This window comes from Thalassophryne amazonica, chromosome 4 (assembly GCF_902500255.1).
Source record: "Thalassophryne amazonica chromosome 4, fThaAma1.1, whole genome shotgun sequence".
Classification (NCBI taxonomy): domain Eukaryota; kingdom Metazoa; phylum Chordata; class Actinopteri; order Batrachoidiformes; family Batrachoididae; genus Thalassophryne; species Thalassophryne amazonica.
In genome coordinates, this window is record NC_047106.1 from 87,612,321 (window position 1) to 87,756,499 (window position 144,179).

The 144,179-nt window shown below is 41.3% G+C and overlaps 1 protein-coding gene across 2 annotated transcripts; it reads left to right on the forward strand.

Annotated features, from left to right (window-relative positions):
- The first annotated feature begins 3,877 nt into the window (after positions 1-3,877).
- Positions 3,878-112,893, forward strand: timm50 (translocase of inner mitochondrial membrane 50 homolog (S. cerevisiae)). 2 transcript variants are annotated; one of them, XM_034168219.1, is made up of 11 exons: positions 3,878-4,159; positions 16,989-17,145; positions 17,756-17,787; positions 48,025-48,046; positions 81,760-81,818; positions 82,309-82,428; positions 96,413-96,517; positions 96,998-97,096; positions 111,479-111,635; positions 111,756-111,862; positions 112,134-112,893. In XM_034168219.1, the coding sequence occupies exons 1-11, from the start codon at positions 3,956-3,958 to the stop codon at positions 112,230-112,232; spliced, it is 1,161 nt and encodes a 386-aa protein (XP_034024110.1). In that variant the 5' UTR covers positions 3,878-3,955; the 3' UTR covers positions 112,233-112,893. The 2 variants fall into 2 exon arrangements, with proteins under 2 accessions (XP_034024110.1, XP_034024111.1); XM_034168220.1 differs by lacking the exons at positions 3,878-4,159; positions 16,989-17,145; positions 17,756-17,787; positions 48,025-48,046 and adding an exon at positions 75,175-75,291.
- The last annotated feature ends 31,286 nt before the right edge of the window (positions 112,894-144,179 follow it).

The window sequence follows — 144,179 nt, forward strand, 5'->3', positions numbered from 1 at the left end:
CATGAATCATGGCTCCAACCACGAGAGATGTCAGTTGAAACAAAGGAGAGGATTATCAAACTCTTAAAAGAGGGTAAATCATCACGCAATGTTGCAAAGATGTTGGTTGTTCAATCAGCTGTGTCTAAACTCTGGACCAAATACAAACATGGGAAAGTTGTTAAAGGCAAACATACTGGTAGACCAAGGAAGACATCAAAGTGTCAAGACAGAAAACTTAAAGCAATATGTCTCAAAAATCGAAAATGCACAACAAAACAAATGAACGAATGGGAGGAAACTGGAGTCAACGTCTGTGACCGAACTGTAAGAAACCGCCTAAAGGAAATGGGATTTACATACAGAAAAGCTAAACAAAAGCCATCATTAACACCAAGGTTACAATGGGCTAAGGAAAAGCAATCGTGGACTGTGGATGACTGGATGAAAGTCATATTCAGTGATGAATCTCAAATCTGCATTGGGCAAGGTGATGATGCAGGAACTTTTGTTTGGTGCCTTTCCAATGAGATTTATAAAGATGACTGCCTGAAGACAACATGTAAATTTCTACAGTCATTGATGATATGGGGCTGCATGTCATGTAAAGGCACTGGGGAGATGGCTGTCATTACATCATCAATAAATGCACAAGTTTACGTTGATATTTTGGACAATTGAAAGGATGTTTAAGGATGATGAAATCATTTTTCAAGAAGATAAGCATCTTGCCATAGAGCAAAAACTGAAAACATTCCTTGCAAAAAGACACATAGGGTCAATTTCATGACATAGGGTTAATGTCAACGAGCAGATGTGATTTGATGCAGGTGTTAGTTTTGGGGATGGAAATTTACAGGGTGATTCCAATTACTTATCCTCAGAATTGAGTGAGTCCATATTTTTTCCCTCTGCTTGGTCTATAAAGTAACCGTTACTGACTGCCACAATCTTTTTTCTTGATTTCTTATAGTGTTTCTTAAAGCCAGAAAGTTGCCATTGAAATGACTTTAGTTTGTGTCATGTCTGTGATCTGCTTTTTTTCTACAAAATAAAACAACAGAATGAACATCCTCCGAGGCCGGTGATTCCATAATTTTTGCCAGGGGTTGTATAGACAGGTTGGGGTCAAAGAAGAATTACAAGAGGTCAAAATTTTAAAATGCTCCAATCATGTTGAAAACTATATCATATTATTTGTCTGATCATAACAATTCCAAAAAAGTATAGTTTGTACTATATGATGGAATGTTCTGGGGAAAAACAGCAAAAATGGTGACAGTTCAATTTCAGTTTGTACAGGGGATAAAAGTTAAAGTTGCTAAAAATTCAGTAAAAAAAAAAATGCAAATTATTGTTTGGGTTAATAGGGTACTAATAAGAAAGTTTGCACCATCTGTCATGCTTAGTTAATCATGTTACAGGGTAATATATGTTATGTCATAGAATCCAATGCACATTGACCTTGTTTGACCTTTACCTTGGAGACCAAACATTCAACACAGTCAAAACTATTCCATTTATTAATCCTTTTTATTTATTTCAACCAATAATTTGCATCATTCTGTACTGAAATTGGAGCAACTTAACTTTTGACCCCTGTACAAACTGGAACTGACCTTCACAATTTTTGGTGTTTACCCCATAACTCCAAAACATTCCATCACAGATAGTCCAAACTATACCTTTTTGGAATTGTTATGGCCAGACAAGTAATGTGATATAGTTTTCAACATGATTGGAGCATTTTTCAAATTTGACCTCTGTGTAATTCTTCACTGATCCCTACCTGGCTACAGCTACCACCCTGAGATTGCTATCATACATTTTTGTGTAGGCCTTGATACACTGATGCTGGATTCTGTGTTGTTTGGTTTAGTCACCTTAAGTGGTACCGAAAACCTGCTTGGCCCATGGACTATGAAGGACTCAGCCCATAAGACACAACATTCTCTGGTCTGATGAGACAAAGACAACTCTGCTTTGTCCTCTACACTGTTAATTAATTTTAACCAATTTCCTTTAAAGATTTTGGTGTTTAGTTATCTGAGTTCTTTGTTATTCTGGCTTCTTTATTTTGCCTCCATTCCACTCGGTAATGTTCATGCAAAATATTAGCTTAATTTTCTCTCTCATCCCCCACCCCCCCGCTCTCCTTTTCGGAAGGTTGTGTGAACATTGTAGTATGTACATAATCTTATTTTGTCAATTGGGGATTTTTTTTCCGTATTTTGAAAGAGTAAATTTGGTGATATTTTCTATTCTGTTAAAGGGGTGTCATTGTGAAACCCAGAATCTGTTTGGCTGAAGATAATGGCAGTGCAGTACAGTTTAGTGTACTGTGTGTGTAATTGGTGTCAAATGTTCCTTGCTGAAGAACTTGAGCGTTGTATTTGATACTGTTCCTTTCCGAAGTATAAATGAGGCCTAATATAGCTGTAAATGGTTAACTTTTATCTGTGAAACTGCTGATTTTGAGAAGGACATGAAATATTGTATAAAATATTGTGGAACTAGTAATTTTCTGACTTCATTTGAATGCCTGTACTGGACAAGGCAAGGAAATCTATTGGCACAGCAACCCCACTATCTGCCACTGCAAGGCACATACTCTGGGGAAGCTTGAGCATAGTAATGAGACTGTTTTAACTTTCCATTACGTAACTTAACAGGTAATTTCCAACTTTTAACAATTTTGCAAGATTTCAGCATCACTGTAGCTGAGCTTTGAAGGGTACATAAGTTATACATCATCAAATTACATATTTCTTATTTAGACTGTCATGCACATTGGAGGTCCCTGTCTGATGAAGCCAACAAAATCACATCATCTGTAAGAAGTAGTTTGCAGTCAGTTGTAAGATGATGCTAGTACAAATAGTTATCTTTTTAGCCACTGCTTTTTTTTTCTTCATTAAAAGTTGTGGTTGGAATGGATTCAGTGCATAAGAAGATATTGCAAACAACACATCACATGTCATACAGACACAAATGTAGTTTTCCAGAAAACAGAAAATTAAACATCATACTGTATGCCATATGCTCATGATGCAGCTGTTTGTTTGAACTCATGGTAAAAGCAGGTACATTTCTGTTCTAATAATCAGGAAAAAGTTGCCACAGGCAGGGCAATTTGCTGGTAAAATTTGTCAAACATGGCATTATGATGCAATGGCATTGCGTGATGACCTCATCAGGTGGACATATTACAGTGTCAGCAAAAAATAAATCAGTGAAAAATACGAGAAATGTATTACTTTGGTTGGTTTATTTATGTACACTTTTTTTTGCAAAGGTAATGAAAACACATTTGTTATGCTCTTTTTATATTTGTACTTTTTAAACTATGACTTTTTGTTCCATTACTGAACAATTATATATTTTCATCTTCCCAGTTCACTAAATTTTAATATATATATATATATATATATATATATATATATATATATATATATATATATATATATAATATATATATATACCACACGCCCTTCTGCTTGTGATATTAAGAATAAATGATTACTTGATTTGTTTTTATTAGAAATTCAACATGTACATAAAATGTAAAAACACATCACACTTAACCGGTACATGTCAAATTTTGAGGATAACAAAGTACAAGATTTAATATAAAAAGAAAAACAAAACATTTTGGCATTTCAGGCAAGAGTCACAAGTTGCTAAACGTTGCAGAGAAAAAAAAATACAAAAGGAGCTAAATGTGTTTTTCGTTACATTTTTGAAAACCGGAAGTAGCTCTGGGTCATACGGTCATACAAACTACAGTTCAGTGGTCATACATGATACGCAACAGTCTTTGTTCCGCTTTGAACTCACCGCCCATCCGCTTTCCACGTGATCTCTTCACAGCCTGACGGCGCATTTGCAGCTTGCCACTCAAACGGACGGCAGCAAATCAGCTTTCACGTCCTTCTAGCCCTCATTGGTCGGTAACTCTCACGTTGTAGTTTCCAACATGTCGGCTATGTCTGTGCTGCCCATGTGTGCGCGGTACGTTCGGGGTCTCTTGAGGCCCAGGAGCGGGACGATGGCAGCTTTCTCTCCGACTGTGTTGGACACCGACCGGACGCTGTGTACGGATAAAGCTCCTGGCGCGCCTGGAGAAAACACCGGCGGACTGGCTCAGGCTGTCCTCCAGGAGAGACTCCAGCAGCTGCAGGTGAGACAGCTAGCAAAGAAGGGTGCGCTCGATTATTAGCAGCAGTCCTTGAAGTTAGCAGAGAGGCACTTTGTAGAAGCAGCTCGTGAGGTTTAAACCGCAAACCCCGCTCACGCGGGCTGTTGATGTAATGTAATCGAAGCCACACTGACAGACGTTTTCCAGTTCAGGTGCCAGAACGTTTAAATGTCAAGTGGTGTGAATTGTGTGAATGGTTACTGATGTTGACAGGTTGTGTGAGCCTAAAGTTTTTGTTCCGCGGTCCATGAAATGAATGAACCAGATTGACTGTGGTAGCTAGCAGGCTAACGTTAGTAAGTACACACTCATTCTGCTCAAAAGTGGTGTTGAGTGATGACGTCTGCTGTCGTAACCCTAGGTCAGAGTTCTTCTCCTCATGCAGATCTGTGCCCAGATTTGTTCGATTTGAAGGGTCAGCATGCTGACTTATCTCTGTGCGTTGTTGGGTCTAGTCACTCACACACACTCACTGCATCTTATCTCAGTGTGTGGAGGACTGAATGGGATTGCAAAATAAAGTGACACTGCAGCAGTGTCCCAGTGTGATAACCAAAAGTAACATAATTTCAAATCAACAGTTTCACTTCCATAATGAAAGGCATTAAAAGGCTTGATGTATAACCTGCTAGCTGTACATGCCACACTACAAATGTACAAGAAGCAAGTATACACATGAATGTGATGGTCTAGTGGTTAAGCGTTGGGCTTGAGACCAGAGGATCCTCTGTTCAAATCCCAGCCTGACTGGAAAATCACTAAGGGCCCTTGGGCAAGGTCATTAATCCCCTAGTTGCTCCCGGTGTGTAGTGGGCATCTTGTATGGCAGCAGCCTTGCATCAGGGTGAATGTGAGGCATTGATGTCTTTGAACATCTGATGCAGATGGAAAAGCGCTATATAAATGCAGTCCATTTATGTTAATGAACACTTGACGAAGAAAAATGCTGATATAGCAAGAGAAGCTAGAATCCTCCAGAAGCAAACAAAAATAGTTGGGACAGTTGTGAGGAAAAAGCGCTGGAAAGGATAAAAGACGAAGATGGCAAGTACGAGGTCTGTTAGAAAAGTATCCAACCTTTGGTCGGGGAAAAAAAAAACTGGCATACCTGGAGCGTTGGAAACCTAATCACCCTCAAAGTAGTCTCCTTGGGACTCCACACACTTCTCCCAGCGGTGCCGCCATTGTTGGAAGCATTCTGAGAAAGCCTCTCGAAATGGAGTTTAGCTCGGCTGTCGTTGCAGCCATAATGTCCTCTCTTGTCTGAAATTGCATTCCTTTCAATGGCCTCTTGAGTTTGGGGAACAGCCAGAAGTTGCAAGGGGCCATATCACGAGAGTAAGGAGCCTGTTGAACCACAGGAGTCTAGTTTTTCATAAAAAAAAAAGTCTGAATCAAGTGCGAGAAATGTGCTGGAGCATTGTTGTGATGGAGGCGCCAATTTCCTGTGGCCCACAACTCCAGTCTCTTGCGCCGCACAGCATCACATAGGCAACGGAGGACATCCCTGTAGTACTCTTTGGTGATTGTAGATAATTGGCTTCATAGATAATTGGCAAAGCTTCTGGGGAAAACCTGGTCTTGTTAGGAGAGACGACATCCATCCCACTTTGGATGGAGCAGCTCTCATTTCTAGAAATCTGGCCAATTTTCTTAAATCCTCCAAACCGTGACTATACAGAAACCTGGTTACAGCAGGATGAATATGTTAGTTTAAATGAGTCAACTCCCCCGAGTCACACTGACTGCCAGAATGCTCGTAGCACGGGCCGAGGCGGAGGATTAGCAGCAGTCTGCCATTCCAGCTTATTAATTAATCAAAAACCCAGACAGAGCTTTAATTCATTTGAAAGCTTGACTCTTAGTCTTGTCCATCCAAATTGGAAGTCCAAAAAACCAGTTTTATTTATTATCTATCGTCCACCTGGTCGTTACTGTGAGTTTCTCTGTGAATTTTCAGACCTTTTGTCTGACTTAGTGCTTAGCTTAGATAATATATTATAGTGGGGCGATTTAACATCCACACAGATGCGAGAATGACAGCCCCAACACTGCATTTAATCTATTATTAGACTCAATTGCTTTGCTCAAAATGTAAATGAGTCCACCCACCCTTTAATCATATCTTAGATCTTGTTCTGACTTATGGTATGGAATTGAAGACTTAACATTATTCCCTGAAAAACTCCCTTCTGTCTGAATCATTTCTTAATAACATTTACATTTACTCTGATGGACTACCCAGCAGTGGGGAATAAGTTTTCATTACACTAGAAGTCTTTCAGAAAGCGCTGTAACTAGGTTTAAGGATATGATTCTTCGTTATGTTTCTCTAATGCCATATACCAACACAGTGCAGAGTAGCTACCTAAACTCTGTAAGTGAGATAGCGTATCTCGTCAATAGATTTACATCCTCATTGAAGACAACTTTGGATGCTGTAGCTCCTCTGAAAAAGAGAGCTTTAAATCAGAAGTGCCTGACTCCGTGGTATAACTCACAAACTCGCAGCTTAAAGCAGATAACCCGTAAGTTGGAGAGGAAATGGCGTCTCACTAATTTAGAAGATCTTCATTTAGCCTGGAAAAAGAGTCTGTTGCTCTATAAAAAAGCCCTCCGTAAAGCTAGGACATCTTACTACGCATCACTAATTGAAGAAAATAAGAACAACCCGAGGTTTCTTTCAGCACTGTAGCCAGGCTGACAAAGAGTCAGAGCTCTATTGAGCCGAGTATTCCTTTAACTTTAACTAGTAATGACTTCATGACTTTCTTTACTAATAAAATTTTAACTATTAGAGAAAAAATTACTCATAACCATCCCAAAGACCGTATCGTTATCTTTGGCTGCTTTCAGTGATGCCGGTATTTGGTTAGACTCTTTCTCTCCGATTGTTCTGTCTGAGTTATTTTCATTAGTTTACTTCATCCAAACCATCAACATGTCTATTAGAACCCCATTCCTACCAGGCTGCTCAAGGAAGCCCTACCATTATTTAATGCTTCGATCTTAAATATGATCAATCTATCTTTATTAGTTGGCTGTGTACCACAGGCTTTTAAGGTGGCAGTAATTAAACCATTACTTAAAAAGCCATCACTTGACCCAGCTATCTTAGCTAATTATAGGCCAATCTCCAACCTTCCTTTCTCTCAAAAATTCTTGAAAGGGTAGTTGTAAAACAGCTAACTGATCATCTGCAGAGGAATGGTCTATTTGAAGAGTTTCAGTCAGGGTTTAGAATCATCATACTACAGAAACAGCATTAGTGAAGGTTGCAAATGATCTTCTTATGGCCTCAGACAGTGGACTCATCTCTGTGCTTGTTCTGTTGGACCTCAGTGCTGCTTTTGATACTGTTGACCATAAAATTTTATTACAGAGATTAGAGCATGCCATAGGTATTAAAGGCACTGCGCTGCGGTGGTTTGAATCATATTTATCTAATAGATTACAATTTGTTCATGTAAATGGGGAATCTTCTTCACAGACTAAGGTTAATTATGGAGTTCCACAAGGTTCTGTGCTAGGACCAATTTTATTCACTTTATACATGCTTCCCTTAGGCAGTATTATTAGATGGCATTGCTTAAATTTTCATTGTTACGCAGATGATACCCAGCTTTGTCTATCCATGAAGCCAGAGGACACACACCAATTAGCTAAACTGCAGGATTGTCTTACCGACATAAAAACATGGATGACCTCTAATTTCCTGCTTTTAAACTCAGATAAAACTGAAGTTATTGTACTTGGCCCCACAAATCTTAGAAACATGGTGTCTAACCAGATCCTTACTCTGGATGGCATTACCCTGACCTCTAGTAATACTGTGAGAAATCTTGGAGTCATTTTTGATCAGGATATGTCATTCAAAGCGCATATTAAACAAATATGTAGGACTGCTTTTTTGCATTTACGCAATATCTCTAAAATTAGAAAGGTCTTGTCTCAGAGTGATGCTGAAAAACTAATTCATGCATTTATTTCCTCTAGGCTGGACTATTTTAATTCATTATTATCAGGTTGTCCTAAAAGTTCCCTGAAAAGCCTTCAGTTAATTCAAAATGCTGCAGCTAGAGTACTAACGGGGACTAGAAGGAGAGAGCATATCTCACCCATATTGGCCTCTCTTCATTGGCTTCCTGTTAATTCTAGAATAGAATTTAAAATTCTTCTTCTTACTTATAAGGTTTTGAATAATCAGGTCCCATCTTATCTTAGGGACCTCATAGTACCATATCACCCCAATAGAGCGCTTTGCTGTCAGACTGCAGGCTTACTTGTAGTTCCTAGGGTTTGTAAGAGTAGAATTGGAGGCAGAGCCTTCAGCTTTCAGGCTCCTCTCCTGTGGAACCAGCTCCCAATTCAGATCAGGGAGACAGACACCCTCTCTACTTTTAAGATTAGGCTTAAAACTTTCCTTTTTGCTAAAGCTTATAGTTAGGGCTGGATCAGGTGACCCTGAACCATCCCTTAGTTATGCTGCTATAGACTTAGACTGCTGGGGGGTTCCCATGATGCACTGTTTCTTTCTCTTTTTGCTCTGTATGGACCACTCTGCATTTAATCATTAGTGATTGATCTCTGCTCCCTTCCACAGCATGTCTTTTTCCTGGTTCTCTCCCTCAGCCCCAACCAGTCCCAGCAGAATCAATCAATCAATCAATCAATCAATTTTTTTTCTATAGCGCCAAATCACAACAAACAGTTGCCCCAAGGCGCTTTATATTGTAAGGCAAGGCCATACAATAATTATGTAAAACCCCAACGGTCAAAACGACCCCCTGTGAGCAAGCACTTGGCTACAGTGGGAAGGAAAAACTCCCTTTTAACAGGAAGAAACCTCCAGCAGAACCAGGCTCAGGGAGGGGCAGTCTTCTGCTGGGACTGGTTGGGGCTGAGGGAGAGAACCAGGAAAAAGACATGCTGTGGAGGGGAGCAGAGATCGATCACTAATGATTAAATGCAGAGTGGTGCATACAGAGCAAAAAGAGAAAGAAACAGTGCATCATGGGAACCCCCCAGCAGTCTACGTCTATAGCAGCATAAGTAAGGGATGGTTCAGGGTCACCTGATCCAGCCCTAACTATAAGCTTTAGCAAAAAGGAAAGTTTTAAGCCTAATCTTAAAAGTAGAGAGGGTGTCTGTCTCCCTGATCTGAATTGGGAGCTGGTTCCACAGGAGAGGAGCCTGAAAGCTGAAGGCTCTGCCTCCCATTCTACTCTTACAAACCCTAGGAACTACAAGTAAGCCTGCAGTCTGAGAGCGAAGCTCTCTATTGGGGTGATATGGTACTACGAGGTCCCTAAGATAAGATGGGACCTGATTATTCAAAACCTTATAAGTAAGAAGAAGAATTTTAAATTCTATTCTACAATTAACAGGAAGCCAATGAAGAGAGGCCAATATGGGTGAGATATGCTCTCTCCTTCCAGTCCCTGTCAGTACTCTAGCTGCAGCATTTTGAATTAACTGAAGGCTTTTTAGGGAACTTTTAGGACAACCTGATAATAATGAATTACAATAGTCCAGCCTAGAGGAAATAAATGCATGAATTAGTTTTTCAGCATCACTCTGAGACAAGACCTTTCTAATTTTAGAGATATTGCGTAAATGCAAAAAAGCAGTCCTACATATTTGTTTAATATGCGCTTTGAATGACATATCCTGATCAAAAATGACTCCAAGATTTCTCACAGTATTACTAGAGGTCAGGGTAATGCCATCCAGAGTAAGGATCTGGTTAGACACCATGTTTCTAAGATTTGTGGGGCCAAGTACAATAACTTCAGTTTTATCTGAGTTTAAAAGCAGGAAATTAGAGGTCATCCATGTCTTTATGTCTGTAAGACAATCCTGCAGTTTAGCTAATTGGTGTGTGTCCTCTGGCTTCATGGATAGATAAAGCTGGGTATCATCTGCGTAACAATGAAAATTTAAGCAATACCGTCTAATAATACTGCCTAAGGGAAGCATATATAAAGTGAATAAAATTGGTCCTAGCACAGAACCTTGTGGAACTCCATAATTAACTTTAGTCTGTGAAGAAGATCCCCATTTACATGAACAAATTGTAATCTATTAGACAAATATGATTCAAACCACCGCAGCGCAGTGCCTTTAATACCTATGGCATGCTCTAATCTCTGTAATAAAATTTTATGGTCAACAGTATCAAAAGCAGCACTGAGGTCTAACAGAACAAGCACAGAGATGAGTCCACTGTCCGAGGCCATAAGAAGATCATTTGTAACCTTCACTAATGCTGTTTCTGTACTATGATGAACTCTAAAACCTGACTGAAACTCTTCAAATAGACCATTCCTCTGCAGATGATCAGTTAGCTGTTTTACAACTACCCTTTCAAGAATTTTTGAGAGAAAAGGAAGGTTGGAGATTGGCCTATAATTAGCTAAGATAGCTGGGTCAAGTGATGGCTTTTTAAGTAATGGTTTAATTACTGCCACCTTAAAAGCCTGTGGTACATAGCCAACTAACAAAGATAGATTGATCATATTTAAGATCGAAGCATTAAATAATGGTAGGGCTTCCTTGAGCAGCCTGGTAGGAATGGGGTCTAATAAACATGTTGATGGTTTGGATGAAGTAACTAATGAGTAATTTTTTCTCTAATAGTTAAAATTTTGTTAGCAAAGAAAGTCATGAAGTCATTACTAGTTAAAGTTAATGGAATACTCAGCTCAATAGAGCTCTGACTCTTTGTCAGCCTGGCTACAGTGCTGAAAAGAAACCTGGGGTTGTTCTTATTTTCTTCAATTAGTGATGAGCAGAAAGATGTCCTAGCTTTACGGAGGGCTTTTTTTTATAGAGCAACAGACTCTTTTTCCAGGCTAAGTGAAGATCTTCTAAATTAGTGAGACGCCATTTCCTCTCCAACTTACGGGTTATCTGCTTTAAGCTACGAGTTTGTGAGTTATACCACGGAGTCAGACACTTCTGATTTAAAGCTCTCTTTTTCAGAGGAGCTACAGCATCCAAAGTTGTCTTCAATGAGGATGTAAAACTATTGACGAGATACTCTATCTCCCTTACAGAGTTTAGGTAGCTACTCTGCACTGTGTTGTTATATGGCATTAGAGAACATAAAGAAGGAATCATATCCTTAAACCTAGTTACAGCGCTTTCTGAAAGACTTCTAGTGTAATGAAACTTATTCCCTACTGCTGGGTAGTCCATCAGAGTAAATGTAAATGTTATTAAGAAATGATCAGACAGAAGGGAGTTTTCAGGGAATACTGTTAAGTCTTCTATTTCCATACCATAAGTCAGAACAAGATCTAAGATATGATTAAAGTGGTGGGTGGATTCATTTACTTTTTGAGCAAAGCCAATAGAGTCTAATAATAGATTAAATGCAGTGTTGAGGCTGTCATTCTCAGCATCTGTGTGGATGTTAAAATCGCCCACTATAATTATCTTATCTGAGCTAAGCACTAAGTCAGACAAAAGGTCTGAAAATTCACAGAGAAACTCACAGTAACGACCAGGTGGACGATAGATAATAACAAATAAAACTGTTTTTTGGGACTTCCGATTTGGATGGACAAGACTAAGAGACAAGCTTTCAAATGAATTAAAGCTCTGTCTGGGTTTTTGATTAATTAATAAGCTGGAATGGAAGATTGCTGCTAATCCTCCGCCCCGGCCCGTGCTACGAGCATTCTGACAGTTAGTGTGACTCGGGGGTGTTGACTCATTTAAACTAACAAATTCATCCTGCTGTAACCAGGTTTCTGTTAGGCAGAATAAATCAATATGTTGATCAATTATTATATCATTTACCAACAGGGACTTAGAAGAGAGAGACCTAATGTTTAATAGACCACATTTAACTGTTTTAGTCTGTGGTGCAGTTGAAGGTGCTATATTATTTTTTCTTTTTGAATTTTTATGCTTAAATAGATTTTTGCTGGTTATTGGTAGTCTGGGAGCAGGCACCGTCTCTACGGGGATGGGGTAATGAGGGGATGGCAGGGGGAGAGAAGCTGCAGAGAGGTGTGTAAGACTACAACTCTGCTTCCTGGTCCCAACCCTGGATAGTCACGGTTTGGAGGATTTAAGAAAATTGGCCAGATTTCTAGAAATGAGAGCTGCTCCATCCAAAGTGGGATGGATACCGTCTCTCCTAACAAGACCAGGTTTTCCCCAGAAGCTTTGCCAATTATCTATGAAGCCCACCTCATTTTTTGGACACCACTCAGACAGCCAGCAATTCAAGGAGAACATGCGGCTAAACATGTCACTCCCGGTCCGATTGGGGAGGGGCCCAGAGAAAACTACAGAGTCCGACATTGTTTTTTGCAAAGTTACACACCGATTTAATGTTAATTTTAGTGACCTCCGATTGGCGTAACCGGGTGTCATTACTGCCGACGTGAATTACAATCTTACCAAATTTACGCTTAGCCTTAGCCAGCAGTTTCAAATTTCCTTCAATGTCGCCTGCTCTGGCCCCCGGAAGACAATTGACTATGGTTGCTGGTGTCGCTAACTTCACATTTCTCAAACAGAGTCGCCAGTAACCAGAGTTTGATCCTCGGCGGGTGTGTCGTCGAGTGGGGAAAAACGGTTAGAGATGTGAACGGGTTGGCGGTGTACACGGGGCTTCTGTTTAGGGCTACGCTTCCTCCTCACAGTCACCCAGTCAGCCTGCTTTCCCGGCTGCTCGGGATCTGCCAGGGGGGAACTAACGGCGGCTAAGCTACCTTGGTCCGCACCAACTACAGGGGCCTGGCTAACTGTAGAATTTTCCACGGTGCGGAGCCGAGTCTCCAATTCGCCCAGCCTGGCCTCCAAAGCTACGAATAAGCTACACTTATTACAAGTACCGTTACTGCTAAAGGAGGCCGAGGAATAACTAAACATTTCACACCCAGAGCAGAAAAGTGCGGGAGAGACGGGAGAAGCCGCCATGCTAAATCGGCTAAGAGCTAGTAGCTACGCTAAGCTAGCGGATTCCTAAAAACACGCAAAGTGAATAATGTGTAAATAATTTAGAGGTGATTCAGCAGAAGGAGTGCTTTAGTTAAGGCACGTAAAGATTACAGGAGAGCATGAAATGCCTATAACTTGGCAGCACGGGAATGCCTGGTGGTGACATCCAGCAACTTGATGGTGCTACAGTTACTGTAGTTCAAAAATATGAGGATACAGACTGGGGTGGTGCTAAATGTTTAAGGTACAGTAGTGTTCAGAATAATAGTACTGCTATGTGACTAAAAAGATTAATCCAGGTTTTGAGTATATTTCTTATTGTTACATGGGAAACAAGGTACCAGTAGATTCAGTAGATTCTCACAAATCCAACAAGACCAAGCATTCATGATATGCACACTCTTAAGGCTATGAAATTGGGCTATTAGTAAAAAAAAAAAAAAAAATAGAAAAGGGGGTGTTCACAGTAATAGTAGTGTGACATTCAGTCAGTGAGTTCGTCAGTTTTGTGGAACAAACAGATGTGAATCAGGTGTCCCCTATTTAAGGATGAAGCCAGTACCTGTTGAACATGCTTTTCTCTCTGAAAGCTTGAGGAAAATGGAACATTCAAGAACAGCGTAGTTTGATTAAAAAGTTGATTGGAGGGGGGAAAATGTAAGAGACAGGAGAAGCCGCCATGCTAAATCGGCTAAGAGCTAGTAGCTACGCTAAGCTAGCGGATTCCTAAAAACACGCAAAGTGAATAATGTGTAAATAATTTAGAGGTGATTCAGCAGAAGGAGTGCTTTAGTTAAGGCACGTAAAGATTACACTGGGAAACAAATCGTAATCTAGATAACTAGATCAATCTAACTGCGCAGATTAAACAGCTAACAGATACAGAAAAACACCGCTGTGCTCCGGAACAGGAAGTGATACAATACCGCAGTGAGAGCCAACCACCAGTAGAGGCAAGCAAGAGCAAGGGAGTGAATGAGAAGACTGCCCCTCTCTGAGCCTGGTTCTGCTGGAGGTTTCTTCCTGTTAAAAGGGAGTTTTTCCTTCCCATTGTCGCCAAGTGCTTGCTCACAGGGGGTCGTTTTGACCGTTGGTGTTTTTACGTAATTATTGTATGGCCTTGCCTTACAATATAAAGCGCCTTGGGGCAACTGTTTGTTGTGATTTGGTGCTATATAAATAAAATTGATTGATTGATTGATTGATTGTTTGACCCTGTGGTGCATACTCATGGTGTACCACACCGCGGGAGTCAAAGAAAACAGTGAGCATCACTTTGATGTTGCTGCGCACTTGGCGGTCATTCTTTGGTCTTGGTGACGTGGAATGCTTTCACTGTGATGACTGGGATTTGGTTTCCGGGTTGTACCCATACAGCCAGGACTTGTCACCAGTGATTATGGTGTTCATGAAGTCGGGGTCACTGTTTGTGGAGTCCAGCATGTCCTGTGAAATTTCAACATGAAGTTGCTTTTGCTCCACCGTCAGCAGCTTCGGCACGAATTTCGCCGCCACTCTCCTCATGGCCAAATCTTCTGTCACAATGAAATGTGCCGAAAAAGTGCTGATGCTTACCTCTTCCGCAATTTCCTGGATAGTCACACGACAGTTCCGCATCACCGCAGCATTCACTTTGGCAATGAGCTGGTCATTTCGGCATGTTGATGGCCGACTAGAGAGTGGCTCGCTCTCCACCATTGTGCGGCCATCTTTAAACCGGTTGTACCACTCCTTAATTTGTGTGATGCCCATAGCATCGTCACTGAAAGCCGTCTGAATCTGAAGAGCACAACACACTACCTCACACAAATGCTGCTTGCCAGCAACTGACGCTATCGACAGGCGGGAAAAAATTCATGCATGCGCACAAAGGGTCAAGGTTGGCTCATGCAAGTGCGCTTGATTCAAATCCATTAGATTTTCACAAAAAAATGAGGTCGAATACTTTTCTAACAGACCTCATGTCAGAAATCAATAAAGATTACAAAGAAAAGTTTGTATGGACGTGACTGGACTAAGTAATGGGTTACCGTGGAGCCATGTCACTTCGAAGTGGCCAATCCGAAGGTCAGAAATTCGTGCCTCTGTGACTGGCCACCCAATGAAAACAAGCTTGGGCTGCATTGATTGTCTATTGAAATCAGCTGATTTTGTTTTGTCTCTAACTTGCTTCTATCAGCCAGCTGATGGCTCCCATTGGCTGAAATGATGAGATTTATAAACCAAGCTGACCTGAAATGAACCATTGTACATTAAATTGATTTTATTGATGAGTATGACCCCTTTGAAAAGTGACAAAATTACATGTAGTTGTATTGAGATTGGTGATGTTTTCATCAGCCAAAAATGGCCACCAGATGGCGCTCGGTGTGAAGTCCGCATGGCAACCCATACTGCTGACAACCTGCAGCTCTGATGTTGGATGAATATCTACTCCTGAAGTAAGTTAGTACTTATTTAAAAAAATGAACTAAGAGGGTAAAATAAATACAAATGATCTAAGAAGATAGAAGGAAAAAAAAGGGTTTAACACATCAACAGGGGACATGGGTAGGGCCCATGTTTCACCAGGATTTATCAGAAGCATCATCAATATGGAAATTAAAATCTCCAACAATCAGAAGTCTCAACAGTTTCAGAGTGCAGGTGTCGAAATACATTTTTTAACCTACTTGCACTGGTGCTAGTAACAAAAAAATTACTTGCACCAAAAAAAGTTACTTGCACAACCAAAAGTCAGTCTTATATCAACCTTAAAACTCCTCCTCTGATGTGTCAGACTCTTCCTCTCTGGAGAGAGTTTGAGGGGAGAGCAGCAGCAGACAGTTGTGTTTTTTTGTTTTGTTTTTTTCACGTGCATGCGAACTATGGTTTATAACACAATGCAGCCAGTTTTTTTTTTTCCTTTGTTTACATGTGCGCACGCAAACACAACAAATAGAGCACAGCAACTCGCTCCATGTGTGAGAGTCATAAAATGCAGGGAAGACGAAGACAACACACTGGAAATAGTTATTTTCCTTATTTATTCCTTTATTGGTTCATTCTACTGGTGCTTATAGTTGATAAAACTTGGATAAAGTTACTTGCACCAGTGCAAGTGCAGTATAAAATTATGTGCACCGCTCGAATAATACGTGCACAAACTAGCACATGCACGTACTATTTCGAGCCCTGGAGTGGCAGATAAAAACTCACTAAATGTGAATTACTAAAGTGCATCATGTCAGATCAAATACATTTGACTGCAAGACCCTGTTAGTCCTCCAATAAATCCACGTACAAATGAGGTTTATTTGTAGAACCATGTAAAGGCCATCAGAGCTTGTGTGCAAAGCCATGTAGTCTGCAGAGTGTCAGTCATCGGCATGCATCAGGTCACATGATGCACAGGATGATGGCACCCGACATCACTGTATTTGCACTCTGAATGGAGTGAATAGAGTGGAAGCTGGTACGAGTTCAGAGTTTGTGATTTAGTCAAACTGTGGTATGCCAGGAGAAATGGAAGAACCAGAAGCTGTGTTGGTTCAGTGTTTATTCATTTATCACATCATATCGTCATGGCATAATTCAGAGATGGCTTTTTGAATTTAAAAACGTTGGACAGCAATAGAATGCAGATGCATTCATCCCCCATTATTACAAATGAACAGTACATTTCACAATTGAACATTGACAAAACTGCACGTAACGTGTGCTTCAAACGTCTATTGTATAGGGTCCAGATCGGTGATGGATTCAACCTATTGACACACATCAATTCCTGACAGTCTGCCATTGCTGTGGTGACATATTCAGTTTGCTCTTTCACAAGTGCTTGACAGTCAAATCAATTTTTGTCTTCATCCAGGCCCAGCCTCCTCGTGAGGAAGGTCAGAGTGAGAGGGATGGTGAGCATGCAGAAGATAAAAAGGAGAAGGAGAACACTGCCTACGCAAAGAAGGTTCTGCTAAGGCTAGCGGGATTTATGGGAGTCAGCGGAGCAGTCGGCATTGTCTACATATTTGGTGAGTGTGTTGCATTTAAAATCTGTCTTTAGCTACCTTTTACATTTTCATGTATTTGCATTTTCATGTTGAACATTCAGAAGTGCTTAAGTTGTATGTCTGTAAAATTCTCACTCACTCATCTTCAACCGCTTATAGCGTATACCAGCAGTCACAGGGTGTGAGGCAGCATACACCCTGGACAGGGCACCAGTCTGTCACAGGGCCACATATAGACAGACAAACGCATTCACACCCACATGCACACCTACGGACAATTTAAAGTTTCCAATCCACCTAACCTGCATGTCTTTGGATGAGGGAGGAAGCCGGAGCACCCAGAGGGAACCCACGCAGACACGGGGAGAACATGCAAACTCCACACAGGGAGACCCCTGGTGGGAATCGATCCCATGACCTTCTTGCTGTGAGGCAACAGTGCTAACCACGATGCCACTGTGTTGCCACTGTAAAATTATCCTGCTGTAAAAAAAAATTTTTAGGTCTCATTTTCAGCTCTTGGTTGTTATATCATGTTTGTTTCCTTTTACTACATTTTGTTGTAGTTCCTGTTACTGTGTTTTGATGACACCCTGACCACACATATGTAATAAAGTGTTGTCTTTTATAGGTACTAATTCAGTCGATGAAGATGGAAATAAGGTAAGTTTTATTATAAACCTTTTTGGATGGGATTTATTACGTCCACCAAGGACATAATAAAATCACTGGTCTTTATTTATTTGTCTGTCTGTTAGCAGGATTATGTCAAAACTACTGCACGCATTTTGATGAAATTTTAACCACAGATAGATATTAGGCCACGGAAGACTCCATTAAATTTTGGAGGTGATCTGGATCCAGATTGGTGGACAAATCAAGAGAAATCTCGGATTGCTATTGTTTTATATGGAGTGGTGGAGTAATGTAGATTTACAACAGGATGTCTATTATTTATGGACAGTTTATACGGGATAAGAATGCTCTGTATAAATGACAGATGGAAGAGGCTACACACATGGCCTGACACACGGCCACCACTCCCCCACCCACCCACCAAAAAAGGGAAGGAATTGGGCAGAATAGACCGGAGTTATCTCTGAGGTCTGTTTTGTATTGACTAACCTTTGTCTAGTTACTTCCCTGCCAGCCCACTCCACCCACCCATCCACAAAGTTTGTGCTGTGCACACTTTGTGCAGCAATGGGCATTCTGTATACCAAAGTAGTTCATTTACACACAAGCATTAAACACCTGTATCCCATTCCACAAACTTTGTGATGTTTTTGATCTACACACAGAAGTCTGCAGCGTGCTCTGTATGTGTGCCAAAAGCAAAGCAGGTCTTCCAACGATGTACAATTGTGTGAGGTGCTTAAATGAACATGACTGCATGATTTTCTAGCTGTGAATGCAGAAATTATTGTAAAAAAGTAAACACACTAAAAAATAACAACAAAAAAAAAAACAAACAAAAACAATTTCAAGCACAAAAGGAGTTCTGAAGTGGTGACTTCATAGTCCCTATGGATGTTTTGGGTAAGAGTTATAGTATAGCCTGTGGTCTTTTGATGTCAATTGCAAATTCAGGGGCACTTCTAAAATACAACCCATTGTGTAAAATGTAAATAAAAACAGAATACAATGATTTGCAAATCTTCTTCAACCTATATTCAATTGAATACACCACAAAGACAAGCTATTTAAGGTTCATACTGATAAACTTGATTGTTTTTGTGCAAATATTTGCTCATTTTGAAATGGATGCCTGCAACACATTTCAAAAAAGTTGGTGACGGGGCAACAAAAGACTGGGAAAGTTGATGAATGTTAAAAGCACACCTAATTGGAAACAGGTGAGTGTCATGATTAGGTATAAAAGGAGCATCCCCAAAAGGCTCAGCCGTTCACAAGCAAAGATGGGGTGAGGATCACCACTTTGTGAACAACTGCATGAAAAAATGGTCCAACAGTTTAAGAACAATATTTCTCAACGTTCAATTGCAAGGAATTTAGGGATTCCATCATCTACAGTCCATAATAGAAGATTCAGAGAATCTGGAGAACTTCCAAGATCATTGTTTAAAGGATCTTACATTTGGACTCAGGAACACTTTAGAAAACCATTGTCAGTTAACACAGTTTGCCGCTACATCTACAAGTGCAAGTTAAAACTCTACCATGTGAAGCAAAAGCCATACATCAACAACATCCAGAAATGCCACCACCTTCTCTGGGCCTGAGCACATTTGAAATGGACAGATGCAAAGTGGAAAAGTGTGCTGTGGTCTGATGAGTCCACATTTCAAATTGTTTTTGGAAATCATGGACGTTATGTCCTTTGGACAAAAGAGACCATCCAGATTGTTGCCAGCTCAAACTTCAAAAGCCAGCATCTGTGATGGTATGGGGGTGTGTTAGTGCCCATGGCATGGGCAACTTACACATCTGTGATGGCACCATCAGTGCTGAAAGGTACATCCAGGTTTTAGAGTAGCACATGCTGCCATCCAAGCAACATCTTTTTCAGGGACGTCCCTGCTTATTTCAGCAAGACAATGCCAAGCCACATTCTGCACGTGTTACAACAGCGTTGCTTTGTAGTAAGAGTGCGGGTACTAGACTGGCCTGCCTGCAGTCCAGACCTGTCGCCCATTGAAAATGTGTGGCGCATTATGAAGTGCAAAATATGACAATGGAGACCCCGGACTGTTGAACAACTGAAGTCGTACATCATACAAGAATGGGAAAGAATTCCACCTACAAAGCTTCAACAATTAGTGTCCTCAGTTCCCAAACGCTTATTGAGTGTTGTTAGAAGGAAAGGTTATGTAACACAGTGGTAAACGTACCACTATTCCAGCTTTTTTGAAACGTGTTGCAGGCATCCATTTCAAAATGAGCAAATATTTGCACAAAATCAACAAAGTTTATCAGTTTGAACATTAAATATCTTGTCTTTGTGGTGTATTCAATTAAATATAGGTTGAAGAGGATTTGCGAATCATTGTATTCTGTTTTTATTTACATTTTACACAACGTCCCAACTTCATTGGAATTGGGGTTGTATTAAAAATAATAATAAAAATGGCTGCTTGTGCAAATTTGTTTTTTGGAGGGGGCGGCACTTGGAGGGGGTTTCGCCCAAGGAGTAATTCAGTGTCGAACCGCCACTGCCTACCTACCCATATAAAATTAATAATTTCAAAATAGGGCTTTGCACAAACTAAATAACCCCAACTTTGATCCTGAGTATTTCCCCTGAGCAGTATATTTGAAATTGTTATCTTCATATTAATAACTATGGTTTCTGATAATTATTATTTAATAAAATTACCATACCATTCATAAATGCGTCATTTCTCTGAAATTTTAATAATTGACTGAGCTGAGTTTAGATTTCAGATTTCTCTTGTTTATTTATTATCATGGAGCTGTATATGAGAACTAGAGAGTGCACTCTCAATGCTGCACACTAAACGAAAACGTCCCTTCATGGACAGCCACATCAAAGTATTGATGAAGTACCCGGATGTTAATGCATTTTCAATGGAGATTCGCAACTGAACACACTCAGAAAAATGCTCGCAAAATACGTGTTAAAATGCCATTTTGACCTGGATATCGAGCCAGTAAAATTAAATTACATTAAATTATGTCAGGAAAGTATTAAATGTACTCTGACACACACACATTCACAAATATTAGTGTTGAAAGTTACACGGATCCACGCTGTTAAAGCTTCTGAGCTGAGGCGTCCTGCTGCAGCTGCTGCTCTTCAACGCAGCGCGGCTCCTAAAACCATTACTATATATATATATATATATATATATATATATATATATATATATATATATATATTTTTTTTTTACACAATTATCCTTTATTGACTGAGTTTCATTCATGAAGTCAGTGGTGTGGGTACACATCACTGTGGATGTGACTGTGAGCGGCACAGCACGGGTCATTATAATCTCATTTTAAGGTGCAAATAAATAAAAAAAATGACCCGTCTTTTCGAACAATTTTAATCACTAACGACAAGTATTTTAACTAGACATTGGTGTAGCAGTGGAAAATATCAAGACATAAGTGAAGAGTTAATGGTCCGTGTCATCGGACGACACAGGTACGGCAGGAAACATACAGCTGTTTATCATCCAAATATCACGGACAAAGTGACAAGAATAACCAAAACCACTTACTTATGGAAGGAAATATCGTCTCCCTTGTTCCTCCGTTTGTGGCTTTGCCAACATGCGCAGCTTTCTGGTATATTCCACCTGTTTCTTGAACTTCTATGCACGCAAATCACTAACTTGCCCGGAATTAAAACGGCGATCACGCCTCCTTGTCGGCACACGACTCAGCGCTACTGCGCTCTCTAGTTCTTATATACAGCTCCATGTTTATTATTGCTATAATCATTTTGACATGAATCCGCTGAAGGTAAACAAATAATAGTCATGAGTTACAAGCCAGGAGAGCATGAAATGCCTATAACTGGGCAGCACGGGAATGCCTGGTGGTGACATCCAGCAACTTGATGGTGCTACAGTTACTGTAGTTCAAAAATATGAGGATACAGACTGGGGTGGTGCTAAATGTTTAAGGTACAGTAGTGTTCAGAATAATAGTACTGCTATGTGACTAAAAAGATTAATCCAGGTTTTGAGTATATTTCTTATTGTTACATGGGAAACAAGGTACCAGTAGATTCAGTAGATTCTCACAAATCCAACAAGACCAAGCATTCATGATATGCACACTCTTAAGGCTATGAAATTGGGCTATTAGTAAAACAAAAGTAGAAAAGGGGGTGTTCACAGTAATAGTAGTGTGACATTCAGTCAGTGAGTTCATCAGTTTTGTGGAACAAACAGATGTGAATCAGGTGTCCCCTATTTAAGGATGAAGCCAGTACCTGTTGAACATGCTTTTCTCTCTGAAAGCTTGAGGAAAATGGAACATTCAAGAACAGCGTAGTTTGATTAAAAAGTTGATTGGAGGGGGGAAAATGTATACGCAGGTGCAAAAAATTATAGGCTGTTCATCTACAATGATCTCCAATGCTTTAAAATGGACAAAAAAACAAAACAAAACAGAGACACGTGGAAGAAAATGGAAAACAACCATCAAAATGGATAGAATAACCAGAATGGCAAAGGCTCACCCATTGATCAGCTCCAGGATGATCAAAGACAGTCTGGAGTTACCTGTAAGTGCTGTGACAGTTAGAAGACGCCTGTGTGAAGCTAATTTATTTGTAAGAATCCCCTGCAAAGTCCCTCTGTTAAATAAAAGACGTGCAGAAGAGGTTACAATTTGCCAACGAACACATCAACTGGCCTAAAGAGAAATGGAGGAATATTTTGTGGACTGATGAGAGTAAAATTGTTCTCTTTGGGTCTAAGGGCCGCAGACAGTTTGTGAGACGACCCCCAAACTCTGAATTCAAGCCACAGTTCACAGTGAAGACAGTGAAGCATGGTGTTGCAAGCATCATGATATGGGCATGTTTCTCCTACTATGGTGTTGGGCCTATATATCGCATACCAGGTATCATGGATCAGTTTGGATATGTCAAAATACTTGAAGAGGTCATGTTGCCTTATGCTGAAGAGTACATGCCCTTGAAATGGGTGTTTCAACAAGACAGTGACCCCAAGCACACTAGTAAACGAACAAAATCTTGGTTCCAAACCAACAAAATTAATGCCTCGCAGATGTGAAGAAATCCTGAAAAACTGTGGTTATACAACTAAATACTAGTTTAGTGATTCACAGGATTGCTGAAAAAGCAGTTTGAACATAATAGTTTTGAGTTTGTAGCATCAACAGCAGATGCTACTATTATTGTGAACACCCCCTTTTCTACTTTTTTTTTACTAATAGCCCAATTTCATAGCCTTAAGAGTGTGCATATCATGAATGCTTGCTCTTGTTGGATTTGTGAGAATCTACTGGTACCTTGTTTCCCATGTAACAATAAGAAATATACTCAAAACCTGGATTAATCTTTTTAGTCACATAGCACTACTATTATTCTGAACACTACTGTATCTTCCCCATGATGCACAACTGATCTGAAGGGAAGTTCACACAAGAGAAGGTCCTTAAATCACCTTTCACACCGTGACTGATCAAGGAAATGTGTGAGAAACTGAAATTAATTTTGAATTTCCATTTGTGTTCATTATTCTCCTGCAAAAGTCCTTTTCCCATTCGCCAATTGCGTTCCTTGTCAGCTGATGTCTCCTGAGTCCATTGGGCTCATTGCTGCAGAAATGTGTGCTTTCACCTAATTTCAACAATCATAACTGATTTGTCACATGTACGTCTCGTAGTATTCTGCTACTGTTGTTGTTGTAATGTAGTACATGCTACTGTTGAATGTCAGCTCTTACTTGCTGGAGAGTGCTTTTGGACTGTTTTCTTGTTAGCAGGTTGGAGATAATTTATTCATTGTAGTCGTATAGGGTTGTTTAAAGGCCACACTTCACATGTGGGTGTGACCTGTGTCTGTCTGACAGACGTGTGAAGACACTTCAAAGTGCAGACTTCTGTTATTTTACATGACTGCCATGCAGATTTTTGAAGTAGTATGGGAAAGTAAAGGTGCCCTGACACACGACTTTGATCCGCGCACTTACACGCACTCTGCCATGCACAAGATTAAACTCGTCTCAAACTCGTAAACTGTGCAGCTTCATGCACGTGCGCCAAGAAAATTTTGAAATGTTAAAAATTTCCATCATGCATTAATGATGTGAACATTACGCAAATAAGACAAAAACACAGCATGAGTGCGAGTGATTGCATCTGTGCGCAGCTCGTCTGATTGATTATAACGAGATGTTAAATCTATCATAAACATACTTTGACAGCTACACACAATAAGGAATGAACATGCAACTGTTCTATCAAGCCATTACAATATAAACATGACTGTTCAAAATGCGTTCTTCACCGCATTAAGCGCACGTGCAAGAGATACAGAAAAGCTGCAGCTGGAGCAGTCCGCTGTGATTCCAGAAGCAAGTAGAGCCATTTTCAACACCCAACTCTGACAGAAAATGATTAATCAGCTGTGAAATAATTATTTTATATACGCAGCGTCCAGCGCACAATGCGTGGCATGCAGTGGAAAAAAGCACGGCGTCCAGCTGGGAACACAGCAGGTGAGATCGTTGCGACCATGTGTGTGCAAGTGCGTGGATCAAAGTCGTGCAAGTGTCAGGCACCTTAAGTGAGCCCACTTCAGTGTCCCTTGTTCATGTTCATGTGCTCATGTAAATGGTATTGTAATTGGCGGCACACTCGTCGGGTAGGTGAGAAGTCTTGTTTCGCGCATGTGTTTGAGCTGTGAGTTTGGGGTTGTCATGAACTTCAAAGAGCCCAGTTGTTCCACAGCAATAACAAGCAACCCTTAATCCCCCTTTTTAAAGGGGGACATCTGTCCAAAATATAAAGTTCTTTTAATCTACTGCTTTTGGGATTGAGCCCTATTGATTATATTCCCATGTATTTTATCGGGTTCTACAGTGACCCATTACTTTTGTCTTATTTTTTTAATGAATTATTAGGACGTATTATAGTTTTTGAAGTCTACCACTAACCCTGTTTTTATAAAATGATTTCTAAAAGCTATGAAGACAATCCTAGAGATGGGTATCAATGCCAATATTGATATTTATCGATGTGCTTATTGAAAATACTCTCCATAGTGTCATTGCAAATTTTTTTTTATAATATTTCTAGTGACACATTAAGTGGTTTTCATTCAAAGTTAAGTAGTTTGATCTTTACCCTTGGACCCCCTTACAATGGCACAGTCATCTCGTCATTGGGATTGTGGGGTTGGCCTCCTGTCTTTTTTTTTTATGTTGAAATAAACTGTCTCAAATATTCGTGTTATACTAGGAAAAGCTCACACAGTGGACATGCTGAAAGTTACTTCTTAAAGCAAGTTAGAACCTACGTAATTAAAATCACAACTAGCGTGTTGTGTGTGGGTATCCACGGGCTCTAGATTGAGTAGTGTTTATAAAATAGGTAGCTGACATTTTTCAAGGGTGTCAATAAATTGTGCAAAGTTTCCATAATTAGTTGGAATGGGGTGTGAATCCAGAATGTCTTTAGAACTTTAGATGTTGGACCAACAGTTTTTAGAAGAACTCAACCCTTTTATTTCCTGTTAATTATGTAGTTTTTTTTTAAATGTTAATTTACTGTCTTAATATATATATACATTGTTTAGGTTCTTGTTATCATATAGACATTATTATTATTGTTATTATTGCAGGGGTTGTGGCCAAGTGGTTAGTGTGCTTGGGTTCAGTGCAGAAGGTGCCCGGATCAAACCCCACCTCTGCCACATTTCTCCATGTATTCTGGAGGAGCTTCAGGAAGGCATCTTGTGTAAAACTTGAGCCAGTTCAACATGCAGATCCACCTTTTTGCAGCACCTCTCAGGCTTTATCAGTTTGAATGGGGCGCGTCTGTGCACAGCCATTTTCAGATCTCACCAGAGACGTTCAATCCGTTTGAAGTCTGGGCTCTGGCTGGACCACTCAAGGACATTTACAGAGTTATCCTGAAGCCACTCCTCATATCTTGGCTGTGTGCTTAGGGTCATTGTCCTGTTGAAAGATGAACCATCACCCCAGTCTGAAGTCAAGCGCACTCTGGAGCAGGTTTTTATCCAGGATGTCTCTGTACATTGTTACATTCATCTTTCCCTCAATCCTGACTAGTCTCCCAGTTCCTTTTGCTGAAAAACATCCCCACAGCATGATGCTGCCACCACCATGCTTCACTGTAGGGATGGTGCCTGGTTTCCTCCAAACATGACACCTGGCATTCACGCCACAGTTCAGGCTTTGTCTCATCAGACCAGAGAATTTTTTTTCTCATGGTCTGAGAGTCCTTCAGGTGCTTTTTTTTGTCAAACTCCAGACAGGCTACCATGTGCCTTTTATTAAGGAGTGCCTTCTGTCTGGTCACTACCATACAGGCCTCATTGGTGGATTGCTGCAGAGATGGTTGTCCTTCTGGAAGGTTCTCCTTTCTCCACAGAGGAATGCTAATGGTGCTCTCACAGAGTGAACATTGGGTTCTTGGTCACCTCCCTGACTAAGGCCCTTCTTCCCCGATCGCTTGGTTTAGACAGGCGACCAGTTCTGGAAAGAGTTCTTGTGGATCCCATCTTCTTCCATTTACTAGATACTGAAAAACGACAATTTGCCAAGTGGAGAACCCCTGTTGTCAGAACAGCTTTTCTACTAGTTCCAGACAATTGGACAACAGTTTATATCGAACCATCTTAAACGTTTACTTTTGCTTTAATGTTGTGAGCATTTTACTCTTTTTTTTTTTTTTCCAGTTAAAATAAGCTTTTCAGTTTAGGATTTGTTTGCTCTGTGTAGTCTTTTTTTATCATAAATTTTTTGGTGGATTTTTGTTTTCCTGGGTCTGTTTGTTGCCTGCCATTTTATAACTTGTAAACAAAATGATTAATCTGTTAATTAGTTCGGTGAGGGGATACATTAGTTTGTGTTACTGCTTTGAAGTCATTAGTCTTTGGTCTTTATGGACGTGCTTTAAAATGAAGTCTGGAGGTGAGGATGTGGGAAACGGCACTTGTCTTTTGCTCCGTGCTGTATTATAAAGAAACGTCTCTCTTCCCATTCTCACACATTATAAACCCTGTGGGCAGTATCCTCTGTGGCACTTCAAAGGGAAGACACACTTTTCACACCTTCATCATTGCCGTTTCAGGCAGCTGTCACAAGTCAGACTCAGACACTCGGCAAGTTGAATAACATTTCAATCAACTCAGTGCAACCTTTTTGTTACAATTTCCAATGAAATTACTAACATTTGACAAATATGAAAACATTGTTTTTGAGACTGTGGAGCATAGCCATTTTTGTCTTTGAATGAGAGTTTGAAGAAAAAAAAAAACCCAAATAAAAAAAAAAGCTAATTTAATGAGCACTCTTCAAAACCTATGCAGGTGGTGGAGATTCTAACCCCAGATGGTCCCTAATTAATTTTTTTGTTGTTCGATCAAAATCAATTTTAAATAACATTTTCCCATGGCCTCCAGAGGGCGCCAGTTCTTTTCAGATTCTTTTCTTTCTTGCATTTGAGAGTGGCCCTTTTTCCTGTTGGAATGCAGATGCAAGTTCAGTCATTTATAATGATTAACAACATATATCAGAAAAACAGACCTACACAGAAATGTGCTGTAAATTCTACACCGTTTGCCGATTTCAGATCTCGTTAAACATGTTGGTCTGCATTACAGTCTCATTATTTGCTTTCAACTTTATTATATAGCTAAAGTAAATCTTTATCATTGTTTAGTTCTGCATTGTAGGGCTGCAACAACGAATCGATAAAATTGATAAAATTCGATGACAACAGGCGTTGGCAACGCATTGCATCATCGATGCGTTGTGTCGAGCGATTATGACATCAGAAGCTGCTGGCCGCTTCTGACGCCAGTAGCGACCAGTGCACCGAGGAGATCAGACGCTGTTTCGTACAACTACACAGTTAGAATATAGCAGATGCAAGCAGACAAAAGAAAGTTAAGACTTCAAAAATGTGGGAGCACTTTACGTTAAACAACGCAAAGACACTTGTTAACTGCAACATTTGCAAGTCGGACGTCGCATGGCATGGGAGTACGACGGTAATGATGCAGGATCTCAAACAAAAGCATGTCGGAGTCATCAAAGAGGAAGGGAGAGCTCAGTGTCTGGGTAAGTTAACAAATGTTTGTTTATTTTTTTGTGTAAGCAGTCGTAACTAGGGATGGGTATCGAGAACCGGTTCCTTTCGAGTATCGTTAAGAAATGATTTGATCCACCGACATCAATAAGCTTTTTGCTTAACGATTCCCTTATTGGTCATTCAGAGTGGCCGTTGTTTTTCGGGGTGTTTTTCAGGAAAATGATCATTTCTATACATTGATTACAGACCTTGCAGCGGGTCTGTAATCAACTTTTCTGCAGCGCGGCTTTGCTTTGAACCTTGAACCAATCGAAGCAGTGATTCGCAGATTGAAGCAGTGAGTCGATCTATTGCTTTGTTGGTTCATTTTTGTTCTTTCTTATTTTAATTTCCCCTCGATAAAACCCTAAAGAGCATATGTCTGTGAGTATTATTCACCTTTTTATGTTAAACCGACCTATTATGGTCTTCTGAAACAGTTGATAGATGTATTTTATAACTTAAAAACGGGACCGATGCTTACGTGTTAGCATGTCTATGGCATTTTCAATGGTACAGTTAGCATTATGCAGTTGCAGCTGTCAGCATGTTTGAGTGCATTTGTTTTCTGTATAATAAGCGTTTGTTGTCGTAAATGAGTCAAATGTACTACAAATTGTAATATTTTTTTTAAATTTAATATTTAATAATCTAGTCAGGCGCAGGCTGTCTGCGCGTCTCCCAGAGCAATGAGGCGAAGGGCAGAGAGTGAGAGAAAAAGAAAAAGAACAGTAACAGCACCGACAGTTTTTTTTATTAATGTTGTCAAAGTCTCTCAAATGCTGTCTCTGTACGTTCAGGGCAACCGCATGGGAGAAGCAGAGAGAAAGAAACCGTAAACAAGTCCACGCGCTTCTTCGCAGCGCATTGCGCATGCGCACCTCTGCCTTAACCACCTCAACCCTGAAGGAGCCCCGTTGGGTTATAATGTGATTTTTTTCTAATGTGTGCAGTTTAGCTACAATATACTGACACCCACTTGTTTTGTATTCATATAATCATGGAAAAAATGTTGCTGTCAAAAATGTACAAGATATTTTTTATATAATATTTGAAAAAAAGCCACTAAAAATCCTTAGGGCTTACAATGTTCCCCAAAGTATTCAGTACAGTATGTAAGCTCAAGGTTGTTTTTAAAGACATTTAAGAGTCAACACCCCAATGTATGTGAGAGAGTAATAAAAGATGTGAATAAAAGCAGCTCTGTCACACAACTGTTTTAGTAAACATGTTCCTCCTGTAATTTATGGTGTTTAGATTCTTAGCCTGTATTTTTCTAATGAAGAAAAGTTGATAATGTGTACTTTGTAGTATTATGCTAACTGTTTCATTCTTTATCTTCTCCAGGCCTAAACAACAAACAATGGGCAGCCTCTGGTTAGCAAACGAATCCTGCACACCTCAACAAGCAGCTGTCATCACAGATAGCATCTTGAATATGCTGGTGATGGACATGAGGCCTATATCCATGGTGGAGGATGATGGCTTCATTGCCATGGCCCATGCCCTGCATCCTGGTTATACCCTCCCGTCAAGGACCCATTTCATCAAACATATGGAGGCAAAATATGCAGAGACATTTCAGAAGGTAAAGACTGCATCTGCAATACAAACAAAACACAGCAAGCTTGCCCTCACAGCTGACATTTGGACCAGTGTAGCCACTGAAGCGTACCTTGGCATCATATGCCACTGGATCTCAGAAGACTGGGAGATGCAGTCGATCTGCCTCACCACCAAACCACTGCAGGACAGACACACTGCAGCCAACATTGCAGAGTGGTTAGAGGAAGCAGTAACCAGATTTGAGATCCCTCCCAGCAAAATCATTGCTCTAGTCCATGATAACGGTGCAATGTTGTGGCTGCAGCAAACACTGGAGGAAAAACATGGGTGGTCTTCGGTCCATTGTACTGGCCATACCCTACAGCTTGTGATCAGTTCTGCTTTGAAGCATCCAGCCATTGATAAAACTGTTAGGGCTGCAAGATGTCTGGTTGAACATTTTAAGAGAAGTGAACTAGCCACCAGTAAGCTTAAGGAGAAACAGAAACAAATGGCCACACCTGAGCACAGCCTCATTCAGGACATAAGTACACGATGGAATAGTACCTTCTATATGATTGTTAGACTGCTCGAACAAAGGTGGCCCGTGACAGCAACACTCTCTGACAGCTCTGTTACACACAAAGACAAAAAGTATCTGGATTTGAAACCAGAACAATGGAATTTGCTGGGTGAGCTTTCAGAGGCTCTAAAGCAGGGGTAGGCAACCTGTTCCAGAAAGAGCCATGAGGGTGCAGGTTTTCTTTGCAGCCACTGACTCCACCAGGTGATTTTACTGATTAATATCACTTTGAGCAGATGGAATCAGTTAATCAGTGAAATCACCTGGTGGAGTCAGTGGCTGCAAAGAAAACCTGCACCCTCATGGCTCTTTCTGGAACAGGTTGCCTATCCCTGCTCTAAAGCCATTTGAAGTTGCCACTGTTTTTATGAGTGGGCAGACAATACACTACAATATCCGCTGTACCTCCACTGGTAAATGGGCTGTTAAAGTCCACTGAGCATGCATCTTTTGAATTGGCTGCACTTCAGGCATTCAAAGTTACTGCTGTGGAGCAGCTGCAAGAAAGGTGGAAGAAGGAAACATCTTTTTCAGACACTGCACCAAACACAGTGATTCTTACAGCAGCCCTCGACCCAAGGTTTAAGAAACTCAAGTTTCTGTCACCAAAGGAAATCTTGGATGTCAAAACTGAACTGCAAGCAATGGCACTGGGAGAGAAAGAGGTGGATAATATGCAGCAGCAAACCAGGAGCACAGTTCCTGAATCAGCATCTCAAGGAACTCTTCTTGATTTGCTCCTTGACTCTGGAGGTGATGAAGACAGTGCAGGGGAAGGTAATGAAGAGGATGTCCAAGTGAGGAATGAGGTCTTCAGTTACTTTGGAGAAAAGAACATTTCAAAGGAAGAAAATCCATTGACGTGGTGGAGGAAAAACAAGGGCAAATATCCCATGTTGGCCAGGCTAGCAAGATCTTACTTGTCCATCCCTGCCACCTTAACTCCATCTGAGCGGCTATTCTCTGCTGCTGGCAACATAGCCTCGAAGAGAAGAGCCAGTCTGAGCCAGGAGCATGTTGACATGCTAACATTTTTGCATTGCAATGCAACCTTTCTGAAGTGTGCGAGTGAAAGAGAGTAAAAAATATGTGGGATGAGTCACATGTGTCATTGTGAAATGACCACATAGATTACAAGTTATACAGAGAATGTTGCACATATGAGTCAGGCTGCAGTTTTGAGTTAGGTTTTATGTTTAATTGGTTATGCTAATTGCTCATTTGCAGCAACAAAAATACCTCTTTTTTTCACCATATATTTTATAACATATGTTTCAATGTTGTTTTATGGCAACTCAGCACTTTGATAAAGCAGTGTCATTTGAAATAATTATTTTTGTTCTTTATTATAAACTGTTTTATTCGTTATTATTTTATATTTCATCACCCAAGGGACAAGTTTTCAAATATTCTTTTGTTAAATAAAGTGATGGAAGTAGAGAAAAATTGTTTCCCTGGCACATTTTTAAAAAATTCCCCGCTAATCCGATTAATCGATTAATCGTGTCGAAACCCTATCAGATTCATTGATGATCCAAATAATCATTTGTTGCAGCCCTACTACATTGACCTGTGTTTGGTTGATGTATTTATGTGGTGGGTATTTCCCGCACAGGTGACTGAGTGTTGAGGACACCAGTAGCTGGAGAAGGCCAATGGGACACACATTTCACGTGGCTGTGGCAGATAGATGGTTATTTCAGAGATGTGGGAAAAGAATCCTTGTCTGCCTGAGTTGTTGCTATCTGAGATGCACCTTTAATATAGACTGTAGTTATCAATATGGGGGATGCTATTTGGTACATGGTGACCACATGATATTTATGTCTTTGTCGAGTTTTTTTTTTCTGCTGTTGTTGAGACGTGCTCTCAAAATTTGGCGAGTATGAAAATTTATTTTGCAAAAATCTCAAGAATCTGTTTTGTTCATGTGGACTGCAGATAGGACAGTGTTTTTAAACAAAATGTGAGTCATTGTGAGAGGCGGCGTTGTGGGTAAAGTACAATACTGGAGATGACACACTTATCTCACCTTCCTGTCCAAAACCTTGTGCTTTTTGCTTTTTTGTGTGTGTGTCTGTAAGTAGATGTGTGTCAGGAACTGAACATTTGCTTGATCACGTCTCTGTCTGACTAACTTCAAAGTGCACACTTTTGACAGCAAGGTGTGACTGAAGTGTGCCAGACGTACACATCCGCTGCACCTCCTGTGCCTTTTGTATGGCTTGATATCTGAGCCATACAAAAGGGATTGTCATTAAAATCCAAGAGCAGACAGGCCAGGCTTCCCCATCCTACTGGAGACATGTGATTAACGCTTGTCTGCTGCTACTCATGTGGGTTGCCCCAATTCAGATGCTTCACCATTAATGTAGCATTATGGTCTGTTCCTGGTCTTCAAAGTCACTCCTATGTTCAGAGTTTGTGCATTTGTCCTAAAAAGAATTATATAAATTAGGCATGTAGAGATTAATCGATATGAATCGGTGCCTAGATACAAACGTGCGTGATCCGAGTGCATCAATTCATTCAGTGTGCATCGATTCATTTGATGGGTTGGATCATGTTGCATCACTCGCTCGATATTCTTTTTGTTTTTTTTTGTTTTTTTGGTACTCATTGTATGCACCACGGACGGAAGCCTGGAAGCTTAACAATTTCCTTATCAGTCCTTCAGTTCACGACACCGGATTGGCTGTTGTTTGGGAGGGTGTTTATCTGGAAATAATCATTTCTCTATGTTCATTGCAGACTGCGGCAGGTCTGTTTGAAGCTTGAAGCAGCGCTTCGACCCACTGTTCGCTGGTTCTCTCTCTGCTTCGCTGGTTTTCAGAAGTGGCAGGTCTGCAATGTCTTCATTAACCCTTCTCAAAGCCATTTAAAGACATCAGTCGGGAGTCAGCTTTGTGTGGATTAAACTCACTAACTAGGACTATTGTCCTGTGCGAGCAAGAAACATCCAACGAGTTTTATGCAATTGGTCTCTGGTGTGAGCACCAGCCATGCGTAAACTGAAGTTGTCCATCAGGTAAAGGAAATATTAATAATAATGATATCCTCTGTTTTGTGGGACTAAGTGCACAGCTCCCAAGAGCTGCGCAGATTTTGTTCTGAATTAATAACTTCAGAGCGAATTACCATTTTAAATCAAATGACACCTCTTTCCAAACATTATAATACAAAGTAACTACAGTTAACTGACCAAACCCGTTCCCCCCCCAACAATGGGACATCCTCTGTTTTTTATGTAACATTGATCTTGACATGCAGCAGCTCTCTGAAGAGCTCAGCTCAGAACCTATGGCGTTATATTTGTGTCATTAATATCTGAAAGGAAAAGCTTTTGACAAAAACTGCAGATTTTATTTCTATTTATGTCCAGAGATCAAGGATCCGTCATGTACATCAAGGATCCAGTGACCATATACAGATTTTATTGATTTTTATTTATGTCCAGAAATCAAGGATCCAGTGACCAATTTCATATTTATTTACTTTAAGACTCATTGAAATGTTGTTGATGTAGAAAACCTGTAAATCCTACTTTTAGTACACAGAAAATTCACAAGAGGTAAGGGAATCGATAAAGAATTGTATCAATAAGCAAAATCGATAATGGCAGCTATCGATTAAAATCTTATCAACACCCATCATTAATCATATCGCATTGTGGGGAATTGAATCGCCATCAATTACATATCAAATCATACCGAATTGGGAACAGGGGTGAATCGCATCTTATCGTCACTATTAGGGTTGGGTATCGTTAAGAAATTATTCGATCCATCGATATCAATAGCCTTTTTGCTTAACGATTCCCTTATCGGTCCTTCAGAGCAGCCGTTGCTTTTGAGGGCGTTTGTCGGGAAAATTATCATAACTCTGTGTTGATTACAGACCCTGCAGCGGCTCTGTAATAAACTGTTTCTGCAGCGCGACTCCACTTTGATGCATGAACCACTGAAGCAATGCTTTGATCCACTAGGTCGTTGGTTCTTTGATTCACTGCTCTTCAGAAACGGCAAGTCCGCTTCTTAACCCCTCTCAAAGCCATTAAAATATAGTGTGTCACTTTTATGTGGATTAAAGTCACTAACTGGGATTCTTGTCTTGTTGCAGTCAAGAAACGAGAATCGTCCTCCATTCCGTTGGCACAGCTCCAAACGGTGCGCGGCTCTCTGCTGAGACAGAGTCCGGTCGGTATAACTGCAAAACGTCTTGCCGCTTTAAATAAAATGACACCTCTTACAAACGTAATATAGACAATAAACTACAATCGACTAAGATCAAGGATCCACGATGTAGAGTTTATTATGTCCAAAGTTTAAGGATCCAGTGACCAATTTCATATTTATTTACTTTAAGACTCAATAAAATGTCCAATTTAAGTTCAGTTTCAATTTAATCGGCTTATAAAGGGCCAAATCACAACAAAAGCAGTCTTGAGGCACCTCACATAGAACAGTTAACATAAAAAATTAAATAAAAATAAAAAAATTCAAATACATAATTAAAAACAGAAGTAAAATAATAAAACAGATAAAAAAATAAAAACTATTTATAAGAAAGAGAATAAAAATAGGCTTTAAGTCTTGACTTAAAAATGTCCACGGACTCCAACTGCCTCACAGTTGCAAGGAAGACCGTTCCACAGAACGGGTGCACGATAAGAAAAAGCTCTTTGACCCGCTAACATAGAAAATCTGTAAAGCCTACTTTTAGTACACAGAAAATCCACAAGAGGTATCGATAAGGAATTGGATCAATAAGCAGAATTGATAATGGTATCTATCGATAAAATCTTATCGATACACATCCCTAATCACTATATGTATTGTATCACTGGTAGTGTATCGAGATGTGTATCAAATCATTATATAGTGTGTATTATGGCATTCAAAGAATTCAGTTTTGGTCTCATCTGACCAGACTACATTCTCCCAGTATTTCACAGGCTTCAGCATGAGCTTCAACATGCTTTTTTTTTTTTTTTTTTTTTTTCTCCAACAATGGAGTCCTGTATCGTGAACATGCATACAGGTCATTGTGGTTGAGTGCATTACTTATTGTTTTCTTTAAAACAATTGTACCTGCTAGTTCCAGGTCTTTCTGAAGCTCTCCATAAGTGGTCCTTGGCTCTTGAACAACTCTTCTCATAATCCTGTTCACTCTTCTGTCAGAAATGTTGTGATGAGCACCTGTTCATGGCTGGTTTATGGTGAAATGTTCTTTCAGATTATGGCCCAAACAATGCTCACTGGAACATTCAGAAGTTTAGAAATCCTTCTGTTACCAATAGCATCTGTATGTTTTTCAACAATAAGGTTGCAAAGATCTTGAGAGAGCTCTTTGCTTTTACCCATCATGAGGTGTTTCTCGTGTGACACCTTGGTAATGAGACACCCTTTTATAGGCCATTGGTTGGGATTGAACCAGCTGATATTTGCACTGACAAGGGGCAGGACTGCTTTCTAATTCCTGATTGATTTCAGCTGGTGTCTTTGCTTTCTGTCTTTTTTGCCCCTCCCTTTCTTCAGGTGTTTTTTGTTCCTATCTCATTTCACATTATTACACATAATTTCATTTATTGATGTCTATGGTTTGACTTCTTTGCATGTATGGATTATTTGGGTTGTTACTGATATCTGGTGAAAATTCCATGTCAGTAGCACCTTTAGAAATATATTAACTGAAACAAATGGTGACGTGTTCAGTGCTTATTTTACCTGCTGAATGTTGTCAGTCCTGATGCCAGTGCTCAGTAGCTGTTCAGTGTGATCTGAAATCATCTTTTCATTAAAACTGCTGGAATTTTGAGTTACAGTTTGGACAATTCTTGCACTCATCTGATTCATGAGATGAGCTGGAATTAAATTTGCTCTACATTCAGGCTGCTTTAGTTTTTCAGCATTGGTGCAATCATTAAATTATGTTAGACTCATACTCATGTACTTTATCTATGAGCGATAAAGTACAAGTTGCACAGTATGCTTGTGTAACCAGTACTATGAGATTAAAGTAATTAACAGGCCAGATTCAAACGTTCTGATTCGTCTCTAGGAGCCGAGTGACAGACCGACATAAGAATTTTTTTTTTTTAATGCTGGTACCATATATTTTTCAAGGGAAAGGACAAACAAACATAAAAGACAATCGACAATATCAAACCTGAATGGCCATTCAAAAAAACTAAATGTGAACCATAAAAACTAGTGTTCCACAATTCAGATCTTGGTTTAACCCTCAATTCATGCCCTTTTGAACAATATTGTCCGTAGGGGGTCTTGCAACAGCAGTCCACTGTATGCAACATTTCCAGTTCAACGGCTTCAAAAAATGAGCAAAGTCCAGAGAGTCCACAAGTGCAAAAAAAGTGATTTGAGTTTATATGTGAGCCGCGAGCAGTGAGTTGCAGGGGGACAATGGAAAGGAAAGGGCGGCTGCAAAGCCTCCTACCGGCCTGACCAGAGCAGGGAAGGGTCAGTGGCTGAGTTCTGGTTGAACTGGACTTGAAACTTCAAGCACCCTTTTTACTTGAGAGCAGTGGGCCATTTCCTTAGCTCGCCATCCATACCTGGCCTATACATAAAACAGGACCAGTATAAATCCATGTGCACAAATCTACAAAATTCCAATACAAGTCACATAACAAACAACATTGCATTCAAAAGTGGCAAATATTGTACAATATATTATTCAAAGAAAAGTGAATCTTTTTATAAATATTTATGTCACAATATTCATCAACAGTATCAGAAAGAGTCTCAATGTATCAAAGATAGTCTTCTCAATATATCAAAAAATATTCTCATAAATAACAGTGTAGGATATTTCAATAAAAAACATCAAAGTGCATCGTGCTTCTCGCAGTGTATTAAATAGGCAACCCATATTAAAAATTGGGCTTTAAAATGCCTTCAGATACATATAAAAGTAAACAACACAACCAAAGAATGACTAATTAAATATATAATATGAATACAATCACATTTCATGGTGTATATTTGAGAAACAGGCACCAACACACAATGCTAAGTGCTACTCCATAAGAAATGAATGGGCCACGAAGCTAAGTACGCATGCATAGTAAATACATGCACCGCTAAGCTAACATTAGCGCACTTACCAATTCCGCGGTTTAACAAACTTTGCCTGCTCCTTTTGATGTGGTACCGCCCCGGTGGACAGCTCCTATTTCCCAACAATAGATACGTTTAGTACAAAGACTTAATTCAACTGAGCAAATTATTAACGTTAACATACCTGCAGCGACCTTCCCTCCGGCTCGTCCCTCGCATCTACCGGTAGCAAATCACTTCCGGGTAATATGCCATACCGATTAGCCGCCTTACGTCACGTGACCGTAAGATGTGGAAATGTGACATCACATCAACGCAAGGGAAATTATTAAATAAATATTTTAAGTAAATAAATTATTTATCTTTTTGTTTCCAGCCGGGTTACACCCTCCGCCCTTTAAATCATGCAACCCCTGATGCATGCTAAATATTATAGACACAAGCTTGAGAGGCGGGTTTTGCCGCTGAGGTAGTAAACGTGTCGCTATAGGTGTCAACCAACCCATGAAAAAGAGTCTGTACAACCGAAATGAGTGGGTTACCCAGCGGAGCATATTGAAGGCGATTAGGAGGTCGACGCTCTCGACTTGAACATTCAACAACAGGTGTAGTCTACAAAGCATTTGATAAATTTTGAGTTTATGTAGCTCCTTCAGCAGAGCTGGGCAAAAGGTCATCCCGAATGGAGGATGCCTCCGCTTGGCCAGAAAGCTCAGACTCTTCCGCAGGTACCTCTTGAGGAACACAAGCAAGTAATAATCCTTCAGACTCAGGTAAGTGTTCTACAAGATCAGGTTGTCCTTCCACAGGTGCAGAAGCATTGGATACAGCAGAGGCTTCCCCATCAGCAGGTAAGTGGTCAAAACCAGGTTCAGAGTCAGAATTTACAGGATCAACTGAAATCACAGGTGAGTTATCAACAGTACTGAGTAAGGGCTGAGCACTGGCTTCGGTAGAGGGCTCAACAGTGCTTGAACTCTCAAACTAGAACATAGTTGGCTGGATCTGGATTTGTGGTGTACTCCACTCATCTTCCTCCTCCTCAAATTCTCTACGATGATCGGCCCTGGCAAACGTCCAAGTACGAGGGCGGCGAGGTGGCGTTACAGGCAAAGCCTGGAGATCACCACTGGCTGGAATGAAAGGACACGGAAGAAGCAAATCTCTGTGTAGCGTACGATTTGGTCCGTCTGTCCCATTCTCAGTCCGCACTGTGTATACTGGCGAATCTCCAGCACGCTTCACTACAACATAGACATCTTGCTCCCATTTGTCTTCAAGCTTATGTTTACCACGAAGCCTGACGTTTCATACCAAAACCCTGGCTCCTTCTCCCAGACTTGAGGGGATAACTCATTGATCATATCGAGTTTTGTTTCGCTCACCAGATTTTGCTGCGTTCTTCATAGCAAGTTGGAAACTTTCTTTAAGTCTCAACCGCAGATCATCAACATACTGGGAATGCAAGACAAACTGATTTTCCCGCACAGGCAATCCAAAGGCAATATCAACCGGTAACCGAGGGGAACGACCAAACATAAGTTCATACGGCGTAAACCCGGTTACATCATTCCTCATACAGTTATAAGCATGCACTAATGGTTTTACATACTCTTTCCACCTGGATTTCTGCTTGTGCACTAATGTCCCAAGCATGCTAAGTAGCGTCCGGTTGAACCTCTCAAATGGGTTTTCCCTTGGATGAGGTTCGAGTCTTCACAATTACAGCAAACTGGCAAAGCTCTAATTAACCTTGATTCAAAGTCAGGTCCCTGATCGGTGTGAAGGTGTTCAGGTATTCCATAGCACACAATAAAGTTTTCCCGTAGGCACTTTGCCACAGTCTTTGCTTTTTGGTTTGCCGTGGGTATGGCTACTGCAAACTTTGTAAAATGGTCAGTGAAAACAAGAATATCTTTTACAATGCTTTGATCTGGTTCTAATGATAAATAATCCATACAAAGCAACTCCAATGGACGTGTGGTCTCGATGTTGACAAGGGGTGCTGATCTTTCTGGAAGTGCCTTCCGTCTTACACACCGATGACAGGTTTTGATCTTAGTCTCTACATCAGCCGCCATATGAGGCCAAAAAAAAAAAAAAGGGAATGTACCAGATCTAAAGTCCGCTCAATGCCGAGGTGACCCATATCATCATGTAAACTGGTAAAAACCACTGACCTGAGCTCCTCCGGTAACACCAGCTGATATGAGACTCCTTCTCCATCGTGCCTTCGTCGGTACAAAACACCTTCATGTAATTCAAGGCGACGCAACTCTCGCAGCAGCAGGACAAGATCTGGGAGTCCGTGCCTCACCATGGAGGGAATTCTCTCCCCAGTCTCCAGTTGATGGATGACACCCCCAATAACGGGATCAGCACGCTGCTTGTCCTTGAGATCTGAGCATGACAAAGGTGGAACCACTGGCAGGCCTTGATCGTCGCTGGCATAACAGCTTGGAATAGCTGTGGCTGACAGGCTCAGAGACTCAACAAGAGTAATGGAACCTTCCCCCAGACTGCCCAGTTGATTGGTGACAAGACCTCGATGGCAGATACGACTTCAGGGTCAAGTTCTTCCACTTCACCGGGTACCATGACATGTTCAGTCATGAATTTATCGATTAGATCCCAGTCTTTCTGAACTGGAATGTCAGCAGGGCAGCTATGAGGGTGGGAGATAGAGCGTGCCGGCTTTGCTTGCCGGCTCGATACTGAAGTTTAAAGGTGTAAGTGGACAGGGCAGCCAACCACCTGTGACTAGTGGCATCCAACTTTGCAGATGTTAGCAGGTAGGTGAGTGGATTATTGTCAGTCACCACCACGAAGTTGGACCCATACAGGTAGTCATGAAATTTCTCACATACGCTCCACTTCAATGCGAGGAATTCCAGCTTATTATGCCGGATATCTTGATTCACTCGCAGATAGCCCGTGGCTGGCATAAGCGATTACTCTCAATTGGCCTGCTTGCTCTTGACATAAAACCACTCCCAGACCTGTGGTGCTGGCATCTGTATGCAAGATGTATGGTAATTTTGGGTCAGCAAAACCAAGTACTGGAAAACTCGTCAGTTTATCAATGAAAGTCACAAACGCAGACTGGCATTCAGATGACCATCGCTCGCCAAAGGGTTGTCTCGGATTCGAAACCTTGACCATGCTGGGCCGGTTCTTGGACTTGGAGGTAAGCCCATAGCCCCTTGTTAAATCGTTGAGGGGCTCAGCAATGGTGGAATACCCTTTTATGAACCTCCTGTAATAACCAGCAAAGCCAAGGAACGACTTAAGCTCCTTTAAAGTTTTTGGAATTGGTCAGGATTTAAGGGCAAGAATTTTGTCAGGATCCATCTCTATTCCCTTCTCCGAGACAATGTGGCCTAAATACTTTACAGATGTCTGGAAAAGTTTACATTTCTCCAGTGAAAGCTTCAGACCGTATTCCTTCAACCGATGTAAGACATGCAGCAGCCTCTGCTCATGCTCTTCCAGCGAGTCTGAAAACACAATCAAGTCGTCAAGGAAGACCAAAACTTCCTTCAGATGAAGATCTCCCTTGCTTTTCTCCATTAACCTTTGGAAAGTGGATGGAGCATTTGTCACCCCCTGGGGCATCCGTTTAAACTCCCAAAACCCCATAGGGGTTACAAAAGCCGTTTTAACTTTATCATCTTCATTCATTTCAATCTGGTACTATCCAGATTTCAAATCAAGCACACTGAACCATCTTGAGCCAATTAAAGCTGACAACGACTCTTCCAAATTTGACAAGGGATATGCATCCTTAACCGTTTGAAGATTCAGCTTCCTTTAGTCAATACACAAGCATCTGTCCCCATTCTTCTTATGGGCCACAACAATAGGCGAGGAAAATGGCGATTCTGACTCCCGAATAACACCAGCCTCAACCAGGTCTTGTAAATGCTGTCTGACCGCCTCGATGTCCTGAGGATGAATGGGTCTAGCTCTGTGTTTAAATGGTGTTTTTTTTTTGCTGTTTTTTTGTTTTTTGCCAGCTTGCACTCGGCCGAGACGGATGCATTTTCTCTTCTCTCCCTCCCTCCTTATCTTTCCTGCTTCTGTGGCGTGTTGTCTGTGAGGCTTCAGTTTTTGCTCTTCTGAAAAGTGACAAAAATGGATTTGTCGAAGTGGTCTCTGAACGCAATTGACACTATTTTTTTTCTACAAGACATTCGGGGGCAGAGGACCCGACCTGTCCTGCCGGGACACACGTGATGGGCTACGTGATGGACTCGTGGAGGAGATGGCAGGTCATGTGCCTTTACACACTGTCTGTGGAGGATGTCGAAGATGTGTATCTATTTGGCTTGGGAGTGACCGGCTTTCTGCTGTGTGGCACGGGCATAGCGCTGGTTTACTGGAAAATTTAAAAAGTGGAGGCTGTTTTGATTGGGTCGTCCAGATTGCCCCACTTCATTGATTCGATTGGAAGGACAGTGACTGCTCAGTCGGCGGGTGTTAACCGCACGTTGGAAACCATCTCTGGGAGGATTGCAGCACTGGAAAACCGCCTTGACCGTCAGTAAATGACCACATCTCCTTTCTACATTCAGTTGCATTGAGAGCCACTTTGTTCTCAGAACTGTGGAATCTTTCAGGCATCTGCTAATCAGACATTCCTTTGGCTTCCCCAAGACAGCTGCACTTCAAGGCCGCTGCGATTTAAAAAAAAAAAACCTCCAAGAAGATTAAACACTCAAGCCTCGCTTCCCTGGTTTCCCCCTCCCTCAGCTTCTCCAGCTCTGACGTTGACTGTGAACAGTGGACTGCTCAGAGCTGAACCCCCCTCCCTTCCATGATTCAGTCATGGCCATTGTTTAGCGCCAAAAAGGGCTGCTACCGGAGTGTTCTGATAAACTGGACTTTCAAATCTCGGCTGTCATCCTGTGTTCTTGTTTGTCTGTGTTTACTGTTCTCTGTGCTGATAAGAGTTTTTTTCCTCATTGTTGTGGCTTCTCGAAGGCAGCGACCTTGAGGGTTTCTTTTCTCTTCCTTACCTTGTGTGTGCTTTTTTATATGTGTTTATGTACCAGGCCGGCTTATGTCTGTTACGTGTGTGTTGTTTGTCTTTGGGTCGGTCATGGTTTGCTCAGCCCTGCTGTGACCTAAAGCAGGGATGTACATCTAGAGCTGGTCCCCGGGCGCCTTATGGCGACTTCTGCTCCTGACTGGCAATTAGGATGGGTTAAATGCAGTAGACACAATTCATTGTGCAGGGAACATGTTCCTTTGTGCATATGACAATAAAATTCTTTTGAATCATGCAGCTTTATATGTTTTACCTTGTCTGTACATCCTAAGTCAAATCTAAGTCATGAAATGAAAAGACATCTGGGATCTGGTTCAGCTTGTCAGTAATTCTTTCCTTCCATTCTGGAGAGATAGGAGAGTCTCCAAAATCCAGCTGCAGAGGGTTACATTGGCTTCCCGATGAACAATTTACTGACACCCTGTGTGAAAGGATCTGGGGTGACAATGTGAATTCTGCAATAGTGGAGAGAGACTGCATGATTACATCAGTTACATTACATCAGTCCGACTCATTGCTGAGGCCAACTGGTATCTTAGGAGGAGACTGGCTGGAAACTGTAATCAAGGAACTTTTAACACACAGTCCACCTGGCAAGGGTAAAGAATGATGTTCCACAAGCACACTATCACTTGAAACTGGCATGCTAGTATGGATAAATCCATCAATGACAGTGGTGTGCCCAGCCGGAATTAAAATTGGCGACGGACTGGTTACTCTCACGACTCCATCACTGCCTTGTTGTTGTTGCTGAAAGCGCACTTGAAGCAGGTTGAGCACTGCTTTGTAGCCACTAGCTGTCGCCTGGAAGTCTGAGTACTCGCTCTCCATGTAGTCGCAGTAAAGTGGCTCCAAGGTATTCATGCCAATCAAAACCGGAGATAGCTGGTGTCCAGAATCATGGACAATGAGTGCAAGTGTGACAATGTCAAACTCAGCTTCCAGAAAATCACTTGGAAACGTCACCACCATATCCAAGATATGGGACTGACTGTCCAGCAGCTCCTTCCACTTGTAATAGCTCACACAGGGGTTTCACTGGTTGGTCTGTGAGATGTCGATTGTAAACTGAAACTGGTATTGTAGTGACTTGTGATCCATTGTCTAAGAGGCAATTCAGTGCTTCACCAGCAATCTTGACATTGGCCGTGCACCAGGACCCAATCAAGCCTTTAGGTAACAGGGATGAGACGGCAGAAGTGGTCTGTAATAATTCATGACATTTGACATGCTTCATGTTGGGACATTGTGGGCCACCAACAGTTCCAGTTCGCCCCCCCAACTGGAACTGACTCTAGTTTAACGAATGTCTGTTTGATTTCTGCCATTTTTGCTGTCTTTCCGCAAACTGTTTTTTCTTTGCAGCAACAAGGGCAGAATTCGGGGGGTTATCACACTGAGTCTTAATATGGCCGTCTTCACCACACCGAAAACAATAGCCAGGCTTGGGAACAGAGGATGGGTTCTTTGATGGCTTGCCCATCCTCTGTCCCTCACCCGACTTACGACTAGGTGTGGTCTTAGGAGCAGCTGCTTGACTCGAGCTTGACGGGCCGGCAGTGAGGACTGCGAGCTGCTTCTGGATATTGGCCAGTTGTTGTGCGAGCTGCTGTGTGGTATTGGTAAGAACAACAATCTCTCCCTTCTCTGCACCATTTGTATAAGCATACTGGACATGGGCTGCTGCTCTGGGACGGGATTACCCGAGATGTCGCTTCATTCGAACGGCTCTTAGCAGCTTCTCGATCTTCCTCTGTCCGTAGCAGTAGGAGTAACTCAGCAAAAGATGGGGGGTTCAGTTTACGTTGTTTTAATTGAAGTTCGGTAATGAGAGTATTGTCCCAGCAGCCACGGCAAATTTCGACCGAGATGTCGGTCGAAATCTTTGGTTGCCACTCCACCTCTTTTGACAGCATGACTGAGCACCACTTGTAGATGTTGTAAAAACAGACGTTTTCTTCCCTGCATTTTGGTACGTGTCCATGAATTTGGCGTACAACTTGTCGCCGTCCTGAACAGTACCGTAAGCTGAGTCGAGTGTCTGTAGATACACTGTTGGAGCTGTATCGGGCCTCAGGTGCTTTACCACATCAGCGGCCGGGGGTAACAGGCTGTCAAAGATCTTGCAGGAATATTGTAAATCAGACACAGCAGGATCTTTTAATAGTAGCTCAACTCCGGAGCACCAGGTATCATAGTCCGACTCATTTGTGTTCTGGGCGATCTACCAGAGAAGGCTCTAATACACTGTGCTGACAGGTTCGTGGCATTATCATCGCTTTTGACGATGTGTTTGACCACATAACGCTGGACTTCAGGTGGATTCAAATTTCCATGAAGCACTGAAGGTATTGCTGATCTCGGAGCAGATTGGACCGTAGGCCCCTTTGGAAGTGTTGGCAGTGGCTCACTCTGTGGGACTGAAGAAGCAGAGTCAAGTGAAGGATCAGTGGTGGCATCAGCGTAGGAGTCACTCTTATTGTCCTGTACTAGAGGTTAGACTTGGGTGGCAGTGGGAGAGAGCTGTATAACAGTCTGACCAAGCAGAGACATCACTCCATCCAGGACGACAGAAAAATCCTGCCGGTCAGTTTCGCAACCTTCTGCAATTCGGACAAATAGCTCTCAGTCTGTAACTTCTCTACCTCACTTGCACATTGCTGAGACAGGTCTAAAATTTCAAACACAACCTTGTCTTCCTCACACACATACGTATATGGCAAAAGTGGATGTAATGCAACTAACGTGGCACCAAAACTAAATTATACAATAATCGAGTGGTGAAACCACGACTCTGGTTTATCAATAACCTCACATTTTGAAATAGAACCATATTGCTTTAAGAATTCAATTACCTCCTCATCTGCTTTAGTTTTTGTTGCATCTTGTACCAAAACTGCACTAGTGACGACTACTGGCTGGCTCGCCACGTTATGTAACCAGTACTATGAGATTAAAGTAATTAACAGGCCAGATTCAGAAGTTCTGATTCATCTCTAGGAGCGGAGTGACAGACTGACATAAGAATTGTTTTTTTTATTTTTTATGCTGGTACCATATATTTTTCAAGGGAAAGGACAAACAAACATAAAAGACAATCGACAATATCAAACCTGAATGGCCATTCAAAAAAACTAAATGTGAACCATAAAAACTAGTGTTCCACAATTCAGATCTAGGTTAACCCTCAATTTCATGCCCTTTTGAACAATATTGTCCATAGGGGGTCTTGCATCCGCCAGTCCACTGTATGCAACACTTCCAGTTCAACGGCTCCAAAAAATGAGCAAAGTCCAGACAGTCACGAGTGCAAAAAAAGTGATTTGAGTTTATATGTGAGCCGCGAGCAGTGAGTTGCAGAGGGACAATATATAAAAGGAAAGGGCGGCTGCAAAGCCTCCTGCCGGCCCAACCAGAGCAGAGAAGGGTCAGCGGCTGAGTTCTGTTTGAACTGTGCTTCAAACTTCAAGCTCCCTTTTTACTTGAGAGCAGTGGGCCATTTCCTTAGCTTGCCATCCGTACCTGGCCTATACATAAAACAGGACCAGTATAAATCCATGTGCACAAATCTACAAAATTCCAATACAAGTCACATAACAAACTGTACAATATATTATTCAAAGAAAAGTGAATCTTTTTTTATAAATATTTATGTCACAATATTCATCAACAGTACCAAAAATAGTCTCAATGTATCAAAGATAGTCTTCTCAGTATATCAAAAAATATTCTCATAAATAACAGTGTAGGATATTTGTATGGCCTTGTGACAAATTATCACAAATTTCACATGTTGTGATCATGAAATTAATGCTGAATAAAGACTTTGAGTTGTCGGCGTGAACAAAGCCACATGTCCTCTTTGTATTTTGTGGGAATCTGTGTGGGAACTTGTTGTCCTGGCTGTCCCGGGCTTTCTCCCTTCAGTCTTACCGAGGTGTGTATGTTCTCACCACATGGTTCACACTTAGCACCACACAGCCAGAAACAGGATACCTGCCAAAGTTGGCAATTCACCATAGCTTATTCGCATTTGTTTATTATCGATGCCCTGTCGTGTTTCTGAGAAGAGGATCATGGTCTGCTCTCACAGACCTTGTTTCCTTCTTTCACATGCTTGTCTTTGTGCCATTATGAGTTAAAGAAAGGAAGATGCAGCAAATAACTCAGTGGATCCTGTATTTCTTTTCAGTGAAGTCCTCAAGCAACCGTTTCATACAGTTCAGACTTAGCCTATATTGTTTCAAATATTAAATCCATTCACACACCTAGTAAATATAAAGTCTTAATCTTAAGGCCCCTGTCATACCTTGACGATTTAGCCAGCATATGCCAGGTCGTATAAAAAAAAACAAAAAAAAACCCCAAAACAAAACGCTGTCATAAGTATAATAAGGTTAAGTTTTGTACAACCCCTGGCAAAAATTATGGAATCACTGGCCTCGGAGGATGTTCATTCAGTTGTTTAATTTTGTAGAAAAAAAGCAGATCACAGACATGACACAAAACTAAAGTCATTTCAAATGGCAACTTTCTGGCTTTAAGAAACACTATAAGAAATCAGGAAAACAAATTGTGGCAGTCAGTAACGGTTACTTTTTAGACCAAGCAGAGGGAAAAAATATGGAATCACTCAATTCTGAGGAAAAAATTATGGAATCCTGAAAAACAAAAGAACGCTCCAACACATCACTAGTATTTTGTTGCACCACCTCTGGCTTTTATAACAGCTTGCAGTCTCTGAGGCATGGACTTAATGAGTGACAAACAGTACTCTTCATCAATCTGGCTCCAACTTTCTCTGATTGCTGTTGCCAGATCAGCTTTGCAGGTTGGAGCCTTGTCATGGACCATTTTCTTCAACTTCCACCAAAGATTTTCAATTGGATTAAGATCCGGACTATTTGCAGGCCATGACATTGACCCTATGTGTCTTTTTGAAAGGAATGTTTTCACAGTTTTTGCTCTATGGCAAGATGCATTATCATCTTGAAAAATGATTTCATCATCCCCAAACATCCTTTCAATTGATGGGATAAGAAAAGTGTCCAAAATATCGACAAAAACGTGTGCATTTATTGATGATGTAATGACAGCCATCTCCCCAGTGCCTTTACCTGACATGCAGCCCCATATCATCAATGATTGTGGAAATTTACATTCATGCACCAAGACAAAAAAAAAAAGTTTGTTAAATTACACAGTTAACATGTCATTCAATGTGTGCGGCTGAGGTAAAAAAGGTGGGGTTATGACATCATCGTTTCAGAAAAGCGGTGTATTGCTCATCCAGATGAAAATACCAAGGTGGCATTTTCAGTTTAATCCACTCAGGGACCAGTTTTCTAAAAAAATCTAATTTTTGGCCGCAGTTTCCATTTGGGTGAAATGCCAATATGTTACGCTTAAACCTGATTCGTGTGGACAGGGCCTGAGTGCCTCTGATGTGTGTTAGATCATTGTAACATGTTTTATATACAAAAGAGTTTATGTGACCTATTTGCTATAGAAACACCAGCAATTAACACGAATGGTTAAGATCACAGGTAACAGATTGAAAGATACTGTCACTGTAGTTGCCTGTTGTTTTGGAAGTGGTTTTCAGTAAACAGGTTTATTATAGCTGTTATTACTGTACACAGGTTTACAATATCTGTTTAATAGTAAAGTGCTGTAAGCAAGCAAGTTATTTTCTTTGAAATTTATGGTTACAAAAAAATGTCTCTGTCATTGCTTCCAGATATTTACAGTGTCGTTCTGGCACCCACAGCTGCCAAGATTTTACCTGAAATGATAGATTTTTCTTTATGTGTAGGTTTTGTGTATGAAGTATTAAAACTGTTCTTTTGCCTCCTGTACAGATTCCAGATGAGTTTGATGGAGGTGAGTGTGATTATTTCATGTCCTGTTTTTCTCTGCAGTCACAACAGTAACTGCAAGGAAAGGCCTCACTGAGAGTTTTGTGTGTGCGTAGTATATGTGCATGTCACTCATAATTTATGACCACCAATATTTAGTACATGGAAGCAAATATGCTTTTTTAAACTTGTTCACATAGGTTTAAGTTAAAATTTCCACCAGGATATGTTGGCTTGTATGACACTGGACGAGTGAAGGCCTCTGTCCGTTATATTTAATGGTGGTGGTCACTTCACCAAAGTGTGTGTGTGTGTGTGTGTGTGTGTGTGTGTGTGTGTGTGTGTGTGTGTGTGTGTGTGTGTGTGTGTGTGTGTGAGAGAGAGAAAGACAGGCAGCTGTGTGATGAAGGTCTTCATTGACTCTGTCTGTCATGACAGAACCTTCCCATTAAATAAATTCTGATTTTATCTGCTCATACTAGCAATCAGTATTGCTCCCTCCACTCCCGCCTGCCCTTCTCCGTTCTTGTTCTTCTGAAATCAGCTTTCTGTCCACATTCTTGTCTGTGGGGTCTTCATTCACTTTATGTTCAGGTGAAGCAGAAATATTCAAAGCAAACCACAGTCTGCATTTCGTGACTCCTATTGGTGAGGAGTTAAAACCCATTTTGAAGCAGAGTTCAGTCATGATTGTCATTACACAGCTAAATCCTTATACATTGATCACAACTACAGGTGTCACTGTAATCACAAGGATATGTATCACTATTGAATTGAACTGAATTTATTTATTTGTCCGGCACACAGCTGAGCAACAACAAAGGCAATAACAAAACATAAAAGAAACAATGTACAAAGAACCCGTGTGGCCGAAAGGGTGAAGGCAGAAGCAAAGCTTATATAGTCATAATAACTGTACACGAAAAGAGGAAAAAGGTGCATAAACAATTTAACTTAATCACAAAATTTCAAAACACAGCCAAACAAGTAAGAGTGAACATGACAAAAATGGTAAACCTAATCCTTCAACCTATAACGGGTAAATATATTCTTATTGTAAAGCCTTTTAAACCAACCAGTGTACTAAGTATTTTAATATTATCAGGACAATTATTCCAAATATTAACACCCCTGACGAAAACACAATGACTTTTAACAGTAGTACGGATCCTCAGTTTCTCAAATAATAATGTTCCCCTCAAACTGCAGCTGGAGTCTCTCATTTTAAACAGATTCTGGACATGTAGAGGCAAAACTTATTTTTAACTTTATACATAATCTGTATTGTAATATAATCAACCAAGTCCCAGAATTTTAAAATTTGCAGACAAGCAGATAACGAATTTGTTGGCTCTCGATATGGTTTATTACTGATAATTCTTATAGCTTTCTTTTGCAACAGAAAAACTGGTTTAGTATTAGTTCTGTATGTATTTCCCCAAACCTCGACACAGTATGTCATATATAGAACAAGTATTGTATGATATAAAGTGGTCAATGCATGTTGGGTGAGGAAGTCCTGGGCTTTATGCAGAATTGCAGTGGCTTTTGACATTTTAGTTTTAACATAGTTTATGTGTTTTCCAGCTTAATCTGTCATCAATATGACCACCAAGAAATTTTGTATCTGTTACAATTTCAATATCATGTAGTAATAATTTTTTGCTTAAATTCCTGGACTTATTCCCAAATATGATACATTTAGTTTTACCAAAATGGAGCAATAATTTATTTAAATCAAACTATTTTTAAATTTATGTAATTCGTTCTCCATCTTGTCCAGGAGCTGTCCCAAATGATCCCCACTACAAAACACAGTTGTATCATCTGCAAATAAATACAACTTGCATACTTAGAAACCAAACATATGTCATTAATATACAAAAGGAACAACGGTGGCGCAAGGACTGAACCCTGGGGCACCCCACAAGTAATCTTCAAAAACTCAGAATTTTCCCCACCAAAGTGGACACACTGATACCTACTGTCTAAGTAGCTCACTATCCAGTCATGTGCCAATCCCCTGATACCATACTTCTGTAAATTGTCCAATAGCAAGGTATGATCCATAGTATCAAATGCTTTCTGTAAATAAAAAAAAAAACCCTACAGTATATTGCTTATTTTCAATCGTGTTGGTAATTTGTTCAACAAAATCCATCACAGCCAGCGAAGTAGTGTGATTCTTTCTAAAACCGTATTGCTGTTTGCTAAGGATATGATGTTTAGTTAAAAAAAAAATCATTATCACTATAGGCATGTTTCCCCACATTATAACTGTACATGTTCACTGGACTCACTGGCACAGGGGTGGTAGGCAGTGACTGGGACGTACGAATGCTGGGAGAAAATGTCTGAGTTACCAGGATTTGTTTGTTTGGAGCACTATGCAAATGCAATAGTCTGCCTTTACCGTCAGCCTTCTGCACAGTAATGTGGGCAGGTTGTGGTCTCAGGGACCTTAGAGACCTCAGAGACCAGTGTGAAATTGGCCCAAGGTCCTTCGGGGCCAGGATAAAAGTTTATAAATCCTCCCATCTTTCTGTGCTTCTGTCTCATCAACTCTTGAGCTTATTCTTTTGTCCCATCCTCCCCCCTTAGCCTCCTTCCCTTTTCACATCCATTCTCCCACTGCCTTACTCCTCCCCTTGCTCTCGGACTAGCAGAAGGTGAGTGCATGGAAAGAGGGGGGAATGAGTTTTGGAACACGCTTGGCTGTGAAAGTATAATAAATGCCAACATGCACTGTTCATGCATGTGATGCAGAAGAAGACCAGAAACCATAGCAACGGGGAAATGGAAGCTTCCCACAAACATTTTTGTTGAAGTGCATACACATTGTGTAACATCTCTAGGTGAGATTCCAGCAAAGTATTCAGACCTTTCTTTCCAGAGGCCTCCACGTCTTTTAACACGTGTACCAAACCCACAGAGATATTAGAGGACCTGTCGGATTGTCACACTGGAAACAAATGTTAAGTGTCTGTCTTATTCTCACTAACTCAGTCTGGGTGGAAGAGTAGGTGTTGCTTTGCACCAGATGCCAGCCTTTACCGCACCTTTTGTTCTGAATACAGGCCCCTGCCACAACTCCCTGTCTGTTTTCAACCCTACTCTCGTCTCATGGCATCCCTCACTACACTGTACATCCGGCAACATAAACATAGCAGCGGGTTACAAAGGAGGCAGACACGGAAATACATTGTTCAGCAAAATACAAGAATTTCACTTGAAAGCCTTCTTACATTTTTATACAAAAAGCAACCCAGATTGGTTCTGTGTACTATGGTTCAAGGTTCCTTTATTGTCATTTGCATAAAGGTTTCAAAATAAAGGTTTTGAAAATTAATTCCCCAAATTTTCATAATAAAGGATGTACATCGTGTCATGTGCAAGCCATATCCGAAAGCTGAGGCTGATCTGACAGTCAGATATATATGAGCCACACACAGATACTTTTCGCTTTATAGATAGATAATTTCTGAACTAAAAAATATAAATTCTAAAATGTCAAAAAATTATGAATATACAATCCACCATCACACTAGCACAACAATCAAACAAACAGTAAACCATAAAAAGCGCACAGCGTAAAGCAATGAAAAGTGCAGTGCTCAATAAGTCTTTGATTTAGTCTTACAGCCTCTAGATAGAAGCTGCATTTGAGCCTGGTTGTTCTGGCCCTGATGCTCCACATCCTCCAGCCCAAGGGGAGTGGTTCAAACATTTTGTGAGCCAGGTGGGTGGTATCCCCCATGATGTGAGCTGATTGGGGAAGTCAGGACGCCATGAACTTTGACTGTCTGTGGCCGGTGTGTTTTAAGAAGTCCAGTACTCAGTTCCAGATGGAAGGTGTTAGTCTGAGCAGCAGTAGTTTGTTGGCTAGTATTAAAAGCAGAACTGAAATCCAGGAGCAGCAGCCTGACAAAGAGCAGAGTGGATGACTGATGACATCTGATACAGAGTGGTTCTTCCTATGGGCGTACTGATGTGGGTCCAAGTTGATGTCGATGTTCTTTTTTTTTTATAGTCAGATAGGGGTGGGGCACCACTCTGTATGTCTCCTATCTGTTGGTATACATCTGGTCTAATGTGTTGTTGTAGCATAGGTCCAAACATGAAGTGGACTCTGGTACTCTGGATTATACAGTTGATGGGGAAAAAGGACAAAACTGTGGTGAGTCCACAATGAACTAAATGTACCTACTTATATTTTAAAAGATTCCACACGGCGTGTTTTCATGCAGGTGCTGTCTGGCACACGGTAGTGGGAAGAAAAAAAAAAACACGCACAGATAATCCAAACTGAACGTGCATGCACAGAAATGTGGAAAAAAGATTCATTTAATATTTAGCTCGTTTTGTCTCCCATGATGACATGTTTTTTTAGTTAGTGCTGCAGATTGTCGTCATCATAAGAGCAATTGGGGTGCAGATTACTTGTCTGATGTGTTGTGTGTTTTCGGTGACAGTTGAACTGCATGTCCGCTTGTGCTGGATTGACACCAGAGCTTTCAGAAGCATAGAATGAACAATCGGCTGCAGGAATGCTGTCCAACTGAGCTCTGCTCAAAGATTGTAACATGCACAAAACTTTCTGATGAACTTGCGGACATCAGCTGGCAGGGAACTCATTTTGATCATTGTAACAGCGCTTTATTAAATGAACCTTATTCATAAAAATCATGGCACATAGCCCTGATCATTGTGCGAGTTCATGTCCAAATTCGCATCACTCCGGTCATGTGTCAGTGGACAGTCTGCTGTTACCACTGTCGTGCACTTGTAGCACATCTCATGGGATGGTTTGTGCATCTCTTCTGCTGAAATCACGTGCAGCTTCATACTTCACAGCAGCCGTTGTGATCATGGGGATTTGTGAGCGGATACAGAGCTGACCTTGTAAGGTCCTGGTGGCAGCTGAGGAGAAAACCACACGCACAAGATAAATCCAAGATTTATTTAGCTCATCCTCTCTCTCGCTCTAAATCCCTCTATGTGTATATGTGTGCATGCACAGTGAGGAAATATGACAGCAAACAACTCAAAATCCAGCATATTTGTCAAAAATGAGGCAGATCTCCATGGAAATGTGACATCTGTAGTGCGCAACTGCACATGAGACAACACACATAAGAGCAGCTGAAGCAGTTATACAGAAAGGTGTCATGCAGCGTTTGACACAATTTTACAACCGCACAAGGACCACTGGACAGACCCCGTCCCTGTTAGTAAGACAGGCAGCTGTGTGATGAAGGCCTTCATTGACTCTGAAGAGTCAAAGCCACTGGTAGTTGAATTTTACTCAACTATCAGTGGCTTTCTGGTTTGACTTTAATGCCACCAAACCCTCTTTGCCGCTACTTTTTCAACACTTGTTCCCCATCACATGTGCCATATACATCACAGGGACTTGGGACCTTGAGTTGGGATCTCGGGAGAGTTGTTCAACATCTCTTTTAGTAAAGGTGTGTGTGTGTGTGTGTGTGTGTGTGTGTGTGTGTGTGTGTGGTGTGTGTGTGTGTGTGTGTGTGTGTGTGCGGCATCACAGCAGGACTCTGGCAGATGGCTTTTGCTTTCAGGTTCAGCACGCTGCTATGAGCTCTGGGGGATTGAGCCCCTGGGATAGGGATGCTGAGCTTGTTTAAAGTGAGACATATCTGGGGGACAAGCATTAGTACCACAGGACTTGTATAGGAGTAACTCTTGTAGTCTTTGTAAACATTCATTCAAACAATACTTGACTTCTTTTATTTATTTGTACATTACCTAAATCTAATTTTAAGAGCTGGAGTGAATGGGGCTTATTTGGGGGGGGGGGGGGGTGGGGCTTTTGAGGAGGGAATCATGATATATTTCTGCCATATCACCCACCATTAGTAACCCATTTTTTGTCAAGAATGAAATAAAAAGGTTAGATGATGCAAATTGAGCTGCCAGTCATCTTCAATACATAATCAGCTGCACCAGCTTTTAAACACCTGCAGGTTTCAGTTTTGCTTTACTGGGTGTCCACATCTAGACTCAAGACTCCTGCTCCTACTTTTTACTGTGTCTTCCACAGATAACAAAATGATCCATTCAGCTGTACTGTTGCTATTTCATCAGTGCAATTTTTTTTAAAGTACATGTTTTTCCAAGTGTTTTTATTTTCAGAAGCCTTATTCTGTGTTTTTCAGTTTTCTTAAGCACTCTTACTTGTGTTCACATCCGACTTGTAACTTTCATTTCTGGTCATGTGTGTGTATGTGCGCGCGCAAATAAAAATGCTTAAATCCTTGTGTATGAGTAAATGAATGAGACAGAGAAACTTATTTTTCCAAACTTGAGCATTAATTAAGCTTGAAACAGATGGTATTGTTTAAAATGATTGGCAAAATGTTTAAGAAAGAGTTTGTTTTGGCTTAAACATCACATTTGTTTTGAATCGGCCAGATAACATTACTGTTTTATTTTTATGTTTCCTTTATTTCAGACCTCCAATTATCCAACATGTGAAAAGGTCATACAAATACATGAAGTTCTACAGACAGGTGAGTTAAATGTTCTACTTGAAATCAAAATTCCACTGGAATTTTTCTTCTTGTTCATTTCCTGATGAGTACCAGCTGAAGTCATGGACTTTAAGGTGAGTGTTAAACTGTGACATATTTACAAGATGCAATTTTATCTCAAAATTTACCCAAGAAGGAAAATACAAAAAAAAACTAAACTTTTGCCAACTCAGCATATTGTTGTCTAGGGCATTTCCCACCTTCCTGTTGTGAATTTTTACAGTTTATGAGTTTATTTTGACTGTTGTAAGTGGGGAAAAAATTGCTAGTATTGAACATATGAATAAGCAGAGCTCTGAAAGATGTGAGGTGGAATTTCCCAGTAAACAAACTTGGCTTGTAGAATTTTCTTGGACTTGCCAACTTCCTCGTCCAACTCTGAAAGGTGCTGAGAAATGGCTTCATAGTTGAGATTTCATTTCTGATAGCACAGTGTGACATTCTGGGTGTGTTTGTGTATTACAATTAGATGATTATTGATCCAACAAGCCTGAAGTTGTTGCCAGACCCATTGAAGGAGCCATATTACCAGCCTCCCTACACTCTGGTCCTGGAGATCACTGATGTCCTACTGCACCCGCAGTGGTCGGTATGTTTCAACACAAAGGCTGGTCTCAAAGGTCATAAGACACATGTAGTCAACCACAACCCTTTGTCAATCATCTGCCTTTTCCAAAACACAATTCTCATCAAAATTGCTATTGTGGGTGTCTGGTCCCAATTAATTTATGAGGTTCTTGACGACTTTGTAATATAACCCCATAGACTTTGGGTCAAGTTAAAATCCATAAACTTTTTGAAAACAATGGAGGAAACGGGTTACTAATAGTAGTAGGGCGACCATAGCTCCAATGGAGGGTGACCCTGAATTGAGCCAAAGCAGCTGAGGGTGCTCACTGAGCTTCCCTCACATGGTGAGGATACTCCAGAAGCTATCTTAAAAAACATATCCTCCATGAGCTTCGAGACTTCAGAAATGACACCAGGGAGCAACTTTCCGACATTAAACATGAGGTTAAAAGAGCTAATGACAGACATTCTAAGACAAATCTTAGAAACATGTTGTCTAACCAGATCCTTACTCTGGATGGCATTACCCTGACCTCTAGTAATACTGTGAGAAATCTTGGAGTCATTTTTGATCAGGATATGTCATTCAATGCGCATATTAAAAATATGTAGGACTGCTTTTTTGCATTTGCGCAATATCTCTAAAATTATAAAGGTCTTGTCTCAGAGTGATGCTGAAAACTAATTCATGCATTTATTTCCTCTAGGCTGGACTATTGTAATTCATTATTATTAGGTTGTCCTAAAAGTTCCCTGAAAAGCCTTCAGTTAATTCAAAATGCTGCAGCTAGAGTACTGACAGGGACTAGAAGGAGAGAGCATATCTCACCCATATTGGCCTCTCTTCATTGGCTTCCTGTTAATTCTAGAATAGAATTTAAAATTCTTCTTCTTATTTATAAGGTTTTGAATAATCAGGTCCCATCTTATCTTAGGAACCTCATAGTACCATATCACCCCAATAGAGCGCTTTGCTGTCAGACTGCAGGCTTACTTGTAGTTCCTAGGGTTTGTAAGAGTAGAATGGGAGGCAGAGCCTTCAGCTTTCAGGCTCCTCTCCTGTGGAACCAGCTCCCAATTCAGATCAGGGAGACAGACACCCTCTCTAGTTTTAAGATAGCCTTAAAACTTTCCTTTTTGCTAAAGCTTATAGTTAGGGCTGGATCAGGTGACCCTGAACCATCCCTTAGTTATGCTGCTATAGACTTAGACTGCTGGGGGGTTCCATGATGCACTGAGTGTTTCTTTCTCTTTTGCTCTGTATGCACCACTCTGCATTTAATCATTAGTGATCGATCTCTGCCCCCCTTCTCGTCATGTCTTTTTCTGGTTCTTTTCCTCAGCCCCAACCAGTCTCAGCAGAAGACTGCCCTCCCTGAGCCTGGTTCTGCTGGAGGTTTCTTCCTGTTAAAAGGGAGTTTTTCCTTCCCACTGTTGCCAAGTGCTTGCTCACAGGGGGTCGTTTTGACCGTTGGGGGTTTTTCCGTAATTATTGTATGGCTTTGCCTTGCAATATAAAGCGCCTTGGGGCAACTGTTTGTTGTGATTTGGCGCTATATAAATAAAATTGATTTGATTTGATTAATGACAGACTGGACGAGGCAGAGGAGAGAATTAATGAAATGAAGAACGTGCTTCAGGTAACGTCGACAGTAGGGAGGGTATCGAGAACCGGTTCCTGTCGGGTATCATTAAGAAATGATTCGATCCGCCAACATCAATAACCTTTTTGCTTAACGATTCCCTTCAGTCCTTCAGAGTGGCGGTTGTTTTTGGGGGTGTTTGTCAGGAAAATGATAATTTCTGTACAATATTACAGACCCTGCAGCGGGTCTGTAATCAATTCTCTTGCAGCGCGGCTTTTATTTGAACCTTGAACCATCGAAGCAGTGACTCACAGATCGAAGCAGTGCTTCGATCTGGTGCTTCGTGATTCATTGTTTTATTTGGCTTTATCTTATTTTTTCCACGCTAAAACCCTAAAGAGCATACCGTGAGGACAATAACATCCCTGCGATTTTGCAGGTTCTCTGACTTAGAAATCATGGAGGGGTCCTGAAGTTTTCATCTTGGGTCCATGTCCACTGTGAGAGACATAATCTAAAAAAAATCCGGAAATCACAATGTATGATTTTTTTTTTTTTTTTAATAACTTATTTGTATGTTACTGCTGCAAATAAGTATTTGAACACCTACCAACCAGCAAGAATTCTGGCTCACACAGACCTGTTAATTTTTCTTTAAGAAGCCCTCTTATTGTGCACTCTTTACTTGTAATAATTTCACCTGTTTGAACTTGTTACCTGTATAAAAGACACCTGTTCACACACTCAATCAACTCTCCAACCTGTTCACCATAGCCAAGACTAAAGAGCTGTCTAAGGACACCAGGGACAAAACTGTAGACCTGCACAAGGCTGGGATGGACTACAGGACAACAGGCAAGCAGCTTGGAAGAAGTCAACAACTGTTATTATTTATTAGAAAGTGGAAGAAACACAAGATGAGTGTCAATCTCCCTCAGTTTTGGATTCCATTCAAGATCTCACTTTGTGGGGTAAGGATGATTCTGCAAAAGCTCAGAACTACACAGGAGGACCTGGTCAATGACCCTGAAGAGAGCTGGAACCACAGTCACCAAAGATTACATTAGTAACAATGATGCTGTCATGGTTAATGGGGTCATGTACTGCGAGATTTTGGCCAAACAACTTTCTTTCCTCAGTAAGAGCATTGAAGATGGGTCATGGCTGGGTCTTCCAGCATGACAATGACCCCATCACACAGCCAGGGCAACTAAGGAGGGCTCCATAAGAAGCATTTCAAGGTCTTGGAGTGGTCTGGCCAGTCTCCAGACCTGAATGTAATAGACATTTTTTGGAGGGAGCTGAAACTCCAAACCTGAAAGATCTAGAGAAGATCTGTATGGAGGAGTGGACCAAAATCCCTGCTGCAGTGTGTGCAACCTGGTAAAAAACTACAGGAACGTTGACCTCTGTAATTGGCAAACAAAGGCTACTGTACCAAATATTAACATTGATTATCTGTTAGCTGTTTGAACTGAGCTGTTTGAGTTCTTTGAATTAACAGTCTTTTTCAAAATTTTTTACTTTTTTTACTTTTTCACCGTGCTCCAACGCCTAAAGAAGACCTCTAACGGTCGAAACATCGCGACGGAGCACTTTTATCAGCTAACTTTCATCAGCGTTGGCAAGCTAACTAGCTTGCTAACGCTTTCGTTTTTATTTTTATTTTATTTTTTAGCACTGTTGTCGTGCTGCTCCACAGCCTGTCTAGTGGATTTTATTTTATTTTAGCGCTGTTGTCGTGCGTTACCTGTGTGCTCCACAGCCTGCTAGTGGATTTTTATTTTTTTAGCACTGTTGTCGTGTGTTACCTGTGCTGCTCCACAGCCTGTCCGTGGATTTTTTTTTGTTTTTTGGCGCTGTTGTCGTGTGTTACCTGTGCTGCTCCACAGCCTGTCCAGTGGATTTTTATTTTATTTTTTAGCACTGTTGTCGTGTGTTACCTGTGCTGCTCCACAGCCTGTTCAGTGGATTTTTATTTTATTTTTAGCACTGTTGTCGTGTTACTGTGCTGCTCCACAGCTGTCAGTGGATTTTTATTTTATTTTTTAGCACTGTTGTCGTCCACAGCCTGTCCAGTGGATTTTTATTTATTTTTTAGCACGTGTCGTGCGTTACCTGTGCTGCTCCACAGCCTGTCCAGTGGATTTTTATTTTATTTTTTACCACTGTTGTCGTGCGTTACCTGTGCTGCTCCACAGCCTGTCCAGTGGATTTTTATTTTTTTTACCACTGTTGTCGTGCGTTACCTGTGCTGCTCCACAGCCTGTCCAGTGGATTTTTATTTTATTTTTTACCACTGTTGTCGTGCGTTACCTGTGCTGCTCCACAGCCTGTCTAGTGGATTTTTATTTTATTTTTACCACTGTTGTCGTGCGTTACCTCTGCTGCTCCACAGTCTGTCTAGTGGATTTTTATTTATTTTGTACCACTGTTGTCGTGCGTTACCTGTGCTGCTCCACAGCCTGTCTAGTGGATTTTATTTTATTTTGCACCGTTGTCGTGCGTTCGCTGTTGCCGTGCGTTACTTGTGCTGCTTCGTGGCCTGTCTGGTGCCGTAACTAAAGCACTCCTTCTGCTGAATCACCTCTAAATTATTTACACATTATTCACTTTGCGTGTTTTTAGGAATCCACTAGGTTGCGTAGCTACTAGCTTTTAGCCGATTTAGCATGGCGGCTTCTCCTGTCTCTCCCGCACTTTTCTGCTCTGGTTGTGAAATGTTTAGTTGTTCCTCGGCCTCCTTTAGCAGTAACGGTACTTGTACTAAGTGCAGCTTATTCGTAGCTTTGGAGGCCAGGCTGGGCGAATTGGAGACTCGGCTCCGCACCGTGGAAAATTCTACAGCTAGCCAGGCCCCTGTAGTCGGTGCGGACCAAGGTAGCTTAGCCACTGTTAGTTCCCCCCTGGCGGATCCCGGGCAGTCGGGAAAGCAGGCTGACTGGGTGACTGTGAGGAGGAAGCGTAGCCCTAAACAGAAGCCCCGTGTACACCGTCAACCCGTTCACATCTCTAACCGTTTTTCCCCACTCGACGATACACTCGCCGAGGATCAAACTCTGGTTATTGGCGACTCTGTTTTGAGAAATGTGAAGTTAGCGACACCAGCAACCATTGTCAATTGTCTTCCGGGGGCCAGAGCAGGCGACATTGAAGGAAATTTGAAATTGCTGGCTAAGGCTAAGCGTAAATTTGGTAAGATTGTAATTCACGTCGGCAGTAATGACACTCGGTTACGCCAATCGGAGGTCACTAAAATTAACATTAAATCGGTGTGTAACTTTGCAAAAACAATGTCGGACTCTGTTGTTTTCTCTGGGCCCCTCCCCAATCAGACCGGGAGTGACATGTTTAGCCGCATGTTCTCCTTGAATTGCTGGCTGTCTGAGTGGTGTCCAAAAAATGAGGTGGGCTTCATAGATAATTGGCAAAGCTTCTGGGGAAAACCTGGTCTTGTTAGGAGAGACGGCATCCATCCCACTTTAGATGGAGCAGCTCTCATTTCTAGAAATCTGGCCAATTTTCTTGGATCCTCCAAACTGTGACTGTCCAGCGTTGGGACCAGGAGGCAGAGCTGTGGTCTTATACACCTCTCTGCAGCTTCTCTCCCCCTGCCATCCCCTCATTACCCCATCCCCGTAGAGACGGTGCCTGCTCCCAGACCACCAATAACCAGCAAAAATCTATTTAAGCAAAAAAATTCAAAAAGAAAAAATAATATAGCACCTTCAACTGCACCACAGACTAAAACAGTTAAATGTGGTCTATTAAACATTAGGTCTCTCTCTTCTAAGTCCCTATTAGTAAATGATATAATAATTGATCAACGTATTGATTCATTCTGCCTAACAGAAACCTGGTTACAGCAGGATGAATATGTTAGTTTAAATGAGTCAACACCCCCGAGTCACACTAACTGTCAGAATGCTCGTAGTACGGGCCGGGGCGGAGGATTAGCAGCAATCTTCCATTCCAGCTTATTAATTAATCAAAAACCTAGACAGAGCTTTAATTCATTTGAAAGCTTGTCTCTTAGTCTTTTCCATCCAAATTGGAAGTCCCAAAAACCAGTTTTTTGTTATTATCTATCGTCCACCTGGTCGTTACTGTGAGTTTCTCTGTGAATTTTCAGACCTTCTGTCTGACTTAGTGCTTAGCTCAGATAAGATACTTATAGTGGGCGATTTTAACATCCACACAGATGCTGAGAATGACAGCCTCAACACTGCATTTAATCTATTATTAGACTCTATTGGCTTTGCTCAAAAAGTAAATGAGTCCACCCACCACTTTAATCATATCTTAGATCTTGTTTTGACTTATAGCCTTTTTGCTTAACGATTCCCTTATCGGTCCTTCAGAGCAGCCGTTGCTTTTGAGGGCGTTTGTCGGGAAAATTATCATAACTCTGTGTTGATTACAGACCCTGCAGCGGCTCTGTAATAAACTGTTTCTGCAGCGCGACTCCACTTTGATGCATGAACCACTGAAGCAATGCTTTGATCCACTAGGTCGTTGGTTCTTTGATTCACTGCTCTTCAGAAACGGCAAGTCCGCTTCTTAACCCCTCTCAAAGCCATTAAAATATAGTGTGTCACTTTTATGTGGATTAAAGTCACTAACTGGGATTCTTGTCTTGTTGCAGTCAAGAAACGAGAATCGTCCTCCATTCCGTTGGCACAGCTCCAAACGGTGCGCGGCTCTCTGCTGAGACAGAGTCCGGTCGGTATAACTGCAAAACGTCTTGCCGCTTTAAATAAAATGACACCTCTTACAAACGTAATATAGACAATAAACTACAATCGACTAAGATCAAGGATCCACGATGTAGAGTTTATTATGTCCAAAGTTTAAGGATCCAGTGACCAATTTCATATTTATTTACTTTAAGACTCAATAAAATGTCCAATTTAAGTTCAGTTTCAATTTAATCGGCTTATAAAGGGCCAAATCACAACAAAAGCAGTCTTGAGGCACCTCACATAGAACAGTTAACATAAAAAATTAAATAAAAATAAAAAAATTCAAATACATAATTAAAAACAGAAGTAAAATAATAAAACAGATAAAAAAATAAAAACTATTTATAAGAAAGAGAATAAAAATAGGCTTTAAGTCTTGACTTAAAATGTCCACGGACTCCAACTGCCTCACAGTTGCAAGGAAGACCGTTCCACAGAACGGGTGCACGATAAGAAAAAGCTCTTTGACCCGCTAACATAGAAAATCTGTAAAGCCTACTTTTAGTACACAGAAAATCCACAAGAGGTATCGATAAGGAATTGGATCAATAAGCAGAATTGATAATGGTATCTATCGATAAAATCTTATCGATACACATCCCTAATCACTATATGTATTGTATCACTGGTAGTGTATCGAGATGTGTATCAAATCATTATATAGTGTGTATTATGGCATTCAAAGAATTCAGTTTTGGTCTCATCTGACCAGACTACATTCTCCCAGTATTTCACAGGCTTCAGCATGAGCTTCAACATGCTTTTTTTTTTTTTTTTTTTTTCTCCAACAATGGAGTCCTGTATCGTGAACATGCATACAGGTCATTGTGGTTGAGTGCATTACTTATTGTTTTCTTTAAAACAATTGTACCTGCTAGTTCCAGGTCTTTCTGAAGCTCTCCATAAGTGGTCCTTGGCTCTTGAACAACTCTTCTCATAATCCTGTTCACTCTTCTGTCAGAAATGTTGTGATGAGCACCTGTTCATGGCTGGTTTATGGTGAAATGTTCTTTCAGATTATGGCCCAAACAATGCTCACTGGAACATTCAGAAGTTTAGAAATCCTTCTGTTACCAATAGCATCTGTATGTTTTTCAACAATAAGGTTGCAAAGATCTTGAGAGAGCTCTTTGCTTTTACCCATCATGAGGTGTTTCTCGTGTGACACCTTGGTAATGAGACACCCTTTTATAGGCCATTGGTTGGGATTGAACCAGCTGATATTTGCACTGACAAGGGGCAGGACTGCTTTCTAATTCCTGATTGATTTCAGCTGGTGTCTTTGCTTTCTGTCTTTTTTGCCCCTCCCTTTCTTCAGGTGTTTTTTGTTCCTATCTCATTTCACATTATTAACATAATTTCATTTATTGATGTCTATGGTTTGACTTCTTTGCATGTATGGATTATTTGGGTTGTTACTGATATCTGGTGAAAATTCCATGTCAGTAGCACCTTTAGAAATATATTAACTGAAACAAATGGTGACGTGTTCAGTGCTTATTTTACCTGCTGAAATGTTGTCAGTCCTGATGCCAGTGCTCAGTAGCTGTTCAGTGTGATCTGAAATCATCTTTTCATTAAAACTGCTGGAATTTTGAGTTACAGTTTGGACAATTCTGCACTCATCTGATTCATGAGATGAGCTGGAATTAAATTTGCTCTACATTCAGGCTGCTTTAGTTTTTCAGCATTGGTGCAATCATTAAATTATGTTAGACTCATACTCATGTACTTTATCTATGAGCGATAAAGTACAAGTTACACAGTATGCTTGTGTAACCAGTACTATGAGATTAAAGTAATTAACAGGCCAGATTCAAACGTTCTGATTCGTCTCTAGGAGCCGAGTGACAGACCGACATAAGAATTTTTTTTTTTTAATGCTGGTACCATATATTTTCAAGGGAAAGGACAAACAAACATAAAAGACAATCGACAATATCAAACCTGAATGGCCATTCAAAAAAACCTAAATGTGAACCATAAAAACTAGTGTTCCACAATTCAGATCTTGGTTTTAACCCTCAATTCATGCCCTTTTGAACAATATTGTCCGTAGGGGGTCTTGCAACAGCAGTCCACTGTATGCAACATTTCCAGTTCAACGGCTTCAAAAAATGAGCAAAGTCCAGAGAGTCCACAAGTGCAAAAAAAGTGATTTGAGTTTATATGTGAGCCGCGAGCAGTGAGTTGCAGGGGGACAATGGAAAGGAAAGGGCGGCTGCAAAGCCTCCTACCGGCCTGACCAGAGCAGGGAAGGGTCAGTGGCTGAGTTCTGGTTGAACTGGACTTGAAACTTCAAGCACCCTTTTTACTTGAGAGCAGTGGGCATTTCCTTAGCTCGCCATCCATACCTGGCCTATACATAAAACAGGACCAGTATAAATCCATGTGCACAAATCTACAAAATTCCAATACAAGTCACATAACAAACAACATTGCATTCAAAAGTGGCAAATATTGTACAATATATTATTCAAAGAAAAGTGAATCTTTTTATAAATATTTATGTCACAATATTCATCAACAGTATCAGAAAGAGTCTCAATGTATCAAAGATAGTCTTCTCAATATATCAAAAAATATTCTCATAAATAACAGTGTAGGATATTTCAATAAAAAACATCAAAGTGCATCGTGCTTCTCGCAGTGTATTAAATAGGCAACCCATATTAAAAATTGGGCTTTAAAATGCCTTCAGATACATATAAAAGTAAACAACACAACCAAAGAATGACTAATTAAATATATAATATGAATACAATCACATTTCATGGTGTATATTTGAGAAACAGGCACCAACACACAATGCTAAGTGCTACTCCATAAGAAATGAATGGGCCACGAAGCTAAGTACGCATGCATAGTAAATACATGCACCGCTAAGCTAACATTAGCGCACTTACCAATTCCGCGGTTTAACAAACTTTGCCTGCTCCTTTTGATGTGGTACCGCCCCGGTGGACAGCTCCTATTTCCCAACAATAGATACGTTTAGTACAAAGACTTAATTCAACTGAGCAAATTATTAACGTTAACATACCTGCAGCGACCTTCCCTCCGGCTCGTCCCTCGCATCTACCGGTAGCAAATCACTTCCGGGTAATATGCCATACCGATTAGCCGCCTTACGTCACGTGACCGTAAGATGTGGAAATGTGACATCACATCAACGCAAGGGAAATTATTAAATAAATATTTTAAGTAAATAAATTATTTATCTTTTTGTTTCCAGCGGGTTACACCCTCCGCCCTTTAAATCATGCAACCCCTGATGCATGCTAAATATTATAGACACAAGCTTGAGAGGCGGGTTTTGCCGCTGAGGTAGTAAACGTGTCGCTATAGGTGTCAACCAACCCATGAAAAAGAGTCTGTACAACCGAAATGAGTGGGTTACCCAGCGGAGCATATTGAAGGCGATTAGGAGGTCGACGCTCTCGACTTGAACATTCAACAACAGGTGTAGTCTACAAAGCATTTGATAAATTTTGAGTTTATGTAGCTCCTTCAGCAGAGCTGGGCAAAAGGTCATCCCGAATGGAGGATGCCTCCGCTTGGCCAGAAAGCTCAGACTCTTCCGCAGGTACCTCTTGAGGAACACAAGCAAGTAATAATCCTTCAGACTCAGGTAAGTGTTCTACAAGATCAGGTTGTCCTTCCACAGGTGCAGAAGCATTGGATACAGCAGAGGCTTCCCCATCAGCAGGTAAGTGGTCAAAACCAGGTTCAGAGTCAGAATTTACAGGATCAACTGAAATCACAGGTGAGTTATCAACAGTACTGAGTAAGGGCTGAGCACTGGCTTCGGTAGAGGGCTCAACAGTGCTTGAACTCTCAAACTAGAACATAGTTGGCTGGATCTGGATTTGTGGTGTACTCCACTCATCTTCCTCCTCCTCAAATTCTCTACGATGATCGGCCCTGGCAAACGTCCAAGTACGAGGGCGGCGATGGTGGCGTTACAGGCAAAGCCTGGAGATCACCACTGGCTGGAATGAAAGGACACGGAAGAAGCAAATCTCTGTGTAGCGTACGATTTGGTCCGTCTGTCCCATTCTCAGTCCGCACTGTGTATACTGGCGAATCTCCAGCACGCTTCACTACAACATAGACATCTTGCTCCCATTTGTCTTCAAGCTTATGTTTACCACGAAGCCTGACGTTTCATACCAAAACCCTGGCTCCTTCTCCCAGACTTGAGGGGATAACTCATTGATCATATCGAGTTTTGTTTCGCTCACCAGATTTTGCTGCGTTCTTCATAGCAAGTTGGAAACTTTCTTTAAGTCTCAACCGCAGATCATCAACATACTGGGAATGCAAGACAAACTGATTTTCCCGCACAGGCAATCCAAAGGCAATATCAACCGGTAACCGAGGGGAACGACCAAACAAGTTCATACGGCGTAAACCCGGTTACATCATTCCTCATACAGTTATAAGCATGCACTAATGGTTTTACATACTCTTTCCACCTGGATTTCTGCTTGTGCACTAATGTCCCAAGCATGCTAAGTAGCGTCCGGTTGAACCTCTCAAATGGGTTTTCCCTTGGATGAGGTTCGAGTCTTCACAATTACAGCAAACTGGCAAAGCTCTAATTAACCTTGATTCAAAGTCAGGTCCCTGATCGGTGTGAAGGTGTTCAGGTATTCCATAGCACACAATAAAGTTTTCCCGTAGGCACTTTGCCACAGTCTTTGCTTTTGGTTTGCCGTGGGTATGGCTACTGCAAACTTTGTAAAATGGTCAGTGAAAACAAGAATATCTTTTACAATGCTTTGATCTGGTTCTAATGATAAATAATCCATACAAAGCAACTCCAATGGACGTGTGGTCTCGATGTTGACAAGGGGTGCTGATCTTTCTGGAAGTGCCTTCCGTCTTACACACCGATGACAGGTTTTGATCTTAGTCTCTACATCAGCCGCCATATGAGGCCAAAAAAAAAAAAAAGGGAATGTACCAGATCTAAGTCCGCTCAATGCCGAGGTGACCCATATCATCATGTAAACTGGTAAAAACCACTGACCTGAGCTCCTCCGGTAACACCAGCTGATATGAGACTCCTTCTCCATCGTGCCTTCGTCGGTACAAAACACCTTCATGTAATTCAAGGCGACGCAACTCTCGCAGCAGCAGGACAAGATCTGGGAGTCCGTGCCTCACCATGGAGGGAATTCTCTCCCCAGTCTCCAGTTGATGGATGACACCCCCAATAACGGGATCAGCACGCTGCTTGTCCTTGAGATCTGAGCATGACAAAGGTGGAACCACTGGCAGGCCTTGATCGTCGCTGGCATAACAGCTTGGAATAGCTGTGGCTGACAGGCTCAGAGACTCAACAAGAGTAATGGAACCTTCCCCCAGACTGCCCAGTTGATTGGTGACAAGACCTCGATGGCAGATACGACTTCAGGGTCAAGTTCTTCCACTTCACCGGGTACCATGACATGTTCAGTCATGAATTTATCGATTAGATCCCAGTCTTTCTGAACTGGAATGTCAGCAGGGCAGCTATGAGGGTGGGAGATAGAGCGTGCCGGCTTTGCTTGCCGGCTCGATACTGAAGTTTAAAGGTGTAAGTGGACAGGGCAGCCAACCACCTGTGACTAGTGGCATCCAACTTTGCAGATGTTAGCAGGTAGGTGAGTGGATTATTGTCAGTCACCACCACGAAGTTGGACCCATACAGGTAGTCATGAAATTTCTCACATACGCTCCACTTCAATGCGAGGAATTCCAGCTTATTATGCCGGATATCTTGATTCACTCGCAGATAGCCCGTGGCTGGCATAAGCGATTACTCTCAATTGGCCTGCTTGCTCTTGACATAAAACCACTCCCAGACCTGTGGTGCTGGCATCTGTATGCAAGATGTATGGTAATTTTGGGTCAGCAAAACCAAGTACTGGAAAACTCGTCAGTTTATCAATGAAAGTCACAAACGCAGACTGGCATTCAGATGACCATCGCTCGCCAAAGGGTTGTCTCGGATTCGAAACCTTGACCATGCTGGGGCCGGTTCTTGGACTTGGAGGTAAGCCCATAGCCCCTTGTTAAATCGTTGAGGGGCTCAGCAATGGTGGAATACCCTTTTAGAACCTCCTGTAATACCAGCAAAGCCAAGGAACGACTTAAGCTCCTTTAAAGTTTTTGGAATTGGTCAGGATTAAGGGCAAGAATTTTGTCAGGATCCATCTCTATTCCCTTCTCCGAGACAATGTGGCCTAATACTTTACAGATGTCTGGAAAGTTTACATTTCTCCAGTGAAAGCTTCAGACCGTATTCCTTCAACCGATGTAAGACATGCAGCAGCCTCTGCTCATGCTCTTCCAGCGAGTCTGAAAACACAATCAAGTCGTCAAGGAAGACCAAAACTTCCTTCAGATGAAGATCTCCCTTGCTTTTCTCCATTAACCTTTGGAAAGTGGATGGAGCATTTGTCACCCCCCTGGGGCATCCGTTTAAACTCCCAAAACCCCATAGGGGTTACAAAAGCCGTTTTAACTTTATCATCTTCATTCATTTCAATCTGGTACTATCCAGATTTCAAATCAAGCACACTGAACCATCTTGAGCCAATTAAAGCTGACAACGACTCTTCCAAATTTGACAAGGGATATGCATCCTTAACCGTTTGAAAGATTCAGCTTCCTTTAGTCAATACACAAGCATCTGTCCCCATTCTTCTTATGGGCCACAACAATAGGCGAGGAAAATGGCGATTCTGACCTCCCGAATAACACCAGCCTCAACCAGGTCTTGTAAATGCTGTCTGACCGCCTCGATGTCCTGAGGATGAATGGGTCTAGCTCTGTGTTTAAATGGTTGTTTTTTTTTTTGCTGTTTTTTTGTTTTTTTGCCAGCTTGCACTCGGCCGAGACGGATGCATTTTCTCTTCTCTCCCTCCCTCCTTATCTTTCCTGCTTCTGTGGCGTGTTGTCTGTGAGGCTTCAGTTTTTGCTCTTCTGAAAAGTGACAAAAATGGATTTGTCGAAGTGGTCTCTGAACGCAATTGACACTATTTTTTTTCTACAAGGACAGTTCGGGGGCAGAGGGACCCGACCTGTCCTGCCGGGACACACGTGATGGGCTACGTGATGGACTCGTGGAGGAGATGCAGGTCATGTGCCTTTACACGCTGTCTGTGGAGGATGTCGAAGATGTGTATCTATTTGGCTTGGGAGTGACCGGCTTCTGCTGTGTGGCACGGGCATAGCGCTGGTTTACTGGAAAATTTAAAAAGTGGAGGCTGTTTTGATTGGGTCGTCCAGATTGCCCCACTTCATTGATTCGATTGGAAGGACAGTGACTGCTCAGTCGGCGGGTGTTAACCGCACGTTGGAAACCATCTCTGGGAGGATTGCAGCACTGGAAAACCGCCTTGACCGTCAGTAAATGACCACATCTCCTTTCTACATTCAGTTGCATTGAGAGCCACTTTGTTCTCAGAACTGTGGAATCTTTCAGGCATCTGCTAATCAGACATTCCTTTGGCTTCCCCAAGACAGCTGCACTTCAAGGCCGCTGCGATTTAAAAAAAAAAACCTCCAAGAAGATTAAACACTCAAGCCTCGCTTCCCTGGTTTCCCCCTCCCTCAGCTTCTCCAGCTCTGACGTTGACTGTGAACAGTGGACTGCTCAGAGCTGAACCCCCTCCCTTCCATGATTCAGTCATGGCCATTGTTTAGCGCCAAAAAGGGCTGCTACCGGAGTGTTCTGATAAACTGGACTTTCAAATCTCGGCTGTCATCCTGTGTTCTTGTTTGTCTGTGTTTACTGTTCTCTGTGCTGATAAGAGTTTTTTTCCTCATTGTTGTGGCTTCTCGAAGGCAGCGACCTTGAGGGTTCTTTTTCCTCTTCCTTACCTTGTGTGTGCTTTTTTATATGTGTTTATGTACCAGGCCGGCTTATGTCTGTTACGTGTGTGTTGTTTGTCGTTGGGTCGGTCATGGTTTGCTCAGCCCTGCTGTGACCTAAAGCAGGGATGTACATCTAGAGCTGGTCCCCGGGCGCCTTATGGCGACTTCTGCTCCTGACTGGCAATTAGGATGGGTTAAATGCAGTAGACACAATTTCATTGTGCAGGGAACATGTTCCTTTGTGCATATGACAATAAAATTCTTTTGAATCATGCAGCTTTATATGTTTACCCTTGTCTGTACATCCTAAGTCAAATCTAAGTCATGAAATGAAAAGACATCTGGGATCTGGTTCAGCTTGTCAGTAATTCTTTCCTTCCATTCTGGAGAGATAGGAGAGTCTCCAAAATCCAGCTGCAGAGGGTTACATTGGCTTCCCGATGAACAATTTACTGACACCCTGTGTGAAAGGATCTGGGGTGACAATGTGAATTCTGCAATAGTGGAGAGAGACTGCATGATTACATCAGTTACATTACATCAGTCCGACTCATTGCTGAGGCCAACTGGTATCTTAGGAGGAGACTGGCTGGAAACTGTAATCAAGGAACTTTTAACACACAGTCCACCTGGCTAAGGGTAAAGAATGATGTTCCACAAGCACACTATCACTTGAAACTGGCATGCTAGTATGGATAAATCCATCAATGACAGTGGTGTGCCCAGCCGGAATTAAAATTGGCGACGGACTGGTTACTCTCACGACTCCATCACTGCCTTGTTGTTGTTGCTGAAAGCGCACTTGAAGCAGGTTGAGCACTGCTTTGTAGCCACTAGCTGTCGCCTGGAAGTCTGAGTACTCGCTCTCCATGTAGTCGCAGTAAAGTGGCTCCAAGGTATTCATGCCAATCAAAACCGGAGATAGCTGGTGTCCAGAATCATGGACAATGAGTGCAAGTGTGACAATGTCAAACTCAGCTTCCAGAAAATCACTTGGAAACGTCACCACCATATCCAAGATATGGGACTGACTGTCCAGCAGCTCCTTCCACTTGTAATAGCTCACACAGGGGTTTCACTGGTTGGTCTGTGAGATGTCGATTGTAAACTGAAACTGGTATTGTAGTGACTTGTGATCCATTGTCTAAGAGGCAATTCAGTGCTTCACCAGCAATCTTGACATTGGCCGTGCACCAGGACCCAATCAAGCCTTTAGGTAACAGGGATGAGACGGCAGAAGTGGTCTGTAATAATTCATGACATTTGACATGCTTCATGTTGGGACATTGTGGGCCACCAACAGTTCCAGTTCGCCCCCCCAACTGGAACTGACTCTAGTTTAACGAATGTCTGTTTGATTTCTGCCATTTTGCTGTCTTTCCGCAAACTGTTTTTTCTTTGCAGCAACAAGGGCAGAATTCGGGGGGTTATCACACTGAGTCTTAATATGGCCGTCTTCACCACACCGAAAACAATAGCCAGGCTTGGGAACAGAGGATGGGTTCTTTGATGGCTTGCCCATCCTCTGTCCCTCACCCGACTTACGACTAGGTGTGGTCTTAGGAGCAGCTGCTTGACTCGAGCTTGACGGGCCGGCAGTGAGGACTGCGAGCTGCTTCTGGATATTGGCCAGTTGTTGTGCGAGCTGCTGTGTGGTATTGGTAAGAACAACAATCTCTCCCTTCTCTGCACCATTTGTATAAGCATACTGGACATGGGCTGCTGCTCTGGGACGGGATTACCCGAGATGTCGCTTCATTCGAACGGCTTTAGCAGCTTCTCGATCTTCCTCTGTCCGTAGCAGTAGGAGTAACTCAGCAAAAGATGGGGGGTTCAGTTTACGTTGTTTTAATTGAAGTTCGGTAATGAGAGTATTGTCCCAGCAGCCACGGCAAATTTCGACCGAGATGTCGGTCGAAATCTTTGGTTGCCACTCCACCTCTTTTGACAGCATGACTGAGCACCACTTGTAGATGTTGTAAAAACAGACGTTTTCTTCCCTGCATTTTGGTACGTGTCCATGAATTTGGCGTACAACTTGTCGCCGTCCTGGACAGTACCGTAAGCTGAGTCGAGTGTCTGTAGATACACTGTTGGAGCTGTATCGGGCCTCAGGTGCTTTACCACATCAGCGGCCGGGGGTAACAGGCTGTCAAAGATCTTGCAGGAATATTGTAAATCAGACACAGCAGGATCTTTTAATAGTAGCTCAACTCCGGAGCACCAGGTATCATAGTCCGACTCATTTTGTGTTCTGGGCGATCTACCAGAGAAGGCTCTAATACACTGTGCTGACAGGTTCGTGGCATTATCATCGCTTTTGACGATGTGTTTGACCACATAACGCTGGACTTCAGGTGGATTCAAATTTCCATGAAGCACTGAAGGTATTGCTGATCTCGGAGCAGATTGGACCGTAGGCCCCTTTGGAAGTGTTGGCAGTGGCTCACTCTGTGGGACTGAAGAAGCAGAGTCAAGTGAAGGATCAGTGGTGGCATCAGCGTAGGAGTCACTCTATTGTCCTGTACTAGAGGTTAGACTTGGGTGGCAGTGGGAGAGAGCTGTATAACAGTCTGACCAAGCAGAGACATCACTCCATCCAGGACGACAGAAAAATCCTGCCGGTCAGTTTCGCAACCTTCTGCAATTCGGACAAATAGCTCTCAGTCTGTAACTTCTCTACCTCACTTGCACATTGCTGAAGACAGGTCTAAAATTTCAAACACAACCTTGTCTTCCTCACACACATACGTATATGGCAAAAGTGGATGTAATGCAACTAACGTGGCACCAAAACTAAATTATACAATAATCGAGTGGTGAAACCACGACTCTGGTTTATCAATAACCTCACATTTTGAAATAGAACCATATTGCTTTAAGAATTCAATTACCTCCTCATCTGCTTTAGTTTTTGTTGCATCTTGTACCAAAACTGCACTAGTGACGACTACTGGCTGGCTCGCCACGTTATGTAACCAGTACTATGAGATTAAAGTAATTAACAGGCCAGATTCAGAAGTTCTGATTCATCTCTAGGAGCGGAGTGACAGACTGACATAAGAATTGTTTTTTTTATTTTTTATGCTGGTACCATATATTTTTCAAGGGAAAGGACAAACAAACATAAAAGACAATCGACAATATCAAACCTGAATGGCCATTCAAAAAAACTAAATGTGAACCATAAAAACTAGTGTTCCACAATTCAGATCTAGGTTTAACCCTCAATTCATGCCCTTTTGAACAATATTGTCCATAGGGGGTCTTGCATCCGCAGTCCACTGTATGCAACACTTCCAGTTCAACGGCTCCAAAAAATGAGCAAAGTCCAGACAGTCCACGAGTGCAAAAAAAGTGATTTGAGTTTATATGTGAGCCGCGAGCAGTGAGTTGCAGAGGGACAATATATAAAAGGAAAGGGCGGCTGCAAAGCCTCCTGCCGGCCCAACCAGAGCAGAGAAGGGTCAGCGGCTGAGTTCTGTTTGAACTGTGCTTCAAACTTCAAGCTCCCTTTTTACTTGAGAGCAGTGGGCCATTTCCTTAGCTTGCCATCCGTACCTGGCCTATACATAAAACAGGACCAGTATAAATCCATGTGCACAAATCTACAAAATTCCAATACAAGTCACATAACAAACAACATTGCATTCAGAAGTGTTATATATTGTACAATATATTATTCAAAGAAAAGTGAATCTTTTTTTATAAATATTTATGTCACAATATTCATCAACAGTACCAAAAATAGTCTCAATGTATCAAAGATAGTCTTCTCAGTATATCAAAAAATATTCTCATAAATAACAGTGTAGGATATTTGTATGGCCTTGTGACAAATTATCACAAATTTCACATGTTGTGATCATGAAATTAATGCTGAATAAAGACTTTGAGTTGTCGGGTGAACAAAGCCACATGTCCTCTTTGTATTTTGTGGGAATCTGTGTGGGAACTTGTTGTCCTGGCTGTCCCGGGCTTTCTCCCTTCAGTCTTACCGAGGTGTTATGTTCTCACCACATGGTTCACACTTAGCACCACACAGCCAGAAAACAGGATACCTGCCAAAGTTGGCAATTCACCATAGCTTATTAGCATTTGTTTATTATCGATGCCCTGTCGTGTTTCTTGAGAAGAGGATCATGGTCTGCTCTCACAGACCTTGTTTCCTTCTTTCACATGCTTGTCTTTGTGCCATTATGAGTTAAAGAAAGGAAAGATGCAGCATAAACTCAGTGGATCCTGTATTTCTTTTCAGTGAAGTCCTCACGCAACCGTTCATACAGTTCAGACTTAGCCTATATTGTTTCAAATATTAAATCCATTCACACACCGAGTAAATATAAAGTCTTAATCTTAAGGCCCTGTCATACCTTGACGATTTAGCCAGCATATGCCAGTCGTATAAAAAAAAACAAAAAAAACCCCAAAACAAAACGCTGTCATAAGTATAATAAGGTTAAGTTTTGTACAACCCCTGGCAAAAATTATGGAATCACTGGCCTCGGAGGATGTTCATTCAGTTGTTTAATTTTGTAGAAAAAAAAGCAGATCACAGACATGACACAAAACTAAAGTCATTTCAAATGGCAACTTTCTGGCTTTAAGAAACACTATAAGAAATCAGGAAAACAAATTGTGGCAGTCAGTAACGGTTACTTTTTAGACCAAGCAGAGGGAAAAAAATATGGAATCACTCAATTCTGAGGAAAAAATTATGGAATCCTGAAAAACAAAAGAACGCTCCAACACATCACTAGTATTTTGTTGCACCACCTCTGGCTTTTATAACAGCTTGCAGTCTCTGAGGCATGGACTTAATGAGTGACAAACAGTACTCTTCATCAATCTGGCTCCAACTTTCTCTGATTGCTGTTGCCAGATCAGCTTTGCAGGTTGGAGCCTTGTCATGGACCATTTTCTTCAACTTCCACCAAAGATTTTCAATTGGATTAAGATCCGGACTATTTGCAGGCCATGACATTGACCCTATGTGTCTTTTTGAAAGGAATGTTTTCACAGTTTTTGCTCTATGGCAAGATGCATTATCATCTTGAAAAATGATTTCATCATCCCCAAACATCCTTTCAATTGATGGGATAAGAAAAGTGTCCAAAATATCGACAAAAACGTGTGCATTTATTGATGATGTAATGACAGCCATCTCCCCAGTGCCTTTACCTGACATGCAGCCCCATATCATCAATGATTGTGGAAATTTACATTCATGCACCAAGACAAAAAAAAAAAGTTTGTTAAATTACACAGTTAACATGTCATTCAATGTGTGCGGCTGAGGTAAAAGAGGTGGGGTTATGACATCATCGTTTCAGAAAAGCGGTGTATTGCTCATCCAGATGAAAATACCAAGGTGGCATTTTCAGTTTAATCCACTCAGGGACCAGTTTTCTAAAAAAAATCTAATTTTTGGCCGCAGTTTCCATTTGGGTGAAATGCCAATATGTTACGCTTAAACCTGATTCGTGTGGACAGGGCCTGAGTGCCTCTGATGTGTGTTAGATCATTGTAACATGTTTTATATACAAAAGAGTTTATGTGACCTATTTGCTATAGAAACACCAGCAATTAACACGAATGGTTAAGATCACAGGTAACAGATTGAAAGATACTGTCACTGTAGTTGCCTGTTGTTTTGGAAGTGGTTTTCAGTAAACAGGTTTATTATAGCTGTTATTACTGTACACAGGTTTACAATATCTGTTTAATAGTAAAGTGCTGTAAGCAAGCAAGTTATTTTCTTTGAAATTTATGGTTACAAAAAAATGTCTCTGTCATTGCTTCCAGATATTTACAGTGTCGTTCTGGCACCCACAGCTGCCAAGATTTTACCTGAAATGATAGATTTTTCTTTATGTGTAGGTTTTGTGTATGAAGTATTAAAACTGTTCTTTTTGCCTCCTGTACAGATTCCAGATGAGTTTGATGGAGGTGAGTGTGATTATTTCATGTCCTGTTTTTCTCTGCAGTCACAACAGTAACTGCAAGGAAAGGCCTCACTGAGAGTTTTGTGTGTGCGTAGTATATGTGCATGTCACTCATAATTTATGACCACCAATATTTAGTACATGGAAGCAAATATGCTTTTTTAAACTTGTTCACATAGGTTTTAAGTTAAAATTTCCACCAGGATATGTTGGCTTGTATGACACTGGACGAGTGAAGGCCTCTGTCCGTTATATTTAATGGTGGTGGTCACTTCACCAAAGTGTGTGTGTGTGTGTGTGTGTGTGTGTGTGTGTGTGTGTGTGTGTGTGTGTGTGTGTGTGTGTGTGTGTGTGTGAGAGAGAGAAAGACAGGCAGCTGTGTGATGAAGGTCTTCATTGACTCTGTCTGTCATGACAGAACCTTCCCATTAAATAAATTCTGATTTTATCTGCTCATACTAGCAATCAGTATTGCTCCCTCCACTCCCGCCTGCCCTTCTCCGTTCTTGTTCTTCTGAAATCAGCTTTCTGTCCACATTCTTGTCTGTGGGGTCTTCATTCACTTTATGTTCAGGTGAAGCAGAAATATTCAAAGCAAACCACAGTCTGCATTTCGTGACTCCTATTGGTGAGGAGTTAAAACCCATTTTGAAGCAGAGTTCAGTCATGATTGTCATTACACAGCTAAATCCTTATACATTGATCACAACTACAGGTGTCACTGTAATCACAAGGATATGTATCACTATTGAATTGAACTGAATTTATTTATTTGTCCGGCACACAGCTGAGCAACAACAAAGGCAATAACAAAACATAAAAGAAACAATGTACAAAGAACCCGTGTGGCCGAAAGGGTGAAGGCAGAAGCAAAGCTTATATAGTCATAATAACTGTACACGAAAAGAGGAAAAAAGGTGCATAAACAATTTAACTTAATCACAAAATTTCAAAACACAGCCAAACAAGTAAGAGTGAACATGACAAAAATGGTAAACCTAATCCTTCAACCTATAACGGGTAAATATATTCTTATTGTAAAGCCTTTTAAACCAACCAGTGTACTAAGTATTTTAATATTATCAGGACAATTATTCCAAATATTAACACCCCTGACGAAAACACAATGACTTTTAACAGTAGTACGGATCCTCAGTTTCTCAAATAATAATGTTCCCCTCAAACTGCAGCTGGAGTCTCTCATTTTAAACAGATTCTGGACATGTAGAGGCAAAACTTATTTTTAACTTTATACATAATCTGTATTGTAATATAATCAACCAAGTCCCAGAATTTTAAAATTTGCAGACAAGCAGATAACGAATTTGTTGGCTCTCGATATGGTTTATTACTGATAATTCTTATAGCTTTCTTTTGCAACAGAAAAACTGGTTTAGTATTAGTTCTGTATGTATTTCCCCAAACCTCGACACAGTATGTCATATATAGAACAAGTATTGTATGATATAAAGTGGTCAATGCATGTTGGGTGAGGAAGTCCTGGGCTTTATGCAGAATTGCAGTGGCTTTTGACATTTTAGTTTTAACATAGTTTATGTGTTTTCCAGCTTAATCTGTCATCAATATGACCACCAAGAAATTTTGTATCTGTTACAATTTCAATATCATGTAGTAATAATTTTTTGCTTAAATTCCTGGACTTATTCCCAAATATGATACATTTAGTTTTACCAAAATGGAGCAATAATTTATTTAAATCAAACTATTTTTTAAATTTATGTAATTCGTTCTCCATCTTGTCCAGGAGCTGTCCCAAATGATCCCCACTACAAAACACAGTTGTATCATCTGCAAATAAAATACAACTTGCATACTTAGAAACCAAACATATGTCATTAATATACAAAAGGAACAACGGTGGCGCAAGGACTGAACCCTGGGGCACCCCACAAGTAATCTTCAAAAACTCAGAATTTTCCCCACCAAAGTGGACACACTGATACCTACTGTCTAAGTAGCTCACTATCCAGTCATGTGCCAATCCCCTGATACCATACTTCTGTAAATTGTCCAATAGCAAGGTATGATCCATAGTATCAAATGCTTTCTGTAAATAAAAAAAAAAACCCTACAGTATATTGCTTATTTTCAATCGTGTTGGTAATTTGTTCAACAAAATCCATCACAGCCAGCGAAGTAGTGTGATTCTTTCTAAAACCGTATTGCTGTTTGCTAAGGATATGATGTTTAGTTAAAAAAAAAATCATTATCACTATAGGCATGTTTCCCCACATTATAACTGTACATGTTCACTGGACTCACTGGCACAGGGGTGGTAGGCAGTGACTGGGACGTACGAATGCTGGGAGAAAATGTCTGAGTTACCAGGATTTGTTTGTTTGGAGCACTATGCAAATGCAATAGTCTGCCTTTACCGTCAGCCTTCTGCACAGTAATGTGGGCAGGTTGTGGTCTCAGGGACCTTAGAGACCTCAGAGACCAGTGTGAAATTGGCCCAAGGTCCTTCGGGGCCAGGATAAAAGTTTATAAATCCTCCCATCTTTCTGTGCTTCTGTCTCATCAACTCTTGAGCTTATTCTTTTGTCCCATCCTCCCCCCTTAGCCTCCTTCCCTTTTCACATCCATTCTCCCACTGCCTTACTCCTCCCCTTGCTCTCGGACTAGCAGAAGGTGAGTGCATGGAAAGAGGGGGGAATGAGTTTTGGAACACGCTTGGCTGTGAAAGTTATAATAAATGCCAACATGCACTGTTCATGCATGTGATGCAGAAGAAGACCAGAAACCATAGCAACGGGGAAAATGGAAGCTTCCCACAAACATTTTTTGTTGAAGTGCATACACATTGTGTAACATCTCTAGGTGAGATTCCAGCAAAGTATTCAGACCTTTCTTTCCAGAGGCCTCCACGTCTTTTAACACGTGTACCAAACCCACAGAGATATTAGAGGACCTGTCGGATTGTCACACTGGAAACAAATGTTAAGTGTCTGTCTTATTCTCACTAACTCAGTCTGGGTGGAAGAGTAGGTGTTGCTTTGCACCAGATGCCAGCCTTTACCGCACCTTTTGTTCTGAATACAGGCCCCTGCCACAACTCCCTGTCTGTTTTCAACCCTACTCTCGTCTCATGGCATCCCTCACTACACTGTACATCCGGCAACATAAACATAGCAGCGGGTTACAAAGGAGGCAGACACGGAAATACATTGTTCAGCAAAATACAAGAATTTCACTTGAAAGCCTTCTTACATTTTTATACAAAAAGCAACCCAGATTGGTTCTGTGTACTATGGTTCAAGGTTCCTTTATTGTCATTTGCATAAAGGTTTCAAAATAAAGGTTTTGAAAATTAATTCCCCAAATTTTCATAATAAAGGATGTACATCGTGTCATGTGCAAGCCATATCCGAAAGCTGAGGCTGATCTGACAGTCAGATATATATGAGCCACACACAGATACTTTTCGCTTTATAGATAGATAATTTCTGAACTAAAAAAATATAAATTCTAAAATGTCAAAAAATTATGAATATACAATCCACCATCACACTAGCACAACAATCAAACAAACAGTAAACCATAAAAAGCGCACAGCGTAAAGCAATGAAAAGTGCAGTGCTCAATAAGTCTTTGATTTAGTCTTACAGCCTCTAGATAGAAGCTGCATTTGAGCCTGGTTGTTCTGGCCCTGATGCTCCACATCCTCCAGCCCAAGGGGAGTGGTTCAAACATTTTGTGAGCCAGGTGGGTGGTATCCCCCATGATGTGAGCTGATTGGGGAAGTCAGGACGCCATGAACTTTGACTGTCTGTGGCCGGTGTGTTTTAAGAAGTCCAGTACTCAGTTCCAGATGGAAGGTGTTAGTCTGAGCAGCAGTAGTTTGTTGGCTAGTATTAAAAGCAGAACTGAAATCCAGGAGCAGCAGCCTGACAAAGAGCAGAGTGGATGACTGATGACATCTGATACAGAGTGGTTCTTCCTATGGGCGTACTGATGTGGGTCCAAGTTGATGTCGATGTTCTTTTTTTTTTATAGTCAGATAGGGGTGGGGCACCACTCTGTATGTCTCCTATCTGTTGGTATACATCTGGTCTAATGTGTTGTTGTAGCATAGGTCCAAACATGAAGTGGACTCTGGTACTCTGGATTATACAGTTGATGGGGAAAAAGGACAAAACTGTGGTGAGTCCACAATGAACTAAATGTACCTACTTATATTTTAAAAGATTCCACACGGCGTGTTTTCATGCAGGTGCTGTCTGGCACACGGTAGTGGGAAGAAAAAAAAAAACACGCACAGATAATCCAAACTGAACGTGCATGCACAGAAATGTGGAAAAAAGATTCATTTAATATTTAGCTCGTTTTGTCTCCCATGATGACATGTTTTTTTAGTTAGTGCTGCAGATTGTCGTCATCATAAGAGCAATTGGGGTGCAGATTACTTGTCTGATGTGTTGTGTGTTTTCGGTGACAGTTGAACTGCATGTCCGCTTGTGCTGGATTGACACCAGAGCTTTCAGAAGCATAGAATGAACAATCGGCTGCAGGAATGCTGTCCAACTGAGCTCTGCTCAAAGATTGTAACATGCACAAAACTTTCTGATGAACTTGCGGACATCAGCTGGCAGGGAACTCATTTTGATCATTGTAACAGCGCTTTATTAAATGAACCTTATTCATAAAAATCATGGCACATAGCCCTGATCATTGTGCGAGTTCATGTCCAAATTCGCATCACTCCGGTCATGTGTCAGTGGACAGTCTGCTGTTACCACTGTCGTGCACTTGTAGCACATCTCATGGGATGGTTTGTGCATCTCTTCTGCTGAAATCACGTGCAGCTTCATACTTCACAGCAGCCGTTGTGATCATGGGGATTTGTGAGCGGATACAGAGCTGACCTTGTAAGGTCCTGGTGGCAGCTGAGGAGAAAACCACACGCACAAGATAAATCCAAGATTTATTTAGCTCATCCTCTCTCTCGCTCTAAATCCCTCTATGTGTATATGTGTGCATGCACAGTGAGGAAATATGACAGCAAACAACTCAAAATCCAGCATATTTGTCAAAAATGAGGCAGATCTCCATGGAAATGTGACATCTGTAGTGCGCAAACTGCACATGAGACAACACACATAAGAGCAGCTGAAGCAGTTATACAGAAAGGTGTCATGCAGCGTTTGACACAATTTTACAACCGCACAAGGACCACTGGACAGACCCCGTCCCTGTTAGTAAGACAGGCAGCTGTGTGATGAAGGCCTTCATTGACTCTGAAGAGTCAAAGCCACTGGTAGTTGAATTTTACTCAACTATCAGTGGCTTTCTGGTTTGACTTTAATGCCACCAAACCCTCTTTGCCGCTACTTTTTCAACACTTGTTCCCCATCACATGTGCCATATACATCACAGGGACTTGGGACCTTGAGTTGGGATCTCGGGAGAGTTGTTCAACATCTCTTTTAGTAAAGGTGTGTGTGTGTGTGTGTGTGTGTGTGTGTGTGTGTGTGTGTGTGTGTGTGTGTGTGTGTGTGTGTGTGTGTGTGTGTGCGGCATCACAGCAGGACTCTGGCAGATGGCTTTTGCTTTCAGGTTCAGCACGCTGCTATGAGCTCTGGGGGATTGAGCCCCCTGGGATAGGGATGCTGAGCTTGTTTAAAGTGAGACATATCTGGGGGACAAGCATTAGTACCACAGGACTTGTATAGGAGTAACTCTTGTAGTCTTTGTAAACATTCATTCAAACAATACTTGACTTCTTTTATTTATTTGTACATTACCTAAATCTAATTTTTAAGAGCTGGAGTGAATGGGGCTTATTTGGGGGGGGGGGGGGGGGGGCTTTTGAGGAGGGAATCATGATATATTTCTGCCATATCACCCACCATTAGTAACCCATTTTTTGTCAAGAATGAAAATAAAAAGGTTAGATGATGCAAATTGAGCTGCCAGTCATCTTCAATACATAATCAGCTGCACCAGCTTTTAAACACCTGCAGGTTTCAGTTTTGCTTTACTGTGTGTCCACATCTAGACTCAAGACTCCTGCTCCTACTTTTTACTGTGTCTTCCACAGATAACACAAATGATCCATTCAGCTGTACTGTTGCTATTTCATCAGTGCAATTTTTTTTAAAGTACATGTTTTTCCAAGTGTTTTTATTTTCAGAAGCCTTATTCTGTGTTTTTCAGTTTTCTTAAGCACTCTTACTTGTGTTCACATCCGACTTGTAACTTTCATTTCTGGTCATGTGTGTGTATGTGCGCGCGCAAATAAAAATGCTTAAATCTTGTGTATGAGTAAATGAATGAGACAGAGAAACTTATTTTTCCAAACTTGAGCATTAATTAAGCTTGAAACAGATGGTATTGTTTAAAATGATTGGCAAAATGTTTAAGAAAGAGTTTGTTTTGGCTTAAACATCACATTTGTTTTGAATCGGCCAGATAACATTAATGTTTTATTTTTATGTTTCCTTTATTTCAGACCCTCCAATTATCCAACATGTGAAAAGGTCATACAAATACATGAAGTTCTACAGACAGGTGAGTTAAATGTTCTACTTGAAATCAAAATTCCACTGGAATTTTTCTTCTTGTTCATTTCCTGATGAGTACCAGCTGAAGTCATGGACTTTAAGGTGAGTGTTAAACTGTGACATATTTACAAGATGCAATTTTATCTCAAAATTTACCCAAGAAGGAAAATACAAAAAAAAACTAAACTTTTGCCAACTCAGCATATTGTTGTCTAGGGCATTTCCCACCTTCCTGTTGTGAATTTTTACAGTTTATGAGTTTATTTTGACTGTTGTAAGTGGGGAAAAAATTGCTAGTATTGAACATATGAATAAGCAGAGCTCTGAAAGATGTGAGGTGGAATTTCCCAGTAAACAAACTTGGCTTGTAGAATTTTCTTGGACTTGCCAACTTCCTCGTCCAACTCTGAAAGGTGCTGAGAAATGGCTTCATAGTTGAGATTTCATTTCTGATAGCACAGTGTGACATTCTGGGTGTGTTTGTGTATTACAATTAGATGATTATTGATCCAACAAGCCTGAAGTTGTTGCCAGACCCATTGAAGGAGCCATATTACCAGCCTCCCTACACTCTGGTCCTGGAGATCACTGATGTCCTACTGCACCCGCAGTGGTCGGTATGTTTCAACACAAAGGCTGGTCTCAAAGGTCATAAGACACATGTAGTCAACCACAACCCTTTGTCAATCATCTGCCTTTTCCAAAACACAATTCTCATCAAAATTGCTATTGTGGGTGTCTGGTCCCAATTAATTTATGAGGTTCTTGACGACTTTGTAATATAACCCCATAGACTTTGGGTCAAGTTAAAATCCATAAACTTTTTGAAAACAATGGAGGAAACGGGTTACTAATAGTAGTAGGGCGACCATAGCTCCAATGGAGGGTGACCCTGAATTGAGCCAAAGCAGCTGAGGGTGCTCACTGAGCTTCCCTCACATGGTGAGGATACTCCAGAAGCTATCTTAAAAAACATATCCTCCATGAGCTTCGAGACTTCAGAAATGACACCAGGGAGCAACTTTCCGACATTAAACATGAGGTTAAAAGAGCTAATGACAGACATTCTAAGACAAATCTTAGAAACATGTTGTCTAACCAGATCCTTACTCTGGATGGCATTACCCTGACCTCTAGTAATACTGTGAGAAATCTTGGAGTCATTTTTGATCAGGATATGTCATTCAATGCGCATATTAAAAATATGTAGGACTGCTTTTTTGCATTTGCGCAATATCTCTAAAATTATAAAGGTCTTGTCTCAGAGTGATGCTGAAAAACTAATTCATGCATTTATTTCCTCTAGGCTGGACTATTGTAATTCATTATTATTAGGTTGTCCTAAAAGTTCCCTGAAAAGCCTTCAGTTAATTCAAAATGCTGCAGCTAGAGTACTGACAGGGACTAGAAGGAGAGAGCATATCTCACCCATATTGGCCTCTCTTCATTGGCTTCCTGTTAATTCTAGAATAGAATTTAAAATTCTTCTTCTTATTTATAAGGTTTTGAATAATCAGGTCCCATCTTATCTTAGGAACCTCATAGTACCATATCACCCCAATAGAGCGCTTTGCTGTCAGACTGCAGGCTTACTTGTAGTTCCTAGGGTTTGTAAGAGTAGAATGGGAGGCAGAGCCTTCAGCTTTCAGGCTCCTCTCCTGTGGAACCAGCTCCCAATTCAGATCAGGGAGACAGACACCCTCTCTAGTTTTAAGATTAGCCTTAAAACTTTCCTTTTTGCTAAAGCTTATAGTTAGGGCTGGATCAGGTGACCCTGAACCATCCCTTAGTTATGCTGCTATAGACTTAGACTGCTGGGGGGTTCCCATGATGCACTGAGTGTTTCTTTCTCTTTTTGCTCTGTATGCACCACTCTGCATTTAATCATTAGTGATCGATCTCTGCCCCCCTTCTCGTCATGTCTTTTTTCTGGTTCTTTTCCTCAGCCCCAACCAGTCTCAGCAGAAGACTGCCCCTCCCTGAGCCTGGTTCTGCTGGAGGTTTCTTCCTGTTAAAAGGGAGTTTTTCCTTCCCACTGTTGCCAAGTGCTTGCTCACAGGGGGTCGTTTTGACCGTTGGGGTTTTTCCGTAATTATTGTATGGCTTTGCCTTGCAATATAAAGCGCCTTGGGGCAACTGTTTGTTGTGATTTGGCGCTATATAAATAAAATTGATTTGATTTGATTAATGACAGACTGGACGAGGCAGAGGAGAGAATTAATGAAATGAAGAACGTGCTTCAGGTAACGTCGACAGTAGGGATGGGTATCGAGAACCGGTTCCTGTCGGGTATCATTAAGAAATGATTCGATCCGCCAACATCAATAACCTTTTTGCTTAACGATTCCCTTCAGTCCTTCAGAGTGGCGGTTGTTTTTGGGGGTGTTTGTCAGGAAAATGATAATTTCTGTACAATTATTACAGACCCTGCAGCGGGTCTGTAATCAACTTCTCTGCAGCGCGGCTTTTATTTGAACCTTGAACCAATCGAAGCAGTGACTCACAGATCGAAGCAGTGCTTCGATCTGGTGCTTCGTTGATTCATTGTTTTATTTGGCTTTATCTTATTTTTTCCACGCTAAAACCCTAAAGAGCATACCGTGAGGACAATAACATCCTGCGATTTTGCAGGTTCTCTGACTTAGAAATCATGGAGGGGTCTGAAGTTTTCATCTTGGGTCCATGTCCACTGTGAGAGACATAATCTAAAAAAAATCCGGAAATCACAATGTATGATTTTTTTTTTTTTTTTTTAATAACTTATTTGTATGTTACTGCTGCAAATAAGTATTTGAACACCTACCAACCAGCAAGAATTCTGGCTCACACAGACCTGTTAATTTTTCTTTAAGAAGCCCTCTTATTGTGCACTCTTTACTTGTAATAATTTCACCTGTTTGAACTTGTTACCTGTATAAAAGACACCTGTTCACACACTCAATCAACTCTCCAACCTGTTCACCATAGCCAAGACTAAAGAGCTGTCTAAGGACACCAGGGACAAAACTGTAGACCTGCACAAGGCTGGGATGGACTACAGGACAACAGGCAAGCAGCTTGGAAGAAGTCAACAACTGTTATTATTTATTAGAAAGTGGAAGAAACACAAGATGAGTGTCAATCTCCCTCAGTTTTGGATTCCATTCAAGATCTCACTTTGTGGGGTAAGGATGATTCTGCAAAAGCTCAGAACTACACAGGAGGACCTGGTCAATGACCTGAAGAGAGCTGGAACCACAGTCACAAAGATTACATTAGTAACACATGATGCTGTCATTGTTTAATGGGGTCATGTATTGCGAGATTTTGGCAAACAACTTTCTTTCCTCAGTAAGAGCATTGAAGATGGGTCATGGCTGGGTCTTCCAGCATGACAATGACCCCATCACACAGCCAGGGCAACTAAGGAGGGGCTCCATAAGAAGCATTTCAAGGTCTTGGAGTGGTCTGGCCAGTCTCCAGACCTGAATGTAATAGACATTTTTTGGAGGGAGCTGAAACTCCAAACCTGAAAGATCTAGAGAAGATCTGTATGGAGGAGTGGACCAAAATCCCTGCTGCAGTGTGTGCAAACCTGGTAAAAAACTACAGGAAACGTTTGACCTCTGTAATTGCAAACAAAGGCTACTGTACCAAATATTAACATTGATTATCTGTTAGCTGTTTGAACTGAGCTGTTTGAGTTCTTTGAATTAACAGTCTTTTTCAAAATTTTTTTACTTTTTTTACTTTTTCACCGTGCTCCAACGCCTAAAGAAGACCTCTAACGGTCGAAACATCGCGACGGAGCACTTTTATCAGCTAACTTTCATCAGCGTTGGCAAGCTAACTAGCTTGCTAACGCTTTCGTTTTTATTTTTATTTTATTTTTTAGCACTGTTGTCGTGCTGCTCCACAGCCTGTCTAGTGGATTTTTATTTTATTTTAGCGCTGTTGTCGTGCGTTACCTGTGCTGCTCCACAGCCTGCCTAGTGGATTTTTATTTTATTTTAGCACTGTTGTCGTGTGTTACCTGTGCTGCTCCACAGCCTGTCCGGTGGATTTTTGTTTTGTTTTTTGGCGCTGTTGTCGTGTGTTACCTGTGCTGCTCCACAGCCTGTCCAGTGGATTTTTATTTTATTTTTTAGCACTGTTGTCGTGTGTTACCTGTGCTGCTCCACAGCCTGTTCAGTGGATTTTTATTTTATTTTTTAGCACTGTTGTCGTGTGTTACCTGTGCTGCTCCACAGCCTGTTCAGTGGATTTTTATTTTATTTTTTAGCACTGTTGTCGTCCACAGCCTGTCCAGTGGATTTTTATTTTATTTTTTAGCACCGTTGTCGTGCGTTACCTGTGCTGCTCCACAGCCTGTCCAGTGGATTTTTATTTAATTTTTTACCACTGTTGTCGTGCGTTACCTGTGCTGCTCCACAGCCTGTCCAGTGGATTTTTATTTTATTTTTACCACTGTTGTCGTGCGTTACCTGTGCTGCTCCACAGCCTGTCCAGTGGATTTTTATTTTATTTTTTACCACTGTTGTCGTGCGTTACCTGTGCTGCTCCACAGCCTGTCTAGTGGATTTTTATTTTATTTTTTACCACTGTTGTCGTGCGTTACCTGTGCTGCTCCACAGCCTGTCTAGTGGATTTTTATTTTATTTTTTACCACCGTTGTCGTGCGTTACCTGTGCTGCTCCACAGCCTGTCTAGTGGATTTTTATTTTATTTTTGCACCGTTGTCGTGCGTTCGCTGTTGCCGTGCGTTACTTGTGCTGCTTCGTGGCCTGTCTGGTGCCGTAACTAAAGCACTCCTTCTGCTGAATCACCTCTAAATTATTTACACATTATTCACTTTGCGTGTTTTTAGGAATCCACTAGGTTGCGTAGCTACTAGCTTTTAGCCGATTTAGCATGGCGGCTTCTCCTGTCTCTCCCGCACTTTTCTGCTCTGGTTGTGAAATGTTTAGTTGTTCCTCGGCCTCCTTTAGCAGTAACGGTACTTGTACTAAGTGCAGCTTATTCGTAGCTTTGGAGGCCAGGCTGGGCGAATTGGAGACTCGGCTCCGCACCGTGGAAAATTCTACAGCTAGCCAGGCCCCTGTAGTCGGTGCGGACCAAGGTAGCTTAGCCACTGTTAGTTCCCCCCTGGCGGATCCCGGGCAGTCGGGAAAGCAGGCTGACTGGGTGACTGTGAGGAGGAAGCGTAGCCCTAAACAGAAGCCCCGTGTACACCGTCAACCCGTTCACATCTCTAACCGTTTTTCCCCACTCGACGATACACTCGCCGAGGATCAAACTCTGGTTATTGGCGACTCTGTTTTGAGAAATGTGAAGTTAGCGACACCAGCAACCATTGTCAATTGTCTTCCGGGGGCCAGAGCAGGCGACATTGAAGGAAATTTGAAATTGCTGGCTAAGGCTAAGCGTAAATTTGGTAAGATTGTAATTCACGTCGGCAGTAATGACACTCGGTTACGCCAATCGGAGGTCACTAAAATTAACATTAAATCGGTGTGTAACTTTGCAAAAACAATGTCGGACTCTGTTGTTTTCTCTGGGCCCCTCCCCAATCAGACCGGGAGTGACATGTTTAGCCGCATGTTCTCCTTGAATTGCTGGCTGTCTGAGTGGTGTCCAAAAAATGAGGTGGGCTTCATAGATAATTGGCAAAGCTTCTGGGGAAAACCTGGTCTTGTTAGGAGAGACGGCATCCATCCCACTTTAGATGGAGCAGCTCTCATTTCTAGAAATCTGGCCAATTTTCTTGGATCCTCCAAACTGTGACTGTCCAGCGTTGGGACCAGGAGGCAGAGCTGTGGTCTTATACACCTCTCTGCAGCTTCTCTCCCCCTGCCATCCCCTCATTACCCCATCCCCGTAGAGACGGTGCCTGCTCCCAGACCACCAATAACCAGCAAAAATCTATTTAAGCAAAAAAATTCAAAAAGAAAAAATAATATAGCACCTTCAACTGCACCACAGACTAAAACAGTTAAATGTGGTCTATTAAACATTAGGTCTCTCTCTTCTAAGTCCCTATTAGTAAATGATATAATAATTGATCAACGTATTGATTCATTCTGCCTAACAGAAACCTGGTTACAGCAGGATGAATATGTTAGTTTAAATGAGTCAACACCCCCGAGTCACACTAACTGTCAGAATGCTCGTAGTACGGGCCGGGGCGGAGGATTAGCAGCAATCTTCCATTCCAGCTTATTAATTAATCAAAAACCTAGACAGAGCTTTAATTCATTTGAAAGCTTGTCTCTTAGTCTTTTCCATCCAAATTGGAAGTCCCAAAAACCAGTTTTATTTGTTATTATCTATCGTCCACCTGGTCGTTACTGTGAGTTTCTCTGTGAATTTTCAGACCTTCTGTCTGACTTAGTGCTTAGCTCAGATAAGATACTTATAGTGGGCGATTTTAACATCCACACAGATGCTGAGAATGACAGCCTCAACACTGCATTTAATCTATTATTAGACTCTATTGGCTTTGCTCAAAAAGTAAATGAGTCCACCCACCACTTTAATCATATCTTAGATCTTGTTTTGACTTATGGTATGGAAATAGAAGACTTAACAGTATTCCCTGAAAACTCCCTTCTGTCTGATCATTTTTTAATAACATTTACATTTACCCTGATGGACTACCCTGCAGTGGGGAATAAGTTTCATTACACTAGAAGTCTTTCAGAAAGCGCTGTAACTAGGTTTAAGGATATGATTCCTTCTTTATGTTCTCTAATGTCATATACCAACACAGAGCAGAGTAGCTACCTAAACTCTGTAAGGGAGTTAGAGTATCTCGTCAATAGTTTTACATCCTCATTGAAGACAACTTTGGATGCTGTAGCTCCTCTGAAAAAGAGAGCTTTAAATCAGAAGTGTCTGACTCCGTGGTATAACTCACAAACTCGTAGCTTAAAGCAGATAACCCGTAAGTTGGAGAGGAAATGGCGTCTCACTAATTTAGAAGATCTTCACTTAGCCTGGAAAAAGAGTTTGTTGCTCTATAAAAAAGCCCTCCGTAAAGCTAGGACATCTTTCTACTCATCACTAATTGAAGAAAATAAGAACAACCCCAGGTTTCTTTTCAGCACTGTAGCCAGGCTGACAAAGAGTCAGAGCTCTATTGAGCTGAGTATTCCATTAACTTTAACTAGTAATGACTTCATGACTTTCTTTGCTAACAAAATTTTGACTATTAGAGAAAAAATTACTCATAACCATCCCAAAGATGTATCGTTATCTTTGGCTGCTTTCAGTGATGCCGGTATTTGGTTAGACTCTTTCTCTCCGATTGTTCTGTCTGAGTTATTTTCATTAGTTACTTCATCCAAACCATCAACATGTTTATTAGACCCCATTCCTGCCAGGCTGCTCAAGGAAGTCCTACCATTATTTAATGCTTCAATCTTAAATATGATCAACTTATCTTTGTTAGTTGGCTATGTACCACAGGCTTTTAAGGTGGCAGTAATTAAACCATTACTTAAAAAGCCATCACTTGACCCAGCTATTTTAGCTAATTATAGGCCAATCTCCAACCTTCCTTTTCTCTCAAAGATTCTTGAGAGGGTAGTTGTAAAACAGCTAACTGATCACCTGCAGAGGAATGGTCTATTTGAAGAGGTTCAGTCAGGTTTTAGAATTCATCATAGTACAGAAACAGCATTAGTGAAGGTTACAAATGATCTTCTTATGGCTTCGGACAGTGGACTTATCTCTGTGCTTGTTCTGTTGGACCTCAGTGCTGCTTTTGATACTGTTGACCATAACATTTTATTACAGAGATTAGAGTATGTCATAGGTATTAAAGGCACTGCGCTGCGGTGGTTTGAATCATATTTGTCTAATAGATTACAGTTTGTTCATGTAAATGGGGAATCTTCTTCACAGACTAAAGTTAATTATGGAGTTCCACAAGGTTCTGTGCTAGGACCAATTTTATTCACTTTATACATGCTTCCCTTAGGCAGTATTATTAGACGGTATTGCTTAAATTTTCATTGTTACGCAGATGATACCCAGCTTTATCTATCCATGAAGCCAGAGGACACACACCAATTAGCTAAACTGCAGGATTGTCTTACAGACATAAAGACATGGATGACCTCTAATTTCCTGCTTTTAAACTCAGATAAAACTGAAGTTATTGTACTTGGCCCCACAAATCTTAGAAGCATGGTGTCTAACCAGATCTTTACTCTGGATGGCATTTCCCTGACCTCTAGTAATACTGTGAGAAATCTTGGAGTCATTTTTGATCAGGATATGTCATTCAAAGCGCATATTAAACAAATATGTAGGACTGCCTTTTTGCATTTACGCAATATCTCCAAAATCAGAAAGGTCTTGTCTCAGAGTGATGCTGAAAAACTAATTCATGCATTTATTTCCTCTAGGCTGGACTATTGTAATTCTTTATTATCAGGTTGTCCTAAAAATTCCCTAAAAAGCCTTCAGTTAATTCAAAATGCTGCAGCTAGAGTACTGACGGGGACTAGCAGGAGAGAGCATATCTCACCCGTGTTGGCCTCTCTTCATTGGCTTCCTGTTAATTCTAGAATAGAATTTAAAATTCTTCTTCTTACTTATAAGGTTTTGAATAATCAGGTCCCATCTTATATTAGGGACCTCGTAGTACCATATCACCCTAATAGAGCGCTTCGCTCTCAGACTGCAGGCTTACTTGTAGTTCCTAGGGTTTGTAAGAGTAGAATGGGAGGCAGAGCCTTTAGCTTTCAGGCTCCTCTCCTGTGGAACCAGCTCCCAATTCAGATCAGGGAGACAGATGCCCTCTCTACTTTTAAGATTAGGCTTAAAACTTTCCTTTTTGCTAAGGCTTATAGTTAGGGCTGGATCAGGTGACCCTGGACTATCCCTTGGTTATGCTGCTTTAGACGTAGACTGTGGGGGGGTTCCCATGATGCACTGTTTCTTTCTCTTTTTGCTCTGTATGCATCACTCCGCATTTAATCATTGGTGATCGATCTCTGCCCCCCTCCACAGCATGTCTTTTTCCTGGTTCTTTCCCTCAGCCCCAACCAGTCTCAGCAGAAGACTGCCCCTCCCTGAGCCTGGTTCTGCTGGAGGTTTCTTCCTGTTAAAATGGAGTTTTCCTTCCCACTGTAGCCAAGTGCTTGCTCACAGGGGGTCGTTTTGACCGTTGGGGTTTTTCATAATTGTTGTGTGGCCTTGCCTTACAATGTAAAGCGCCTTGGGGCGACTGTTTGTTGTGATTTGGCGCTATATAAAAAAAGAGTTGATTGATTGAGTTGATTGATTTTCACAGGTGTTCAAATACTTATTTGCAGCAGTAACATACAAATAAATTATAAAAAAAAACATACATTATGATTTCCGGATTTCTTTTTTAGATTATGTCTCTCACAGTGGACATACATCTAAGATGAAAATTTCAGACCCCTCCATGATTTCTAAGTGGGAGAACTTGCAAAATCGCAGGGTGTTTAAGTACTTATTTTCCTCACTGTATGTCTCTGAGTAATGTTTACCTTTTTTATGTTAAACCGACTTGTTATGGTCTTCTTAACAGTTGATAGATGTATTTTATAACTTAAAAATGAGACCGATGCTAACGCGTTAGCATGTCTGTGGCGTTTTCAGTGTTAAAGTTAGCATTAAGCTGTTCGCATCTGTAAAAGAGTCAAATTGTAATTTTTATTTATTTTTATTTTTTATTCATATATTAATAATAGCAACAACAACAATAATAGTAATAATAACTCATAATAACTAATAATCCTACAATACAATTTTAGAGAAAGAGACAAAAAGAACCTGATGAAACAAAATACAATAGAAAAGCTAAAACCATCTAACAGTGAAAATAAGTAAATAGATATAGAAATAAATAACTGTTTCCTGTGAACACCTAGTGACTCTTACACCTCCACTTCATCCCTGTTTTATTTAAGTTTAATGACAATTTGTTTGGGTCAAACCATATTTTCAATTTGTTAATTTCTTCAGTGATTTCCTCCAGAACTATCTGCCAAGCTAGAAAACAGCTGCATCCTAGTAAGAGCAGAATACTACTGGAATGAATTTGAATAAGTAAAGTTGGGTTTTTTTATCACCAAAATGGATGCTGTACTCACCGCAGTCTATTGTCTGGAATAGTCCCAGATTGCATTTCAGAGCTTCTAGAATTCAAACATTTTCGTGCGGGTGGTGTTTGGGGGGGTAATTTTGGGTTTCAGCTTTTTTTGTTTTTCACCACTTTCATCCCTGAATATGTCAATCATGTGTCACTTTTGTGCAGATTAAAGTTACTAACTGGGACTCCTGTCTTGTTGGGAGAAAGAAACGAGAATCGTCCTCCGTTCTGTTCATATGGCTCCAAACGCTGCACGACTCTCTGCCAAGTCCAGTTAGAATGATGGAGTCCAGTCGGAATTAATATCTTCAAAGCGAAACGCCGTTTAAATCAAATGACACCTCTTTCTAAATGTTGACCCAAAATACACAAGCATACCAAAGGGCAAATGTCACCTCTCCCCATTTTTTGCATGATCGAAATCATGCACACTCATACAGAGGCCACTTGGCTATTATATTATGGATGGCTTGCCACCCCCTGCTGGAATGGCGTGTGAGTTCATAATGTAGTTGGCAACGTCCATTGTTCCATGTTGCTAGCTAATATCCATAGCTTCTCCAAAAATATTTGTCCTATCAACAATCCATTTTGGCAGCATTCATCCTTGACTCAAAATACATAAGCATACCAATTGGCAAATGTTAGCTGTCCACAGTTTCTCTGTGATCAAAGTTACATGCATGCACGCACAGCTGCTGTAAGCAGGTGCTTTTAATTTGACAAAAAATAGACAGTGGTTGAAGGAATTAAAATCACGACAGTTTTCACTGATGGTATCAACATGAGACTTAACTCACTCATGGAAAGAGCAACATAAGACTTAACTAAACTGACTAAACCAATTAAACTACAAAAACACAAATCAATACCACTAGCGACTCTCTTAAACTAACATGAACCACAACATTTAAAACCTCCAAACTCCCATGATACATTGCAGCACAATGTCCATTGTTTACTGGTCAGCTAAAATCAGAAATTTCTCAAAAAAATGTATGCCCCATCAACTTTCCATTTTCATAGTCTCAGAGGTCTACAGACAATTCCTTTGACTTCATGCTTGGTGTTCTGACATCCAGATTTAGCTCTTGTTCAAACAAGACAATTAAGGGTTATATTGTTTTTTTGTTTTTTTTTTAAGTAAATATGAAATTCCACTCAAAAATGTTGGGGAAAACAAAAAAGCTAAACTGTCAACATGACAGAAAAAAAACTTTGCACAGGTACAGTGTGTCATTTTCAAAGAAGAGAGCAAATGTTATGTCCATCAAATATTAATGTGTTTTTAAACGGGCATTTTTAAAATGGCATTTATTTTCTTAACATAGACAGAAAAATACAAAAAAGAACTTTGATATTACAATATAAGTGTCAATTTTTTTGTCTTTTGTTCTTGCTTTCAGTGCATCTAAAACCAGTCAAAATGACTCGCAACACGCACCACCTCGAGCGATAAATGCCAACAGTACCACTATATTAACAATTTCTGGGTAGAACCCTGTATCATGTGTGCACAAGACCACTGTATGGAGTGTGCGTTTGTAACATCTTCTTGCAAGATGCTGTGGCGGGAAACATTAGATAACGAACATCGCATCGATTAACACGCCTTTTGAAGAATATATTGAACAGAATGTCTTTTCTTAAACCTCCGAAACCGGGCCAGATACCATGGAAAGCGCCAGTCAAACGCAAAGCATCAACCCCTGCAAGTGTAGAACCTTCAAAGAAGAGGTATGAAGAGAAAGAAAGAGAGAGGAAGTTTGTGAGTAGCTGGACACAGGATTATCCGTGGCTGGGGCACAAGGAAGAGGACAACACAATATACTGCCATGTCTGTCAGGATTTTCCTTCAATTGCGTACCAGTAAGTCATTTTTAAATGTTAAAATAAAAGAATTTGATTTGCTTTATAAAATACATACTGGCAAATGATCATGCATTGAACAGTGATGAATTCAGAAAACACACAGGAGAGAAGCAGATGCATATTGGCATTTACCAATTATTTTAATTTTTTCCCCAATTATGAACAGTCGCAGGAGAGAAACATTATGAGCTATGTCTTGGTTAACAGATTAAAAGGCTAGAGGCTATGCATGCAATATGTAAAAAAATAATTTTTTGTAAATTCAATTTTACCACCCACACAGGACAGAAGCAATTTATGAAAAAGTGTAACTTCAGTACCTCCACAGTAGCATGCCCCCAGACACCCCTAGGTGACACGCACCATGGGCGTATGTATCGTGTCTTTGGCACGCTTCACACGGCTCACGCCTGCGGCGCTCGCTTGTCCGGACAACCAGTTTTTCCTATAGGACAAGTACACTAAAAAGCTTAATGTCAGTGCTTGCTGAGCTTAATTTTTAGCTTCATTGCAAAGGCCGGAGAATACTTATGTATATGTGATTTCTTTGGGGGGTTTTTTTTTGTTTGTTTGTTTTTTTATGAATTTGTAAGAAAAGAAAAAATCTTTTTCATATTGTCATTATGGCCACTGAGAGAGGTTTGTATCTTTTTAATGACTTGGATTCTTTGCGGGTCCCGCCTCCGTACCCCGCAGCGGTAACACCGGAGGCGAAAGACAGTAGATTTTCAATGCGACACCACTCAATCAAACGGGTGTATGAAAAAGTCCCCAAAAATAATTTTCAAGCACCGATAAAAGAAATGTGTACTCACCAAGCGTACCGCAAGACAATATGAAGTTTTAAAAAAGTAGATGCTTCCGTATAAGAGAATAAAAAGGTGCAGATGCAAACTGACGTAAATCCACAAATTACAGTTGGCGCGCGCAATGCATGCTGGGATAGGGTCTTCTCCCTGATGTCTCGGCAGCGTCCCGGATGTGATGACAGTTGTGAATGAAGATTTCTCCGTTGAATGACAGATCTGGGCTTGCAGATTTACTTTACTACATTCAGAAGGATCTTATTTGTAAATGTAAGTCATTTTTTGGTCCAAAGATCTGACTGCATTTATTTCAGTGCAGGTCTACTTGAAACAGACCAATAAACACTGAATGCAGTTTTTCTATTGGTATTGCTCAGTCTTGTCAGAGTCATGTAATGCTTTGGAATAACACTTTTCAATTTCATGGTTTCTTGTAGGAAACAAGGGGTCAAGCCCATCACAGACTTATATGATGGAACAAGAGAACTTCTGCTTTGCAGAAGAGGCACATCACACAACATCACACTCATCATGCAGGTGGATATAAGCCTAGTAACTGTGGAAACCTTAGGGAACCCCCCTGGCAGATCTATGTGCAAGCATTCTGGGGTGTGAAGAAAATCTGAGACAAAGTGCGTGAGGCCCTCGTTGAATTGACATGGAATGACCTTGCTGCATATAATATACAAATGCATATAATATACAGCTTTCACTTTTTGAATAGTAATACTGAAATAACTCAACTTTTTCATGATATTCTAATTATATGACCAGCACCTGTATTACAGAGTACAAGGATGTGTACTTCACCTCTGTGATATTGGCAACGTCTTGGCATACTTGTCATTCCAAAATGTTTTACAAACATATCAGCTGAGGGTGCTGCATGTGTCTTTATTCTGTTTTTAGATCTTTTTGGGGGCATCCTTTCTTTCAGGATAAAAATGAATCTCTGTATTATTTATTGAGAAAGCAAATACACCTCAGTAAGCAGATGCTAACAGAATTGTTATTGCTATTGCACAGGACAATAAAAACTGAGTAAACTGCTTCTTGTTGCTACTGAACAAGCAACACTGTCATTGGAAATGTCCAGTTGCACAGACTGGATCAGTGTGGAGCTAATACCTTTGTAAATGTAAATAAACTTTTAAAATGACAGATCGTATAGATAGCTGCTTACAAATGGGTTTACAGATTGGACCAGCTTCTATAAATAGTCATTCTATAACCTTGGTCTTCTATAAATTAAGTTTGGGAAATTCCTGAATGCAAGTGATGCACCTTGGACAAGGTGCATCACAGGTGGGCTTGACCCCAGTAGGTGAAATTGGGAGGTTAACTCGAAGTGCAGTTACCACCTGCACTGCAGTTTTATTAATAGAAGTAAATGCAGCTGCATTGTGGGAAAAAAAAAAAACTAGACGAATATAACAGTTTGTTGTTGTTGTTGTTGTTGTTTGTCTTTATCAGTCATTGCTTTTGTTGCAGAGTTGCACAGAAAAAAAATAATTCAAAAACATAAAATCTAGCCAGCAACATATTAGATGGACTCATTGCTACATACAAGTGCCAGTGTGTGTTGTCACAAATCCATTGTTGGTGATGGCCACCCTTAATAGCTGGCCAGTCAGCACAAGACTTTTTATAGGTGCCAAAATTGTTGGAAAGTTGTACATTTAATTTGGCACATCCCTTCAATCTGTTATATCAAAAGCAAATAATTTTTGACCCTGCTAAATTATGCATAAGCCTTAATAGATAGTAGGATTACGGTGGATGTAATGACTGATTTCCATTTGAATGTGTGTCCAGTTGTCAAGTGGATGGCGATTTAAGAAACGTGCTGGCATTGACTACCTCTTCCAGCAACTAGCACCATACTATGAGATTGTTATCTTCACCTCAGAGACTGGCATGGTGAGCAACAGCCACACTCAGATGCACAGGTTTTATACAATATATACATATAATTGTGATGTATGTAATTTATAAAGCATATTAAAAGTTGTGTATTTTGTCAATAGAAAATGATCTATGATTACAAAATTAATACAGTTGCCGACTGTACTATTGTAGGGCTGTGATTTAAAAACAGAAATAGCTAAATTTTTATTCTGTGCTTTGACAGACACAACATTTTAATAGGATTCATGAAAGCTATCCATTTGTCTTCCATAAGGATTGCCATGCCAATATTTGACATTTTTGAGCAGTTTAACTTAAGCCTTTGTTATTTGATAACTATTAATAAATAAAATACTATTTATAGTGTAGAGGGCAAGTAAAAATTAATTTTGGCAAATAGATATATGACAAAAAGTGATAAAAGTAGTTGATCTATGATTAAAAATCCTGAATATTGACACATTTTCTCTCTCCATCTGTTTGTGGGCTCAGACTGCATTTCCCCTGATTGATAACATCGATCCTCAGGGTTTTGTCATGTATCGTCTCTTTAGAGATGCAACGCGCTACGTGGATGGACATCATGTTAAGGTATGACTTACTGTATGTGTGTGTGTGTGTGTGTGTGTGTGTGTGTGTGTGCGCGCGTGCGTGCGTGCGTGCTGACCTTTTTGCTACAACTGTCTTTGTCTCAGTTCTTCATCTTACACATTTATACAAGTCCAAAATATGGTGTGCAAGTTTATAAGTGTTTGGACAGTGACGTGGTCTTTGTAATTTCACCTCCATACAGTAGCTTGTAGTGTAGCAGGGGTGGTGGCCAAGTGGTTAATGCGTTTGGTTTCAGTTCGGAAGGTTCTGGGTTCAAATCCCACCCCTGCCACATTTCTCCATGTAATGTGGAGTTGCGTCAGGAAGGGCATCCGGCGTAAAACCTGTGCCAAATCAACATGCAGATCCACCTTGGATTTGCTGTGGCGACCCCGAGTGCAAACAAGGGAGAAGCCGAAGGGACTTACTTACAGTAGCTTGTAGTGCAGAATTTTAGCTTTAATTCAGGGTGTTTAACAAAAAACACATTCACTACTTAGGATTTGCAACCATTTTTATGAATAGTTCCTACATTTTCAGAGGCAATAAACAATTGCACACATTAAAAATATGGATATAAGGGGATAGCATAGATGCATGAGTATTTCTTAAAGGGGAGATCATTGAAATTTTGTTTAATATCATACGACTTTGGCTTTATAAAGCAACTCCTCCTCAACTGCTTTATGAATTTCAATGAAACTCCATACTGTGGCAGCACACCATAAGAAGATATGAATGAAATTATTCTGGTGTAATTTCTTTAAGAAGAGAGAGGTTTTTTGTTGTCTTTATGGTTTTTGTTGTTGTTTAATACATTTAATACATTTGTTGATGAAATTTCAATTGCTGACCAGTTTGTTCAATCAGGTAAATGGACTGCATTTATATAGCGTTGTTCCATCTCCATCAGACGCTCAAAGCACTTTAACATCAATGCCTCACATTCACCCTGATGTGAGGCTGCTGCCATGCAAGGCACCCACTAGATACTGGGAGCAACTGGGGGATTAAGGACCTTGCCCAAGGGTCCTTAGTGATTTTCCAGTCAGGCTGAGATTTGAACCGAGGATCCTCTGGTCTCAAGCCTAACGCTTAACCACGAGACCATCACCTGCCCAAGGTATTTTATTATGTGTCTCAATGAGACTACCTGTATGAATAATGAATGAATAAATAAAAATTATAAGTAATTTACAGCCACAAATATACTCATAGATATGAGGATCAGCTGAAATGTTCTGCCTCCATGATTGTCAGTATCAAGCAAGAAATCAAAGTGAAACTAGTACGAGAATATTTCTTGACTTATTGACTGTCATTATAACAAACCATTTTTGCCCGCAATTTCAGCACAGACTCGCCTTCGAAGTAATAAATGCAGACTAGTCTGTGCAAAAAGATGACGTGCATGAATGTGCGTTTCAAAAAACAATAATAATAATGATGATGACTTGGATTTATAGAGTGCCTTATTGCTAAAGCCCTGGTCCCTCCAAATAATGAACAATGAATAATTGGCCACGTAGCATGTTTTTTTTTGGTACGAGTTGAGTTATTCAGTAAACATGGGAGAATAATGGCTCTTAGAGGCAGAATATTTGGCTAACGAGGCTCATCTCTGAGCATGGCGCTAATTTCAAGAAGTTCAAAATTTAGCAAAAACAGCGTGGGGCAGTTTGTGTACGGGGTACTACGAGGACAAACAAGGATGTTAGAGGCATGTTTTTTCTCTCAGAAACACCTGTTGAAAACAGCTTCTAGAATCACAGAGGACTGTTTTAGCTGGAGCTTTTTTCCTCTCTCTTTCCTGCACTTCATCAGGTGGTGAACGTATTTGGAACCATCTAAAAGGTAGTTATTTGTAATGTTTATATTGTAATATCATGGTAAAACGGTTGCATGTTTATTCCTTCTTATGAGCAGCTGTAAAAGTATGTTTATGATAGATTTAACATCTCATTATAATCGATCAGATGAGCTGCGCTGGGATGCGAGCTTGTTTGTGTATATATACGTAGCTCATTATTCGAATAATCACTGAAATTTCTGACAAATCTATATCCATGTGGCTCATTATTCATGGCTTTATTATTCGGTGGGGCCAGGGCTTAAGATACCCAAAGCGCTTACAAGTTGCATTATTATTCATTCACTTACACAATCACACAATGGTGGTGGGTGGTCAGCCACTAGTGTAGACCTGGGGCAGACTGATGGAAACTCCCAAATACGTTGCATTAAAAAACATGAGGAAAATGATCAGTAATTTGGGCAGCACATACAGTAGTGTTCAGAATAATAGTAGTGCTATGTGACTAAAAAGATTAATCCAGGTTTTGAGTATATTTCTTATTGTTACATGGGAAACAAGGTACCAGTAGATTCTCACAAATCCAACAAGACCAAGCATTCATGATATGCACACTCTTAAGGCTATGAAGTTGGGCTATTAGTAAAAAACAACAAAAAAAAAGTGTTCACAATAATAGTAGCATCTGCTGTTGACGCTACAAACTCAAAACTATTATGTTCAAACTGCTTTTTTTAGCAGTCCTGTGAATCACTAAACTAGTATTTAGTTGTATAAGTTGTTTTTCATGATTTCTTCACATCTGCGAGGCATTAATTTTGTTGGTTTGGAACCAAGATTTTGCTGGTTTGCTAGTGTGATTGGGGTCATTGTCTTGTTGAAACACCCCATTTCAAGGGCATGTCCTCTTCAGCATAAGGCAACATGACCTCTTCAAGTATCTTGACATATCCAAACTGATCCATGATACCTGGTATGTGATATATAGGCCCAACACCATAGTAGGAGAAACATGCCCATATCATGATGCTTGCACCACCATGCTTCACTGTCTTCACTGTAAACTGTGGCTTGAATTCAGAGTTTGGGGGTCGTCTCACAAACTGTCTGCGGCCCTTGGACCCAAAAAGAACAATTTTACTCTCATCAGTCCACAAAATATTCCTCCATTTCTCTTTAGGCCAGTTGATGTGTTCTTTGGCAAATTGTAACCTCTTATGCACGTCTTTTATTTAACAGAGGGACTTTGTGGGGGATTCTTGCAAATAAATTAGCTTCACACAGGCGTCTTCTAACTGTCACAGCACTTAACAGGAAACTCCAGACTGTCTTTGATCATCCTGGAGCTGATCAATGGGTGAGCCTTTGCCATTCTGGTTATTCTTCTGTCCATTTTGATGGTTGTTTTCCGTTTTCTTCCACACGTCTGTTTTGTTGTCCATTTTAAAGCATTGGGGATCATTGTAGATGAACAGCCTGTAATGTTTTGCACCTGCGTATAAGTTTTCCCCTCTCCAGTCAACTTTTTAATCAAACTACGCTGTTCTTCTGAACAATGCCTTGAACATCCCATTTTTCTCAGGCTTTCAAAGAGAAAAGCATGTTCAACAGGTGCTGGCTTCATCCTTAAATAGGGGACACCATGATTCACACCTGTTTGTTCCACAAAATTGACGAACTCACTGACTGAATGCCACACTGCTATTATTGTGAACACCCCCTTTTCTACTTTTTTTTACTAATAGCCCAATTTCATAGCCTTAAGAGTGTGCATATCATGAATGCTTTGTCTTCTTGGATTTGTGAGAATCTACTGAATCTTCTGGTACCTTGTTTCCCATGTAACAATAAGAAATATAGTCAAAACCTGGATTAATCTTTTTAGTCACATAGCACTACTATTATTCTGAACACTACTGTATGACTGCCTTAATTCCTCTGCATAGACATAGCTCTCTGATGAAACAAACTCTATTTTGTGCTCAAGTTAATGTATTTTCCTTTTTATTATCCACATAAACTATCCATCAATCTCAATTTATCTTGAGCAGATATATTGCTCAAGATAAATGAGCCCCCCCAAAATTTGGGGGCTTTGTTCCCCCAAATTTAGAACAGTGCATGAACTAATTAAATGTGGAAACTAACTACTCATGTCATGCAGAAATCTCCCAGTCATCCCGGGGCTTAGCATGGACCAACAACAAATGTGACCAATATATTGTGCAGCTGTCACTGTCCAGAGCAGGCAGTGGCAAACACCTTAACATTTACGCTGTTATTCTGTGGTACTTATGCATTAAATTGATGTTTTGATACAACAGTATCAGTGTCATCATGACCTGTACGTTCTGCCGTGCTCATGTTCATTCTGCTTATCTGCTGTCTATGAGTGGTACAAATCTAAGCACATCATTAGCAATACCATTAATGTCGTGAGATGACAAAGTGTGATTGTGGGACACATTCCAAAAATATATTGATAACAATACCAAATATCACTCACTCACTCGCGCACTCACAGACCCAGCCATTACAGTCTGTTAGCCTCCATGTCTGCCCTCCATAACTGCCTTCTGCTGTTTCCATTGATTTCTCATTGTCACCTCAATAATGTCCTCCTTGCCGCCTCCTTCCATCCTTCCTTGGTTCATTCTGTCACTTGCCTCAGTGAACTAGTCTGTGTCCCCCCTTCTACCCTTATTCTGTGGTCTCATGCCCACTTGCACCCTAATCTGCACTTTATTTCCTTCTGTCTTGTTGCTTCTTTTCCCCTCTCCTCCCTCCCATTTACCCTCCTACTTCCCCACATTTTTCTTCCCCCTCCTTTTCCTTCTTGCTGCCAACAGTCTGCTGTTTTATTCAAGAACAGTCTGGAAGTTTTAAGAATCTGGTTAACCTACTTCTCAGGAAGAATGCACATTTATTGTCTCATCTGCATAATGGCAAGACAGACCTGAATGCAACATATGCTGAGGGAGAAGTGTCAATGCTCCATATGCTCAGAAAGAGTTGTTGCTACATATGCCAAGCGAAGGTTTGTGAAGATCTCATCCATTATACACTCAACAAAAATATAAACGCAACACTTTTGGTTTTGCTCCCATTTTGTATGAGATGAACTCAAAGATCTAAAACTTTTTCCACATACACAATATCACCATTTCCCTCACATATTGTTCACAAACCAGTCTAAATCTGTGATAGTGAGCACTTCTCCTTTGCTGAGATAATCCATCCCACCTCACAGGTGTGCCATATCAAGATGCTGATTAGACACCATGATTAGTGCAGAGGTGTGCCTTAGACTGCCCACAATAAAAGGCCACTCTGAAAGGTGCAGTTTTATCACACAGCACAATGCCACAGATGTCGCAAGATTTGAGGGAGCGTGCAATTGGCATGCTGACAGCAGGAATGTCAACCAGAACTGTTGCTCGTGTATTGAATGTTCATTTCTCTACCATAAGCCGTCTCCAAAGGCGTTTCAGAGAATCTGGCAGTACATCCAACCAGCCTCACACCCGCAGACCACGTGTAACCACACCAGCCCAGGACCTCCACATTCAGCATGTTCACCTTCAAGATCGTCTGAGACCAGCCACTCGGACAGCTGCTGAAACAATCGGTTTGCATAACCAAAGAATTTCTGCACAAACTGTCAGAAACTGTCTCAGGGAAGCTCATCTGCATGCTCGTCGTCCTCATCGGGGTCTCGACCTGACTCCAGTTCGTCGTCGTAACCGATTTGAGTGGGCAAATGCTCACATTCGCTGCCGTTTGGCACGTTGGAGAGGTGTTCTCTTCACGGATGATGCGAAGGAGATGTGTTGCACTGCATGAGGCAAATGGTGGTCACACCAGATACTGACTGGTATCCCCCCCAATAAAACAAAACTGCACCTTTCAGAGTGGCCTTTTATTGTGGACAGTCTAAGGCACACCTGTGCACTAATCATGGTGTCTAATCAGCATCTTGATATGGCACACCTGTGAGGTGGGATGGATTATCTCAGCAAAGAAGTGCTCACTATCACAGATTTAGACTGGTTTGTGAACAATATTTGAGGGAAATGGTGATATTGTGTATGTGGAAAAAGTTTTAGATCGTTGAGTTAATCTCATACAAAATGGGAGCAAAACCAAAAGTGCTGCGTTTATATTTTTGTTGAGTATATGTACCATCTTATTCTGATGAGGACCACAAAGTGTTGGAGCTCAGCCCAGTGCACACTGGGTGAGGGGTTGAGTACATCTTGAACAGCTTGTCAATATATCACTCAGATAACACATAAAACCATTCATTCACATTTCTGTGTGCTGTTTAGAGTCTGTTAACTTAAGTGTCATGTTTTTAGACTGTATGATGGATCGGGTGCACTGACAAGAAGTTCAGACTGTGCAGAACATCTAAACACCACACAGAAAGTTGCCAACCATTTGTGGACCCTAAAACGATCATATCACTTTCACCAAGTTAATACGGACCTCAAAGTGTCAGATATTACATTTTAGTTCCAAAAATATCCCAGAGACACTGAAGTAATGTCCAAAAAAAAAAAAAACAGTTTTATAAGAAGTGACCTTTTTCTGCGCCTGTGGCCTTAAATTCAAAGGAGCTGATGCTTGCCCTGGCCGGTCTCACCTCAGCCGATGTGGGTGTGTCATGCAGAGCATACACCAACTTGTTGGGAGTCTCAACAAGCAACCAAATGTCCAGAGATGGACTTCTGTTGGACGTGTCCCAGAGGTTGAAAGTGAGCTGTTCCAGACCTAAATATCTGCTAAATTTCTCTGCGCAGTCATGCAGTTTTGGACTTTGCATGTATTATGTATATCTGTGTTGGGAGGTCTTTTGCAGTGAAATACCTGAATTCCCAAACTGGTCATCCTTGGTATTGAAGAGACCAACAGGTCTGACTAATATGATTTTAAACAAAAAAATGCAATTATCTCAAAGCATTGGACCTGATGGTGTGCTACCACATTCATTGAAATCCACCAACCAGATTTGAAATAGTTGCAGTTACAAGACTCTTGGACAGATGAATAAAAAAAAACAGGGTGATTCATGTATACAACCCCAATCATTGCTTATTCTTCAGTAAGGATCCATCATCTCTTAACTCAACGAAAATAACCAGTGTCCAGCTTTTGTTTGCTGTGCTACATCTCAGCATTGGCTATATGCTTGAAATTGATCAGATGTTTTATTGTTGGCTGTTGTCACAATAAGCAACAGTTGGATTAACACACTTCCATCAAATGCTGCTGTTTTGATTCTGATTCGCAACCTGCTCTTTATTCACAGTTTACGTTCAGGAGTCAAAATTAGGTTATCACATTCCTGACAGTGCTGTTGGCTATTCAACCTGAGCTATATTTGTATGCATATTATATCTTTGGGGAAAACACAATTGTTGTTGACCTAGTGTTCTGTATACTTTGACACTTTTTTTTGTCAAAATGTGCTTGAGAAAGACACTGAACATCACCCAGGACCTTGTGTAGAAGCTCGTGATATCAGTGTGTGGCCATTACTGTAAAGTACTTTGGATAAAAGTGTCTCCCAAATGTGTAAAATCTAAATGTGTCAGGATATGGTAACATTGAAAGTTCTTGGGTGTTAGTCGTTACTAGATTTCAGAAAGCAAATCTCAAATGTAACAACTGGAGAATGAAGTGAAAACTGCGAGAAAAGCCAGAAGATCATCAAGTGCATTGTCTTTGCGGTCTTCTGTTTATCTGTTCTTAACTGTGTGTGTACTGTATGTGGGGGTGTTGTTTAACACAAGTACAAATAATGTGGAAATCAACAGGTTGAATTGAAGCAAAAAAAAAGTTTCTCAGCACCTGCCGCAAAATAAAACAATTTCCTTTCAGATTCTCTCCTGACAAAGACAAACTGAGTCAGAGACATTCCCTTCTGAATGGAAATCATTATTGACAGTTGAAATGACAGATTTGATGAGGAAACAAACAACAACAAAAAGCACAATTCACAAATGGTATTTAACTACCATTTCTTCTAGTGTTGTAGTCTAGGCCCAAATGCTCAATGTCAAGGACGCAACAGCAATTGTTTCCAGTAAAAATGATATTGTCCATTGTACAGATTGTTTGGGTACTGGAATTTTATTGGAAACGTGAGCAAAAATGTCCACACATAAATTCCTATGAGATTATATTTTTAGATGTATTACACATAACTATTTTAATATTTACATGGCTGAGGGCAGACCTTCAAGGCTTGGAACGCTCAATGGCAAGGTTTGGAAAAATGGTCCTTGAGGTACCTTAAAGCCAGGTTGAGCATCAAGGCCCTGTGACAGTGCTTTCTTCACTGTCAGATATTGTATCGCATATGTATTGTATATCATGAATGCTTGGTCTTGTTGGATTTGTGAGAATCTACTGAATCTACTGGTACCTTGTTTCCCATGTAACAATAAGAAATATACTCAAAACCTGGATTAATCTTTTTAGTCACATAGCACTACTATTATTCTGAACACTACTGTACACGATTTAGGGCTAAATAAATCTGAATTTAAATTCAGCGTCCCATACATGCCCATGGACAGACGCAAAGTGAAAAAATGTGCTGTGGTCTGATGAGTCAACATTTCAACATGGGACATGCCCAGCTCTCCACAATTTCTCTTATACTCACTCGACTGGTAAGCACTGAAAGCCGAGATAGGCATGTCCCAACTTGTCCCCTGGCACTCCGAAACGGAGGTGTTCCTTTGTCTCGCTCCATCAGCGAATCCGTCGTGATGCGCGAAGCCTCCGCGCGGCTTTCCATGACAAAATCTCTTGTTAAAAGTGAAATCAGCTGGAAAATGGCTGATGTCCAGCTCTTGTGATAACCAGAGAAATTGCACACGACGGTCCCGGCTCCACACAGCGATCCATTTAGAAATGATGTGGTGGTTTCTGCCTCTTGTTGGCGGCTCGGAGCGCGGCGCGCCGAGCGCCATTGTGGGCCGTCCTTAAAGCTGTAGTAACACTCCTTATTCTCTGTGAAGCCTGTAAAATTTTCACTGAAAGCCAGATAAATTTTTCGAATGGTTTCCAGCTACCTGTCTCTAACAGTTTCTGAAAAAATTATGATGGAAAAAAAGCCCAAATCATTCCGCCATTTCCTCGCAATGAAACAACGATGAGAGGGGTGGACCAGTGCTCACTCAAAGCCTGCCCACAGGTGAATGACGCAACCGACAGGCGTGGAAAAACTCACGCATGTGCACGAAGGTTCAAGCTTGGCTGGCGTAAAAACATATGAATCAAATCCATATAGTTTGTGAAAAAAATAAAAAGGTCCGATACTTTTCTCACAGACCTCGTAGCACTATTATTCTGAACACTACTGTAAGTCTCTGAGTTTTTATTTTGTCCACAACATATGACACCTACTGTTGTGAATTTTTCATTCATTCCCCTACTGGACATTAACAACAAAATCTGCTTGTGTATAATAAAATGTGAAAATTAGATTTTCAATCTGATAGTTGGTTAGTTTTTATGAAATTACAAGACTTTTATTTCTTCTTTGCTCAGTGCCAACCATCCTCTACCGCTCGCCATTGCTCAGGCTGCAGTGACCTCTCTCGGTTGTGCTGAACCAGTATTAAGATTTTTAATAGCCTGTGCGCATCCACGCTCTGGCCTCATGACCAAGAAGCAATCACTACACATAAAGTAGTCCCGCAGAAACAAATAACTGCACTGTAAAACAATGCATGACTTGCCGATGTAATAATTTGACATTATTTTAAGTCATACCAATGGCAAAAATTTCAACTAAATCATGATTACTTACCCTCTCAGTGATGTATGCATGTGGCTTTGTGCCATGTTGGATGTCTTCTTTTTTACATGCAGGAACCCTTGAAAGTAGTGTGGCAGCCTTCCCACAAGCCCATCTTGCAACAATGACCTGGCGCAGTCAGTCAGAAGCTGCGGGCAGTGTGCAGTGCCACCTAAGAGATCAGGGTTCAATTGTTGCTCAAGCTGATTTTCTGTCCTTGGACAAGACTCATTATAAGCATTGCTCCAGTCCACGCAGCTGTAAATGTGTAACCAGTTTTGGCTGTGAAAGTAACCTGTAATGGGCTAATGTACCATCCGCATGGAGTCATAGACTCTCATTCTCTTCATGTTACAGTACCTGGAAATTGTCACCAGCCTGATGGGCTTCAAGTCCTGCATCGGACTTAGTTCTTGCAATAAAACTGTTTGGACTTTTCAAATTATATGCAAGATTTACTGAAGGTTTGTGTGCAACTACACCTGCATGCTGAGTTATAATTGAGCTATCGGTGCACAACGGAGATGGTGTCTTTCAATAGCTCATATTGTCTATTTAGCACATTTACCTTTATGAATATGCAGTTTGAGGTTTGTCGCAACATGATTTATCAAGGTCAAAGGAAATTTAGTAGGTGCTGATGGCATCTGTAGTTTGTTAGTTTGAAACCTTGGCATTATTTTATCATGCTTGATAGATTGCTATTGCAGAATGGTGTACAAACATGGAGGCTGCACAGAATTTTAAAAGGGGGGGGTGATCTTTTATTATAATCTTTGGTCATATTTAACTTTGCTTCATGCTTGTTTCTTTAGGAGTAAATGTCTCCATGTATAACACATGGAACACACACAGATGCACATATTGAAGTCTGTGTGGGACGTACTCCATTCATGGTCTTTTAGCAAGCCGGTGAATAATTGTAATGCGTTGTGCTGGTGGAATGTACAGAGAACTGTGCACAGTTTAATTATCACAGCATGAACATGCTTGGTTATGTGGCAGAGTTTGTGCATAACAAAGATGTATAGCTGCAAGTCACTGGTTTAATTTCATTATAATTTTTTTTTTTTTTTTTTTTTTTAACCGTCATCAATAAGCAAAATCCTCATTTACATACTGCTGTCTACATCATGTTACCACCTACTATCAGTTACACCTTTACTCTTCATAAATCACTCACAAAATTGTCTAGTACCCAAATGCTTAAAGGCTTGGTTTGCCTGTGTAATTTAACACTCTGTATCTGGGGCCTTGGTAAATCAGGTGCTATATGTCTTGTGGACCCACTGGTGATGGAAAAGCCATTCACATACTATATGATCAAAATTCTAGAGTGCTGCAAAATACTCAGCAGTTGTCTCTACCAATGGTTTAGACTTGTTCAATTCCACAGTAGTATAAAAACTTTGAGCAGAGTATCAGCTGGATTTCAGCACATCTTCAAGCGTTCTGCCACTGGTGTATGCTCCACCCCTCCACCCCACCCATACGTTCTGTGAGGATGGATGAATGTGTCCACTGGGGTTTTCACAAACTTACGTGCCTTTCACAGTAGCACTTATTAGGGGGCTGGGCACGGGATGAGCTGACGCGATGAGGACAATGAGTAGCATCTCCTTCCATCTGTCTTTCTGTGTCTGTTAAAGATAGGCATGCACACCCACAGAGAACGGATCAAGTCACTAGGGAAAGTGTGCATTGTGTGTTAGATCTCTGTGAATATTAGAGTTTATTAAGGTAATAAATATATAAATTGCATCTGAAAGTTTTCAGTTACACTTTTTCCACTTCTTATGTTACAGCCTTGTTCCAAAATGTATGAAATTGATTTTTTTTCCTCAAATTTGTACACACAATACCCCATAATGACAATGTGAATAAAGGTTTTTAAAATTTTTGCAGATTAAAAACAAAAAACCCAATTCCAATGAAGTTGGGACGTTGTGTAAAATGTAAATAAAAACAGAACACAATGATTTGCAAATCCTCTTCAACCTATATTCAGTTGAATACACCACAAGGGCAAGAAATTTAATGTTAAAACTGATAAACTTTATTGTTTTTGTGCAAATATTTGCTCATTTTGAAATGGATACCTGCAACACGTTTCAAAAAAGCTGGGACAGTGGTATGTTTACCACTGTGTTACCTCACCTTTCCTTCTAACAACATTTGGGAACTGAGGACACTAATTGTTGAAGCTTTGTAGGTGGAATTCTTTCCCATTCTTTCTTGATGTACGACTTCAGTTGTTCAACACTCCGTTGTCGTATTTTGCGCTTCATAATGCGCCACACATTTTCAGTGGGCGACAGGTCTGGACTGCAGGCAGGCCATTCGAGTACCTGCACTCTTTTACTATGAAGCCACACTGTTATAACACATGCTTGCTGAAATAAGCAGGGACGTCCTTTAGCATTTCAGCATTGATGGTGCCATCACAGATGTGTAAGTTGCCCATGCCATGGGCACTAACACACCCCCATACCATCACAGATGCTGGCTTTTGAACTTTGCACTGGTAACAATCTCGATGGTCTTTTTCCTCTTTTGTCTGGAGGACACAAAGTCCATGATTTCCAAAAACAGTTTGAAATGTTGACTCATCAGACCACAGCACATTTTCACTTTGCGTCTGTCCATTTCAAATGAGCTCGGGCCCAGAGAAGGTGGTGGCGTTTCTGGATGTTATTGATGTATGGCTTTCGCTTTGCATGGTAGAGTTTTAACTTGCACTTGTAGATGTAGTGACAAACTGTGTTGACTGACAATGGTTTTCTGAAGTGTTTCTGAGCCCACGCAGTAAGATCCTTTACACGAAGATGTCAGTTTTTAATGCAGTGCCGCCTGAGGGATCGAAGGGATCTGATTATATTATGGACTGTAGATGGAATCCCTAAATTCCTTGCAATTGAATGCTGAGAAACATTGTTCTTAAACTGTTGGACTATTTTTTTCACGCAGATGTTCACAAAGTGGTGAACTTCACCCCATCTTTGCTTGTGAACAGCTGAGCCTTTTGGGGATGCTCCTTTTTATACGCAATCATGACACTCACCTGTTTACAATTAGGTCTTCTTTGAGCATTCATTAACTTTTACGGTCCTTTGTTGCCCCGTCCCAAATTTTTTTGAAATGTGTTGCAGGCATCCATTTCAAAATGAGCAAATAATTGCACAAAAACAAAAAAGTCTATCAGCTTGAACATTAAATATCTTGTCTTTATGGTGTATTCAGTTGAATATAGGTTGAAGACAAATTGCAAATCGTATTCTGTTTTTATTTACATTTTACACAATGTCCCAACTTCGTTGGAATTGGGGTTGTAAAAAAAAACAAAAAAAAAACTAAGAAATCAAGGCTACATAAGTATTCACAGCCTTTGCCACAAAGCTCAGAATTGAGCTCAGCTGCGTCCTGTTTCCACTGTTCATCCTTGAGATGTTTCTGCAACTTAATTTGAGTCCACCTGGGGTAAATTCAGTTGATTGGACATGATATGGAAAGGCACACACCTGTTTACATATAAGGTTCCACAGTTGACAGTGCACGTCAGAGCACAAACCAAGCACCAAGTCAAAGGAATTGTCTGTAGACCTCTGAGACAGGATTGCCTTGAAGCACAAATCTGGGGAAGGGTACAGAAACATTTTTGCTGCTTTGAAGGTCCAAATGAGCACAGTGGCCTTCATCATCCTAGAGCTGGGTGCCTCTCTAAACTGAGCAATTGGGGGAGAGGGGCCTTAGTCAAGGAGGTGACCAAGAACCCAGTGGTCACTCTGTCAGTGCTCCAGCATTCCTCTGTGGAGAGAGGAGAACCTTCCAGAAGGACCACCATCTCTGCAGCAATCCACCAGTCAGGCCTGTATGGTAGAGTGGCCAGACGGAAGCCACTCCTTATTAAAAAGCACATGGCAGGCCAACTGAAAGAGCAGGAGAAACAAAATTCTCTGGTCTGATGAAACAGATTGAACTCCTTGGTGTGAATGTCAGGCGTCATGTTCGGAGGAAACCAGGCACCATCCCTACAGTGCAGCATGGTGGTGGCAGCATCATACTGGGAACTGAGAGACTAATCGGGATTGAGGGAAAGATGAATGCAGCAATGCACAGAGACATCCCTGATGAAAACCTGCTCCAGAGCACTCTTGATGTCAGACTGGAGTGAAGATGGACAATGACCCAAAAACTTTGCAAACTTTTCAACAAAAACTTTTTCCACATTATCAGAATTATTGTGTGTAGAATTTTGATGGAAAAATGAATTTACTCTTTTGTAATAAGACTAACATAAAATGTGGAAAAAGTGAGACACTGTGAATACTTTCTGGATGCACTGTACAAATTAATAAAATCATGGGAAGATACAACAAAGATTAAAAAAAAATGCTCACTATACAAGATGAAGACAGGATAAAAAAAAGAAAGAAAGGTAAATAGAACAATCAAGGAATTGAAATAGTTTGTGTAAAACAGTAAGTCCCTTCAGCTGCTCCCTTGTTTTGCACTCGGGGTTGCCACAGCAAATCTGAGGTGGATTTGCATGTTTAATTGGCACAAGTTTTACGCCGGATTCCCTTCCGGATGCAACTCCACATTACATGGAGAAATGTGGCAGGGGAAGAAAAACTGGCTCCAGATATGCTGCCAAAAACATTTCCTATTTCTTTACATTTCTGAATCATTTGCAGTTTCATGGTGGTTGCCGGCTTGTTTTAACAACATTTCAACCTGTTTTCTGATATTTGTTTAGGACGTTTCTTGCTTGAATCGTGACGGCAGTAAAGTGATTGTGGTGGACTGTAAACGGGAAGCGTTCAGCCTGCAGCCCTTCAATGGATTGGCTCTGAAGAAGTGGGACGGAAACTCTGAGGATCGAACGCTCTACGACCTTGCCAACTTCCTCAAAAGTAAGATGGTGAAAGGGCTTTTCAGGCTTTGATTCTTCTTCCTCCCATTTACTTACAATGGATAATGAAGCTGTTACATCTTTCACCACCTCTGTTGTGCTCCCCGTTGCTCCCCGTTAGCCATCGCTCTGACTGGCGTGGAGGATGTGCGCTCGGTGTTAGAGAACTACTCTACAGAGGATGACCCGATAGAAGCCTTCAAACGTCGTCAGGCTCAGTTAGCTCAGGTAGACTGACAAATCCCACTTCATTACACACCAACCTGCAAAACAGACACTGTCTTTTGATTAGCAGCCAGTAAACCAGGAGCGATCAGTATGTCTGGTATTTATATTTATACTTTCAAATAGTCCTTTTACTTTCACTTTTGATACTCTGTGTGCCTCTTACACTGTGTGCTGCTGGATCCTCAATTTCCCAGAGGGAGTCTTCCCAAAGGATTAAAGAAGTTCAATCTAATCTAATTTAATCTTATTCTGTCTCTCTCCCTCTACCCAGGAAGAGAAGCAGCGTGTGGCTGAGCTCTCCCAGCAGAGGACACAGACATTCTCTCTTAACTCCATAGTCTCACGGTTTTGGCGCTCCAAGCAGGAGTAAGCCGCCCCTGCCCTTTTTGTTTTGTTTTGTTTTTTAACTTCCCCAGTCATTGTCCAGCTCTCTGCCCTCTTTGGCCAGTAGATGGGAGGATCTGGCAACCAGGTGAAGGAGGGTGTAAACAAGGCAGAGCGAGGAGCAGACCTTCATACAGCACTACCCTCTGTCACAAACAGAACTGTCTTGGTGGGCAGGTCTCTGGTGTTGAAAAACAGCAAAGACATTGGCTGGCCTCTGTCTCAGTAAGAGGTGCTTCTTTGTTTGGAGAGAGGGGGCATTTTTAGACCCATCCCTGTGTCCGTTTGATGTCACCTGTTGCTTATAAAGCAGCTGATTGATTTGAAAAAGGCAAACAGGATACAACCTCCTGACTGGTTGGTGGCCGATCTGAGACCAGTGCTGCTTGTTCACTCCCAGGATCTGAAATGGGAACAGCTCCATCCTTTTTTTTGATTTTTTTTTTCTTCCTTTTTTTTAAATATGAATTTTTCCTGTTACTATCTAAATATATATAAAAGACTGTGATGAGATGACGCTGAAATACCTTTGCTAAAAATAAATGGGGATAAAATGAATTAAGTGGTGTTCTGTAGAATGATTAAGATGGGCACTTTGTTTTGTGAGGCCATTGGGGAATGCAACAATAAATGATCTTATGATACAGCTGGTGGGGCAACCAACACTCCAAAGAATATGTTAACCCTTTAATGGTCAACTCGGCCGTTTGGTAGAGCATACTATTGATATCTACTACATTCTGTTGAAAAATGTGAGGATATTTAAGGGTTAAAGGTCCAAAGCCAATGTGGGCGCACTCAGACATTGTTGAAGTGTGAGTAGTCAGTGTTAGGGCTCTGTATCAGTGCTGCCCTTCATACAGGACTGTACACAGCATGTTAACCCCAAAACTTTACGGCCCAATTACTGCAGGAAATCTTGATCGCAAACCCGATCTCCACAAAAATGATTTTTTTTTTTTTTATGGCAGGGGTCACCACAGCCTGAAGAGTAACTCAGTTTGGAAAAATGTCATTGTGGAAAAACTTTGGAGAATTTTTTTTTTTTTATTGTTTAAATTTTCAATAGTGTCAGTGTTATAGGTTGTAGTGACAAAATTTACTGTACACATCAGTTGCCTCCTGCTGGTTATACAACAGCACTCAGTTTGGAAAAAATGTGCACAAATTGAATTTGGTGATTTATTTTTTTATTTTTTTCTAATCTGTTAAATACGTATCACTGATTTTGTCCATTTTCTACATGTAATGGATTTTGATAACGGACAAAATTCGCTGGTCCACCTGAATCCATTATATCCAAGTTTTACTGTATTTCACAGGAACAATTGCAAATTAAATTTTGTCATCTACATACCAGTATTACATTTAAATTTGCTAATACAACACTGTCTCAAGCACCACACAAACTTATTTACTCAGTTTATTTTGGAACTTCCTGAAAGGGCTTCTGGCGTAAAAGTTGTGCCAGATACCAATGTGGATCTGGCTGTATCTGCTGTGGCGACCCCCAAACAAAAAACAGGAGCAACCAAATGAACAACAATAATTTTGGAACTTCTGAGCTAACATTTTGAAACGTCAATTAATAATGTGATATTTAAAATATTATATTTGATCATTGTACATTCTGAAATTGTGATCTAGACCCTAAGCTTCAATTTGGTACCAAAAAGTAAACTTTTGCACAAATATAAAATGATTGCTGGTTTAGTCACTCCACTTCAAGAGAAGTGGTGGAAGATTGAGCCTACTGTCCTGGGAAAATTCAACATGTGGGACTTCCAAGTTGTCAGCTTTGCATAGTTGTGTTTACATGCTCATTATCCCAAAACTCAGATGTATAACATTATCAAAAATTGGCTCCCTGGTGCGATAATGAGCTAATTTAACAAAATTCCTCCATACACAAGCTGTTACGGCTGTAAAACCAGACATGAAACAAAAATGTTTCCCAACCTGTATGTGAGGATGCTGCAGTGAAGTTGGTTAAACATATGGGTGTTATAAGAGATTTATAAAAGTGATCTGTGATTGATTTTTATTAACAATACAAATGCTAATAAGAGTATTCAAATACGAAGAGTATATCATCATTTCTATAAGCTCCAAAATGCTGTTAAAATGAACGTGCACAGAGTATATAAGACCACACTAATGTGAACTGGGTGTTGGAAAACAGGATGTCCATGAAAATATAACAAATCAGTTAAGCACATCATGGCCTTTAACTCGGAAAAGTCTGGATTTGATTTAAGGCATCATAGTTTTGTGGCACACCAGACAGGGATGAATGTTATTTGGGTTTTGTGGGGAGAGGGGTTTCAGTCACAATGGCAGAGAGATGAAGGACATCACCAACTCCAGTATGTGTTTACTCACACAGTGTTAATTGATGAATAAATAGAATTTTGTTTTTATTGAAATCTGTCATTGGATCCCAGTCTATCAGCAATGACAAACATCTGAATGAAAGAATGAATGAATTTATTTATTTTGGCACACAAACTCAACAATAACAAAAAACTGATACACAAGACAATTTAACAGTGACGTGTGTGTGTGTGTATGTATATATATATATATATATATATATATATATATATATATATATATATATATATATATATATATATATATATATATATATACACACACAGTACATACATATACATGAATGAATGTTACTGAACAAGTTTACAATTACAATTGGCAACACAAAACTCATCCTACTTCAGCAGAGAAAAAATTACTCATAACCATCCCAAAGACGTATCATTATCTTTGGCTGCTTTCAGTGATGCCGGTATTTGGTTAGACTCTTTTTCTCCGATTGTTCTGTCTGAGTTATTTTCATTAGTTACTTCATCCAAACCATCAACATGTCTATTAGACCCCATTCCTACCAGGCTGCTCAAGGAAGCCCTACCATTATTTAATGCTTCGATCTTAATATGATCAATCTATCTTTATTAGTTGGCTATGTACCACAGGCTTTAAGGTGGCAGTAATTAAACCATTACTTAAAAGCCATCACTTGACCCAGCTATCTTAGCTAATTATAGGCCAATCTCCAACCTTCCTTTTCTCTCAAAAATTCTTGAAAGGGTAGTTGTAAAACAGCTAACTGATCATCTGCAGAGGAATGGTCTATTTGAAGAGTTTCAGTCAGGTTTTAGAATTCATCATAGTACAGAAACAGCATTAGTGAAGGTTACGAATGATCTTCTCATGGCCTCAGACAGTGGACTCATCTCTGTGCTTGTTCTGTTAGACCTCAGTGCTGCTTTTGATACTGTTGACCATAAAATTTTATTACAGAGATTAGAGCATGCCATAGGAATTAAAGGCACTGCGCTGCGGTGGTTTGAATCATATTTATCTAATAGATTACAATTTGTTCATGTAAATGGGGAATCTTCTTCACAGACTAAGGTTAATTATGGAGTTCCACAAGGTTCTGTGCTAGGACCAATTTTATTCACATTATACATGCTTCCCTTAGGCAGTATTATTAGATGGCATTGCTTAAATTTTCATTGTTACGCAGATGATACCCAGCTTTATCTATCCATGAAGCCAGAGGACACACACCAATTAGCTAAACTGCAGGATTGTCTTACAGACATAAGGACATGGATGACCTCTAATTTCCTGCTTTTAAACTCAGATAAAACTGAAGTTATTGTACTTGGCCCCACAAATCTTAGAAACATGGTGTCTAACCAGATCCTTACTCTGGATGGCATTACCCTGACCTCTAGTAATACTGTGAGAAATCTTGGAGTCATTTTTTATCAGGATATGTCATTCAAAGCGCATATTAAACAAATATGTAGGACTGCTTTTTTGCATTTACGCAATATCTCTAAAATTAGAAAGGTCTTGTCTCAGAGTGATGCTGAAAAACTAATTCATGCATTTATTTCCTCTAGGCTGGACTATTGTAATTCATTATTATCAGGTTGTCCTAAAAGTTCCCTGAAAAGCCTTCAGTTAATTCAAAATGCTGCAGCTAGAGTACTGACGGGGACTAGAAGGAGAGAGCATATCTCACCCATATTGGCCTCTCTTCATTGGCTTCCTGTTAATTCTAGAATAGAATTTAAAATTCTTCTTCTTACTTATAAGGTTTTGAATAATCAGGTCCCTTCTTATCTTAGGGACCTCATAGTACCATATCACCCCAATAGAGCGCTTCGCTCTCAGACTGCAGGCTTACTTGTAGTTCCTAGGGTTTGTAAGAGTAGAATTGGAGGCAGAGCCTTCAGCTTTCAGGCTCCTCTCCTGTGGAACCAGTTCCCAATTCGGATCAGGGAGACAGACACCCTCTCTACTTTTAAGATTAGGCTTAAAACTTTCCTTTTTGCTAAAGCTTATAGTTAGGGCTGGATCAGGTGACCCTGAACCATCCCTTAGTTATGCTGCTATAGACTTAGACTGCTGGGGGGGTTCCCATAATGCACTGAGTGTTTCTTTCTTTTTTTGCTCTGTATGCACCACTCTGCATTTAATCATTAGTGATTGATCTCTGCTCCCCTCCACAGCATGTCTTTTTCCTGGTTCTCTCCCTCAGCCCCAACCAGTCCCAGCAGAAGACTGCCCCTCCCTGAGCCTGGTTCTGCTGGAGGTTTCTTCCTGTTAAAAGGGAGTTTTTCCTTCCCACTGTCGCCAAGTGCTTGCTCACAGGGGGTCGTTTTGACCATTAGGGTTTTTACGTAATTATTGTATGGCCTTGCCTTACAATATAAAGCGCCTTGGGGCAACTGTTTGTTGTGATTTGGCGCTATATAAATAAAATTGATTGATTGTTACATATCTTGAAAACATCATTTTTTTATATTGATTAAACTGATTGATATTTGGACATCATTTGAGTTCATCCATCAGGTTACTCCGTAGTCTAGGGCCACACATGGAGACACAGAAACCTTTACTGGTCGTCAGAGCGCCAGCAATTTTAAAATGATACAAGCCCCATAAATTATTTTTTCCCTCTCTCTCAGTAAAATATTCTTGAATTCTAAATGGCACTTGTTTTTTTTTTGTTTTTTTCACTTTGTACATTAATTGAAAAATAAATGCTATAACTGGAAATACTAAGATGCAGACAAGTATGGTAAATAGCCTTTTATTAATATTTTTACAGACAAGTATGATTTTTGGTTCAGTGACAAAAAAATCAACATGGTTATGTTAAACACCAGCGGGAGGAGTACAGAAAGCAACCTTTGTCAAGTCACTTTATTACTGTCTTTTTTTTTTGTTTGTTTTTTTTTCCCGTCTGCATATGTAAATGCCACACTGACAGAACCATTTATGTACAATAATACACACATATATGCAATTTATTATTGCAAGACAGAAGGTATGTAGTGTGTGAGTGAACATGGTGTGTGCGTGTGTGTGTATGTGTGACCCCATCCGCCCTTCCCGATCAGCCTACAACCTCCTACTCAAAGCCAACCAACATCTTCTATCAGAAAGGGCTGACCACCAAAGCAACACAAAGACAGAACAGAATGAAAGACAAGTGGTGAAGACAATGACTGTGAAATAAGACACCGAAGAGACGGGGCCCCAACCATACAACTTACCAGGACAAACAACCACACATGAACAAGTAGTGACAGCAACAGTTTAACAGGGCCCCATTTAGTGAGCATCCATACCTTAATCTAGGACACCAGAGTCTTGAGACTCTTGAGAGCACCCAAAAGCAAATTGTGGTGACGGCCACAAACACAACCATCCACGCACAGAGACCCAGATCACAGCTAAATATCCGATCACTACTGTGGCTGGTGTGTTGGGCCAAGACAAAAGTACAGACCCTTACCATATGGCGTGGACCACTCTGGCACATCAGAAGCCATACAGTTGGGCGCACGCAACAACAAATGGGCCCAGGATGCAGGGCCCCAGGAGAAAAAGGTCAGCGGAAGGGCATGGGGGCCAGGAAGGGCAGCCACCGGGGCAGCCTGACGAACCACCAGGGGAACCCCCCCACCCCCAACCCGGAGGCACAGGAAACAACCCCATACCCAAGGGAAGCAGGAAGGGCACCAGCTTAGGTCCACAAAAGAGGGGGCCCAGAACCACACCACCCAAACCACAGGCCCCAAAAGGAGGAGCGAGCTGTGCCGGGGAGCAAAGGAGCCATTGCAATGGAACCCAAGGCGCGGGCAGGGACAACCGAGCCATATGAGGGCGGGGCACGGCCTCCAGACAAGAGGTGAGACCCAATTACCCAGTCCAGGAAGCACACGAGGCTCCCCCAACACCCAAGACTCCCCCAGTGCAGCCAGTAGGATCCCTCCAGCCCCCAATCCACCTCCCCCCACCCCCCGCCTGAGATAGGGGGGTGGCTCCCAACCCCCAGCAGCCATCCAACCCCCCCCACCAGTGCCAACACCCGTGCCCCACTGCAACTCCACGCTCCCCTCAACGGGCCGCAGATTCTTGGTCCCCACAAGCCCCAGAGTAGGGCCCCAAGACCACGCCAGAACTGGTGAGGCAGACCCCCCACCCCTAGCCCCAGACATCCACAGCCACCCGGGGCCAACCCCACATGCCACACTCACCTTACCGACCAACCCCACCGTAGTTGTTACAATTAATCTTCCTTGCTGTGTGCGACCCCCTAAAAGCAGGGCAGGAGACAGCAGGTGGCAGACTGCCATGGGAGGCCGTGGCACACCGCTGCACCACAGCCTGCCCTGCAAACCCACCACCACCTAGTGACCCCGACTCGAAATTTGTGAATGTATTTACTAATTGTGTAGAAATAAAGTGTGTGCATTAAAATGGCAGGGCAGGAATGGCAAATGGAGATCACTGTGGGCGGCAGCGCACAGCTGTGCCACAGACTGCCCTGCAAACCCCTCCGCATCACCTGACTGCAAATCTATTTGAACCCTGTAATTTTCAATTTCAATTTTCAATTTATTTTCATTTATATAGCGCCAAATCACAACAGAGTTGCCTCAGCGCTTCACACAGGTAATGTCTAACCTTACCAACCCCCAGAGCAACAGTGGTAAGGAAAAACTCCCTCTCAGGAATAAACCTCCAGCAGATCAGACTCAAAGGGGTGACCCTCTGCTTAGGCCATGCTACAAACATAAATTACAGAACAATTCACGGACGAGTATACAAGAAATGCTGTTGGTGCACAGGACAGGAGGGTCGCCAACACAAATACAACTCCCATCTCTGGATGGAGCTGCACCTTAAACAGAGAGAAAAAAACAGAATCAGGCATCAGAAAGACAAAAAAATACTGTATAATTTGCCAGCATTAAACAACAAGAAAAACAGAAGAAATACTAAGGTGATCGCCGGCCACTAGCCCTAAACTTCACTAAAAAACCCAGAATTTAGGTAAAGTTGAGGCCGCGGCCCGCTCCAATCACTAATAATGAATTAAAAGAGTAAAAGCGTAAAACAAAACTGTACCAGTATGCTAGCCATATGAAAGGGAAAATAAGTGCGTCTTAAGTCTGGACTTGAAAATCTCCACAGAATCTGACTGTTTTATTGATGCAGGGAGATAATTCCACAGAACAGGGGCACAATAAGAGAAAACTCTGTGACCCGCAGACTTCTTATTCACCTTAGGGACACAAAGTAGTCCTGCATCCTGAGAACGTGAAGCCCGGGCCGGTACGTAAGGTTTAATTGGGTCAGCTAGGTAGGGAGGTGCCAGGCCATGAATAATTTTATAGGTTAATAGCAGAACCGTAAAATCTGATCTCACTGGGACAGGAAGCCAGTGAAGGGATGACAAAATGGGTGTAATGTGGTTGTACTTTCTGCTTCATGTCAAAGGTCTGGCTGCAGCATTTTGAACCAATTGGAGACCCCTAATGCTAGACTGCGGTAAACCAGAAAATAGAACATTGCAGTAGTCCAATCTAGAAGAGATAAATGCATGGATCACGGTCTCAGCATCAGCCATAGACAGGATGGGACGAATCTTCGCTATATTTCGCACGTGGAAGAAAGCAGTCCTAGTAATATTTCTAATGTGGAGGCCAAAGGACAATGAAGGATCAAAAATTACCCCAAGGTTCCTCACTTTGTCAGTGTGATGTATGACACATGAGCCTAGCTCGAGCGTTAACTGGTCAAGTTGATGTCGATGTCTGACTGGACCAAGAACCATCATTTCAGTCTTATCAGAGTTTAAAAGTAGGACGTTTCTAGACATCCAACTTCTCACTGCTGCAAGGCAATCTTCTAAGGATTTTATGTGAACGAGATTACAAGGCAGTTATCGCATGTATGTAGCGGGATGAAAGTCCCGGGTCCAATTGAAAAGATGTTCCCGCTAGCTTGGCTAACGGGGGAGTTCCCCTTTGGCTGACCTGGTAGAGGAACGGTCTTTTTTGCGAGCCGCGTGGGTTCGATCCCCACCATCGTCCCGGCCACGAAGGTCCTGCTGCTTCATGCATAACTATCATCTGCATAGCAGTGAAAGGTAATCCAAAACCCCGCAATATGTGCCCAAGGGGTGCTATATAAAGGGAGAAAAGCAGGGGGCCTAAGACAGACCCCTGTGGAACCCCAAATTTCATGTCACTAAGGTTAGAGGTAGTGTTACTGTACAAAACACAGAACGACTGGTCAAGTATGACGCCAGCCATGCAAGGGCATGATGATCCACTCTATCAAATGCAGCACTGAGATCTAACAGCAACAGAACCGTAGTGGTGTCCGAATCCATTGTAAGCAGAAGATCATTCACCACTTTAGTGAGAGGCATCTCTGTGGAATGATATTTTCTAAAAGCAGACTGCAGTGGCTCAAAGGAATTATTCTCAGTAAGATAGTCTACGAGCTGCCGTGACACCACTTTTTCCAGAATTTTAGAGAAAAATGACAGATTTGATATCGGCCAATAGTTTTTTCAATACACTAGGGTCAAGATTAGGTTTCTTAAGTAATGGTTTAATCACTGCAGATTTGAAACATTTAGGAACAAATCCAGAAGGTAAAGAACGATGAATAATTTCCAGCACTGTAATGTGCTACTTAAAACCCAATATGATGTGCGTGCACCTACTGAGCTGGTAAAGTACATTCTAAGGGTGTGACGTGTGAGGCCCAACCCCAAGCAGCCAGCGGAAGGGCAAGGCGTGGTGCAGGGAGCGGGCCACACACAACGGCCCCACCGGGCTCCTCGGCCCACCTCCAGACCCAACAGAGGCACCAGGGAAACCACAAGATGTGGGGAGGTGGGCAGTCCCGGAGGAGCACCGGAAGCCCAGGGAAAGAACAAACCAACAGGGGGGACGGGGCCAGGGAGCTGGAGAAGGACGAGCCACCACGCCCGGTGATCCCCAAGCCAGGGAAGGCGCAAGATGAGACCCAAGAGCGGCAGGGGCAGCCGAGGAGCCAGAGGGAGACAGGCGGTCCCCACAAACCCGGAGGGAGATGCAGGGGCATGGAGGACATCATATGAGCCGAGCCCTGGGGAGAGACACCACCCCCCGCCCAGGCACCAGACCCCAGCCCACCAACAGCGGAGCAGACAGACCCAACATGAAAAGGAACGATGGTCGCCCAATTACCCTCTCCCTACTACCTCCCCCATCCCCCAATAGGAGCACTAACCCCAAATCCCCAAGCAAGCCCAGGACTCCACACTGGACAGCCAAACCATCCCCACACACACGGGCTGCACAGCCCCATCTTACCCAAGGGGCCACCCACTCTAGAAGACACACGCTGTCTCCTCCACCAATTCAGTCATTTTCAAGAGAAAAACAAAAAACAAACAACAAAACACAGTATCAATCACAGACAGCAAGAGTACCCCAAAGAGCTGCAACCTGGATCTGCAGCACAAGAAAGAGTCAGTAGGTCAACAATAATACTTTACTCACTTTATTACTGTCAATAAACTGGTGAATGTGATCAGAGTGGATTTTGGATGCATCAGACTGAGAACCCTCTGCCATCTTAAGTATTGTAAATCTGGTTCATATTTTACTTGCATTGATTTTCATCTAGAGTAGAGAAAACATTTAGGGGAAAAAGGAAGTTGATTAAAAACAAAACACAACAGCTGTTTATGCTTTGTTTGACTCATACCATTGTGATCTGTTAAAGCAACAGTGACCTTAAAGGAGACCTGCATTGAAAAAAATGCAGTCAGATTTTTTGAACAAAAAATGACTTACATTTACACATGAGATCCTTCTGAATGTAGTAAAGTAAATCTGCAAGCCCAGATCTGTCGTTCAACGGAGAAATCTTCGTTTGAAAATGACAAATTTACAGCTAACTTTTAGCCCTCCGCAAATTGTTCCTCTCATCATGGACGCTGCCGAGACGTCACGGACAAGACCTTCTCCCAGCATGCATTGCGCCAGTTGTAATTTGTGGATTTACGTCAGTTTGCATCTGCACCTTTTTCTTGTCTTATACGGAAGGATCTACTTTTTTTAAAACTTCATATTGTCTTGCGGCACGTTTGGTGAGTACACATTTGTTTTATTTGTGCTTGAAGATTATTTTGGGGGACTTTTTCATACGCCCGTTTGATTGAGTGGTGTCGCAATGAAAATCTACTGTCTTTCGCCTCCGGTACTATCGCGGGATATGGAGGCGAGACCCGCAAAGAATCCCAGTCATTAAAAATATATAAACCTCTCTCAGCGTCCATGGAGCTCTGGGGCTCCGATTGCCGAGACGTGCGGTGCTGTGGATTTTGCCGCAAGAGTCTGTCCTTCCAGCAACAGGTGTACCGGCCGCTTCGCATTAAAACAGCGCGCGTAATCTCAGGACTTGTGCCAAGTGTGCTGCAGCTCCATTCAGTAGACAGAGAGCTGATGCCGGTGTTGTGCGCACCGGCTGCAAAGCAGACACGGGCGGTGTGAGTGGCCCGCATCGGCGGTTAACGAGCTCGTTAACGAGCCCGCAGACTTAATAAGCGCAGCGGAGGCAGAGAGCGGGAGAGGAAGAACGGCGCCCGCTGTCGATGTCGTTGCTGATCTGAGCACACAGATCTGTATCTCACATTCATTGCAGCTTACTTTTGGATGTTGAAACCAGGACGTGTATAAGTAACATTACTAACAGATCAATTTCAATGCGGGATCGGACTGAAGGCGGGAGCGCATCGTCTTGTCCCTAACGTCATGGAAATGATACGGCTGTACAAACTGTTTTCACAGAGGGCTAAATTTTAGCTGCAAATTTGTCATTTTTAAATTAAGATTTCTCCGCTGAATTACAAATTTGGGTTTACAGATTTACTTTACTGCATTCACAAGGGTCTTATAAATACATATCAGCTATTTCTTTCTGAAATCAGACCACATTTATTTCAATGCAGGTCTACTTTAATGAATTAAATCAGCATGCTTTTGTTTACTTTGACACTTGATGTTCAGCTCTGGTGCCACAGATTCTTGCAGCTTTCCTGCAGGTATCTATTTGTGTAGTCACCTTTACTCTCTGACTGAGAGTCAGTGGTGAGAAACTGATCAACCAAGAGAGCCCTGACACTGGACATGTCCATCATCTTGAGAGGAGCCTTGTATAAATCCAGAGTAACCAGTCCAACATCTCTTTGAGAACTAACTGCATAATATTCTGTGAGAAAACTGTCTCAACAATAGGTAATATTGTTTTGAATAAGATATTACTGCTCATTTTCTCTGCCCTGCCCTGATGTGTTTATTGATTGACATAAGATTTATATGACAGGAAATCGACTCATCGTCAAGGATGGAAAAAGCAAGTCACTCACCCAAACCCTGCAAGTTCAGGCTTACCTTTACATTGTGACTTCAATGTTTTTGGCATTTCAGATGCTAAGGAAAATGGACCACCTCAGAAGTTCTCTTTTTGATAAAAATGTCTATCTGATTTATCAAATAGTTCCACAAAGGTTGTTTGAGCCCCAAACAAGTTCTGGGAAAGTTCAAATGGTCTCTCCAAATTACTCCATCACAGCTGCAGCCCTTCTGGCCTTCATGTATCTGCCAGGTACTTTTATTTCCACGTGCCAAGTCAGAAACGCCTCCTTTTTCAGCCTGATACTGGCACACTGAAAAATAAGTTTCCTGTAAATTTTACAGTACTGTACTGGCAACCAGTTTACATTATTACTGTTAAAGTGGCAGGAAATTACTCTAAAAACAATTACAGTAGTGTGGTCGCAGCTATGGTCAAGTTTCCAGTTCATTGAACCAACATGTCTTTGGAGGTGAAAGGGAACCCATGAGAACTCCACCAGGAAAAGGCCAGGTGGGAAGTGATCCCACGACCTTCTTGTGATGAGGCAACAGTGACAAGCACTACGCCACCATAGCAATGGACATACATTAAGTTAGGTTAAATGAAGCAAATCACACAAACATGGATCTCTCCAGGCATGTTCAGTTGGATTTAGTTCTGGACTCTGGTCGGGCCACTCAATGACATTCACAGAGTTGTCCTGAAGCCACTCTTTTGATATCTCAGCTGTGTGCTTAGGGTCATTGTCCTCGTGAAAAATGAACCATCACCCCAATCTGAGGTTAGGAACACTCCGGAGCAGGTTTTCATCCAGGATGTCTGTGCATTGCTGCATTCATCTTTCCCTCAATCCTGACTACAGTAGTCTCCCAGTTCCTGACACTGAAAAACATCCCCACAACATGATGCTGCCACCACCATGCTTCACTGTAAGGATGGTGCCTGGTGTCCTCCAAACATGACATCTGGCATTCATGCCAAAGACTTCAATCTTTGTCTCACCAGACTAAAGAATTTACTTTCTCATGGTCTGAGAGTCCTTAAGATGCCTTTTGGCAATCTCTAGGTGGGCTGCCATGTGCCTCTTACTAAAGCTCCTTTCACACTGGGCTTATGTATAGTTGCCTTGTGCTGCGTACCAAGTATGCTGGAATGGCTTGTAAGTTGCACGCAGGGAAAACAAAAACCTTGCAGGCAGGGTGGGAGGAGCTTGGCTCCATAACGTTGTTTTAACAGACTGCCTGGACACACAGATGGATTTGATACATTGTAAAAAGTCAGAATACATTATTTCCAGGAGTTAATGGCTTTATTTAACATGCCACAATCATGAGAAAACTTAAGAAGGTGAAAGTTTCACGGAGCTGCAGCCGTCAATCGCGCACACACAATCCATCCGTGAGAAGTGGACGTGGACATGTCCTCTCACTGGCGATCAGCCCGTTAGCAGGAGTTAATGGACTTTATTTAATGTGCCACAATCATGAGAACATGAGGAGGTGAAAGAAGCAGCAGCCAGCGATCACGCGCGCAATCCATCCATGTGGAGTGGACGGTGGGCCTCTCACTGGCTATCTGTCCGTGAGGAGCTATACTAGACATGGACATGTCCTTTCGCTGGCGATTAGTCCATGAGCAGGAGTTAATGGACTTTATTTCAGCAGGAGCAAGTGCATGTGCAAGCTGAGCTGGCCCGCTTCTTCTTCTTCCGTGATTTTGAAGCATCACTGCCAGCAAAGTCCAACGAGATGAATAAACTCGAGCCATGAAGATATGATATAATGATAAAAACCTAAAAGAATTTTTCACCGTAGCGAAGGGTTGTGTTCAATTGAGGGGAGCTTGGTGTACAGTAGCGGAGTGTTGTGTAGACTTACGTGGAACACTGTGACCGTGCTCTACACTGAAAGTCCGCGAAAACGTTAAATTTTTTTTCATCCATTTCACGGACCCCTTTGCATCCCTCAGTGTATTGCCGTGTAGGGCTGCATAGTTGGTTCGTGGCATTACGCAACTCTAAGTTGGCCCAGTGTGAAAGTGACTTAAGGAGTGTCTTCTGTCTGGCCACTCTACCATACAGGCCTTATTGGTGGATTGCTGCAGAGATGGTTGTCCTTCCGGAAGGTTCTCTTCTCTCCACAGATGAATGCTGGAGCTCTGACAGAGTGACCATCATGTTTTTGGTCATCGCCCAAATTAAAGCCAGTTTAGACAGGCGGCCAGCTCTTGGAAGAGTCCTGGTGGATCCCAACTTCTTTCGGACCTGTCACACATTGACAATTTAGCCAGTGAATGCCGACCATAGTAAAAACACTGGCATAAGTGGCGTACGTCTAATAAATTATGCATGCTGTGACAAAAAGATGATTTACTCAGCTTATGCTGACAGCCCTGTTTCCACCAATTGGTTCTGGTCGGAATGGCTAAGTCTGGTTGGTTTGCGTTTCCACCAACTGGCGAACCTTTTGTTTGGCAGGTGAACACTTAATACTGACAAGCATGTGTACTCTGTCACACAGTGTCTCTTCGCACATGGAGGCAAAATGAGTAATTTAACTTTATGTTATTTAATTTTTTATTTTGTTTTGGTGTTCATGGGATTTATTTTTCATCGCATGCAGAATGCTGAAGAATCGACGATGTCTGTGGTAAACGGCTGACATGGATGAATGAGGTGCTGTGCTCTTTCACTTTTAAAATAGTTAATTGTCTTGTTCTAGCACAAAGCACCACGTTCTGTGGTTCATGCTGAGAAAACGCACCTGGAGCATAAAACCACAGGGGATTGCTTTTAAATGCTATGTTTCTTCAGCCAAGGAATTAATATATTTTCAGACGTCATTTTCCAAAATCAGGATGCTTTATGTGGATAAGGATTTGTCAGGCTATGATGATGAATCCAACTGAAATGAACAGGTAAGATTAAGACTGTATATTTACTCCATGTGTGAATGGTTTTAATATTTGAAACAGTCTGTTTGCATGAGGACGACAGCTTTGAGTCAATCAATGGATAGCATCAATGGACTTATTTCGACTTATGAGTAACTTACAAGAAGAGTGTGTCAACAATTGCATAACTTTCCGACAACCTATGGCCTGCATATGTGGAATGTATGAGCCATCCGCTGGCATACGTCGAAAATATTGTGCATGCCAAACATTTTTGATGTTATGACATACAGTGGGGCAAAAAGTATTTAGTCAGCCCCTAATTGGCAAGTTCTCCTACTTAGAATGATGAGAGGGGCTGTAATTTTCAACATAGGTACACTTCAATTATGAGAGACAAAATGAGGAAAACATTCCAGAAAATCACACTGTAGGATTTTTAAAGAATTCATTTGTAATTATGGTTGGAAAATTTGGTCACCCACAACAAGGAAGATTTCTGGCTCTCACAGACATGTAACTCTTCTTTAAGACGCTCTTTGGTCCTCCAACTGTTACTGTATTAATGGCATGTTTTCTGTGAATTGTTCTGTAATTTATGTCTGTAGCATGGCCCAAGCAGAGGGTCACCCCTTTGAGTCTGGTCCTGCTTGAAGTTTCTTCCTCAGAGGGAGTTTTTCCTTACCACTGTTGTCGGGGGTTAGTAAAGTTAGACCTTACTTGTGTGAAGCGCCCTGAGGCAAATCTGGTGTGATTTGGCGCTATATAAATGAAATAAAAAATCTGTTGGAACTTATCTGTATAAAGACACCTATCCACAAGCCTCAAACAGTCAGAGCTCCAACTCAACTATGGCCAGACCAAAGAGCTGTCCAAGGACACCAGGAAGAAAATTGTAGCATGCACCAGCTGGAAGAGTGAAATCTACAATAGTCAAGCAAGTTGGTGTGAATGAATCAACTGTGGGAGCAATTGTAAGAAATGGAAGACATATAATACCAATGATAATCTCCCTCGATCTGGGGTTCCCTGCAAGATGCCAGTCCCGTGGGGTCAAATGATCATGAGAATTGTGAACAAAATCCCATACCGGAGGGACCCAATGAATGACCTACAGAGAGGTGGGACCAAAGTAACAAAGGCTACACACTATGCAGTGAGGGACTCAAATCCTGCCATGCCAGGCGTGTCCCCCTGCTTAAGCCAATACATGTCCAAGCCTGTCTGAAGTCTCGCAATCCTCTTCTGGATTCACCCAATCCAAAAGAGGATTGGGAGAATATCATGTGGTCAGATGAAACCAAAATAGAACATTTTGGTAAAAATTTGTGTTTGGAGGAAGAAGAATGCTGAGTTGCATTCCAAGAACAACATACCTACTGTGAAGCATGGGGTGGAAACATCGTACTTTGGGGCTGTTTTTCTGCAAAGGGGACAGGATGACTGATTCGTGTTAAGGGAAGAATGAACGTGGCCATGTATTGTGAGATTTTAAGCTAAAACCTCCTTCCATCAGTGAAAGCATTGAATATGCAACGTGGCTGGGTCTTCCAGCATGACAATGAACCCAAACACACCGCTCAAGCAACAAAGGAGTGGCTCCATAAAAAGCATTTCAAGGTCCTGGAGGCAAGCCAGTCTCCAGACCTCAACCCCATAGAAAATTTGTTGAGGGAGTTGAAAGTCCATGTTGCCCAGTGACAGCCCCAAAACATCACTGCTCTAGAGAAGATCCGCATGGAGGAATGGGCCAAAATACCAGCTACAGTGTGTGCGAACCTGGTGAAGACTTACAGGAAACGTTTGACCTCTGTCATTGCCAACATAGATTATGTTACAAAGTATTGAGTTTAACTTTTGTTATTGACCAAATACTTATTTTTCAACGTAATTTACAACATAAATTCTTTAAAAATCCTACAATGTGATTTCCTGGATTTTTTTTTGTTTCTCATTTTGTGTCTCACAGTTCCAAGTGTACCTATGTTGAAAATTACAGACCTCTCTCACTTTCTAAGTATGAGAACTTGCACAACCAGGGACTGACTAAATACTTTTTTGCCCCACTGTACATCAGCATGCTTCAATGTGCTCTACCCTATACAAAACGTACCCATAACTTATTAGATGTACACCAGCATTTTTACTAATACGGTCGGCATACGGTGTCTAAATCATCAAGGTGTGACAGGCGTGTTCCATGTATGGATGATGGAGGCCACTGTGCTCATTGGGAACTTCAAAGCAGCACAAATGTTTCTGTACCCTTCCCAGATTTGTGCCTCGAGACAATCCTGTCTCGGAGGTCTACAGACAATTTTTACTTCATGCTTGGTTTGTGCTCTGTAATACACTGTCAACTCTGAGGCCTTATATGGAGACAGGTGTGTGGCTTTTGAAATCATGTCCAATCAGCTGAATTTACCTCAGGTGGACTCCAGTTAAGCTGTAGAAACATCGCAAGGATGATCAGTGGAAATGGGATGCATGGCAAAGGCTGCGATTACTTATGTACATCATGTGATTTCTTAGTTTTTTATTTTTAATACATTTGAAAAATCTTAAACTTTTTTACATTGTCATTATGGGTATTGTGTGTAGAATTTTGAGGAAAAAAATGAATTTTGTTTTGGAATAAGGCTGTAACATAACGTGGAAAAAGGTGAAGCGCTGTGAATACTTCCAGATGCACTGTAGCCTTGAAGCCCCCATCACACATAGCAATAATGTGCAGGAACCATGCCCAACAGGGCAAATATTGCCATAATCTGACACAGGTTGAGAGGAAAAGAAGCGTGGTTAGCAGTGTCTGAACGTATCCGATTACCTCGTCCATACCTGCATGATGGCAACAAAGCACATTTAGACAACAGTTTAGATGACACAGAATGCTGTTAGATGGCCATAAAAGGCGCTGAAGACTGGCCCGATGTCCAAACGTCTGGATGGCAAACACGGGACCGGAGTGGGAGGCAGCGCTGTGTTCCTCATGTGCACGGTGTGCGTGAGCACGTGCGCCCCGTGCACATGTGTGGGGCTGAATTATCTCTCAGCTGTGTGTGTTTGTGTATGTATTAATATGTATATGCATAATGCTGCATGAGCCACTAAGCACGCGCGCGCCACTGGACAGTTTTGCTGAATGTTTGCTGGCAGTGGGCCATGCTGTCCCATGCATCAGACACAGCCTTTACTCATAATTTATTTATTTTTTGTGTTTTGGCTCACTTCAGCAGCAGAACGCAACTCTAGATACAGCGTTGGCTGGATTATCACATGGGATTTATTTTTGCCGTGGTTGATTCCAGCACACAGCAGGCGGGTGAGAGGATTTTAACCACAGGCTGTGGTCCTGGCTCCACGTCCACACTGCACTCCTGGACCGCTGTTGGAGGTGAGATTCATGTTTATTAATGCTGTCATGGCCTGGCACAACAGTTCCACGTCATATCTCCTACAGAGTTGCAATGTAGAAGGTGATCATATGTTACAAGGTAAGATCTGTTCAGCTCCGAGCCTGGCAGGGCAATGACACTTACTGGCACACCACGGAGAGGTGCCGCTGCCCATGTTATGTACAGATATATGGAGACAATAATTCACATTATTTACATCGCCCATGGGAAGGAATGGACAAGTATCTGCACTATAGGTCTATTGTGGATATAACAGCCTGTTCAGATTTGCGGCGGTGAGCGCACAGTAGTGCACGGTGGCTTCAGTTTGATAGCCACTGTTCACATTCACTGTACATGATGAGAATTCATGACTGTTATCATGATGAAGCATGCCACATACATTTCACAGTTACTTTGCGCTCCGGGGGGACATTATATACGTGGCACGTGCAGGTCATACGGGCACGTTTTGCCGTGCCCAGATCCACCTTGAGGTTCCCTCGTATGTGCTCAAATCATTTCGGATCCTGTTTTACTGCCATCAGAATATGTAAATTGTGGTCAGATGGTCATCAATTACATATGGACCGCAGTGGATAGGTGTCCCATCTCTATCGTGCCCGGAGGATTTTGAACATGTGCATCACACTCGTAGCTGCCGGCTTTGCCGATTTTGACCAACTGTTTGGACTCTCGCAGATGGCAGTCAGAACATTTGGAACTGAAACCAGACCTTTTCGGATGTGCACCAATTCGTCATTCTGACTCCATTCTGTGTGATTGTGGCTATGTGTGATGGGGGTATAAAAGTGCAATACCCATAGAAAAATGTATCATTTTAACCTGTTTTTCCTGCATTTTCATAATTGTTTAAATCATTTAGTTTTGCACCATACAGACTTGCAGGCGTATCACATAAGTCATGCACAGGCAGACAGTTTTGACTTATGGTTAAAATTTTAAACAAACTAATTCTGGTCAAGTTATTGAAATTAATGTCACTTTTGTCATTTAACAAAGTGAAAATATCAGATATATGTTTTAGTTTTAAAGTAATGCACACATTTTGAAGGTTTATTGTTTACAGATACACATGCCGCAGTACATTATGGGAAAATTGCCATCTACTGCCATCCAGTAGATGGCAGTGTTCACAGCAGTGTGAAGAGCAATTGCCACACATTCACTAAAAGTACTGAATCAACAAACAGAATTTTCAGTTTTCAAATGGCCTTTTTTTACAAATGAAAAAATGACATATTACAATACAGATTTTTTTTTTTTTAAACCCACCACCATTACAGTAGCTTGTGTGTTATATCAGACCACCCACTGATGTCAGGAACCTATTTTCCCATAATGCATTGTGGCATTTGTGTCTTTAATGCTAAACCTTCAAAATTAGTGCATTACTTTAAAACTAAAACAGTAGATATTTTCACTTTGTAAAATGACAGAGGTGACATCAATTCAATAACTTGTTAAATTTTAACCATAAGTCAAAACTGTCTGCCTGTGCATGACTTGTGTGATATGCCTACAGGCTGTATGGTGTGAAAATAAATGTTTTCTTCCTCTTTTTCCTCTCTGGTAGTCAGCTCTCTGCCTGCAGAGGATTGAGTTTTACCACTCACAGCTGTCTGTTTTCTACAAAACATGTAACAGACAGGCACTAAAATCTATGATTTCAGACTTTACAAATGTGTTTAACTGTTAAGCTTTATTCACTATGCCTGCAAAAAATATGTTAGCAAGCTAAAAGTTATCAGAACTAAATTTTATCAAAGCTAATTGGTCCACGGATGGTTTTCAAAGTTATCTGAAAAGCTAATTCGTTAACAAAAAGGTTAGCTTTGATAATTAGTGATTAGCAGATTCATGGAGCTGTGTCCACCATTGCTTACTGCCCCCTGCTGGAATAGCATGTGATTCCAGAAAGTAGTTAGCAATATCCTTTGTTCCATTTTTGCAGCGTTCCTCCTAGACCCAAAATACATAAACATACCAAATGGCAAATGTCAGCTGTCCACAGTTTCTCTGTGATCGAAGTTGCATGCATGCACAGCTGCTTTAAGCAGGTGTTTTTAATTTGACAAACAAAGACAGTGACAGAAGACATTAAAGCCACTAAACATTTCATTCATGGTACCAATATGAAAATGAAGTCACTCATGGTGAAAGCAACATGAGACTTATCTAAACTGACTAAACCAATTGAGCTACAAAAACACAATAAATCATTAACACTAACAACACTGTTAAACTACAGTCCCAGTTCCAATGAAGTTGGGATTTTGTGTGAAATGTAAATAAAAACACAATACAATGATTTGCAAATCCTCTTCAACCTATATTCAATTGAATACACCACAAAGACAAGATATTTAATATTCAAACTGAAAAAAAACTTTATTGTTTTTGTGCAAATATTTGCTCATTTTGAAATGGATGCCTGCAGCATGTTTCAAAAAGGCTGGGACAGTGGTATGTTTACCACTGTGGTACATTACCTTTCCTTCTAACAACACTCAATAAGTGTTTGGGAACTGAGGACACTAATTGTGTCATGATTGGGTATAAAAGGAGCATCCCCAAAAGGCTCAGCCATTCACAAGCAAACATGGGGCAAGAATCACCACTTTGTGAACAACTGCGTGAAAAAATAGTCCAATAGTCTCTCTGCGTTTAACCTTCAAGTCCCTACTTCTCCAGACTGTGAATTCCTCAAAACTATATTGGATTCTGGCTCTATTGGACTATTATTGGATTAACCCTGGAATTGATCAGCTGGTCTCTGAACGCTATTGACACCATTTTTTCTACAAGAAGGTATGTCCTCGACTCATGGAGTTCCTGGTGTGTGGCATGCTTGCTCTGTTGAGGATGTCGAGGATTTATTTATTTTTGGTCTCACGGCAGCAGGGCTGGTACTTTTTGGCTTATGTGCTGCCCTGATCTACCGGAAAATTGGCAAGACGGTGGCATCAAGAACCACGGGCCCTCGCTTGTCCGTCATGATTAACGAGGTTGGCAAGGCAGTGCATTCTCAGACTGCGTTAACTCTTGAACTCAGACGCAAATTGGGTGACACCTTGGAGCTGATGCGTGCCATGCAGTTGAAGCTGAAGGGTTCGGAGGCCGGTGAATATTCTTAATTCATAATTGGGAATATTCTTAATTCATAATTGGGATTTGGCTGAGCGAGTGGAACTGTTAAAAGTGTTTTTCACTGCTCGGCTGCAACACTACAGGCTATCTAGCATCAAGGTCAATTGCCCACTGTTTACCTCCAGAGGAATTTATCCAGGCTCTGGTGAGATTATTCGGCTCCATTCTTATCTCAACCCACAAGGACAATATACTGACAGACTTACACATGGACTGAAGCATGCCCCAGGTTTCTCCTCTTACCTCCCTTCCTGCCCCTCCCTCCCTGCGGCAGGCCTCTGTCCTTCCCAAGCTGGCAGGCGGCGCGACTTGACAGTTGCAGGCAGCCTTCACCCACTTTGCCTCAATTCGGAAGACGGACTACTTCAAGTTAAGTGCACATAAACAATGTCAAATGTATGTGTTGTCTTTAATTTTGATGTGTTCCATTACTACGGTAAACAAGTAATAATTGTGGATAAATTGCTGTATCTTGTCTGAGGTAATTGGAGTGTAAACGTAATCGCCCTTTTTTGGGATCAATAAAGTTGTCTGAAGTCTGAATCTACAGTCCAAAATGTAATCAGAAGATTCAGAGAATCTGGAGAACTGTCTACACGTAAGTGGCAAGGCTGAAAAGTAACATTGAATGCCCGTGACCTTCAATCCCTCAGGCAGCACTGCATTAAAAACCAACATCATTGTGTAACTGATCTTACCGTGGGGGCTCAGGAACACTTCAGAAAACCATTGTCAGTTAACACAGTTTGTCGCTACATCTGCAAGTGCTAGTTAAAACTCTACCATGCAAAGCAAAAGCCATACTTCAACAACATCCAGAAATGCCACTGCCTTCTCTGGACCCAGGCTCATTTGAAATGGACAGACACAAAGTGGAAAAGTGTGCTGTTATCTGATGAGTCCACATTTCACATTGTTTTTGGAAATCATGGACGTTCTTGAGGGAATGGTGTATTTGGGATTGAATGTTTTGATCATATTCTTGAATCCTGTGTCTTCCACCATGGACAGTGGGCGTATGTCTGTGATGAACATATTTAAAATGCTGTTGGTCAAAACCACGGCCTCCTCAACAGTACATGAGGGACCTGTCCGGACAAAGCTGTCCATGCTTCGCTGTGATGTGCTGTGGGGGGAGAAAAACAAACAAACAAACAAAAAAAAACCATTCATTTGCAGGCTATAACAAATGCTAAAGTTGTCCAAAAGTAAATGTATGTTAATGAATTTGTCCATCGTGTCATCTATTATTTATTGTGAGTGAGTGAGTGAGTGAGAAAGAAAGAGAGGAAGGGAGAGATGAACTGATTTCATGATTTTGGTGCATTTGCTCTCGTTAGCCTACTTATTAGCCTCTCGTTAGCCTACTTATTAGCCTGTCTCATCACTATCGACACAACACACAAGCTACACATAATTACTGAAATTCTAACAAGCGGTAGTGTTCATATCAGTTAATGTTAATCTTAAAATACGTTACTGCTTAGAGGCTTCGAGTCCGCTTGGAGAAGTGCAGTAGTTCACGTGAGGATGCTTTCGGTTGAGGTGTTGCAGCATTGACGAAGTGCTGTTATGGTAGGCCAGGTCCGCTTTACAGTATATACATTGCACTATATTGTCCGCCTTACGAAGTGTAAAGTGATCCCAAACTTTAGACATTTTCTGCCTTTTACGCACACCAGTATCTTCGTTTTCCGCCATCGCCAGAGAAGTAGATTGCGCCGCATGAAGCCTTGTCCGGCAATTATTACAGTCCGGGGGAAACAATGATATGGGAGCTCGCGACATGAATTAAACGAAGCTTCGAGGCATTTTTTGTAATCAAGTTACTCGAATAACTCGAATAATCGTTTCAGCCCTAGTCCAGTCAATGTTCCATTTTCGCAGTGTTCATCCATGACCCAAAATACATAAGCACGTCAAACGCCAAATGTCAGCTCTCCCCACTTTTTACGTGATCAAAGTCATTTTGTAGTCTTACACACCTCTCTGCAGCTTCTCTCCCCCTGCCATCCCCTCATTACCCCATCCCCGTAGAGACGGTGCCTGCTCCCAGACCACCAATAACCAGCAAAAATCTATTTAAGCATAAAAATTCAAAAAGAAAAAATAATATAGCACCTTCAACTGCACCACAGACTAAAACAGTTAAATGTGGTCTATTAAACATTAGGTCTCTCTCTTCTAAGTCCCTGTTAGTAAATGATATAATAATTGATCAACATATTGATTTATTCTGCCTTACAGGAACCTGGTTACAGCAGGATGAATATGTTAGTTTAAATGAGTCAACACCCCCGAGTCACACTAACTGCCAGAATGCTCGTAGCACGGGCTGAGGCGGAGGATTAGCAGCAATCTTCCATTCCAGCTTATTAATTAATCAAAAACCCAGACAGAGCTTTAATTCATTTGAAAGCTTGACTCTTAGTCTTGTCCATCCAAATTGGAAGTCCCAAAAACCAGTTTTATTTGTTATTATCTATCGTCCACCTGGTCGTTACTATGAGTTTCTCTGTGAATTTTCAGACCTTTTGTCTGACTTAGTGCTTAGCTCAGATAAGATAATTATAGTGGGCGATTTTAACATCCACACAGATGCTGAGAATGACAGCCTCAACACTGCATTTAATCTATTATTAGACTCAATTGGCTTTGCTCAAAATGTAAATGAGTCCACCCACCACTTTAATTATATCTTAGATCTTGTTCTGGCTTATGGTATGGAAATTGAAGACTTAACAGTATTCCCTGAAAACTCCCTTCTGTCTGATCATTTCTTAATAACATTTACATTTACTCTGATGGACTACCCAGCAGTGGGGAATAAGTTTCATTACACTAGAAGCCTTTCAGAAAGCGCTGTAACTAGGTTTAAGGATATGATTCCTTCTTTATGTTCTCTAATGCCATATACCAACACAGTGCAGAGTAGCTACCTAAACTCTGTAAGTGAGATAGAGTATCTCGTCAATAGTTTTACATCCTCATTGAAGACAACTTTGGATGCTGTAGCTCCTCTAAAAAAGAGAGCTTTAAATCAGAAGTGCCTGACTCCGTGGTATAACTCACAAACTCGTAGCTTAAAGCAGATAACCCGTAAGTTGGAGAGGAAATGGCGTCTCACTAATTTAGAAGATCTTCACTTAGCCTGGAAAAAGAGTCAGTTGCTCTATAAAAAAAGCCCTCCGTAAAGCTAGGACATCATACTACTCATCATTAATTGAAGAAAATAAGAACAACCCCAGGTTTCTTTTCAGCACTGTAGCCAGGCTGACAAAGAGTCAGAGCTCTATTGAGCTGAGTATTCCTTTAACTTTAACTAGTAATGACTTCATGACTTTGTTTGCTAATAAAATTTTAACTATTAGAGAAAAAATTACTCATAACCATCCCAAAGACGTATCGTTATCTTTGGCTGCTTTCAGTGATGCCGGTATTTGGTTAGACTCTTTCTCTCAGATTGTTCTGTCTGAGTTATTTTCATTAGTTACTTCATCCAAACCATCAACATGTCTATTAGACCCCATTCCTACCAGGCTGCTCAAGGAAGCCCTACCTTTATTTAATGCTTCGATCTTAAATATGATCAATCTATCTTTATTAGTTGGCTATGTACCACAGGCTTTTAAGGTGGCAGTAATTAAACCATTACTTAAAAAGCCATCACTTGACCCAGCTATCTTAGCTAATTATAGGCCAATCTCCAACCTTCCTTTTCTCTCAAAAAATCTTGAAAGGGTAGTTGTAAAACAGCTAACTGATCATCTGCAGGGGAATGGTCTATTTGAAGAGTTTCAGTCAGGTTTTAGAATTCATCATAGTACAGAAACAACATTAGTGAAGGTTACAAATGATCTTCTTATGGCCTCAGACAGTGGACTCATCTCTGTGCTTGTTCTGTTAGACCTCAGTGCTGCTTTTGATACTGTTGACCATAAAATTTTATTACAGAGATTAGAGCATGCCATAGGTATTAAAGGCACTGCGCTGCGGTGGTTTGAATCATATTTATCTAATAGATTACTGTCGGGTTTACAATACTGTATCTTTGATAAGAGGAAGAGACAACCAGGCCTTAAAACAAGTGAGAGATAGAATTCAATTTTAAGCTCGCGAGGAGTGCAGTCAGGCTGTACACCAAAGCTACACTAAAGTCTGGCCTGCGCTCCCGCTCTTTTTATTTAGGACTTCCCTACATACATGGGCGGTACAGCTCCTAAGGGGAAGAGTGATAGCGCGTGAGCTGTTGCCGCAGAACCGCTGATTGCACAATACATTCAGGACGTTCAGAACCTTTTTAATCTTGGGCTCGATTAAGATGTGTTTAAGACATCTAACGATTAATCACACTTCTTCTGACACAAGGACTAATGTATCATAATCACACTGTGGTTGGAACATTCAATTCTCTATTCTTTATCTCACTGCTCCGCTTACGGCTGCATTCTGCCTGGGTCATCTTCACATGTCCTGAAAAAGAGCTTAGCGTGCACACAGAGATACCACAACTTGCAGAAACACGTCATGTCACATATCTTAAGTAACCTTCACCCATCACATCAGTACAATACACTTTATCAGAGCAGAGAGAACTACATTCTACCAGAGCAGAGAACACAAAACATGCATGATAAAATAAAACAGTGTATCTACAGAATAACTCCAACATTTCCCCTCTGTTTATCATGCATTCCAACGGTATTACATCTTCACCTAAAAGTAAACAATTGTTACTAAGCAACCACTTCTTATTCAGATTTTCAGCTGCAATTTTCAGGCACCACAGACTTTAGGTGCGTCAACAAGTCCTTGGCTAAAATGGGAATGGCTTTTACTGGGAGGAGTAGGGACACTAAAGCACAGTAGCCTGACACATTCCTAGGCAATCTGTCAAAAATTCTAAATTGTAAATGAAGTTGTACAAAGAGTAGCAGAACACATGAAAATTAAGTTAAAACATCATTGTGCTTACCACCCACAAAGTGCAGGATTAGTGGAAAGGACAAAGGGCACAATAAAAATAAGATTAAGGAAATGTATAGAAGAGACAAAACGAACCTGGATTGAATGTTTGGACCTAGTAAAATTGTATATGAGAATAACACCAACACCATCAGGTTTAACACCATTTGAGATACTTTATGGACGACCATATCGTCTACCAATTTTTGACATGGATACTAAAACAGCAGATGAGGAACAAACATTAGCAGATTTTATGAAAAAGACATTAACACAGAAAGAGATAACTTAAACACATTTACTGCCGAATAATTTTGATCTTCCACAGGACGGCCTTCCAGTAGTCCAGCCAGGAGACTGGGTGTTCATCAGACTGATTAAGAGGAAGAACTGGTCCAGTCCTCGTTGGGAAGGTCCATACCAAGTGCTGTTAACAACACCAACTGCAGTAAAGATAGCGGAGAGATCAACGTGGATACATCTAAGTCACTGTAAGATACAGCGTGTGTTGGCTGCCTCCACAGTGTAAGGGGAAGTCTGGCTACAAAGGGAGTCTATTTAATTAGCAATAGATTGTCTCAATGCCAGTGAAGCAGGGAGATCCTTGCACTGTTAGGTGAGGTTGGTTAACAACACTGTATCCTAGCAATCATGACTGAACTACAGCAGACCCCGGAGCAGCGTGCTCAGCGCCGCCGCTGCCGGACTGTTGGTAGGGCAGCCGGTTGCGTTGTGATCTTAGTGTGTTTCGTGCTCCTCAGATTCCTGGCCTGGTGGTTGACCCAAGAATTGCAGCTCACTGTGGACCGAGCCAGAGAACAACGCAAGCAACGTCAGAAGAGGTTTATTCATAATGTGAATGAGACAGATGGACACCCTCATATATACCATACTAATTTGTGGTACAGAGATGTTCATTTATTGGCTATGGAATTACGTTACTAATTGTTATGTTTGTTCGCAAATGCCTATATCCTCAACACACCCAGCTCTGACGGCTAAACCGTACCCTGCTAGGGTGACAGAATGTCTTATCATACGGATGCATAATCAAACTGTATTTCGGGGGCAGCAGTTCTCAGCAAATCTGATAAGATGTAACACCACTTGCCTCAGTGCAACCACTTATATGATAGGGATTTCAACAGAGGACGTACAAGCGTGCCCAAGTGCTGCTCCATTGACTAGACTGAAGGGAAATGCAAAAATATCATCACGTTAAATTGTCATCACAACGGCCATTCCCGATTTGCTTTTACGGGACAGGGAATAAAACTGTAGGTAAAATTAAGAAACGTCTGTGTACCCAAACGTATGTTTTATCAAATAATTTAAGCCTAACCAAAACATAATATGTGGATGGTACTTATCTTCATCACATTGGACGGGGATGTAATTATACAGGCTCCTGTCCATGGGGAACGGATGAATCATGTGCTTATGTTAGTAAGTTTTTGCTACCACCTGTAAATGGTACTCCGGTGTATGATGACATCTATTGGCTTTGTGGTTCCAGACTGTACATGAGTCTCCCACCAAATTGGGGTGGTGTGTGTGCACCTACCCAGGTGACTGACCATACATATGTGGTAGTGCCAAGGACCTCCACAGAGAAGAATGGCAGCACCAGACGGAGGAGATTGATATACCCAGATGTGTTACCACATGATCACATGTGGGGCTCGGATGTACCAAAGGACCAAAAATTGTGGTCTGTAGGAGATAAAATAGCACATTCATTGTTCCCCTGGATAGGAGTGGAAAAAATTCATTAATGATTGAAACTCTGAATTATCGATTGGGTCTGTTCATGAATGTAACTGAGAAAATAGTAGCAGCTCAAAACACTGAAATAGATGCTTTACGTACCATGGTGATGCAAAATCGCATGGTTTTAGACTTGCTTACTGGTTCACAGGGAGGAGTTTGTGTTCTGCTGAACACAACATGCTGTACTTTCATCCCAGACTCCATTCATTCAGTGGATGTGCAGGACGCATTGGAAGAGCTGAATAAACTTCGTGATGCAATGCATAAAGACACCCTAACCGTGAACCGGTGGAATCCCTGGTCCTGGTTGACTTCAGGACCATGTTGGCAGTTACTATTGAAAATGGTGACACCAGTTATTATAGTCCTAATTCTGATTGGACTTTGCATGTGTTGTGTGATCCCTTATATCAAAACAATGGTTGGCAAAATGCTGTCAAATACATTTGTACAGTGTAATCTGGCTTTCCAACAAACTATGCCAAAATATCAAGCATTGAAACTATGACTGTGCTGAGAATTATGATGATATTGAAAAGCTCACAACTCCAGTTCAAGCTTGAACTGTTGACGTGATGAGTTAACACACTCTTAGCCTATGAAGCTTTAGCTGAAAATGTAATAAGACAAGTGGTGTAGTCGAATAATACAGATAAACGGTTCATTTATACCAGTCAGCCGAAGTGACGTGTGGTGGTGGTGTGGAGACAATAGAATTTTTGACAGATTACAAATTACAATTTGTTCATGTAAATGGGGAATCTTCTTCACAGACTAAGGTTAATTATGGAGTTCCACAAGGTTCTGTGCTAGGACCAATTTTATTCACTTTATACATGCTTCCCTTAGGCAGTATTATTAGACGGCATTGCTTAAATTTTCATTGTTACGCAGATGATACCCAGCTTTATCTATCCATGAAGCCAGAGGACACACACCAATTAGCTAAACTGCAGGATTGTCTTACAGACATAAAGACATGGATGACCTCTAATTTCCTGCTTTTAAACTCAGATAAAACTGAAGTTATTGTACTTGGCCCCACAAATCTTAGAAACATGGTGTCTAACCAGATCCTTACTCTGGATGTCATTACCCTGACCTCTAGTAATACTGTGAGAAATCTTGGAGTCATTTTTGATCAGGATATGTCACTCAAAGCGCATATTAAACAAATATGTAGGACTGCTTTTTTGCATTTACGCAATATCTCTAAAATTAGAAAGGTCTTGTCTCAGAGTGATGCTGAAAAACTAATTCATGCATTTATTTCCTCTAGGCTGGACTATTGTAATTCATTATTATCAGGTTGTCCTAAAAGTTCCCTGAAAAGCCTTCAGTTAATTCAAAATGCTGCAGCTAGAGTACTGACGGGGACTAGAAGGAGAGAGCATATCTCACCCATATTGGCCTCTCTTCATTGGCTTCCTGTTAATTCTAGAATAGAATTTAAAATTCTTCTTCTTACTTATAAGGTTTTGAATAATCAGGTCCCATCTTATCTTAGGGACCTCATAGTACCATATCACCCCAATTGAGCGCTTCGCTCTCAGACTGCAGGCTTACTTGTAGTTCCTAGGGTTTGTAAGAGTAGAATGGGAGGCAGAGCCTTCAGCTTTCAGGCTCCTCTCCTGTGGAACCAGCTCCCAATTCAGATCAGGGAGACAGACACTCTCTCTACTTTTAAGATTAGGCTTAAAACTTTCCTTTTTGCTAAAGCTTATAGTTAGGGCTGGATCAGGTGACCCTGAACCATCCCTTAGTTATGCTGCTATAGACTTAGACTGCTGGGGGGTTCCCATGATGCACTGAGTGTTTCTTTCTCTTTTTGCTCTGTATGCACCACTCTGCATTTAATCATTAGTGATTGATCTCTGCTCCCCTCCACAGCATGTCTTTTTCCTGGTTCTCTCCCTCAGCCCCTGGAGCTGGAGGTTTCTTCCTGTTAAAAGGGAGTTTTTCCTTCCCACTGTCGCCAAGTGCTTGCTCACAGGGGGTCGTTTTGACAGTTGGGGTTTTTACGTAATTATTGTATGGCCTTGCCTTACAATATAAAACGCCTTGGGGCAACTGTTTGTTGTGATTTGGCGCTGTATAAATAAAATTGAAAATTGATTGAATGATTTAGCCACTTGGCTAATATAATATATATGCCAGAGCAAAAAGAGTTAAAGATGTTAATCACCCTTACGATAAGTAGAAACACACTTGTTGCTTGAATGTTGGTTGAAAATATATTGCCCTGTGCTTTGGTGAAGAGCCTTCTGGGTGGTATGAAGACAACACAGGAGGTTCATTAGTTGTTATGTGATAATTATACTGATATTTAATGATGTTCTTATTGACTGGGGCCCTCTGAAATATGAAGGCTCATGAGATTTCCAGCAGTGTTGACTATCTGTGTTTAAATAGAGTTAAGAGGTGGTGTTCGTGTTTTATAGTGAAGTTCTGTTTTGGGTTAGGAATTGAAGGATGATGTTTGTAAGACTGTCCTTAAAATCTCAATCTGAGAAATGAGCTGGCTCACATTCCAGCAATGACTGTTGACTATAAATGAATTGATCCTTTTCTGTGAATTGTTTATTTTCTTTATAGTGGGGCAGATACTAGAAAAATCATGCAAATTGTGACACAAACAGCTAATTTGTTATATTGATTCTGTACAGGATACTTGTCAAATCTGCCTGATTGGTCATTTGAAAATCAAAGATGATGGATATTTTTGAATATAGCCTCCAAAATGATCTATAAAAGTCCTTTTATTCCTCATATAAATGCACATACGAGGTCTGTCCAAAAAGTATCGGACCTTTTTATTTTTTGCAAAAACTATATGGATTTGAATCACGTGTGATTGCATCAGCCAAGCTTGAACCTTCGTGCACATGCGTGAGTTTTTTCACGCCTGTCGGTTGCGTCATTCACCTATGAGCCGGCTTTGTGTGAGCAGTGGTCCACCCCTCTCGTCGGATTTTTATTGCGAATAATAGTCTGAACGATTTGGAGCTTTGCTGCATGAGATTTTTCCAGAAACTGAGAGACCTCCAGCTGGACACCATTCAGAAAATTTAGGTGGCTTTCAGCGAAGATTTTATGGGGATTACACAGATTAAGGAGTGCTCCAGCCAGTTTAAAGACTGCCCGCAGCGTCTGACAGCGCGCCGTGCTCTGAGCGCCGATCAACAGGCTCAAACCCCGCTGAAACAACCAGATCATTTCCAACATGAAGGCTTTGTTGATCCGGGACGTCGTCTGACTTTCACAAAAAAGGCAGAAGGCGTGGACATCAGCACTTTTTCGGCACATTCTACTGTTACAGGAGTTTTTTTCATGGAAAGAGAAGCGGAGGATTGCACCACCGTGCCGCTCATGGCGCGGGACAAAACCACCTCCGTGTTGGTCTCACAGGACGGCTTTCAGATGGCTTTCAGACGGCTTTTGGTGGCTTTTCAGTCGTGACTATCCAAGAAATTGTGAATCAGCTGGACATGCCAGGACATGTCCTGTGAGGTTTCATCACGGCGTTGCTTTGCACCATGCCGCTCCACCGCGATGCGCGGAATTCCTCCGCTCCTCTTTCCATGACAAAAACTCCTGTAACAGTGGAATGTGCCGTTCATTTCTAAACTGGACGCTGTCTTGATCCGGGATGTCATCTGACTAGCACAGGAATTGCGGAAGACGTGGACATCAGCACTTTTTCGGCACATTGAGACAGACGTGCGGAGGAATTCCGCGCGTCGCGGCAGAGCTGCATGGTGCAAAGCAATACCGTGATGAAGCCTCACAGGACATGTTGGGGCATGTCCAGCTCATGCACAATTTCTCGGATACTCACACGACTGAAAAGCAACCGGAAGTCGTCTGAAAGCCGTCTGAAAGCCACCTGAAAGCCGTCCTGTGAGACCAACACGGAGGTGGTTTTGTCCCGCGCCATGAGCGGCATGGTGGCGCAATCCTCCACGAAAAAAACTCCTGTAACAGTAGAA

Bases quoted from the DNA above. Each gene is read 5' to 3' on its own strand.
- timm50 (XM_034168219.1), top strand. From the start codon at position 3,956: ATGTCGGCTATGTCTGTGCTGCCCATGTGTGCGCGGTACGTTCGGGGT. The intron at 97,097-111,478 runs GTATGACTTACT...ATATTTGTTTAG, and splicing joins TGGATGGACATCATGTTAAG to GACGTTTCTTGCTTGAATCG. The intron at 111,863-112,133 runs GTAGACTGACAA...CCCTCTACCCAG, and splicing joins GTCAGGCTCAGTTAGCTCAG to GAAGAGAAGCAGCGTGTGGC.